The 144,179-nt window shown below is 40.1% G+C and overlaps 1 protein-coding gene and 1 long non-coding RNA gene across 3 annotated transcripts; both read right to left on the bottom strand.

Moving 5' to 3' along the window:
* Positions 1 to 40,007: 40,007 nt before the first annotated feature.
* On the bottom strand, positions 40,008 to 104,234 carry LOC140824631 (uncharacterized). Of its 2 annotated transcripts, XR_012116409.1 has the most exons (4): positions 103,457 to 104,234; positions 40,776 to 40,807; positions 40,587 to 40,694; positions 40,008 to 40,488 (listed from the first exon to the last, which is right to left on the bottom strand). It is a non-coding gene; the product is annotated as an uncharacterized lncRNA (long non-coding RNA). The 2 variants fall into 2 exon arrangements; XR_012116408.1 differs by having other exon boundaries at positions 40,587 to 40,807.
* On the bottom strand, positions 87,795 to 89,908 carry LOC140824630 (uncharacterized). Its single transcript, XM_073186199.1, has 6 exons — positions 89,581 to 89,908; positions 89,286 to 89,495; positions 88,891 to 89,007; positions 88,333 to 88,806; positions 88,008 to 88,262; positions 87,795 to 87,924 (listed from the first exon to the last, which is right to left on the bottom strand). The coding sequence occupies exons 1-4, from the start codon at positions 89,905 to 89,907 to the stop codon at positions 88,747 to 88,749; spliced, it is 714 nt and encodes a 237-aa protein (XP_073042300.1). The 5' UTR covers position 89,908; the 3' UTR covers positions 87,795 to 87,924; positions 88,008 to 88,262; positions 88,333 to 88,746.
* Positions 104,235 to 144,179: the final 39,945 nt, after the last annotated feature.

The following is a 144,179-nucleotide window of genomic DNA, read 5'->3' as shown; positions in this document are numbered from 1 at the left end:
TAATAAAATGCATCGTGATTTGTCGTACCACCATGGCAAACTTTTAGATTTCTTACTCAATAAAAATCTTAATATTCATTGATTGATAACTTATGTTGAACACCACTAATTCCCTTTTGTATTTATTTCACCCACACAAATTTCCGTACTAACAAATATTTCATACATTTTAAATTCAACTTACGCAATCCAAATAGTTTTAGATAACATAATTCCAACACACATATTTACTTATTCCCAATTTTCTTAATAACTTACAAAAAAAAATTTTCTCAAGACCAGATGTCTACTTAAATCTTTTCATACATCTATCGAGTAACCTAACCATCGGTCATACTTAACTTTCTAGAAAATAGATTTCCAACAAAAGTATAGTCCTAGCTGTTAAGATCATTTATAAAAACTTATAACACATAAATCTTAAGTTCCCAAAAATTTTGCTAACTCATTGTCTACTCTTATAACTTAGTTAATTGAGCAACTTTTACCTCAAATCGTTATCATTCTAAATTCTTAATTTTCCGCAACATTAATTCACTAGCGCCTAACTTTCGAGCCAAATATCAATTCATCTTACAACTCCCTTGATGACCATTTCTTATAATATTATAACCCAAATACTTCAATGTCCTAATGATCTCTTCGAGTTTAAATCCCCGAGATTTCTATCATTTAAACCATTCAATTCTCATTTACCGCTAAACTAGTTCTCCCAATATCTTAAAATTGTAGCATAAATTCTTAATTTCCTAAAAAAAATTATCCAATTGTCCTAAATTTCAAAAATTCCACAATTACCCATAAGTTGTTGGCATTCTTAATTCCATCTTATAAGTTTCTCGTAACATAAAGTTCGACAATCTTAAGCTTATTAAACCCAAAATCAATTTCCATAACATGTCTTACATTTCTATTAATATTTAAAATCCCAAGTGTTCCTCAAAAGTTCGTATTTAATCCTCAAAAATTTCGGACTTTGCAATTTGGCCCTTAAAGTTCCCAAAATTTATATTTTTGGCCCTACAACTCTTTGAAATTTGCATCTTCATATCCATAAATTTTTCGACTTAACCCCATTAACCTTAAAAATTCTTGAACTAAAAATTTAATCCCAAAATTTGGTAAATTCGAAAATAATCCATTAGAATATTGCTTTGCACTTAGGTCTTTAAAATTTTCAATTCGTGCAATTCAATCCTTAAATCCAACTGGGAAGACATGCATCCTAAATAAATTTTACGTCTTTATATTTCTAAAGATCGTCGTAGTCCCGAACCATTAATCCTTTAATGGAGTTCTAAAAGAATCAACTCAGTTAACAACCATGAATCATCAGAAATTTCTTGTAAAATCTACAAGTCCCAAAAGCATTCATCATTATCAAGTTTAACTTATGACCCACAAGTATAACATCATTACTATTAACCAAAAATTAATATAGACAAATCATTTTCAACTTTTCCAAACGCCCAAAAGTAAAAATTTTACTCATGTCCAAGTCCACCACACCAACATGCAAGAAATTAATTACTTTCTCATTTCATGTCATAACATGCATAAAAATTTTAAAGATCCAATCTCAATTCATAACGACAAGTCAGCCTGTACTCTGAAACGTATGTCATGTAAACATACAAGTAATAGAATTTAAAGCATACACATACTGAAATCATGACTTGATGTTCATTACTTAAAAGACTTTAAAACTTTAAAACTTACAGACTTGAGGTGTGACTTCGTGAGCTTCTTACGACTTGCAGTAGGCATAACCCTTTACAAGAACACCGCTCTGATACCAACTGTAAAGTACCGTACTTTTTACCATTCAAAATTTGCGGAAAAATTAAAAATTTTCTTAAACATAAAATTCATACGGTCGTCACTCATCATTCAACATAATAATATTTGAAATCAATATCACCAACTAGAATTTTGCCAACAACATACTTGTTCAAAACATCACACAACTAACATAAAAATAAAGTATTTTAAACTTTTCATAAAAACTTAAACTTAGTGGTCCTCGGGTTTAGCCTTCCACTCAGTCCAAGCTTGCCCCTTGGTCGCCACCTCCTGTCTCCTCATCAACATACTCACCTGCATCGATCAAGTCTAGTGAGTCTAAAGACTCAACACGTATAAACTGGGAATAACGAGTATTACATAATAAAACCACATACAACTTCAAAATATAACATATATACTTGAAACTTAAACTTTGCGTAATAAACTTGAACTCTTAATAAATTTAAACTTTCATAATAACTTTGAACTCTCATAAACTTCTTTGAACTTGAACATACATACTTTGAATCTTGAACTTGCATAATAACTTGAACTTTCATAAACTTGAGCTTGCATAAACTTTGAACATACATGCATACATAATATGACGTGTCATCACATAAACTTTTCTTTAAACATGCTTTCATACTTCAACATACTTAACTTCATCATTTTGCGTAGAGGATGTTTCAAAGCAAGTGACCCTTAACATAATAAATATCTTATCAGACAAACCACAGTACTGGGCTGACAGGGACGTATCCACTGCCACATACATGAGATCCGTGTTAATAATTTAACAGGCCAGTTGATCCACGTTCATAATTTAACGCTTCACAACCACGATCTAACCCGTTCATAATTTAACGGGCGGATTGGTCCCCGTTCATAATTTAACGCTTTCCAATCCTAACTTCAAACCCGTTCATAATTTAACGGGGTGGGGAGGTCCTCGGCCACGTTCACTGTAGTGACCCGTTCCAGAATCACCTACTAATCAGAACTTAAGCATGCAAAATTAACATTAAAACTGAATCAGGTAAAACAGCGGAAAAACAGTAATACAACCCAATCGAATCTGTAAGTATAAATACTTAAACAACCAGATCGAACTAAATTCCAAGAACAAATACCAATAACTACAAGTCAACCTCTGCCAGCTCCCTGTCTACTCCCTTCTGGACCGTCCAACCTGAGACCTGCCCCATCGAATAGGGTGTACAAAACAGAGATAAACCGAGGACGTGAGCATAAAACGCTCAGCACCGAAAGCATGAGTATACAAGACTATGACATGCATGTATGCAAAATGTACTGGATACCAGGATCTGGGTATATCGAAATACTGCTCAGGTAAATGACGTCAAGGTATGTAGCACTCTGCGCCGTCGCACCAGGAGGTGGCTCCCATACCAAAATAAACCTGTGGATATACCGGTGACCTGACCACCGTCGGCCAACGGGGTCCAACCATCCACAACAAACGAGGGCTGAGCACCCTCTCAACAGGCTATCTCAAAGATAATCAGGCTCAACATGATTATGCAAATGCCGCATAATAAACCATGCATCATATGACAGATAATAATGCAACATATAAACATGCAACACATAGTAAAGCATACTCAATCCTGCTATCTCGGATAGTACTTTCGTACCTCAAACCAGTAGATCCTAGAAATCAGCCCTAGAATCAAGCCTGCGTCCGTAGTCAGCCCACTGATGCCGCTAGCTCCCAACTAGAGCACAGCTCCGCTACAAAACCAGTAGCTCCCCGCTAGTGCCTAAACCTCGGGAAAAGGCTAGAAACCCATCAGAAACGACTAAAACGCTCTGGAACACTCGAAATTGGCGAGTAAAAAGTGAAGCCTCGCGCCTCTATTTATAGACAACGATCGGACGATCCGATCCTCTTCGGACGATCCGATCCACTTCGGACGATCCGAACCCTGTACCCTTCGGACCTTCCGAACCCTTATCGGACGATCCGAACCCTGCATGTCTTCCACGTGTCCAGACACCTGTCTTCGGACGATCCGAACCCTGATCGGACGATCCGAACTCTGCATGTCTTCCACGTGTCCAGCCACCTGTCTTCGGACGATCCGAACCCTATTCGGACGATCCGAACCCGGTTCGGTCCTTCCGATCCCACCGAAATATAATTAATCCAATAATTAACTCAAATTAGGCATCGGGATACTACATTCTCCCCCTCTAAAAAGGATTTCGTCCGCGAAATCGAGTCTGAAGAATGACAATTCTGAACAACAATACATTCAACTTAAGAATGAATTACAACTGAAAGCACAACTGAAATTACAATTATAACTGAAAATACTACAACTAGAACATCTCTGGATGCTCTGACCGCATGCGACTCTCTAGTTCCCAAGTAGCTTCTTCAGTACCTCGGCGCTGCCACTGCACTAAGACAAGAGGAATAGTCTTATTCCGCAGTACCTTATCCTTCCGGTCTAAGATCGAAACCGGTCTTTCTACAAAAGACAAATCCGGATTCAGCTGAACTTCTGTTGGATGCAAAACATGAGACTCATCCGCTATGTATCGTCTCAACAAGGACACATGAAACACATTGTGAACACTAGACAGATACGGTGGCAAAGCTAATCTGTAGGCCAAGTCTCCCACACATTCTAAGATCTCAAAAGGACCAATGAATCTCGGAGAGAGCTTACCCTTGAGTCCAAATCTCAGAATCCTCCGAAAAGGTGATACCTTGAGAAACACTTTCTCGCCTGCATCAAAATGAAGAGGTCTGCGCTTGGTGTTCGCATAACTCGCTTGTCGATCCTGAGCAGTCTTAATCCGCTGTTTGATCACAAGAACTTTGTCCATGGCCTGCTGAATCAATTCTGGACCCTCGACCTGTCGTTCTCCGACTTCCTCCCAGAACAGAGGAGTACGACAACGTCGACCATACAATGCTTCAAACGGAGACATACCAATACTCCTATGAAAACTGTTGTTGTATGCAAACTCTATCAGTGGCAGATGATCCTGCCAAGCTGGCCCGAAATCCATCACACAAGATCTCAACATATCCTCAAGAGTACGAATAGTCCTCTCTGACTGACCGTCAGTCTCTGGGTGATATGCAGTACTCAAACTCAAGGTAGTGCCCAAAGCTTGCTGAAAGCTGCCCCAAAATCTAGACGTAAATCGAGGATCTCTGTCACTAACGATACTCACGGGCACACCATGAAACCGTACAATCCCCTGAATGTACAACCGTGCCATCCGATCGAAAGTGAAATCTCTGTTATATGGAAGAAAATGGGCAGACTTAGTAAGCCGATCCACTACCACCCAGATAGCATCTCTATTCCCCACAGACATAGGCAAGTGAGTCACGAAGTCCATCGTGATATGCTCCCACTTCCACTCCGGAATAGGAAGATTCTGCAACAAACCTCCAGGTCGCCGATACTCAGCCTTCACCTGCTGACAGACTAGGCACTTGGAGACATACTGATAAACATTACGTTTCATACCTTTCCACCAAAATCGAGTCCTCAAATCCTTATACATCTTGTTGCTCCCTGGATGAACACTCAACTTGCTACGATGAGCCTGGGACAAAATCTCCTCCCTCAAAGTGTCATCTTCCGGTACAACAACACGACCAGATAAGCACAAAAGACCCTCGGACTGATAGTGGAATCCAGAAGTATTATCTCCATCAGCCAACCGAGCTAATTTCTGAACCTTAGAATCAGACATCTGAGCATCTCTAATCCGAGAATACAAAACTGGCTCGGACAAAATAGTAGCTATACGGATACTCTCTGTTCCCTTCCGATGCTTACAATTGAATCCCATCGAACAGAAATCCTGAATAATTCCAGATACAGCACAAGTCTGAAGAGCAGATAACCTCACCTTGCGACTAAGAGCATCGGCCGTGAGATTCGCAGATCCTGGATGATACTTGATCTCACAATCGTAATCTTTGAGTAGATCCATCCAACGACGCTGACGCATGTTCAACTCAGCCTGAGTGAACAGATACTTCAAACTCTTATGATCAGTGAAGATCTCAAATCGCTCACCATACAGATAATGGCGCCAGATTTTCAAAGCAAAAACGATCGCTGCTAATTCCAGATCATGAACAGGATAGTTTTCTTCATGAGGCTTTAACTGTCTCGACGCATAAGCAATCACATGCTCATTCTGCATCAGAACACACCCTAGTCCCTGTAAAGAGGCATCGGTGTAAACACTGAAACCACCAGATCCAGACGGTAAAGCCAAAACAGGCGCAGATGTCAAACGTCTGCGAAGTTCCAAGAAACTCTCTTCGCACTCTGATGTCCACTCAAATGAAACATCTTTCCGAGTGAGCTGAGTGAGTGGCTTAGCAATCTGAGAGAAGTTGACAATGAAACGGCGATAATACCCAGCCAATCCCAGAAAACTGCGGATCTCAGCTACTGTCGTCGGACGCGACCAGTTCAATACCGCTTCCACCTTGCTTGGGTCAACTGAAACTCCCTTGCTAGAAATGACATGACCAAGGAATACAACCCTGTCAATCCAAAACTCACATTTACTCAACTTCGCATAAAGCTGATTCTCGCAAAGTGTCTGTAAAATAATCCTTAAGTGTTGTACGTGTTCTTGCTGATCATGCGAATAGATTAAGATATCATCTATAAACACCACAACAAACTTATCCAAGAAATCCCGAAATACCCGATTCATCAGGTCCATAAAAACTGCTGGTGCATTCGTCACCCCAAAAGGCATAACCAGAAACTCATAATGCCCATACCTGGTCCTGAATGCAGTCTTCGATATATCTCCCTGATGAACTCGAAGCTGATGATAACCAGACCTTAAATCAATCTTGGAATACACAGAGGTACCTTGTAGTTGATCAAATAAATCATCAATCCGTGGCAACGGATACTTATTCTTTATCGTAGCACGATTCAACTGCCGATAATCTATGCAGAGCCGCATAGAACCATCCTTCTTTTTGACAAAAAGAACTGGTGCTCCCCACGGGGACACACTGGGTCGAATATACCCCTTGTCAAGAAGATCCTGCAACTGCTGTTTCAATTCTTGCATCTCCGATGGAGCTAAACGATAAGGAGCCCTAGAGATTGGTGCCGTGCCTGGCACTAAATCAATGCCGAAATCCACTTCCCGAACGGGAGGAAAACCAGGAATCCCCTCGGGAAAAACATCCGGAAAATCGCAAACCACTGGAATGTCACTGATACCGACACTATCTGCGGACGAATCAATAGCATAGATAAGGTAGCCTTCCCCGCCCGACTCTAAAGCACGACAGGCTTTCAGAGCAGAAACCACAGGCATCGGGGGTCGCGCTCCCTCTCCATAGAAAAACCAACTGTCGCCCTCAACTGGACGAAACTGCACAAACTTCTGATAACAGTCCACAGTAGCTCTAAACACAGTCAGCACATCTATTCCCAGAATGCAATCAAAATCCTCCATCACAAGAATCATCAAATTAGCAGTTAAAACATTACCCTCAAACTCTAGAGGACAACCCAAAACTAGACGTTTAGCTAGCACCGAATGACCCATCGGAGTGGAAACAGATACCACAACGTCCAAAGAAGTGAAAGGTAACGCATGACGCTTAGCAAATCTCGCCGATATGAATGAATGAGATGTACCAGTATCAATGAGAACGTAAGCAGGTAATCCACATAATAAAAACACACCTGCGATAACTCTCTCGTTCTCCTCAGCCGCCTGATCCTGGTTAAGAGCAAAGACCTGCCCTTGAGTACGCGGTCGGAGGTTAGAACCCTGAGTAGACTGTCCCTGCTGTGGCCTCTGATGAACTGAAGCCTGAGAACCAGATCCTGATCCTCCGCCCGTCTGTGGACAATCTCTCTTCATGTGGCCCAACTCACCGCACTTGTAACAAGCACCCGCAACCTTGCGACAACGTTCCGTCGGATGATCCTTCCCGCAATGCTGACACGGGCCCTTCTTCTTCCCAAAATGGTGAACTCCTCCAGATCCAGAGGAAGAAGAAGTAGATCCAGCTTTCTTGAATGCTTGGGCGCGGGGACCCAAAGAACTAGTAGGACGAGCAGACTGCATGGCTCGACCTCTCAGCAAACTGCCCTCAGCCTGGCGACAACGATTCACAAGGCCCTCATACGATGTCGGATCATCGCAGACAACAACCCGATCATAAATCTCCTGATTGAGGCCCTGAAGAAAATGGTTATACTTGGCACTAGCATTGTCACTGACATGCGGAACATACGGAAGCAACTCAAAGAACTTCTGCTCATACTCATCAACAGACAAACTTCCCTGCTTCAGATTGATCAACTCAATCGCCTTGGTCTGCAGAAGAGCTGGCGGAAAGTAAAGCAACATGAAAGCGGCTCGGAAATCGGCCCAAAGAACTCGACCCTGTCGCTGAACTATCGGTGCAGAGGTAGACCTCCACCACTTGCGCGCACCACCCTCCAGCAAGAAATCAATGGTATCAATCTGCTGCTCCGCCGAGCACTGAAAAGTCTTGAAGCAGCTCTCCCTCCTCTCAAGCCAGTTCTCCGCAACATCCGGAGTCTCACCGCCCGAAAGAGGTTTCGGCCCCATCTGCAAGAACCGATGCATACTAAAACTCCGAGGCTCATCACGACGGTGTTGACGACGTTCTCGATGCTCTCGACGACGCTCCCGATCGTCGTGGTCTCCCCAGCGTCCAACGCTGCCATGACTACTAGCATCGTCGTCAAAACCAGACATCTTTTAGCTACAAAAGTTACCAGAGATTAAACCCAAAAGAACAGTTCTAAATCCCAAAATCTTAATGCATGCTCTGATACCATAAATGTAGTGACCCGTTCCAGAATCACCTACTAATCAGAACTTAAGAATGCAAAATTAACATTAAAACTGAATCAGGTAAAACAGCGGAAAAACAGTAATACAACCCAATCGAATCTGTAAGTACAAAATACTTAAACAACCAGATCGAACTAAATTCCAAGAACAAATACCAATAACTACAAGTCAACCTCTGCCAGCTCCCTGTCTACTCCCTCCTGGACCGTCCAATCTGAGACCTGCCCCATCGAATAGGGTGTCCAAAACAGAGATAAACCGAGGACGTGAGCATAAAACGCTCAGCACCGAAAGCATGAGTATACAAGACTATGACATGCATGTATGCAAAATGTACTGGATACCAGGATCTGGGTATATCGAAATACTGCTCAGGTAAATGACGTCAAGGTATGTAGCACTCTGCGCCGTCGCACCAGGAGGTGGCTCCCATACCAAAATAAACCTGTGGATATACCGGTGACCTGACCACCGTCGGCCAACGGGTTCCAACCATCCACAACAAACGAGGGCTGAGCACCCTCTCAACAGGCTATCTCAAAGATAATCAGGCTCAACATGATTATGCAAATGCCGCATAATAAACCATGCATCATATGACAGATAATAATGCAACATATAAACATGCAACACATAGTAAAGCATACTCAATCCTGCTATCTCGGATAGTACTTTCGTACCTCAAACCAGTAGATCCTAGAAATCAGCCCTAGAATCAAGCCTGCGTCCGTAGTCAGCCCACTGATGCCGCTAGCTCCCAACTAGAGCACAGCTCCGCTACAAAACCAGTAGCTCCCCGCTAGTGCCTAAACCTCGGGAAAAGGCTAGAAACCCATCAGAAACGACTAAAACGCTCTGGAACACTCGGAATTGGCGAGTAAAAAGTGAAGCCTCGCGCCTCTATTTATAGACAACGATCGGACGATCCGATCCTCTTCGGACGATCCGATCCACTTCGGACGATCCGAACCCTGTACCCTTCGGACCTTCCGAACCCTTATCGGACGATCCGAACCCTGCATGTCTTCCACGTGTCCAGACACCTGTCTTCGGACGATCCGAACCCTGATCGGACGATCCGAACTCTGCATGTCTTCCACGTGTCCAGCCACCTGTCTTCGGACGATCCGAACCCTATTCGGACGATCCGAACCCGGTTCGGTCCTTCCGATCCCACCGAAATATAATTAATCCAATAATTAACTCAAATTAGGCATCGGGATACTACATTCACCGGCTTCCAAACCCATTCACTTTTGGTCACAAGACATTTAGCATACCTCAAAAACTTCAAATATTTTCTTTGCACGTCATACATACTTACTTGGTGCTGAGGGATTCGTTGGATGTCAATCGTGTCGTTGCTGCAACATACTAACATGAATTCATAAGCTTAACGTGTACAACTTAAACGTAAAAGTCATGCTTAATCTCAAGCTAAATAAATTCTTAGAACATTATATAATTTCTCACCACTTGACCTTGTAAAACATCAATGTTAAATCATAGCATAAAACCTCAAACCAAACCTTAAGTGATAAAATATTTATCCCAAAAACTGAAGCTATACGGACCCCGTACCCAGGTCAGGCCCCGGGTCCGTGTAGGTACTGCCTCATATGTGTCATGTAAAAGAAGGGGCACGGACCCCGTCCCTAGGTCCGTGTAGGGGTCCGTGTCTGTGCGTTTAAATATGTGTTCGAAGAAATGAGAAGGAATGAACCCCGTGCTAACCTCCGTCTCCGGGTCCGTGTCCGTCTGCCCAACGAATTATTTGATGAAAATTTTATGACATGTCTATTCTCCCAATTAACACATAATGCATCAAGATTCAACACTATGACACCATTCTAGGACATCATAACAATGAACTAAACTTTTATAATCACCCTACAATTTATACGATCCAAAAATACTGTCATTTATATTAAAGTTTATTATTTACGACTTCTTAATAATTCAAGCTCTTAACGACATGAATCGAAACCTCAAAAATACTCTAAACATCATTACTAACTTTCTTATATGCAGCAACGATCACCCATCGATCCCCAACAAAGCCTGCAACATAAAAACTTCAAGAACACATTAAAATTCATAACTTTCTTGAAACACGATTTGAGCAGTCATACGAAAAACATCATAACTCACTCGTTTTTAATCCAAATAACTCGAATTTTATATCAACTCAAACATATCGAAAAGATCTACGTTTTTGTAGTTAAAAGTTTTCTCAAAATCTTTACTGAAAAATCGCAGTATTTTTCAGAACAACAAAAATGTTTCTAAAAAAATGCAGTTTGAGCAGTCCTACGAAAAACGCCATAACTCACTCAATGTTCATCAAAATATTTCGAATTTTATATTAAATCGAACGTATCAAAAAGATCTACGTTGTTTTTGTTAAAAGTTTTCTCAAAATCTTTACTGAAAAATCGCAGTATTTTTCAGAACAACAAAAACGTTTCTAAAAAAAATGCAGTTTGAGCAGTCCTACGAAAAACGCCATAACTCACTCAATTTTCATCCAAATATTTCGAATTTTATATCAAATCGAACGTATCAAAAAGATCTACGTTTTTGTAGTTAAAAGTTTTCCCAAAATCTTTACTGAAAAATCGCAGTATTTTTCAGAACAACAAAAACGTTTCTAAAAAATGCAGTTTGAGCAGCCCTACGAAAAACGCCATAACTCACTCAATTTTCATCCAAATATTTCGAATTTTATATCAAATCGAACGTATCAAAAAGATCTACGTTTTTGTAGTTAATCGTTTTCTCAAAATCTTTACTCAAAAATCGCAGTATTTTTCAGAACAACAAAAACGTGAATTTGGTGATCCAAAATTGTTTCAAACTTGATCTAGACGTGATTGCTCAAACTTCTATGCATCGCACATATAATTTTTGCATAAATAACAACACAACGCATAATATGACAAGATCGATGCATCAAGAACAGAATATACGTGCCTTTTGATATTTAAAAATACCGTAACGACGGTACCGAAGCGGAGACGGAGCGAGAGATGATTCCGGACGATCGTGGCTCGATTTTCTTGAAATAAAAGTGAACTAAAATTGCTGGAATATATCATAGATTGAATGTGCTTGTTGGAGAGGAGAGTTTGGAGAGAGAAAGAGAAAATAATGGAGTTGATGATTGAGAGTTTACACAAAACTTCTCTTCCTCCTTTTAGTCAAAGAAATAATATAAAACATGTTTTGTGTGTGTGTGCTGTACGTGTAGTTGTGTGTGAAAGTGTGAGTGTGTTTGAGTCAAAGTGTGTGCGCTTAAGTTGTGTGGTAGAAATTAGAGAATAAATTACTTAATTGCATCATTAAGGTACTAATTAAAATATTAACTCAATTAACAATTTAAATAAAATATTAACCCCCACTAATCTTTACATAAAATCCCCTAATTAAAATAAACACACAGTAATTTTATAAAATTCTCCAATTTAAAATAAAATGCACATTTGCTACACTTTAAGAGTTTTAAACTCTTAAAAGCACTAAATAAATAAATTAGACTTTTTAAAATGCTAAAAAGTAATTAAATTATTTAAAACACCCAATCTGCTTAACAATAAAATTCCACATTAAAATTTACTAAAAATCGTCCCGGTCTCTTTTCCTCGATCTCGCATCGAATAATCGTCTGAAACATAAAACTCAAGAAAACCTTTTTAACGTATATCCACTAGACATAACTATTAAAATAATGCAAATTCTTAAATTATGAATTAAAACACAATCTAATGAAATAAACATGCATTAAAATCATTTAATAAAATACATAAAAAATTTAATAACTTGCACTCACGTGATTCATGTGGACTTCTAATTTTCGAGACATCACAGTTATATTCTGCTTTGTACTGTTGTCAGTTGAATGTTCTTTTCAACAACTGATGATGTGTACATCTGAATGATCATCTAAATCGCTGGTAAGCTCACAACTGAATAAATCAACTAATCAGTTAGTTGTTTTCGTAACTTCTGTTCGGATGGTTTCAGTTGCCTTCGATAAACTACGCATTAATCTTCAGTTAGACAACTGTCAATTGATTTAATTATGATCAGTTAGACCAACAAATTAAACACCTTGTTTGTCAAACAACCGAAATTAAGTTACCTACAATTTCTCCCTTTTTGGTGTTTGACAAAACTTGTAAAGTATGAACTGATCAACTGAAATAAAAAATATTCTTCAAATTCATTGTAGATAAAATAATTCTTCTAATGTACAGATTCGTACAAAGAATGAAAATTAGGAACTAATCTATGTATAGATTCGTACAAAGAATAAAGAATAAACATTTTCTGCCCGAGCCTTCAACCAATAACTGAAGTTAGTTCATCTTTATATCTTCTTCTTCCCTTTGTCTTCTTATGTCTCTCTAATTTCCCCTTTTTTGTCAAGCAAATCAACTTTCTTTGATAAGATTCGAACATCTACTGCAATATCTGATACCGCATTCATCACAATGTTCTGCAGCTATTAATCCTTTTAGTGACTGTACTCCCCAGAAAATCAAAGTGTCTGCCACTAATGCTTGAATTTGGAAATGAGATTTAGTCGACAGTCTATCTTTCTTGATTTCTTCCATCTGGAGAAAGAGAGAAGTCACACTCTTATTGATTTGATTAAGTTTTTTTCGAGGTAAACTCATTGTTCGAGTTGATCTTCAAAGTGTGTGCAAGCTGAGTTGACTGTATTACATATATATCATTCATCATACTTACGAGGTTGGACTGAACAGTTTGAAGTTCTTCAAATAGGGCATCAGTGTCTGAAATCCCAGGAGACATGGCTCCGGAAGTTTCTGAAATCTGCTCCCTTTCCTGTTGAGTAAAAACAACCATAGCACCATCAGTTGCTTCTATTTCATGCGTCACTATTTCTGAAATATTTGCAGTTGTAAGATCCTGTTGAGGCTGGAGAAGAGAAGAGACAGTTGGAAGAAAAAAAGTAGTAGAAGCTTTTTCAGTTAATTACAAAACTGGTTCGTCATTTGGTTGATGAACTGGCTCTTCAGCTGGTTGATTAACTGGCTCTTCAGTTGACACATCTTCAATTGAGACTGAGTGCAGTTGTGCCTCTTTAGTTTGTTCCAAAACTGCCTGTTCAGTCATAACAACTGACTGAACTAGCTCTTCAGTTTGTTCAAAAATAGACTTCTCGGCTGGTTCTTCAAAACTAGCAGCTTGATCAGCTGGTTCTTCAGTTAAGATTACATCTTCAACTGATCTTGATGTTTCCAGCTGAATATCATAGGTTACTGATTTGATGACCTTATCAAGATTGGCCAATGATAATTCAGCTTTAGAGTAAAGCGTTGGATCAGCAGTTGAAGAGGGTGGTGCTAAAGATGATGTAGGTTGAGAAACGGATGTGGAAGGCTCTTGAACTGATTTTTCAGCTGGCTCTTCTGATGATAAATCTTGGGAGGATGCTGGAATGATAAGTTCTTGATCCCTTTCCCAGTTCTTGATTTCCATATGCAACGAGATAATATCCGAGTCCAATTGGTTATGAACAACTCTATTATTGAATGCAGTTTGACTGGTAGGATCATAGTTCACTCACAGTTCAGCATCTATCTTCTGTAGCTTCTTTGCTCTCAGTTGATTGAAGAAATAATTATTTCGCTCCAGAGCCTGAACAATTGTAGAAGCCTTGACTACCTTCATAACAACAGTCTCCAGATCAATAAATTTCTTTAGTTTAGACTTCTGCTGAAGCTGTTTAGCAAAGACCTTTGTTCCGAATCTGACCCATTCATTATAAGCCTTGAGCTTGTTTTCTGCAAACTCATTGATCTTTTGCCAAATGAGATCAATGTGCATTTGGATTTCATTGGTTGGCCTTGGATCTTCTTGCATTTTTCCTTTGCCTTTAGAGTCAGTCAGGGCGCGAGGAATGCTCAACCCTGAAGTAGTTGCATCAATATGTTCTCTGATCACTATCTCTTTTGATCTGGCAATAGGTAGAGAGGTGTAGCCAGCAATAGTGAACAATGGAGCTTTAACTCCAGCAAGTTTCTTCTTGTCACAGATTCGGTGACTTTCTTCTTTGGTAGAATGGCAGACAGAGGTAACTGATCCTTAGTTGAGGGTTCAGTTGGAATAGCCTTCAGTGGAATAGCCTTGATAGGCTGTTGAGCCCCCGACTGCATCAATTTTTCAGTTGGGATGATCCCAATTGCAGCAGCAGGTTTAGTCTTCAAGGTTCTCGGTTTCTTGATGACCTTAGGAGATGGAGTCTTCTCAGAATCAGTTTCAATGACCATCAGTTTGCACTTGATTGTCTTTTTCTGAGGGGTATTCTTTTTCTGAACTGATTTGGAGCCCCTTGTGTCCCAATCTCCTTTTTTACCTTTAAGAACTGCTCAGGAGATATGTCCAGTTTCTGCTTCGGTGGCTGAACATTCTTTGCATTGAAGATTTTCAGTTTTGATTATTTTTCAGAATCATCAGTTACCGGCACTTTTACTTTCAGCAAAAATAGCTAAGCTGCACTGCATAGCCTTTAGATTGCTTGGACGACAGAAATATATTCCTCAGAATGTTGAAAATTATGTGCTTCCAGTTCAGTTTCAGTCCATCCATAATAGCAGTCATGGCTTGAAATTTTTCAAGAGGAAGTGCAACAAAGGATCCAGCCGGATCCTTTGCTAGAAACCCTTTGGCTACTTTATCTGCTAGCAGTTGCACCACTGGCTTCAGCTCCTTCTTATGATTGGAAACTTTGATTTTCCGACCATCAACAGATAGAATGGTTTGCATCTCCTCGACATCAGATGCCTTAACTTCATATAGATTAACTAGCACATCAGTAAGCAGTTGAAATAGGTTGCAGAAGAACTCCTCGTCAATGATCAGTAGTTGACCATTTACAGTAGCTGAGATACTGCCAGTAGTAGTGACATAACCGTTGGCATAGAGTTCTTGAATCTCTTTAGTGTAGATTTCAAGGGAAGATAATCCCAAAAATTGTTTCAATCCGGCTTCTTCCAGTTTGATGAAGATGTTCTTCACAGCTTCATTTCATACAGTCATAACTGATTCAAAATCGATTGCCATTGCATTCATGACGTGAGATGGGATTTGATTTGCCATTTGATTGAATATTTTTCTGCGAGAAAGAAAGCTTGAATTTGTTTTTGCTCTGTAAATTTGAAGTAAGCGTAAGGAAAAGAACGGAATTGGAGCGGGTACAGTACTAATGTAAGTGACTTTTAAAATTTTCGGACACGTGTCAGTCCAGGAAATTTTGAATTAAAAATGTGTGTACGTGTGGTAAAAACGTGTGTAGAATATTAATGGATTACATGGGTCCACATTCCAAAATACTATTCGTTGAAAGACAACAATTAATGCTTCGACAAACAGTCACATCATTTAATATAGAATATTATTCGATTTATCAGTTAACTTATAGGAGAAGATCGATAGATCAGAACTTGAATGACCAGTTGAAAACTTAGTCAGTTCAGTTGAAGACCAACTGACTATTGTCTTCTCAGTTAACTTTTCAAATCAATATTCCCCCTCAATAAATGCATATAATTAAAAGTAAGGGTAAGAAAAACTTAGTCTAAATAAGTCAAAAGATGTTTCAGTTGACTTGAGTCTCTTCATCTTCTTCAATATTAAATGTAACTTGTCTATAAATAAGATAAGAGAAAAGTTAGATAATAACAGTTCTTGTAGTAGCCCGAATGCCGAATTGGGTAATTAACGGATTAATGGTGATTAATCATGATCGGAAGGTCCGAAGATGGTTCGGAAGCACCGAAGAGTTCGGAAGGTCCGAAGTGAGTTCGGTGGATCCGATCATTAGGTGTCAAGAGTTGATCGACACGTGGGAGTTCGGACGTTCCGAAGTGTAGGTTCGGTGGATCCGATCATGAGGTGTCAAGAGCAGCTGGACACGTGCATGTTCGGACGGTCCGAAGTGTATGATCGGAGGATCCGATCATGAGCTGTCAAGAGCCAGTGGACACGTAGCGTTCGGACGTTCCGAAGTGGTGTTCGGAGGATCCGAACATGGCCTATAAATAGTGGTCGGATTTCCTCATTTTGACTCGCCAATTCAGAGAGTTCCATAGCATTTCAGTCTTTTCTGACAGGTTCTAGTCTTGTTCCGAGATTTGGGCACTAGCGGGGAGCTGCTGGTCTTGTAGCAGAGCTGTGCTCTAGTTGGGAGCTAGCGGCATCAGCGGGCTAGCGACGGACGAAGGTTTGGAATTTTATCAGTATTTATCTCAGGATTATCTAGTTAAGTCTGGTAGATAAGTTTAGTGATGGTTTTCACTTGATGAATAGGATTGGATTAGACCTGTTGTCTGGTTGTTCCAGTGGATTAGGATTGCTGTGATAGAAGGTACGAAAGTACTATCCGAGATATCCTGGTTGAGTATACATTCATATATGTGTTGCATGATTATGTGGTGCATTGATATATGTCATTTGATGCATGCTATTATGTCACGTTTATTACTGCACGTTGCATTTCATGTTGAGCCGTATCTTCTTCGAGATAGCCTTTACTGTTGAGCTGTATCTCTTTCGAGATAAGCTATATCTTGGGGCCGCTCAGCCCTGTCTTGTGGACGCATGGACACCGAGAGTACACAGTGGCCGACGGGTCGGGAGGGCTTCGGTGGTCCGGGACATTTTAGGTCCACGTCTGTCTTGTAGTGGATGCAGTGACCCAGAGGTTGGACCGCGCGGCACTATCCACTTGGCGCCTCTAGACTGAGCATTGTTGAGATCCTTTTGTGATTCCTGTTTCTTGACTACCCCGGTATCATGATCATAGCATGTGCATTTCATATAGGTCTGTATACTCATACTTTTGTACTGGGCGTTCTTATCGCTCACGTCCTCGGTTTTGTTTATCTTGGACACCCCATTCCCTCGGGGCAGGTCTCAGGTTGGATGGTTCCGGAGGAGCAGAAGGAGGACGTTGAGTAGCCGGTTGGTTTAGTTTCGGTATCATTTGATTCGATATGGTTGTACCAGATATTCTTTACCTTATTTTGAGTTGTTCTAGAGTTCGTTTGGGTTGTATAACTATCATTTGTTAGTTGTTTCCGCTATTATCTCTGATTAGTAATTATTAAGTTAATTGCATGCTTAGTTTTCAATTAGTAGGTGATTCTGGAACGGGTCACTACATTTATGGTATCAGAGCATGCGTATGATTTTGGGATATAGATTTTGTTTTGGGATTTCCGTTGACCATTTTTCCCTATTCTATCTTGTAGCGATGGCTGACCATTTTGATGACGGGAGTAGTCAGGGGAGTGTAGGTCGATGGGGTGACCAAGATGATCTTAGGCGTCACCATGAGCATCGTCATCGTCGGGATGGTCCTAGGCGTTTCGATATGCATCGTTTCATGCAGATGGGGCCTAAGCCTTTAGTTGGCGGTGAGACTCCCGATGATGCGGAGGATTGGTTAGAGCGCATGGAGAGTTGTTTCCGCGCATTCCAGTGCACCGATGAGCAGAAGATGGAGACCCTTAGTTTTCTTCTTGAGGGCCGTGCTCGCAGGTGGTGGCGATCGACTTCTGCGCCGATAGTTCAGTCTCAGGGTAGAGCGACTTGGGCCGATTTCCGTGCAGCGTTCATGCAGCTGTACTTTCCTCCAGCCCTTCGCCAGGCCAAGACGATTGAGCTCTTGAACCTGAAGCAGGGGAGTATGTCTGTTGATGAGTATCAGCAGAAATTCTTTGAGTTATTACCCTTCGCTCCTCATATCAGTGGCAGTTCTGAGGCCAAGTATGATCATTTCCTCCAGGGCCTTAATCAGGAGATCTTTGATCGAGTCACTGTCTGTGATAATCCTACTTCGTACGATGGGTTGGTGAACCGGTGTCGTCAAGCAGAGATCAGTCTCCAGCGTGGTAGGGCTATTCTTTCTTCTAGACCTCCGAGTACTTTGAGGCCTCGATCTCAGTCGTTCAAGAAATCTGGTTCGTCTTCTTCTGGATCTAGATCTCGATCTAGCGGTGTTTTCCGCTTTGGTAAGAAGAAGGAGTCTTGTGCGCATTGTGGGAAGAACCATCCATCGGAGCAATGCCGAGTAGCCGCAGGAGCTTGTTATCAGTGCGGAGAGATGGGGCATATTAAGAAGAATTGTCCTCAGTTGCGAGGTGGAGCAGGATCTGGTTCTGGATCTCAGGCGACTGTTCAGCAGAGGAGGCAGGGTCAGGCAGTGGGTAGTTCGAATCTTCGACCTCGTGCCCAAGGTCAAGTTTTTGCGTTGAACCAGGATCAGGCTGCAGACGAGACCGAGAGAGTCATAGCAGGTACTTTTTGTTTATGCGGTATTCCTGCTTTTGTTCTTATAGATACCGGAGCATCTCATTCATTCATTTCTGCACGATTCGTTAAACGTCATAAGTTACCGTATGTTTCTCTAGACGTCATTCTTTCTGTTTCTACCCCGATGGGTCATTCGGTTTTAGCCAAGCGTCTAGTGATGGGTTGTCCTTTAGATTTTGAGGGTAACGAGTTGACTGCGAATCTTATGATTCTGGAGATGGAAGATTTTGATTGTATTTTGGGTATAGACATTTTGACTACCTACCGAGCTACTGTGGATTGTTACCAGAAGCTTGTTCAGTTTCGTACGACTGAGAGCTCTAGTTGGTTTTTCTATGGTGAGGGAGCGCGACCTCCGATGCCAGTAGTATCTGCTCTGAAAGCCTGTCGTGCTTTAGAGGCGGGCGGGGAAGGCTACCTCATCTATGCAATTGATACGTCCACAGGTAGTGTTGGTATAGAGGATATTCCAGTGGTTTGTGAATTTCCTGATGTATTTCCAGAAGAGATTCCTGGTTTTCCTCCGGTTAGAGAGGTGGAGTTTGGCATTGAGTTAATGCCAGGGACTGCACCGATTTCTCGTGCCCCCTATCGTCTGGCTCCGTCAGAGATGAGAGAGCTGAAGCAGCAATTGCAGGATCTTCTTGATAAGGGTTATATTCGCCCGAGTGTTTCGCCTTGGGGAGCTCCAGTCTTGTTTGTCAAGAAGAAGGATGGATCGATGCGGTTGTGCATTGATTATCGCCAGCTGAATCGGGTGACGATCAAAAACAAGTACCCATTACCCCGTATTGATGACTTGTTCGATCAGCTTCAGGGTACTTCTGTTTACTCCAAGATCGACTTGCGATCAGGTTATCATCAGATGAGAGTCAGAGATGATGATATTTCCAAGACTGCATTTCGTACTCGTTATGGGCATTACGAGTTTCTAGTTATGCCATTCGGATTGACGAATGCGCCAGCGGTGTTCATGAATCTGATGAACCGAGTCTTCCGAGATTTTCTAGATCAGTTTGTGGTGGTTTTCATTGACGATATCTTGATCTATTCTAATAGTGTGGAAGAGCATGTCCAGCACTTGAGGATTGTGTTGCAGATTCTTCGCGAGAAGCAATTGTATGCTAAGCTGAGTAAGTGCGAGTTCTGGATTGATCGTGTAGTATTCCTTGGTCATGTGATTTCCAAGGAAGGAATTTCTGTGGATCCCAGCAAGATTGAGGCAGTGCTAAATTGGTCACGACCTACGACGGTGGCTGAGATCCGTAGTTTTCTAGGTCTAGCAGGGTATTATCGTCGCTTCATCGTGAATTTCTCCCAGGTAGCTAGACCTTTGACGCAACTTACTCGGAAGGATGTTCCATTTGAGTGGTCATCTGAGTGCGAAGATAGTTTCAGAGAGCTTCGTCGACTTCTGACTTCTGCACCTGTTTTGGCGTTACCGTCAGGATCTGATGGTTTCAGTGTTTACACCGATGCCTCTTCTCAAGGCTTAGGGTGTGTGTTGACGCAAAACGGTCATGTGATTGCTTATGCTTCCAGACAGCTGAAATCTCACGAGGAGAAGTATCCTACTCATGATCTAGAGTTGGCAGCTATTGTGTTCGCGCTGAAGATTTGGCGTCATTACTTGTACGGGGTTAAGTTTGAAATCTTTACTGATCATAAGAGTCTGAAATATCTGTTCACTCAGGCTGAGTTGAACATGAGGCAACGTCGTTGGATGGATTTGCTGAAAGATTATGACTGCGAGATCAAGTACCATCCAGGATCTGCAAATCTCACAGCTGATGCTCTTAGTCGCAAAGTGAGAGTTTCTGCACTTCAGACCAGTGCTATGATTAGTACTATTCAGGATTGTTGTTCGTTGGGATTTAATTTCAAACATCGGAAAGGTATGGAGAGCATTCGTGTTGCTACCATTTTATCTGAGCCAGCCTTGTTCGCTCGGATTCGAGATGCTCAGATGTCTGATCTCAAGACTCAGAGATTAGCTCGGTTAGCGGGTGGAGATAGCGGTTTCCATTATCAGTCTAATGGTCTTCTGTGTTTGTCTAATCGAGTTGTAGTACCAGAAGATGATAATTTGAGGGAGGAGATCTTATCTCATGCTCATCGAAGTAAGTTGAGTATTCATCCAGGAAGTAATAAGATGTATAAAGACTTGAGGACACGATTTTGGTGGAAAGGGATGAAGCGCAGTGTTTATCAGTTTGTTTCCAAGTGTCTTGTTTGTCAACAGGTTAAGGCAGAGCACCGTCGACCTGGAGGATTATTGTTGAATCTACCTATTCCTGAATGGAAGTGGGAGCATATCGCGATGGATTTCATTACTCACTTGCCATTATCGTCGAGGAATAGTGACGCTATTTGGGTAGTGGTGGATCGACTCACCAAGTCTGCTCATTTTCTGTCTTATAACCGGGATTTCACTTTCGATCGTATGGCTCGATTGTACATTCAGGAGATTGTACGTTTGCATGGAGTGCCTGTCAGTATTGTCAGTGACAGAGATCCTCGTTTTACCTCACGGTTTTGGGGTAGTTTCCAGTCAGTTTTGGGTACTACACTGAGTCTGAGTACTGCTTATCATCCGGAGACTGACGGTCAGTCAGAGAGGACTATCCGTACGCTTGAGGATATGTTGCGAGCCTGTGTTATGGATTTCGGACCCGCTTGGCAGGATCATTTGCCTTTGATTGAGTTCGCGTACAACAACAGCTACCATCGTAGTATTGGTATGGCACCATTTGAGGCGTTGTATGGGCGACGTTGTCGTACTCCTTTATTCTGGGACGAAGTTGGTGAACGACATGTTGAGGGACCGGAGTTAGTCCAGCAGGCTATTGATAAAGTTGCAGTAATCAAGAAGAGGATTAAGATTGCCCAGGATCGACAGGCTAGTTATGCGAACACCAAGCGGCGACCTCTTTGTTTTCAGCCAGGTGAGAAAGTGTTTCTCCGAGTTTCGCCTTTTCGCAGGATTTTGAGATTTGGTCTCAAGGGTAAGCTATCTCCGAGATTCATTGGTCCTTTTGAGATTCTAGAATGTGTGGGAGATTTAGCTTACAGGTTAGCATTACCTCCGTATTTGTCCGGTATTCATGATGTGTTCCACGTATCTTTGTTGAGACGATACGTAGCAGATGAGTCTCACATCTTGCATCCCTCTGAAGTTCAACTTGAATCAGATTTGTCTTACGTGGAGCGACCAGTTCAGATTCTCGATCGCAAAGACAAGGTGTTGCGGAATAAGATCATTCCTCTTGTCTTAGTACAGTGGCAGCGCAGAGGCACTGAAGAAGCCACTTGGGAGTTAGAGAGTCGTATGCGTTCAGAACATCCAGAGCTCTTTTGAGTTTTGCTTTGTATATGTTTGTGTTTTTCAATTGTAATCGAGATATCAGTTGTATTCAACAACAATTGAGATATAATAGCGATGTTGTTATTTCGTTTTGTTCATTCTCTAAGCCTGATTTCGAGGACGAAATCTTTTAAGGGGGGGAGAATGTAGTAGCCCGAATGCCGAATTGGGTAATTAACGGATTAATGGTGATTAATCATGATCGGAAGGTCCGAAGATGGTTCGGAAGCACCGAAGAGTTCGGAAGGTCCGAAGTGAGTTCGGTGGATCCGATCATTAGGTGTCAAGAGTTGATCGACACGTGGGAGTTCGGACGTTCCGAAGTGTAGGTTCGGTGGATCCGATCATGAGGTGTCAAGAGCAGCTGGACACGTGCATGTTCGGACGGTCCGAAGTGTATGATCGGAGGATCCGATCATGAGCTGTCAAGAGCCAGTGGACACGTAGCGTTCGGACGTTCCGAAGTGGTGTTCGGAGGATCCGAACATGGCCTATAAATAGTGGTCGGATTTCCTCATTTTGACTCGCCAATTCAGAGAGTTCCATAGCATTTCAGTCTTTTCTGACAGGTTCTAGTCTTGTTCCGAGATTTGGGCACTAGCGGGGAGCTGCTGGTCTTGTAGCAGAGCTGTGCTCTAGTTGGGAGCTAGCGGCATCAGCGGGCTAGCGACGGACGAAGGTTTGGAATTTTATCAGTATTTATCTCAGGATTATCTAGTTAAGTCTGGTAGATAAGTTTAGTGATGGTTTTCACTTGATGAATAGGATTGGATTAGACCTGTTGTCTGGTTGTTCCAGTGGATTAGGATTGCTGTGATAGAAGGTACGAAAGTACTATCCGAGATATCCTGGTTGAGTATACATTCATATATGTGTTGCATGATTATGTGGTGCATTGATATATGTCATTTGATGCATGCTATTATGTCACGTTTATTACTGCACGTTGCATTTCATGTTGAGCCGTATCTTCTTCGAGATAGCCTTTACTGTTGAGCTGTATCTCTTTCGAGATAAGCTATATCTTGGGGCCGCTCAGCCCTGTCTTGTGGACGCATGGACACCGAGAGTACACAGTGGCCGACGGGTCGGGAGGGCTTCGGTGGTCCGGGACATTTTAGGTCCACGTCTGTCTTGTAGTGGATGCAGTGACCCAGAGGTTGGACCGCGCGGCACTATCCACTTGGCGCCTCTAGACTGAGCATTGTTGAGATCCTTTTGTGATTCCTGTTTCTTGACTACCCCGGTATCATGATCATAGCATGTGCATTTCATATAGGTCTGTATACTCATACTTTTGTACTGGGCGTTCTTATCGCTCACGTCCTCGGTTTTGTTTATCTTGGACACCCCATTCCCTCGGGGCAGGTCTCAGGTTGGATGGTTCCGGAGGAGCAGAAGGAGGACGTTGAGTAGCCGGTTGGTTTAGTTTCGGTATCATTTGATTCGATATGGTTGTACCAGATATTCTTTACCTTATTTTGAGTTGTTCTAGAGTTCGTTTGGGTTGTATAACTATCATTTGTTAGTTGTTTCCGCTATTATCTCTGATTAGTAATTATTAAGTTAATTGCATGCTTAGTTTTCAATTAGTAGGTGATTCTGGAACGGGTCACTACAGTTCTGTATGTCTAGTATGTCTAGTTTGTCTCGTTCAAGCATTTCAGATGCCTGCAGCAGTACCCATCACTTAGTGACACAAAGGACACTTCCTCAACTAGAAGTTGTGAAGAAAGACATCAAAGAATATGTCTGGATGAAGGTCATGTCTTCTTGGGTTAAAGTTCAAGATCTCCAGTCTATTCGACATCACGGTTCAGTTCCCACTACCAAACAGAGAGTTGTAGCAAGAAAGTACTTAAAGCGTTTTAACGTCTGTCACGTTTCACAGCTTTTCACTGATGTAGTTCTCTTGCATGTGCTGCTGTGGAAAGAGTGGCATTAGCTATAGAAGATCTCTAATTCAGAGTTCTTCAATGAACTGCATTGCCAATAACTTAATAATTGGTTAAATGATTGGCAAGAAACTGTAGGAAGAGAACTGAATGATGTTGTATGGTTTCGATTTTATTCTTAATAAAATCTTGAGTTGTATCATTTCTGTTGTATCTTTACTTTCTGCAAAAACTAAACTTTCATCAATTTATAAATGGTTAACAAACTGAATACAATAACTAATAAATGACTAACTGACATCAGTTGACAAACAGTTAACGAACTAAATATAATAATTGATAAATTACTAACTGACATAAGTTGATAAGTATTTAAATGTCAAACTAAATGAACAGCGACTGACAAAGCATCAATAAAACCAAGTATATTGCAAAAGTGAGAAAACATAGTCTCTGGTAATGTTTTGGTGAAGATGTCAACAGCTTTTTGTTCACTTGACATATATTCCAGTCTGATAGCTTTCTTCAGAGCATGATCTCTGATGAAGTGATGCCTGACATCAATGTGCTTGGTCCTTGAGTGAAGAACTGGATTTTAAGTTATTGCAATCGTGCTCATATTAACAAAAAATATGAGAGATTCTTTAGCATCAACTCCATAATATTTCAGCTGTTGCTGAATCCAGAGCAGTTGGGCACATCAGCTTCCAGTAGCAAGATATTCTGTTTCAGTTGTGGAAGTAGCTATAGATGTTTGCTTCTTGCTGAACCATGAGATCAGTCTTTCTCCTAGAAACTGACAAGATCCACTGGTGAATTTAAGAACTAGCTTACATCCTGCATAATATGCATCTGAATATCCAACTAAATTGAAAGAAGAGTCTTTAGCGTACCATAATCTCACATTTTGAATGCTTTTTAGATATTTTAAAATTTTTTTGGAAACTGAAAAATATGATTGCTTAGGATTTGCTTGAAATCTAGCACACATGCAAACAACAAATACAATATCAGGACGAATAGTAGTTAGGTACAATAATGAACCTATTAAACCTTTGTAGAGTGTCGTCTCAACTGATATTCCCCCTTGATCATTGTTCAGTTTGACTGATGAACTCATGGGAGTGCTTGCAGCTGAGAATGTTTCCATGCCAAATTTCTTGAGCAATTCTTAGTGTATTTTGTCTGACTGATAAAAATACCAGTGTCCAGGTTCTTCACTTGTAGTCCGAGAAAAAATTTCAGTTCACCCATCATACTCATCTCAAATTTGTCCTTCATTAACTTGGAAAATTTTTCACATAATTTGGGGTTAGTTGACCTAAATATAATATCATCAACATATATATGATCATTCTTAGAAAATTGAACAAGGTCTTGTCAACTGATCCAACAGTAAAATCATGATCAGTTAAGAATTTTGAAAGTGTCTCATACCTAGCTCTTGCAGCTTGTTTAAGACCATATAAAACTTTGTTCAAATGGTAGACATGATCAGGAGAAGAGTGATTGATAAAACCTGTTTGTTGTTCAACATAAACTTCTTCTTGCAACTGACCATTCAGAAAATGCACTTTTTACATCCATTTGGTAGACTTTGAAGTTCTTGAATGATGCATAGGAAATGAACATTCTGATTGCTTCTACTCTTGCAATTGGTGCATACGTTTCATCATAGTCAATTCCTTCTTTTTGCTTCTATCCTTGTGCTACCAATTTTGCTTTATTGCGTGCAACCGAACCATCTTCGTTCAGTTTATTTCTGAATACCCATTTTGTACCTATAATTGTTTTACAAACTGGTCTTGGAACTAAGTCCCAGACATTGTTATGGGTAAACTGATTTAGCTCCTCTTGCATTGCATTTATCCAGTTAGGATCAGCAAGAGCTTCGTCAGTTTTCTTTGGTTCTAGTTGTGAGACAAAAGCAGAATGAATGAAAAAATTAAACATTTGATTTCTTGTTATTACCGGGATAGATGGATTACCTATCACCAATTCTGGAGGATGTGATTTTTTTCCATATGAGCTCAGTATTTGTTGCTTCCATATCAGCAACTGCTTCTGTTGGAAATTGAATGTTTTTAGTTTCAGTTGGAGCTGTATCAGTTGGTAAATGAATATCATCTGTTTGCTGCACCAACTGATTATTAGGAGCATGTTCTTGTTCAACTGATTGATCTAGTATTTCTGGTTCAGGTGTTTGAATGATATTTCTATTGATATGATTTTATTCTTCATTATGATAAATATAAAAATTGTACATTAATTAAATTTTTTATAATATAGATATATAGTTTTTGTTTTATTAAATGTTTAAATATTATATGTTTTATAATAAATTGTATAAAATATAAGTTGTTGTGTAATTACAAGTTTTTACTATTTTTTACAGGATTGATAAAACAAGAATAAACTTGGCGTTGCAAATGAGATTAAGATGATTCTTGGACCTGTAGAAAATTGATGTTAATATCTACAATATTGATGGCAAGAATGAGATAAAAATCCTCTCACAATTGGGATCAAATTAAGCAACAAATAAAGTTACCAAAGGAGTGACAGTTTTACCATGCTCTAGTATTTTGACCATATCTCTGAAATTACTTGGTCAAATGGTTTGAAAAAAATACCACAACTAGACAACTCAATTATCCACATGTTTATTTTTATGTGAAGAAGTAAATTCGGAGAAGAAGAGTTTCAAAAGTGATGTGTAATATAATATAATATCTTGGAACACCAATGAAGACTTATGTGTAAAAAAATAATATTTTATTTGTGGTTGTCTCCCAAATTTGGCTATAAATAGGGGTGCATTGTAATGTATTGAGATATCCCTCATTCTATGAACAAACATTTGAGTTCATAATATTTCTCTCTATATTTTTCCTTTATTTCTTCATTTAAATATAATTAGGATGTTAATTTCATATTCAAAGTTTTACGCTTTGAATAATGAATAGCTAACTTCCTACAGTTTAGATGAAAATGTGAAACTCTTGGCATGATAATAAGGTTACTAAAAGTTAGAATCTATGTTTTATATTATTTAATCATTATTTATTGTTTATGATTTTCTTTAAGCATTTTTACACCCTACTTATAAGTGAGAGTTTTGATTTATTGTTGCTATATGTTACACTAAATTCTTGGAACCATTTAAATGTTAGTTTGGTATTACCAACCATTTAAAGTGGATGCCTTGATTTATTATATATGAATATATTATGATATTAAATTACTTGGAACCATTTAAATGTTAGTTTGGTTTTACCAACCATTTAAAGTGGGAACCTTGATTTACTATATATAAATATATCATAATATTAATTTCTTGGTACCATGTAAATGTTAGTTTGATTTTACCAACCATTTAAAGTGGGAACCTTGATTAGTGTTTACAAATATATATACAGCACAATAAATACTTGACAACATTTATAAGTTTTGGTATATATTATATACTTATAAGATAATAATATATAACATAATATAAATATGATTATTTAATATATTGGAACCATTTTATTAAGTGGATTTCAATAATGTTTGTTAATGTTAACTTTATTAAAATACCAAGAGTGGATCTTTTAATCTCAACTACTTAAATTCAAATTTGAACAATTAAAAATTACCAATTAAAGATTCAAACAACTAAAAGAAAAAATAAATAAAAAGACATTGTAGTAGACTTGTAATTACCTTAGCTTCCTCATGGATACGATATTCGAAGTCATCGAATTATACTACTTGTGGACAACCTGCTTTTGGGATTACAACAATCAAAGTCGCAACAAGTTTTTGGCGCCGTTGCCGGGGAAGTATAATTTAATTTCAAGTCTATTTAATTTGTTTATAGTTTATTTTTCTTTATTTGAATTTTTATTGTTTTTGTGTGTTTTTATTCTTTTGCATTTGCATGAGCATTTGGTCACGTACACTTAGTGGTCAACTCATTAGAAATAACCCTTTATTTTTACAAAACATGGCGGAAGAACTCATCCAAGAAAATGAAGATGAAATTCAATTTCAACATGATCATGATAGACGAAGAACACTTAGAGATCACATGAATCCTACACGTACTAGTACACCTTCATGTCTAGTTTTTCCCCCTGATGCATCTCATTTCAATTTTAAGCCTGGTATTATCCAAATTTTACCCAATTTTCATGGCTTAGATTCTGAAAATCCATACATGCATTTACGAGAGTTTGAAGAAGTGTGCAACACATATAATGATCTAAATTGTAGCATGAACACCATTCGACTTAAGCTTTTTCCTTTTTTTTCAAAAGATAAAGCTAAAACTTGGCTACAAAATCTTAGATCGGGATCCATTCAATCTTGGGATGAATTGCAACAACAATCTTTGAAAAAGTTTTTTCCATCTCATAGAACAAATTCTTTCAAAAGGAAAATCATCACTTTCACTCAAAAACAAGGAGAAACCATTTATCAGTGTTGGGATAGATACAAAGAATTGCTTAATCTTTGTCCACATCATGGTTTTGAAATTTGGAAAGTTGTTTCTCAATTTTATGAAGGCTTAACACCTAAAGATAGGCAAATGGTTGAATTTATGTGTAATGGAACATTTGAAGATAAAGATCCAAACGAGGCAATTGAGTATCTCGATTCATTAGCTGAAAATGCTCAAAATTGGGACACTATAGTTACAATCGAACCATCAAACAAGATTCAATCTCCTACATCTGGTGGAGGTATGTACACTCTCAAAGATGAACATGATCTTCAATCTAGATTTACCTATTTGGCAAGAAAAGTTGAGGCACTTGAATTGAAAAAGAATGGTCAATTAAAATCTGTTCAAGAAATTGTGTGTCACATCTGTGATACAAGTGATCATTTTACAAAAGATTGCCCCACTTTGCCCTCTTTTAAAGAATGTCTCCATGAACAAGCCAATGTTTTGAACAATTTTAAAAGACCAAATTTTGAACCATTTTCTCAAATTTACAATCCAGGTTGGCGAAATTATCCAAATTTTAGTTGGAGGAATGTTAATGCTGCACAATTTTCACAACCACATTTCCAAAATCAACAAAATTTTCAAAATTATGCACCTTATGTTCCTCCACCTAAAAGAAATTTGGAAGATACATTGAATTCTTTCATTGCAAAGCAAGAGTCTATCAATACTCAAACTGCTCAAACCATGACAGATTTGAAAGATACTTTTGCTAAATTTGCTTCTGCACTTAATGTTCATGAAAAAAATTAAATTTCCTTCACAACCTCTGCCTAATCCCAAGGATCATCATTCACAAACTGGAACTTCTGGAACTCAACCGATGGATCAGGTAAAATCTGTTATGACCCTTCGAAGTGGTAAGGTTGTGGAAAAATCCATTCTTTAACCTTGTGAAGATGATGATAAATTAACTCCAAAGGGTAAGGAAGTGGAACCCAGAACTTGCGAAGAGGAGGTTCAACAGACAGTGTCACCACCATTCCCTCATGCATTGAAAAATACAAAAAAATCAAATTTGAATTCTGATATATATGATATTTTTAAACAAGTAAAAGTTAATATTCCTTTATTAGATGCAATAAAACAGTTACCATCATATGCCAAATTTTTGAAAGACTTGTGCACTGTGAAAAGAAAATTGAATGTGAAAAAGAAAGCATTTTTAGCCGAACAAGTAAGTGCAATCATTCAAAATAATAATACTTTGAAATACAAAGACCCTGGTTGTCCTACTATTTCATGTATTATTGGAGAACAAAAGATTAAAAAAGCCTTGCTTGATCTTGGAGATAGTGTGAATTTACTTCCATATTCAGTTTATCAAGAACTCAATCTAGGCGAGTTAAAATCTACTTCGGTAACACCTTTACTTGCCGATAGATCTGTTAAAGTTCCAAGAGGTATGGTAGAAGACGTATTGGTCCAAGTTGATAACTTTGTATATCCTGTCGATTTCATAGTTTTAGATACACAACCTATCGAAGTTTGTAATGCAATTACTGTAATTTTGAGTCGTCCATTTTTAGCAACTTCTAATGCTCTTATAAATTGCAGGAATGAAATAATGAAGTTTTCATTTGGTAAAATGACCATGGAGCTCAATGTTTTTAATCTTTGTAAGCAACCACATGACAAAGGAGATGAAAGTGAAGATGAAAATCTTATTAAAACTCTTGTGGAAGAAAACATTCAAGAAGAGAGTACTCGTGATCAATGAGATATTTGTTCAAATGAAACTGTTAAAGAAAATATTGAAATTGATTTTGATGATTTTATCAGGTATCACTCGTTACCAGGATCAGAGAAAGAATTTGATGCAAAATATGAGAACAAAGACGAACCACCCATATTGGAGTTAAAACCCTTGCCAGAAGAATTGAAGTATGCATTTCTTGGAGAAGATGAAACATATCCGGTGGTAATTTCTTCCAAACTAGAAAGTGATGAAGAAGGTAAATTAGTTGATATGCTTAAAAGACATAAAAATGCAATTGGTTGGACACTAAAAGATCTCAAGGGCATTAATCCACTAATTTTCACTCACAAAATTCACTTAGAAGAAAATGCAAAAACATTTCAACAACCACAAAGGAGATTAAATCCACACATGAAAGATGTTGTGAAAACTGAAGTTCTCAAACTACTTGATGTTGGGATTATCTACCCTATTTCTGATAGTAAGTGGGTAAGCCCAACACAAGTAGTTCCAAAAAAATCTGGCATCACAGTGATAAAAAATGAAAAAGGTGAATTGTTAACAAGTCGAGACCCATCTAGTTGGCGGATGTGTATTGATTATAAAAAATTAAATGACGCCACTAGAAAGATCATTTTTCATTACCATTTTTGGATCAAATTTTAGAAAGAGTAGCAGGTCACCCATACTACTGTTTTCTTGATGGATATTCAGGTTATTATCAAATTCCCATTGCACTCGAAGATCAAGATAAAACTACATTCACATGTCCTTTTGGAACATTTGCATTTAGAAGAATGCCATTTGGATTATGCAATGCCCCAACAACATTTCAAAAATGTATGCTAAGCATTTTTTGCGACATGGTTGAAAATTGTTTGCAAGTTTTCATGGATGATTTAACTATCTTTGGGAATACATTTGATAATTGTCTTGAAAATTTGGAAAAAGTTTTAAAAAGATGCGATAAAAAATGTCTTATTTTAAATTGGGAAAAATGTCATTATATGATTACTTCTGGAATTGTTTTGGGACATGTCGTGTCATCTCATGGAATTGAAGTTGATAAAGCAAAAGGATGTCATTGCCAATTTACCCCCTCCAAAAACCATTAAAGAAATTCGCTCATTTTTGGGACATGCTGGATTTTATAAGAGGTTTATAAAGGACTTTAGTTTAATCTCTAAACCCATTTGTAACCTCTTAACAAAAGACACTGTATTTGAGTGGACTCAAGAATGTCAAAATGCTTTTGATAAAATTATTCGACATTTAACATCAGCTCCTATCATGCAACCTCCTGATTGGTCTTTACCATTTGAAATCATGTGCGATGCGAGTGATTATACAGTCGGTGCAGTACTGGGTCAAAGAAGAAACGGTAAGCCTTATGTGATATATTATGCAAGTAGAACTTAAACAATGCTCAAATGAATTACTCCACAAATGAAAAAGAACTACTTGCTGTAATATATTTGCATCAGATAAATTTCGTTCTTATTTGATTGGATCAACGACTATTGTGTTTACTGATCATTCTGCTATTAGATATTTGTTGACCAAACAGGATGCAAAGCACGACTGATACGATGAATTTTGTTGCTCCAAGAATTTGACATTGTGATCAAAGATAAAAAAGGAACCGAGAATGTCGTAGCCGATCATTTATCGAAACTAGTAACAGGATCATCTTGTGAAATGACACCAATTAACGATAATTTTCCTGAAGAACATTTATTTTCAGTTACTACTACACTTTGGTTTGCTAACATAGTAAATTTTCTTGTGACAGGAAAAATGCCACCGTAATGGAGTTATCAAGAATAAAGAAATTTTTTGAATGAGGTAAAAAACTTTTATTGGGATGATCCGTATCTGTTCAAGTATTGTCCGGATCAAATTTTTCGACGTTTCATACCCGACAATGAGGTAAGTACTGTCATTAAATTTTGTCATTCAGAAGTATGCGGAGGACATTTTTCTTCAAAGAAAACATCTGCAAAAATCTTGCAGTGTGGATTTTATTGGCCCACTTTGTTTAAAGATACCAACAAAATCTGCAAGATCTGTGAAAATTTTCAAAAATTGGGTGCGATTTCAAAAAGAAACATGATGCCTTTGAATCCTATTATTGAAATTGAAATCTTTGATTGTTGGGGAATAGATTTTATGGGACCTTTTCCACCGTCGTTTGGATACTTGTATATTTTAGTTGCAGTTGATTATGTTTCCAAATGGATAGAGGCAATTCCATGTCGAACAAATGATCACAAAATCGTCATCAAATTTTTAAAAGAAAATATTTTTAGTAGATTTGGAATTCCTCAAGCCATGATAAGTGATGGGGGAACTCACTTTGTTAATAAATCATTTGCTTCATTAATGAAAAAATATTGTATTACTCATAAAGTAACTACTCTTTATTATCCTCAAACAAATGGACAAGTTGAATTAGCTAATAGGGAGATAAAGCAAATTTTGGAAAAAACTGTTAACTCAAATAGAAAAGATTGGTCTCTGCGACTTAATGATCACTACAACAAAAACGGCTTTCCGCAGCGCGCATATAAGCTTTCCGCAGCGCGCATTGCACGCTGCAAAGTTCCAAGCCGTTAAAAGTTCAGGATTATCCGCGGCGTGCATTGCACGCTGTTGATACTATTATCAACGGCGTGCATATGTACGCTGTTCATACAACTTTCCGCAACGTGCATGGGTAAGCCATTAATAGTCATAAAAAAACAAAATTCTAGCGACGGTTTTCGCTAAACCCGTCGCAAATCAGCGACGGTTCCGAAATTAAACACCGTCGCTACTATAGCGACGGTCTTCAAATAATGTGACGGTTAAAACGTTCGCGACGGTTCCAAAAGCCGTCGCTAAATTTTGCGTAAATTTAAAAAAAAATTACTTTTATAATTTATTATATTTTAATAAAAAATTCAATTAAAAAATTAACCAAAAATTGAAATAAAAACAAATATCTAAGTCGAAATTAAAATCATATAACAAGAGAAAAATTTTAAGTGTTAAGTGATGTCGAAGACAATGGAACGGAGATCGGGTTTAAATAGATAATTTGCGCTTTGTTGCGACGGTTTGTATGTAAATTGTCGCCGATGTGTGTCTATTAGCGACGGTTAATAGTTAACCGTCGCCGATTGACATCGGCGACGGTTGTAGTTAGCCGTCGCTAAATGTGGCCTGGAAGCAATTCATTTTCCACTGCATCGGCGACGGTTTACGATAACCGTCGCTAAACGTGCAATTTTTCCGCAGCATCGGCGACGGTTTTAGATAACCGTCGCTAAATGTGGCCTTAAATCGAAATTCGAACTCATTTTTGGCAGCGTGCTAATAATATGCACGCCGTAAATATTACTATTAACGTCGTGCGATTAATGTACATCGTTAATGTCTGAATACGATTTATTTTTAACAGCATACATAAACTTGCACGTCGTTAATAATATTATTAACGGCGTGCGTTTATTGTGTGCTGTCGTTTATATAATTTATTAACAGCACACAAAAAGGCATGCTGCAAATATCACTATCCGCAGCGTGCGTTTAATGCACGCCGTCCATAGTAATAACCGCAGCGTGCTTTTAATGCACGCTGTTAATAGTATCAAGTTACTATCCGCAGCGGGCTTTATATGCACGCCGCCGATAGTACTATCCGCAGCGTTCGTTTAATGCACGCCGTTAATAGTATCAAGTGCAACACTATTAACGGCGCACAGGTGGGTGCACGCCGTGAAAAGTAGTATTCGCAGCGTGCTTTTAATACACGCTGTTGATGACGTGCTGCGGAAAGTCGTTTTTCTTGTAGTGGATGCACTTTGGGCATATCGAACAGCTTTTAAAACATCATTGAATATGTCTCCCTATAGGTTGGTTTATGGAAAACATTGTCATTTGCCTGTGGAATTGGAACGTAAAGCTTATTGGGCGATCAAAACTTTAAATTCAAGCATGGATGATGCCAACAAATTGCATAAATTTCAACTTAATGAACTTGATGAACTTAGAAATGACGCGTATGAGAACTCAAGGATTTATAAAGCAAAAATAAAATCATTTCATGATAAAACAATTCTTAGAAGATCTTTTGAGATTGGTAAAAAAAATTTGCTTTATAATTCTCAACTTCACATATTCCCAGGGAAATTACGATCAAGATGGACATGCCCATATGTTGTAAAGCATGTGTATACTTATGGAGTTGTGGATATTGAAAATCCTAAAAATGGTGATATTTTTAAAGTAAATGGACAAAGGCGTAAAACATTTTTAGAAAATAAAATCTTTCAAGAAGAGTTTATTTCCCTTTCTGATTCTTAATTTTATTTTATTTTTTTGGTGTTGCATTTAAGTTTGTTTGTTTTTATTTCAGGTTTTCTTAATCTTTTTATTTTCCCGGTTAAATGGCGGATAACGGTACTCCGTGACTCTCATAGTCCGTTAAATCAGTTTCCCACAATTGCTGATACAAAAAAAAAAATCATTTCTTTTCTTTTCAAAATGGATGAAATTCTCTCAAACATTTGTAAATATTTTCCCTCTATTTCTTAAAATATTCTAAGAAAAATTTATGCAGGAAGGTGTGAAAGATTGAGATTGCTAATGCAAAAATAAATTCCAGAAGATATTTGTCTTGTAATAGAAGCTAAGGTCCGATTAGGAGGAGAAGTTCCACAATCATTACTCATTCGGTATTTGACTGGATTAGAAAAAAACACTTATGCGAAAAAGCGAAGGGCCAAAAGTTTAGGGGTTTGTCATAAGTGTGCAAGATGGACTTGTGACAAACGAACTGGCTTACAGTTGGAGTAATTGTCATAGCCATTCCTTGAGTACTGATTTTTGTAACTGAATTGTTTAGGTGACCAATTTCTTGAATCAGTTGAACTCTCAGAGCTATATCCAATTCCATACCATTTGCCTTTGTTCTTACTTTCAGTCAATTGAACAGCTGGTTTACTAGGTTATGAGAATTCATTTACCATGGTTGATTTTACAAAGGTAATGTACTTTCCGAGCAAGTTTGTGATACTCATTTACCATGTCATGCAATGTGGTAATGAGTTCCTCACGAGTGAAATCAGTAGAGCTCAAGTCAAATACCTGTTCACTTGCTGACTCCAGTTCAACAATATCTGCCATTAGGCACTTGACTTCCTCTTCATCTTCACTTGAACTGCTTGGGCTTTCTGGTTCTGACTCGTCACTGTCAGTTTCTGCACATTTTGATTTGCTTTCTTCAGCCAAAAACACTTCATGTTTCTTTTTGAATGATTTCTTGTCATCTTTGGTCCTTCTTTTGTGCTCATAGGGATTCTTTCCCTTTTCAGTTGATCTTCGACTGTCCTTCTTTGGCTTTGGACAGCCTGCTATGAAATGACAAAATTTGCCACAATTGTAGCAAACATAGGATTCTTCTTTTGACTGACTCTTCTGATATTGATTCCGGAAGTTTCCTTGATTCCTCTTCATAAACCTTCCTAATTTCTTGACAAACAATGACATAACATCATTTCTCAGTTGATCAGCAGATTTGTCAACTGAACCAGTTGGTTCCAGTCTGACATCAGTTAAAGCAGTTGTTGCAGCTGGTGTAGAAGGTTCTCCTTCTCTGGTTTGTAGTTCAAACTCGTAAGCCTTTAGATTAGCAAACAAGTCATGAAGTTCGACCTTGTTAAGATCCTTTGACTCTCTCATTGCCATGGTCTTGACATCCCATTCTTTGGAAAGACCTCTGACCACTTTCAGTGCCATTTCTTTGTTCGAATACACTTTTCCAAGTGCATTCAGCTCATTGATAATTCCACTGATCCTCTCATCATACTCGTGCATGGATTCTCCAGCTTTCATCTTGATGTTATCAAACTTCTGAACAGCACCTGATAGCTTGTTATCTTTTGTTTGCTCGTTTCCTTCACACAGCTGGATCAGTTTCTCCCATATCTCTCTGCCAGTTTTGCACGTCTTTATTTTTCTGAAAGTGACTTTATCCAGCGTTTTATATAAGATATCTTTGGCCACATTGTCTAGGTTGGCTTTCCTTTTGTCCTCAATTGTCCATTCCTCTATGGGCTTGTCTATGCGATGAGGTGCCCCATCAGTAATGACAACTATTGTATTTGCTTTTAAGATCTTCATAGGACCATCAGTAATGACATACCACATGTCGTCATCTTGTGCAGATAAATGAGCCCGCATTCTGATTTTCCATTCGTCAAAATCTTCTCTAGAAAAAATAGGTATTTTGTTGAATGTAGACATGTTGATCTGTTTTGTGAATAAAAGTATTCTGAGACAAGATTCAACTGCTCTGATACCACTTGTTACGATCGGTTGATTGGATGAAATGTGTTTAAAAAGGGAGGAGGTTGAATAAACACTCACGATTTTATAATCTTTTATGAATTGTCAGTTTTGTGACAAACTGAAACTAGGAATCTTGTCAGTCAATGACAATCAGGGTAAATGATAACAGTTGCAGAAATAAACTGACTGAAAGATAAAATAAATAACTGAAGTAAGAACACACAAAGGTTTATGGATATTCAGAGATTTGAATTACTCCTATGTCACCCCTTCTATCACAAGGATATGATATGCACTAAAAGACTTTGATCGATACAAAACTTGTACAGACCCACTTCCGTTTGGAATTAACACTGTCATAACTGAAACTCTTAGTTTACTAAATATCTCACAGTTCTTCGACTGAACTTAGCACAACTGATCTAGTTAAAGATCAAATAAATAGTAAAATAGATTGTGCTTATATGCTCGAAATGTAGCCTCAAATGTTACAAATAGATCTGATAAGTGTGAGATTTTTGATTCTTGAATAGGTGCGATTAATTCAGCAGGGTAACAGCAAGCTTAAGAGAATACATGGATCGATGTATTTCACAACTACTCTTCTCACCTATTTATAGGCTTCTCTTCAACAGTAACATTAAATATTATTTGAATCTTTGTATCCGTTGATTGCCACGTCAATATTCATCTGACATTCATACACTCTGAACTCTGAAATGCGGCGTTATACTACGAGTTGCAGTCTGCTTTGTACTGTTGTCAGTTGAATGTCTTTTTCAACAACTGATGACGTGTACAGCTGAATGATTATCTAAATCACTGGTAAGCTCACAACTGAATATATCAATTGATCATTGAGTTGTTTTTCGTAAGTTCTGTTCGGCTAGTTTCAGTTGCCTTAGATAAACTGCGCATTGATCTTCAATTAAGCAAATGTCAGTTGTTTTAATTATGATCAGTTAAACCAATAAATTAAACACTTATTCTGTCAAACAACCGAAATTAAGTTTCCAACAATATCATACCTTTCTCATCAATCATGATGTATATATTCTGATATGTGTTCCATGTATGAAGGTTTTATAGATATTGCATGTTAAAACGTTTTTGCATTCGATGGTTCAAGGTTATTCATGTTCTTCGCATAACTCGCGATTTTCTGGATTTTGTGTGTGAGGGGCTGCTGTAATACGTCACTAGGGAGCTGATAATGTTAAGAATGATGAGGATTAGATGCTGCAGTCGAATCTTGGTCGTTTAGGTGAGAATGATGAGGGCCGATCAGTGTTAATGTTTGTTTCCGTTCGGTATGGCTAGACCTTGGGTTTGCGGTGCGTCGGCTATGCAAGGACCGTCCCATACCTTGTACCAGACCCTGGTGGGTCTGATCCGTGGCCTGGGATGGCTCGGACATGGCTGAACCTATTAAGGAGGCTGATCATGCGTGGGATTAGAGGATTGGCTTGGTTGGGCACATTTTGTTGACTAGCGAGTGGTTGTGACTTGCTGCATGCATGGGGCAGTGAGATTGGTTTAGGTCAGTCCAGGAGGGTCCTAAGGTGGGATAGGAATGGTTGGTTCAAGGCTGGTCCGCGTCGGTAGGGCATAGGATCGAATATTTGCGAGCTTAGTGGGCTAGGGTTCGAGTATGCATGCGCTTGGAAATTTCCAGAAACTGTTGTGCATGGTTTCTAGATCCTAAGTGGTCTAAAATAAGTGGTTTAGAGGCTGGTCATGTAGGTTTAAGTCATACTTCAAGTTGGGAAAAGTTTGGTTGAAATTTTGGTTGATTCGGGTAAAAATCAGGACCTCGGTCTAAGTTTTAAATAGAATCAATTAAGTTTTGAAACGGGCTCGATTTTATGCCTAAGAAATACATTTTACTATGTTTTGGGGTGATTTAAGGAGTTTGGTAAGCTTCGGGTCAAAATTTAGAGGCCCAGGGGAAAAATGGTCATTTTGGGTTTCGAGGGGCAAAATAGTCATTTTACACCTGGGGTGAGTTTTGGTCCTGGCAGTGTCCCGAGCACAAATTTATCATGCTTTTAAATGTTTATGCATCATGAGCACGATTTTTATGAAGTTACGAAAGTAATGTTGCATGTTTGATTTTAAGAAAATTTACGCTTATGCATGATTTAATTAAGTGATAATAATGATGATGCTTTGAAGGATGAGAATTAGTTGTGACTAACGATGTATATGCAAATACTTAAGATGTATATGTAAATGCTGATGATGAGGCCTAGGCACAGTGGATGGATAATACTGTCACTGATGTCCGACAGCAGCCGTTACCATGGTTTTATGTAGATGGATCCATCGTATAATGATGAATGATGATACGAAAGTCACAAATAATAAGCTAAATTCATTAAAGGAAATGATATATAAGTATATGATGATACAATGAGTTGTTTTGACATGTAATGATTTCATATGTCACGTTTACATTTAAGCTTTTTAAGTTCAAGAAAAGTATGTTGATTACAATATATTTTTCACTGCTGTGTGCTATGCATATGTACTTGCTATTCCGGAACAGGTATGCTGAGTCTTTAGACTCACTAGGTGTGAATGATGCAAGTGAGCATGTCTATGAGGGGACTGGAGGTGCCGAGTTCTGAGTAAGCAAGACTGGATGTGCGCTTAGGACCCAATGAGATTAGTGAGGACATGAGCATTTTTATACATTGGTTTTGACACATTGATGATTACTATGATTTTACTCGATTATGTTCACGCCTATTCTATTGGATGAGTTTGGTCATTTTAAACTGCACTATTTAAATTTGTCAAATATTTATGATTATTTTTACATAGTATATTTTTCAGTAGGGTTGCATGCATGTTAAACATTTAGATTTTTATTTATGAGAATGTCAGCTTTAAAAAAAAATAAAAAAATTCAGCAGCATTTAACATTAGTAGACGTTTCATTGAATGCTCACAACTTATCAGATACATTAAAACTCATTAACTGAAACCTTGACCGAGAACTTTAAGTTTTGGTTTTCAGCTTAACACATAATCCACATCACATAATAATTCATATATAAACTCATATAATTGAAATTGACCCAACATTGAATATTTATTTGAGAGGGTCAAATTCATGCTACCTTTGGGGAAGTATCCTTGTAGTGATTCGTGTTCTCTCATGTCCAAACACAGTGAAAGTTTTAAATTTTTTATTTTATTTTGATAATCAAAATAATTCCTAAAACTCTGTGGCATTTGCTTAGTCTTCAGTTCCATTCTTATGATGAGAAAGTAGGCTGGCAAAAATCAAAACACAAATAATATCGCTACGAATCAAGTTTCATTCTCTAAATTTCAGGTCCACTTTCAATCAAAATTAATTTTCCAGTGTTTTATATATAGGTCCATGTGCAGTTGGAAATATTATACAATGCATTGGAATATTTGGAACAAATCAGCATGAATAGACACAGAAATGTAACACAAAGCACTTATTCATTGTAACACAAAGCACTTCACAAAGCACTTATTCAGTTGGAAATACTATATCATGCATTATTGAAGAAAATAGAAAAATGATTGATTTGGTTCATTGTAACACAAAGCACTTCATCAATACTTTTCATACCTATTCGTAAATATAGTCTTGTATGCATTCCGCCCACACGGATCACACTTCATCAATCTCTTCCTTGGAATACTCAGTTTTCATGAACTGTGAACAAACACAATGTTAATATTAGTAAAAAACAATCAATAAAGACATTGAAAAATGAGAAATACACAATTATTTGTGAATATTGAGAATATTACAATTGAAAATATCGAGTTCTTCTCACTGGTAGCATTTTTTTCAATCATTTCTCTCATAAATCTCATAACATAAAAACCACATTGTTTCGAATCTGGTTGTCGTGGACCCTAATTTTTTTTTAAAAAATTGTTAGAGATTGATACACAAATTGAAATAAACGTTAATTAATGACAAGTACACATGCATACCTTTACTACTTCCCATATAGCTTGTTTTTTCCCTTTCCTTTTCTTATTTGAATTAAACAATCTTACACTCCTGTATACATCATTAACAGTCAACATATGAGTTTTTATTCATTGAATTAAATTTGACATAAAAACAAAATATTAACTTACATATCCACCACATATTTCTAGTCATCGTGACGGTTTCGATGAGTAAGTGAATCCAACAAATAAACCATCTCCTTGTAAGGATTGATGACAGTGAGAATCCAATGGTAACCACGCACATAACACATAATTAGCGCATACAATTCTATAAAATGTCAAGAAAATAAATGAAATTTGATATTGTAATTTTGACTCACCCAACATTATGTGGCACTAAAACTAGTTGATTTGTTGATGCAACACTTAGTCTTTCGGCCAAAACACTTGCTCTTTCATTCAAGTGTTCGATTTTACCATTTCTGTAAAGTTTGGATACATATGGCATGTATGGGATCGTGTGTGGATTGACAAATCTAAACTTGTCAGTCTTGTTGTCTTTTTTCATCTTTTTATACAGATGCCTACAATTTCCAACAAAATAATGTGAATATGATAAATTAATTAAGTTTATACAGCTTAAGTGGTCAACAAACAAAAGAAAAAGACTTACCACATGTACACAACTATACAATTGGCAGATATTGGATCCAAACTATAGAAAGGAATGATGTCTTCAATGTAGAGCCCAATTTCGTACACGTATAACCCATGCATCTATTTAAATTATTAAAGCATTTAATTTATGTTAAAAGAGTTTAGTCATGCATAATTATTTGAATGCATTATTTTTAATTTAATTACGTTTATGTAATGCACGTTAAAATGTCTTTCGAGTTTCATGTTTCAGGCGATTATTCGAGGCGGGATTGAGGAAAAGACCCGGGGACGATTTTTGGCAATTTAAAAGAAGGTATTTTATTTTAAGTTGAGAGTGGGGGTATTTTAAATAATTTAGTGAGTTTTAGCATTTTTGAGCCTAAATATTTAATTAGTAATTTTAAGACCTTTAAACTTTCAAAGTCTAGTTTGGTGTGTTATATTTTAATTAAAGAGTTTTATTTAAAAGTTAAGTGTGAGTTAATGTTTTGATTAGTAGACTATTATTTTAATTAAACAAAAGTTAGTCTCCTAATTTATTTAATACACACGCACACACACAAACCCACTTTTACACACACCTGTAACACGCCTAAACACACACACACTCTAGCATTCAAGTTTTATTATTATTTTTGAGAGAGAAGTTAGGGTTCTTGAGAGCATAGGCAGCCGCCCCCTTCCCCCATCATTTCCAGCAATTTCGTTGCATTTTATTCAAGAAAAACGGTGCCACGTTCGTCCCGGATCAAGCCTCTCTCCATCTCCGCTTCGGTGTCGTCTTTCGGTAACGTTATCGTCATAAAGGCACGTATATTCTGTTCTTGCTGTGTCGATCAAGTCATATTATGCGTTGCGTTGATTTTTATGCGTAAAAGTTATGTATCATGTTAGTATTTTGAGCGGATTATAGATCGGATCAATTTCGAGGGTAAAATTTTAGATCTAAAACTCGTTTTTTGCTGTCTTTTCAAATACTCCGATTTTTCTGTTCATATTTTGAGAAAACTTTCAGCGGCAAAAACGTAGAACTTTTCGATACCTTCGATTTGATATATGGTTCGAAATTTTTGGACAAATATTGAGTGAGGTATGGAGTTTTTCGTGGGACTGCTCAAACTGCGGTTCAGAAAAGTTTTGATATTGATAATTTTTGAAGTTTCAGTGTTGCAGGCTTCGTTGGAAATCGACGGGCGATCGTTGCTGCGTAGGAGTATGTTAGTATTGAGGTTTGTTGTATTTTTCAAGGTTTTTTTGGACGTCGTTAGGCGTTTGAGTTAGTTTAAAGTCGTAGGAACTCGATTAATGTCAATTGCTAATTAGCGTTGTATTGGGTAGTATGGTGGACGTCGTATCTTGAAGTGTTTATATAAGTTTTATGCAATGTTATGGTGTCCTTAAGGTGTTGAATCATAGTGTTCAAGTGTCAATTTGGGTGTGTAGGCATGTGCATAAGTTTCTCGCAGGTTTCTTCGTACAGTGTGTAGACGGACCCCCACACGGACCCGAGCACGGGGTCCGTGCCCTTGTTTTCCATTTGGTGTTCCAAGACAGTAGCCACACGGACCTCAACCCGGACCCTCACACGGGGTCCGTGTCCTTTCCTTTTCGAGACACTTGTCATGCAGTACCTACACGGACCCCCATCCGGACCCAAGCACGGGGTCCGTGCCCCTTCCGTTTTCCGACACATTCTAGGCAGTACGTACACGGACCCTCTCCCGGACCCAAGCACGGGGTCCGTGTACCCTTGTTTTTGGGAAATATTTGTAAGTTCATTTTAAGTTTGATGTTATGGGTTAGTGCAAGGATTATTAAGGGCGTGTCGTGGGAAATTGTAGAAGGTCCTAAGATATGATTGAGCTTGAGAGTAAGCATGAGTTTTCTACGTCTAAGTAATGCAAGTTAAGTATGAAATTCACGTTAGTATGTTGCAGCAACGGCCCCAGTTGAAGTCCAACGAATCCCTCAACGCCAAGTAAGTATGTATGACGTGCAAAGAAAATATTTTAAGTTTTTGAGGTATGCTAATTGTCTCGTGACCAAAGAAAGTCAAGGATTGGAAAGCGTTAAATTATGAACGGGGACCAATCCGCCTGTTAAATTATGAACGGGTTAGATCATGGTTGGAAAGCGTTAAATTATGAACGGGGACCAACCAGCCCGTTAAATTATGAACGAGGATCTTATGTATGTGGCAGTGGATACGTCCCTGTCAGCCCAGTACTGTGGTATAGTCTGATCAGGCTCTTTTATGTTATGGGTCACTTGCTTTGAAACATGCCTCTATGCAAAATGATGAAGTTATGTATGTTTACGTATGCAGTATGTTTATGAAAGTATATGTTGATGGCACGTCTAGTTTTGTATGTACGTATGTTCAAGCTTCAAATTATGTATGTCCTATTTTAAAGTGCATGTGATTTTTATTATGTAGTACTCGTTATTCCAGTTTATACGTGTTGAGTCTTTAGACTCACTAGACTTGATCGATGCAGGTGAGTACGATGAGCAGGAGACAGGAGGTGGCGACCAAGGGGCAGGCTTGGGCTGAGCGGCAGGCTAAACCCGAGGACCGCAAGTTTATGTTTATGCAAATTTTTAAAATATTCTGATGTTTTGATTTGAATGTGAGACGTTTTGAGACAGCGTTCTTTTAGCAAACTTTTATTTGGTGATGGATTATTTTAAAGATATTTTATGTATGTTGGGTGACGACCGTACGGATGTTTTATTTGATTAAAATTTTTAATTTTCCGCAAATTTCAAGTAGTAAAAGTACGGTACGTTACAGTTGGTATCAGAGCGGTGTTCTTGTAAAGGGTTACGCCTACTGCCAATCGCAAGAAGCTCTCGAAGTCATACCTCAAGTCTGTAAGTTTTAAAGTTTTGAGTTATGCTATGTACTATGCATTAAGTCATGATTTCAGCATGTATATGTTTTAAGTTCAAAATTATGTGCATCTTTTGATATTGGTATTATAAACATGCATGTTGGGTTTACGTGTTGGGCAAATTATTGGAACAGTATGCCTCCTAGACGTGTGATCGACCGTGAAACAAGGGATGAAAACAGAGAGCACCGAGTAGAGGACAGGGAACATCGAGATGAGGAGAGGGCCAATCCTCCACCACCTCCACCACCAGATATGCAGGCACAGATGCTTGCTGGCATGACGCAATTCTTCGCACAATTTGCGAGGAACCAGACTGTTGCAGGCCTCGAGGAGAGGCCTAGACCGGAGGAAGTATATGAGAGGTTCCGGAGGATGAGCCCGAAGGAGTTTTCGGGTACTACTGACCCGATGGTGGCTGAGGGATGGATCAAGTTCATTGAGGTGATATTTGACTTCATGGAGCTGACGGACGCTGACAGGGTCAGATGTGCTATATTCTTGCTGACAGGGGACGCTAGACTATGGTGGGAGAGCGCGTCAGTGGCAGTCAATCTGCAAGTGCTGCCTTGGAATGGATTCAAAGAAGTTTTCTACTCAAAGTGTTAGAGTAGGTGCCCGTCGAGCCAAGTGTTGGCCGATTGTTCACAATGAAACTCTATGTATAAGCAATCTTTATTTTTCTAATATTTGAAATTATTATTTTGGCAAATCTTTATCTGTATACCCATGCTAGTTGCATAGATAAAGCCCTTGAATATACAAATAGTAGAAAGAATATGAGATGCTCATATGATGAGTATCATGAAACTCATATTTGTAATACTGTATATTCTAAACGGTTCCTAGTCGATTCAGCCGCCACTAAGAAGGATATAGGCCGCTCGAGTTAGAGACTAGTATCTGCGATGTGAGTACCATGTTTCATTGGTAGGGGACATTGTGATGTCCGAACATGCAGATAGGTGCTCCTTGTAGAGTGCACTGAACAACCCTCCATAAAAGGACTTTCCAAGTGGTTCTCACTTATCGAGTGGAAAAGTCCTGGTTTATGGTTGTACAGAATTAGTCCTTATGACCCGGGACAACATTGAGACTTTATGTGCTAGAATTACACTTAGACTTGTTTACCGACTCTCATGGGGTCATCAGGTGGCAAGGTTGGGTGTTCTGTCGAAACACATAGGAGTCGATGCATTGTAGCCGGGGATTCACCGCTTACCTGCGGGTATGGATATCCTATGTGTTTTTCATGTATGTGTGGGTTGAAATCTCTGATCAGAGTATGGTGGTAATTATGAAAGGGGTTTCATAGATTACACCATCGATGCAACCACAACATGACACATAGTATCGATTCATTGACAACTCTCGATAAACCAATAGTTGTCGAATCGGTCGGGATATATGAGTTGAAGGGACCGTACTGTACGCTAACCATAATTGAATGGTTCTTGCAGGCACTATCATGTGATACCTAGGGAATCACGTTAGCGATGCTGCTAGGCGTTTAACGTGATTGGTTGGGTACTATCAGACTTGAGTTCTGACGTTCTTACTATCAAGGAGTTGATAAGTAAGAATGGAGCAATTGGGGTATGCTCGAATAAGGACATGTTTAGTCCGAATCACATAGAGATGTGAACCCACGGCTAGTTGTATCAATGAACCATTGAGGGCCACACAAATACTAGCTTTGTAAATCCCGATGAGAAGTAAAATAGTTCAATGTGTTGAACGGCTTATAAATGTGTTTATATGCGTAAAGAAAAATAGAAGTATGACTTCTAAGAGAGAAATATAAATTTTAATTTATGGAAGTGTTCCTAAGATTAAAATTTGGCCAAGTAAATAATGTAGTTGAAAATTGTGATTTTCATAAACATTATTGGGGACTAAATTAAATTAATTCAAGTGTTGAATTAATTAAACACTAGTAGACCTAGTAGAGTCTAAATAATTAAATTAATTCAAGTGTTGAATTAATTAAATAATATTGAGTCTTGTAGAGCTCAATTAAAATAATTATTTAACTAGTGGGACTTGAATAAATTCAAGTAGTATTTAATTAATCTCAAATATGTTTGAGATAATTAAAATTTAGTCCATGGTTTTTAATGTGTTAAAAACCATATAATATATGTGAGACATTGTAGTGACCCGTTCCAGAATCACCTACTAATCAAGAACTAAGCATGCGATTAACTTAATTAATAATAATCAGAGATAATTGCGGAAAAGGCCAACAAACGATAGTTATACAACCCAATCGAAAATCCAGGACAACTAAACTAAAAGGAAATATACTGTACAACCATATCGAATAGAAAAAGATACCGAAGAACTAAACCAACCAGCTACTCAACGTCCTCCTCCTCCTCCTCCTCCTCCTGAGCTGTCCAACCTGAGGCCTGCCCCGCGGGAATGGGGTGTCCAAGATAAACAAAACCGAGGACGTGAGCGATAAGAACGCCCAGTACAAAAGCATGAGTATACAAGCCTATATGAAATGCACATGCTATGATATGATACCAGGGTAGTCAAGAAACAGGAGTAACAAAGGATCTCAATATGCTCAGTCTAGAGGCGCCAAGTGGATAGTGCCGCGCGGTACTCCTCTGGGTCACTGCATCCACTACAAGAACAGACGTGGACCTAAAATGTCCCGGATCACCGAAGCCCTCCGGACCCGTCGGCCACTGTGTACTCTCGGTGTCCATGCGTCCACAAGACAAGACAGGGCTGAGCGGCCCCACAAGATATAGCTTATCTCGAAAGAGATACAGCTCAACAGTAAAGGCTATCTCGAAGGAGATACGGCTCAACATGAAATGCAACATGCATCATAAAACGTGACATAATAGCATGCATCATATGACATATATCAATGCACCACATAATCATGCAACACATATAAGGATGTATACTCGACCAGGATATCTCGGATAGTACTTTCGTACCTCTATCAGCAGATCCTAACAATCAGTCCTAGACTCACGCCTGCGTCCGCAATCAGCCCACTGGTGCCGCTAGCTTCAAACTAGAGCACAGCTCCGCTACAACACTAGTAGCTCCCCGCTAGTGCCCGAACCTCGGAAAAAGACTAGAAACCTGTCAGAAACGACTGAAATGCTCTGGAACTCTCTGAAATGGCGAGTCACAAATGAAGCCTCGCGCCTCTATTTATAGCCAATGTTCGGACGCTCCGATCCACTTCGGAAGCTCCGATCTGGTACACTTCGGACGATCCGAACCCACTTCGGACGATCCGAACCCTGCATGTCTTCCACGAGTACAGCCACCTGTCCCGGACGATCCGAGTCTTGATCGGACGATCCGAACCCTTCCACGTGTCCAGACACCTGGCTCGGACGATCCGAACCCTGATCGGACGATCCGAACCCTTCCACGTGTCCAGAACCCTTCCACGTGTCCAGCCACCTGTCTCGGACGGTCCGAACCCACTTCGGATGATCCGAACCCTCTTCGGACGATCCGAACCTGGTTCGGTCTTTCCGATCCCACCGAAATATAATTAATCCAATAATTAACTCAAATTAGGAATCGGGTTACTACATTCTCCCCCCCTTAAAAAGATTTCGTCCTCGAAATCAGGTTTATAGGATGAACAAAAACTGAAATAACAACATTGTTATTACATCTCAATTGTTGTTGAATACAACTGATATTTCGATTATAACTGAAAACACAAACATATACAAAGCATAACTCAAAAGAGCTCTGGATGCTCCGAACGCATACGACTCTCTAGCTCCCAAGTGGCTTCTTCAGTGCCTCTGCGCTGCCACTGAACTAAGACAAGAGGAATGATCTTATTCCGCAATACCTTGTCTTTGCGATCGAGAATCCGCACTGGTCGTTCCACGTAAGACAAATCCGAATTTAGTTGAACTTCAGAGGGATGCAAGATGTGAGACTCATCTGCTACGTATCGTCTCAACAAAGATACGTGGAACACATCATGAATACTTGATAGGTACGGCGGCAAAGCAAGTCTGTAAGCCAAATCTCCCACGCTTTCCAATATTTCAAATGGACCAATAAATCTTGGAGACAGCTTACCCTTGAGACCAAATCTCAAAATCCTGCGAAAAGGTGAAACTCGGAGAAACACTTTCTCACCTGGCTGAAAATAAAGAGGTCGCCGCTTGGTGTTCGCATAACTAGCCTGTCGATCCTGAGCGATCTTAATCCGTTTCTTGATTATTGCAACCTTATCAATAGCCTGCTGGACTAACTCCGGTCCCTCAACATGTCGTTCCCCAACTTCGTCCCAGAATAATGGAGTACGACAACGTCGCCCATACAACGCCTCAAATGGTGCCATACCAATACTACGATGATAGCTGTTGTTGTATGCGAACTCAATCAAAGGCAAATGATCATGCCAAGCGATTCCGAAATCCATAACACAGGCTCGCAACATATCCTCAAGTGTACGGATAGTCCTCTCCGTCTGACCGTCGGTCTCTGGATGATAAGCTGTACTTAAACTTAGGGACGTACCCAATACCGCCTGGAAACTACCCCAAAATCGTGAGGTAAAACGAGGATCTCTGTCACTGACAATACTAACTGGCACCCCATGCAAACGTACAATCTCTTGAATGTACAATCGAGCCATACGATCGAAAGTGAAATCACGGTTATATGGCAGAAAATGAGCAGACTTGGTGAGTCGATCCACCACTACCCAAATAGCATCACTATTCCTCGAAGACAATGGTAAGTGAGTAATGAAATCCATCGCGATATGCTCCCACTTCCATTCGGGAATAGGTAAGTTCAACAATAATCCTCCCGGTCGACGGTGCTCTGCCTTAACCTGCTGACAAACAAGACACTTGGAAACAAACTGATAAACGCTGCGCTTCATCCCTTTCCACCAAAATCGTGTCCTCAAATCTTTATACATCTTGTTGCTTCCTGGATGGACACTCAACTTGCTTCGATGAGCCTGAGCCAAGATCTCTTCCCTCAAAGTATCATCCTCTGGTACCACAACCCGATTAGACAAACACAGAAGACCATTAGACTGATAATGGAAATTGCTATCTCCACCAGCCAACCGAGCTAATCTCTGAGTCTTGAGATCAGACATCTGAGCATCTCGAATCCGAGCGAACAAAGCTGGCTCAGATAAAATGGTAGCAACACGAATGCTCTCCATACCTTTCCGATGTTGGAAATTAAATCCCAATGAACAACAATCCTGGATAGTACTAATCATAGCACTGGTCTGAAGTGCAGAGGTTCTCACCTTGCGACTAAGAGCATCGGCTGTGAGATTCGCAGAACCTGGATGGTATTTGATCTCGCAGTCATAATCTTTAAGTAGATCCATCCAACGACGTTGTCTCATGTTCAACTCAGCCTGAGTGAACAGATACTTCAGACTCTTATGATCAGTAAAAATTTCAAACTTAACTCCGTACAAGTAATGACGCCAGATCTTCAGCGCGAACACAATAGCAGCTAATTCTAGATCATGAATAGGGTACTTCTCCTCGTGAGGTTTTAACTGCCTGGATGCGTAAGCGATCACATGACCATTCTGCGTCAACACACACCCTAAGCCTTGAAAAGAAGCATCGGTGTAAACACTGAAACCATCAGATCCTGACGGTAACGCCAAAACAGGTGCAGAAGTCAGAAGTCGACGAAGCTCTCTGAAACTATCTTCGCACTCAGATGACCACTCAAATGGAACATCCTTCCGAGTAAGCTTGCGTACAATGGTCTAGCTACCTGAGAGAAATTCACGATGAAGCGACGATAATACCCTGCCAGACCTAGAAAACTACGGATCTCAGCCACCGTCGTAGGACGTGACCAATTCAGCACTGCTTCGATCTTGCTGGGATCCACAGAAATTCCTTCCTTGGAAATCACATGACCAAGGAATACTACACGATCAATCCAGAACTCGCACTTACTCAGCTTAGCATACAATTGCTTCTCGCGAAGAATCTGCAACACAATCCTCAAGTGCTGGATATGCTCTTCCACACTGTGAGAATAAATCAAGATATCATCGATGAAAACCACAACAAACTGATCTAGAAAATCCCGAAAGACTCGGTTCATTAGATCCATGAACACCGCTGGCGCATTCGTCAATCCGAATGGCATAACTAGAAACTCGTAATGCCCATATCGAGTACGAAATGCAGTCTTGGAAATATCATCATCTCTAACTCTCATCTGATGATAACCCGATCGCAAGTCAATCTTGGAGTAAACAGAGGTACCCTGAAGCTGATCGAACAAATCATCGATACGAGGTAATGGATACTTGTTTTTGATCGTCACACGATTCAACTAGCGATAATCAATGCATAATCGCATAGATCCATCTTTCTTCTTGACAAACAATACTGGAGCTCCCCAAGGTGAAACACTCGGGCGAATATAACCTTTATCAAGAAGATCCTGCAATTGCTGCTTCAATTCTCTCATCTCTGACGGAGCAAGACGATAGGGGGCACGAGAAATCGGTGCAGTCCCTGGCATTAACTCAATGCCAAATTCCACCTCTCTAACCGGAGGAAAACCAGGAATCTCATCTGGAAAAACATCAGGAAATTCACAAACCACTGGAATATCCTCTATACCAACACTACCTGTGGATGAATCAATCGCATAGATGAGGTAGCCTTCCCCGCCCGACTCTAAAGCACGACAGGCTTTCAGAGCAGATACCACTGGCATTGGAGGTCGCGCTCCCTCACCATAGAAAAACCAACTAGAGCTCTCAGTCGTACGAAACTGAACAAGCTTCTGGTAACAATCCACGGTAGCTCGGTAGGTAGTCAATAGGTCTATACCTAGAATACAATCAAAATCTTCCATCTCCAGGATCATAAGATTCGCAATCAATTCGTTACCCTCAAAATCTAAGGGACAACCCATCACTAGACGCTTCGCTAACACCGAATGACCCATCGGGGTAGAAACAGAAAGAATGACGTCTAGAGAAACATACGGTAACTTATGACGCTTAACAAATCGTGCAGAAATGAATGAATGTGATGCTCCGGTATCAATAAGAACAAAAGCAGGAATACCGCATAAACGAAAAGTACCTGCTATGACTCTCTCCGTTTCATCTGCAGCCTGATCCTGGTTCAGCGCAAAAACCTGACCTTGGGCACGAGGTCGAAGATTTGAACTACCCACTGCCTGACCCTGCCTCCTCTGCTGAACAGTCGTCTGAGATCCGGAACCAGATCCTGCTCCACCTCGCAACTGAGGACAATTCTTCTTGAGATGACCCATCTCTCCGCACTGAAAACAAGCTCCCGCGGCTGATCGGCATTGCTCCGATGGATGGTTCTTCCCACAATGCACACAAGAAACCTTCTTCTTACCAAAGCGGAAAACACCGCTAGACCGTGATCCAGATCCAGAAGAAGAAGAACCAGATTTCTTGAAAGACTGAGATCGAGGGCTCAAAGTACTCGGAGGTCTAGAGGAAAGAATAGCCCTACCACGCTGGAGACTGATCTCTGCCTGGCGACACCGGTTCACTAACCCATCATACGAAGTAGGATTATCACAGACAGTGACTCGATCAAAAATCTCCTGGTTAAGACCCTGGAGAAAATGGTCATACTTGGCCTCAGAACTGCCACTGATATGAGGGGCAAAGGGTAACAACTCGAAGAACTTCTGCTGATATTCATCAACAGACATACTACCCTGCTTAAGGTTCAGGAGCTCAATCGTCTTTGCCTGGCGAAGGGCTGGAGGAAAATACAGCTGCATGAAAGCTGCACGGAAATCGGCCCAAGTCACCCTACCCTGAGACTGGACTATCGGCGCAGAAGTCGATCGCCACCACTTGCGCGCACGGCCCTCGAGAAGAAAACCAAGGGTCTCCATCTGCTGCTCCTCGGTGCACTGGAATGCACGGAAACAACTCTCCATGCGCTCTAACCAATCCTCAGCATCATCGGGAGTCTCACCGCCGACTAAAGGCTTAGGCCCCATCTGAATGAAACGGTGCAAATCAAAACGCCTAGGACCATCCCGACGATGACGATGTTCACGATGACGCCTACGATCGTTCTGGTCACCCCAACGACCTACACTTCCCTGACTACTCTCATCACCAAAGTGGTCAGCCATCGCTACAAGATAGAATGGGGAAAAATGGTAAAATGGTCAACGAAAATCCTAAAACAGAATCTATATCCCAAAATCGTAAGCATGCTCTGATACCATAAATGTAGTGACCCGTTCCAGAATCACCTACTAATCAAGAACTAAGCATGCGATTAACTTAATTAATAATAATCAGAGATAATTGCGGAAAAGGACAACAAACGATAGTTATACAATCCAATCGAAAATCCAGGACAACTAAACTAAAAGGAAATATACTGTACAACCATATCGAATAGAAAAAGATACCGAAGAACTAAACCAACCAGCTACTCAACGTCCTCCTCCTCCTCCTCCTGAGCTGTCCAACCTGAGGCCTGCCCCGCGGGAATGGGGTGTCCAAGATAAACAAAACCGAGGACGTGAGCGATAAGAACGCCCAGTACAAAAGCATGAGTATACAAGCCTATATGAAATGCACATGCTATGATATGATACCAGGGTAGTCAAGAAACAGGAGTAACAAAGGATCTCAATATGCTCAGTCTAGAGGCGCCAAGTGGATAGTGCCGCGCGGTACTCCTCTGGGTCACTGCATCCACTACAAGAACAGACGTGGACCTAAAATGTCCCGGATCACCGAAGCCCTCCGGACCCGTCGGCCACTGTGTACTCTCGGTGTCCATGCGTCCACAAGACAAGACAGGGCTGAGCGGCCCCACAAGATATAGCTTATCTCGAAAGAGATACAGCTCAACAGTAAAGGCTATCTCGAAGGAGATACGGCTCAACATGAAATGCAACATGCATCATAAAACGTGACATAATAGCATGCATCATATGACATATATCAATGCACCACATAATCATGCAACACATATAAGGATGTATACTCGACCAGGATATCTCGGATAGTACTTTCGTACCTCTATCAGCAGATCCTAACAATCAGTCCTAGACTCACGCCTGCGTCCGCAATCAGCCCACTGGTGCCGCTAGCTTCAAACTAGAGCACAGCTCCGCTACAACACTAGTAGCTCCCCGCTAGTGCCCGAACCTCGGAAAAAGACTAGAAACCTGTCAGAAATGACTGAAATGCTCTGGAACTCTCTGAAATGGCGAGTCACAAATGAAGCCTCGCGCCTCTATTTATAGCCAATGTTCGGACGCTCCGATCCACTTCGGAAGCTCCGATCTGGTACACTTCGGACGATCCGAACCCACTTCGGACGATCCGAACCCTGCATGTCTTCCACGAGTACAGCCACCTGTCCCGGACGATCCGAGTCTTGATCGGACGATCCGAACCCTTCCACGTGTCCAGACACCTGGCTCGGACGATCCGAACCCTGATCGGATGATCCGAACCCTTCCACGTGTCCAGAACCCTTCCACGTGTCCAGCCACCTGTCTCGGACGGTCCGAACCCACTTCGGATGATCCGAACCCTCTTCGGACGATCCGAACCTGGTTCGGTCTTTCCGATCCCACCGAAATATAATTAATCCAATAATTAACTCAAATTAGGAATCGGGTTACTACAGACATGCTAGGGTTTGCATGCTTGGGAGGTGAAGAGTCTTGAATACTTTTGATTAAAAAATTGCAAAGGCATGCAACTTTTGTATCTAACCTTTTGCAACCCCAAGACTCAACTCTCCCTCCTCATTCCATACATCACTTGGCCGAAATCTCCTTGGTCTTCTCTCTAAAATTTTTCTTCTCTCTTTTGTTCTTCAAGTGTTGGAGAATAAAAGTCCTCTCATTGAAAAATCTTCTTGCTTTTCTAGTGCAAAGCAAGAAGGGATTTACATAGCTTGTGGTGGGCTTGATTTTTGAACAAGGAGTGTTCAAGGAGGTAGCTTGTAGATCAACTCATCCATACAAGAGCTAAAGTGTTTACACTTTAGTTGGTGCCATTCATCAATCTCTTGAGATTGAAAGGTAAATCACTTGAACATCCTATGAATGTATGAAGTTTTTGTAAATATTGCACAAACTAGTGGTGGCCGAAAATTCTTGCATAAATTTAAAAATTTTTGACTTCCGTTGCGCTTCCGGCCACCGTAACCGGTCCGCTTTCAAGTGGTATCAGAGCTAAGGTTACGGTTTTTGTGTAATATTTGCATAATATTATGTTGAGATCGATTTCTAACCGCTTGAGAAATTTTTTGGTGCAAGATATACAAGGGCCGAAAATTTTGAAGCAAAACAAAAAAAAAAAAACATTTTTCCGGGCAGCTGAGGGGCTGCTCGAAAATTTCGGGCAGCCGAGGGGCAGCCCGAAATGCTTCTTTTAAAATAAAAAAAAAAAATTTTGTGTTGTGGCCGGAATCCGGCGACGGAGCTCCGGCGACGGCGATGACGGCTAGGGTTTCCAAAAGTGTTTTGGAGAATCTTAGTGTCATGGGCCTTGAGATGTTGGGCCATTAGATGGTCAACATATTTTGTGAAATTTAAATGGGCCTAAGTATTTTTGTGAAAAATGAGTTTTGGGCCCTTAAGTTTAAATTTACAATTGTTGCACATATTTTCTCATAAAATAAATAATTGAAGTTGGACTTTAATTATTTATAGTAAATTGTGATTTACAAGAAATTCGATTATAAATAAATTAATTTGAAAGTAGACAAAGGAGTTTGTATACTTTGTTAATTTAATTTATAATTGTGGCGGTTAGTGATTGGATCAAGATATATAATATTGGATCAATTAATTATAGTGATAATTAATTGATGGTGTATGATATGTGATATTGTGCATGAAGGATGATCAAAAACCCAAGCCCAATTTGCTAGGTGTATGCTAGGATATTTGTGTTGTATGATTGTAATAATTATCAATTTAAAGTGGGCTTGGTTTATGGCCCGTTCCCACCCCATGAGATGTATCCCTATGTGCCATGGATATTTATTTGTAAATATTAGAATAGTGGAAGATCAAGATTGGAAGATGGTGGCCTTGGTGATTATGAAGATCGAAGACATGTAATATTGGATGCTAATGTAATAATTTAGTTGCATTTGCATCCCGTGCATTTACCCTAGGATTGGACCTAGGCCCGTGTTTAGCTCACACGGGCCATTAGTTTTGGGGCGATTGATCATCCTTGTACAGTTTTCTATTTATAATATATGCATGATATGTTATAAATAATGAGTATGTGCGTTATTATTATTATAATAACAAAGTTGCATGAATCCGGCAAACATACGATCAAACATGGCGAGCTTTTAAAATAAAATTAACGATGAGACCTATCAAAATTAAAAACCCTCATTTTGAATAAGATTCAAAATTAATATCAAGTCCGAAAAAGGGAATTATAAATTTGTTTATAATTTCCTTGTCTTCCATCGACAATGGGTGCATGATGAACGCTACCCGTACTCGGGGCTTGGCTCATATTATTGAGGGGGCCCTGGGTGCCGGAAAGCTGTGACATCCATTGACATTGTGATGTGAACTACGTGAAACTCCCATGATTTCGGCTCATATTATTGAGGGAACTCATGGCGACCGTCCATTAAGGTTCAACATCGATGGGTTAGGCTTGACACGTGAAGATGAACGACGTCATATTATTGGGTCCTAATCAAACGTGAGACAAAAGTTTACGTAGAGGGTTGCATTGTGATGCAATTGGAAACTACCTTTTAGGAATTGTGATTGGCTGATATTATTCGGGATCACAATTCGCTAATTGGACCTTACGTACCTACTGAGGAAAGGAGTTTCCCGTTTTCACTAGAGGGTAGTGAAAGATGTCAAAACAGTGGGAGCAAATATTTATGAAGTAAAAGTCCAAACTTCATATCTTACTAAATATTTAAAATAGTCATCAACATTTATCTGTTTTTACTTTTCAGTACAAATCAACAATGTCTTCGATGGGCAATTCGATATCTGTAATACTCGACAAACACATATTAACTGGACCTAATTACCTCACTTGGCTAAGAAATTTGAAAATAGTCTTGAATTCGGAAAGGGTAACATATACACTGACTCAGTCGCCCCCTGTTGAGGCTCCGACTGACTGCACTCCTGAGGAATTGCAGGCTTACAAGGAATGGTGTGACTATGACTTGATAGCCAGGTGTTATATGCTAACTTCTATGAACGATGAGCTGCAGAGGCGTTTTGAGGGTGCAAAGAAAGCTGCTGACATTCATTTGCACCTCAAAGAGCTCTTTGGAGAGCAAACGCGTCCTCTTAGGCATGCTACCGTCAAGGAGCTGATCACTTTGCGCATGCGAGATGGGACCTCGGTCCATGAGCATGGCCTAAAGGTGATCGGGCTCGTGGACAAGCTCGTTGGCATGGATCTGATCTTGCCTTCGGAGTTGACAACCGACGTGTTGCTGTTATCGCTGCCTAGCTCATTTGATCCTTTTGTGGTGAATTTCAACATGAACAAGATGGAACCGACCCTTGAGGAGTTGGTGAACATGCTTGTTACGTTTGAATCCACCATCAAGAAAGAGAAGTTGGTTCTTTATGTGGGTTCTTCATCTGGTACGAAGATTGATCCACATGGGAAGGAAAAGAAGAGTTCTTTCCAACGTCCCAAAAGGAACGTGCCCTTGTTGAGGCAATCTCCGAATCCTGTTGAGACAGCCAGACCAGTTAAGGCTGACAAGACTGGTGATGTTTGTCATCACTGCAAGAAGCCTGGACATTGGAAGCGAAATTGCAAGGAATATCTGGCCCAGAAGTGTTCTGGAAACGGTATGTTCTAAATTTAAGTAAACATTTCAATTAACTCTACTTCTTGGGTATTAGATACCGGTTGTGACTCACATCTCTGTAATGGGTTACAAGTGATGGGAAGAAGTAGGAAGCTTAAGGAAGGTGTGACCTTCTTGAGGATGGGCAATGGAGCAAGAGTTGCTACCAAGGCTATTAAGGATGTTTACTTATTGTTGAACAATGACTTTAAGTTAATTTTAAGAGATGTTTTGTTTGTACCTGTTTGGTGTAAAACATTGTTTCCATTTCTATTGTGATAAAAATGGATATTCTTGTTTATTTAGCAAAGGTGTTTGCAACATTTACAAGAATGAATGTTTAATTGGTACTTGAGAACTTGAAAACGATCTCTATAACTTAAAATTAAAGATATTCCACTAAATGTCCATTTAAAGGCAAACACCATATGAGATATGGATGGGTAAGCCTCCCAAATATTCTCATCTTAGAATATGGGGAGCCCTGCTTATGTGAAGCAGGTAGTGGGAGATAAATTGGATTGTTGATCCATTTTATGTTACTTTGTGGGATATCCAAGGAATTAAGTTGGATATTAATTCTATCATCCCCAAGAAACAAAGGTGTTTGTTTCTAGGAATGCAACCTTTTTGGAAAAGGATTTTCTATTGGATAGAAAAGGGGAGATGATAGAACTCGAAGAGGTTCGAGAGAAACCCGCAATTATAGAACCCACACCCAATGAGCCAAGAGAGGAGATACAAGCTCCTAGCAGGTACGAGAAAGTCTCGAGACCACCTATGAGGTATGGTCAGCTTCTTGAAGAGGGCCATGATGAGCCTAACCATGGATGTGATCCAAGGACCTTCAAGGAAGCGTTATCTGATGCCAATTCATCCAAGTGACTTGAAACAATGGAATCTGAGTTGAATTCCATGCATTCGAACCAAGTGTAGGATCTTGTGGATCCACCTGTGGGAACTGTTCCCACAGGGACTTGGGGAGGATGGGAAGGTGTTGACCTTCAAGGCGCGATTGGTGGCAAAAGGATGTACTCAAAGACAAGGAGTTGACTTTGAGGAAACCTTTTCCCAATCGCAATGTTCAAGTCCATAAGATTTTGCTAGCCATAGCTGCATGGTATGACTATGAGATATGGCAGATGGATGTTAAGACAGCCTTTCTTAATAGGGATTTTAAGAAAGTGATTTACATGTCTCAACCTGAAGGGTTTACATCTGTCGGAAGAGAGCATATGGTATGCAAACTTCAGAGATCTATTTGTGGTCTAAGAAGGCATTTAGGATTTGGAACCTTAGATTCGATAGTACAATCAAAGAGTTGATTTACTAAGATTCCTGAGGGACCCTATGTGTATAAGAAGGTCAGTGGGAGTGTTGTGACATTCCTGGTGTTATATGTTGATGACATTCTACTCATTGGGAATGATGTAGGAATGTTGCAATCAACTAAGATATGGTTAGCGAGTAAGTTCTCGATGCAGGACTTGGGTGAAGCATCTTTTGTATTGGGATACAGATCTATAGAGATAGATCGAAAAGATGGCTTGCTCTCACCCAGTCCACATACATGATACCATCGTGAAGCGGTTCTCGATGGATGAGTCCTTGAGAGGACATCTACCAATGTGTCATGGCGTGTCCCTATCCAAGTCTGTCTCCTAAGACTGATGCAGAGATAGTGACGATGACACGCATTCCGTATGCTTCGGCAATTGGTAATATCATGTATGGGATGATATCTACACGTCTTGACGTGGCTTTCGCACTAAGTGTAGTGAGTAGATATCAATCGAACCCTGGTCTTTCACACTGGAAAGCTGTGAAAGACATCCTCAAGTAGTTGAGAAGGACCAATAAATTGTTCTTGGTCTATGGGGTGGAGAACTAAAATTGGAAGGCTATATCGACTCTAGCTTCCAAAGCGATATCGATGACTCGAAGTCAACCTCTGGTTTTGTATTCATGCTCTATGGTGCTGTTGTCTCTTGGAAGAGTTCCAAGCAAGACAATACTGCGGATTCCAGCACAGAGGCCGAATACATTGCTGCATCGGATGCAGCAAGGGAGGCTGTTTGGATAAGGAATTTCGTCCAAGAGTTGGGCGTCATTCCTAATGGAGTTGCTCATGTCCCGGTGTTGTGTGACAACACGGGAGTTTTAGCTCAAGCATAGGAGCCAAGGTCTCATCAGAAATCCAAACTAGTATTGAGAAAGTACCACATCCTCGGAGAGATTGTGGAAAGAAGAGAAGTGTCTATTGACAAAGTCGGCTCCGCAGATTATATTGTTGATCCACTAATTAGGCCTTTACCTGGACCATTATTCGACAAGCATCGCGAATCAATGGGTTTTAAGCATATGGGTAGTTGGCTCTAGTGCAAGTGGGAGATTGTTAGAGTAGGTGCCCGTCAAGCCAAGTGTTGGCCGAGTGTTCACAATGAAACTCTATGTATAAGCAATCTTTATTTTTCTAATATTTGAAATTATTATTTTGGCAAATCTTTATCTGTATACCCATGCTAGTTGCATAGATAAAGCCCTTGAATATACAAATAGTAGAAAGAATATGAGATGCTCATATGATGAGTATCATGAAACTCATATTTGTAATACTGTATATTCTAAACGGTTCCTAGTCGATTCAGCCGCCACTAAGAAGGATATAGGCCGCTCGAGTTAGAGACTAGTATCTGCGATGTGAGTACCATGTTTCATTGGTAGGGGACATTGTGATTTCTGAACATGCAGATAGGTGCTCCTTGTAGAGTGCACTGAACAACCCTCCATAAAAGGACTTTCCAAGTGGTTCTCACTTATCGAGTGGAAAAGTCCTGGTTTATGGTTGTACAGAATTAGTCCTTATGACCCGGGACAACATTGAGACTCTATGTGCTAGAATTACACTTTGACTTGTTTACCGACTCTCATGGGGTCATCAGGTGGCAAGGTTGGGTGTTCTGTCGAAACACATAGGAGTCGATGCATTGTAGCTGGGGATTCACCGCTTACCTACGGGTATGGATATCCTATGTGTTTTTCATGTATGTGTGGGTTGAAATCTCTGATCAGAGTATGGTGGTAATTATGAAAGGGGTTTCATAGATTACACCATCGATGCAACCACAACATGACACATAGTATCGATTCATTGACAACTCTCGATAAACCAATAGTTGTCGAATCGGTCGGGATATATGAGTTGAAGGGACCGTACTGTACGCTAACCATAATTGAATGGTTCTTGCAGGCACTATCATGTGATACCTAGGGAATCACGTTAGCGATGCTGCTAGGCGTTTAACGTAATTGGTTGGGTACTATCAGACTTGAGTTCTGACGTTCTTACTATCAAGGAGTTGATAAGTAAGAATGGAGCAATTGGGGTATGCTCGAATAAGGACATGTTTAGTCCGAATCACATAGAGATGTGAACCCACGGCTAGTTGTATCAATGAACCATTGAGGGCCACACAAATACTAGCTTTGTAAATCCCGATGAGAAGTAAAATAGTTCAATGTGTTGAACGGCTTATAAATGTGTTTATATGCGTAAAGAAAAATAGAAGTATGACTTCTAAGAGAGAAATATAAATTTTAATTTATGGAAGTGTTCCTAAGATTAAAATTTGGCCAAGTAAATAATGTAGTTGAAAATTGTGATTTTCATAAACATTATTGGGGACTAAATTAAATTAATTCAAGTGTTGAATTAATTAAACACTAGTAGACCTAGTAGAGTCTAAATAATTAAATTAATTCAAGTGTTGAATTAATTAAATAATATTGAGTCTTGTAGAGCTCAATTAAAATAATTATTTAACTAGTGGGACTTGAATAAATTCAAGTAGTATTTAATTAATCTCAAATATGTTTGAGATAATTAAAATTTAGTCCATGGTTTTTAATGTGTTAAAAACCATATAATATATGTGAGACATGCTAGGGTTTGCATGCTTGGGAGGTGAAGAGTCTTGAATACTTTTGATTAAAAAATTGCAAAGGCATGCAACTTTTGTATCTAACCTTTTGCAACCCCAAGACTCAACTCTCCCTCCTCATTCCATACATCACTTGGCCGAAATCTCCTTGGTCTTCTCTCTAAAATTTTTCTTCTCTCTTTTGTTCTTCAAGTGTTGGAGAATAAAAGTCCTCTCATTGAAAAATCTTCTTGCTTTTCTAGTGCAAAGCAAGAAGGGATTTACATAGCTTGTGGTGGGCTTGATTTTTGAACAAGGAGTGTTCAAGGAGGTAGCTTGTAGATCAACTCATCCATACAAGAGCTAAAGTGTTTACACTTTAGTTGGTGCCATTCATCAATCTCTTGAGATTGATAGGTAAATCACTTGAACATCCTATGAATGTATGAAGTTTTTGTAAATATTGCACAAACTAGTGGTGGCCGAAAATTCTTGCATAAATTTAAAAATTTTTGACTTCCGTTGCGCTTCCGGCCACCGTAACCGGTCCGCTTTCACAAAGTACTTCACTGAGGAAGTACGCTCCCGCCAGACCAGGGAGTTTATGACACTGAGGCAAGGGGATAGCAGCGTGGCACACTTTGTCAGAAAGTTTGAGAGGGGGTGTTACTTCGTACCCCTCATATCGAATGATGCCCAGGCAAAGCTGAGGCATTTTATGGACGGTTTGCGGCCGATCTTGCGCCGGGATGTGAGGGTAGCTGGTCCTACTACGTATGCAGTCGCCGTGTCCAGAGCTTTGGCGGCAGAACAGGACCAGCGAGATATAGAGGCGGATAGACAGGGCAAGAGGCCCTACCAGGCACCGCCGCAGCACCACCAGCAGCAGAATCAGAGGCCCCAGTTTAAGAGGCCGTTTCAGGGGCCGCCAGCTAAGAAGCCTTTTCATGGACCACCAAGGGGCAAGGGTCCAGTACAGCAGCAAGGGGCGCCTCAGAAACCCGTTAACTTTCCGGTGTGCCCTAAGTGCAACCGTCAGCACCCGGGGCAGTGCTTATATGGATCGGGCAAGTGCTTCAAGTGTGGAGCTAGCGACCACATGCTGAAAGAGTGCCCGCAATGGAAGCAGCCAACCCAGGGCAGGGTATTCGCCATGCACGCACAGGAGGCGGATCCAGACAACACCTTACTGACTGGTAAACTTTCCTACCTAAGCAGTATTATTTTTGCTTTGCATGTGGAATTTTAATTTGGGATTATTAGTGTGCTAGTGTTAGTTTGTATGACTTGGGATATTGAGTTCTGTTGTGCTTTAAGTTACTGTTTGCATGTTGGGGATATAAGTTGGTATTGTGCTAACGCATCTCAGGAAACATTTTTATTAAGAGACTATCCACAACTGCATTGATAGACTCAGGAGCCACTCACTCTTTCATATCGGAGACGTTTTGTAATGCCCAAGATTTTATAACATGTTAGTTTGAGATTATTGATTTTGAGTGGACATGATTATAACCAAGTTATTTTAAGATTAAATTGAGATAATAATAGTGTTGGGCGAAAGTGACTCGCCCGGGCGGACGTTTTTGACCGCCCGAGCGAGAGTGCCTAGGAGAAGAGGGCCGGGAGTCACTCGCCCGGGCGGATGTTTTTGACCGCCCGAGCGAGGCTGCTGGAGTGGGGCGAGGGCCGAGAATTACTCGCCCGGGCGGCAACTTTTGACCGCCCGAGCGAGAGCCGTGTACATCCAAGGATTTGCCATGTGTCTTGAATCATGCAATATATATATAAAGGTGGCACGAATTCTTCTCATTCCAGCCAGAGTCGACGCTTTCAGAGGAAGGGAGATTCTTGTTCTTAGGTTCTCTAAATTATGCTTTGGCAAGATTTAGCAATCCAAATTCAAATCCAACTGCGGTTTTGAGCTCCTCTCTTTATTATCTACAAAGTGATGTAAGTTTTATGTAATTTCAACAAGTTTCGAAATTCAGATGTTTGGGAAATGAGAATATGATAGTTATATTGTATTCTTGGCATAGTGAGCATCGTATATTCACTATCGGGTTGAATATCGGATGTTATACGCAATTGTTACGATTTTCCAGCATATATTGGCATGAGATTATGCAGATTGTGTGATCTTGTCATAGATATTATGATGATTATGAGTTGAGAATTGCATAATGTTGATATATGATGAGATTTGGATAGACCGGTATTGAGAAATCATGTCGTTATGCCGTCCGACGGTACCAAGATCACGTATAGAATTAGATAGGTGTTGAATTGAGTTGGGAATTGATATTGTATGTCTCTACATTGCCATTTCAGATTTGGAGTGACAGAGTTTATATCCCGACTTCGAGACTTCGATTTAATCAACAAGAAAGGTATAAGCTATGTTTGTTTGGGAAGCCATAACTCAAATAAGATATTATTTGAGTTCCCAAACCAAAATCACATACTAGTATTGTTGTATATATGGTATCATGTTTATAACTTGTTTATAGAATTTTATTCAAATCTTGTTACATGATTATGCTTTGATTATAGAATTGTATTCAAGCATGTAAGATTATTGTAATATTCAGATATGAATATAAGCATGCTTTGTTACAGGTTGATAGTCATTGCATTTAAGATAGGAGAGTCGTTGACAGTCATTGTCAACTATCAAGATGTTCGGTGTATCTCAGCTTAGGAGTAGTCATTACTCTTATTGCAGCCGTTGATACAGTTCTGACCGAAATCTAGGAATAAGACGTACAGTCACCCCGAGTGGGAGGGTAGGTGACAGTCATTGACGTCTTATTCACACCGGGATCCCTAGAGTTCTAGTCGAGTCGAGTCCAGACATGGTTTGATTCTCATTGCATTGCATGTACATATGATGTCATTCATGATAGCATGTTTCATGTTTAATTGATTATATGCATGTATACATGTTTATACTGGGATTTGTTCTCACCGGAGTTTCCGGCTGTTGTTATGTCTGTATGTGTGCATAACAACATGTGGGGCAGGATCTGGGTCACGCAGAGGATGAGAGATGGACATAGCGTGGTGATCTCGGGCATAGCAGAAGAACTAGTAGTTGTACTTTTGGCATGTACTGTATTTAATTACTAGTTGTCGAGTATGGTTTGGAACCAGACATATTGTACCTTATGTTTGTATATTATGTCGTTGAATAATATAGAATGATCTTGTTTAGCTTTCATGTAAATGAATGTTAAAAGCGAAAATTTGACCCACTTTTTATTTTATTGATCCATTAAATCCCAAAGAAAAGAATTAGAGCCCGGGTCCCCACAACATGTGGTATCAGAGCCATAGGTTCTGTAGATTAAGATAGAATAGAATGAGCGGGGTAGATCGAGTCTTCTTCCTTGCTCTATGATGTGCTAGCATGTTTATTGCTTTCCTTGTTACATGTTGTTTGTTATTTGATTGATTACAGCATGTATTGGTTAAGACTGAATCAGAACCGATTCTAGATCAGAGGTAACTGACTAGAGGAGGGCTGAGACAGTTGTATATCTTGTATTCTAATCAGTTGGATTATTAGATACATGCCTCCTAGAAGAGCAGTTGTGCCAGTACGACCACCAGCGCCAGAACAGGGTAGCACATCCGGAGATACGATGGATGTCACTGCTACGCCCATGGAGACTCTATTAAAGCGATTCCAGTCATTCCGACCACCGACCCTCAAGGGTACAGAAAATGCAATCGAATGTGAAAGCTGGTTGGAGGATATCGAAATGTTATTCGAGTCTCTGGAATATAGTGACGAGAAGCGAGTGAAACTCATTGGCCATCAACTGCAAGATGTGGCTAAATATTGGTGGGTGAATATAAGGAGGGCACTAGAACAGCGTGGCACCGAGGTTACATGGAAAGCATTCAAGACGGAGTTCTATCGCGATTTTCCCTGTATCCTATCGCAAAGATAAAGACGCTGAATTTGCAAACCTGAGGCAAGGGCAACTAAATATTGAAGAGTACGTTGCTAAATTTTCTTCCTTGCTTCGCTTTGCACCTCACGTTTCAGGTAATGATGAGGCCATGGCAGATCAGTTTATAAATGGCCTGAATCCAGATATCTTTACGTTGGTAAATACGGGGAGACCCAACAACTTCTCGGATGCATTGAATCGTGCCAAAGGAGCTGAAGCAGGGTTGCTGAGACAACGGAGTGTTCCGTATGTGGCTCCGAGTCCGAGACCGCCACTACCTCCAGCACAACATCCTCCTCGATTCGAAAGTGGTGGTAGTAGTAGTGGACGCAAAGATCAGTTGAAAGCGAAGGGCAAACATTTTAAGAGGGCAGGGAGCAGTTCTTCGAGCTCCAGCGGGTCAAGACAGAGAGGTCTTGGCCAGGGTTTGGAGGCGCTGAGTGGATATTGCAGTACGTGTGGAGGTAAGCATGCCACAGAACAGTGTCAGGGTGTAGTGGGCAGGTGTAACATATGCAAACAACCGGGGCATTATACCAAGGTCTGTCCTCAGAGAAGTGGCGCATCGAGATTTCAGGCTGCAGGGTCGTCTGCCTCAGTGACTCAGCCTGTAGTATCCCGATGCCTAATTTGAGTTAATTATTGGATTAATTGTATTTCGGTGGGATCGGAAGGACCGAACCGGGTTCGGATCGTCCGAAGTTGGTTCGGATCGTCCGAAGTGGGTTCGGATGGACCGTTCTGTTCGGAGTCAGACGAGTCATGTCATGTCAGAGTTCGGATCGTCCGATCAGGGTTCGGATCGTCTGAAGACAGGTGGCTGGACACGTGGAAGACATGCAATGTTCGGATCGTCCGAAGTGGATCGGATCGTCCGAAGTGTACCGGATCGGAGCGTCCGAAGTGGATCGGATCGTCCGATCGTTGTCTATAAATAGAAGCGCGAGGCTTCACTTTTCACTCGCCAATTCCGAGAGTTCCAGAGCGTTTTAGTCGTTTCTGATGGGTTTCTAGTCTTTTCCCGAGGTTCGGGCACTAGCGGGGAGCTACTGGTTTTGTAGCGGAGCTGTGCTCTAGTTGGGGGCTAGCGGCATCAGTGGGCTGACTACGGACGCAGGTATAGTTCTGGGTTCCCTTTGAGATTTGGGAGTATCTATTAGTCTAGTTAAGGCTTTTAGATGTGGTTTAGTGATATGGTATCACTTGGATTGTAGGCTTGATTCTAGGGCTGATTGCTAGGATCTACTGGTTTGAGGTACGAAAGTACTATCCGAGATAGCAGGATTGAGTATGCTTTACTATGTGTTGCATGTTTATATGTTGCATTATTATCTGTCATATGATGCATGGTTTATTATGCGGCATTTGCATAATCATGTTGAGCCTGATTATCTTTGAGATAGCCTGTTGAGAGGGTGCTCAGCCCTCGTTTGTTGTGGATGGTTGGACCCCGTTGGCCGACGGTGGTCAGGTCACCGGTATATCCACAGGTTTATTTTGGTATGGGAGCCACCTCCTGGTGCGACGGCGCAGAGTGCTACATACCTTGACGTCATTTGTCTGAGCAGTATTTCGTTATACCCAGATCCTGGTATCCAGTACATTTTGCATACATGCATGTCATAGTCTTGTATACTCATGCTTTCGGTGCTGAGCGTTTTATGCTCACGTCCTCGGTTTATCTCTGTTTTGGACACCCTATTCGATGGGGCAGGTCTCAGGTTGGACGGTCCAGGAGGGAGTGGACAGGGAGCTGGCAGAGGTTGACCTGTAGTTGTTGGTATTTGTTCTTGGTATTTAGTTCGATCTGGTTGTTTAAGTATTTTGTACTTACAGATTCGATTGGGTTGTATTACTGTTTTTCCGCTGTTTACCTGATTCAGTTTTAAATGTTAATTTTGCATGCTTAAGTTCTGATTAGTAGGTGATTCTGGAACGGGTCACTACATTTATGGTATCAGAGCATGCATTAAGATTTTGGGATTTAGAACTGTTCTTTTGGGTTTAATCTCTGGTAACTTTTGTAGCTAGATGTCTGGTTTTGACGACGATGCTAGTAGTCATGGTAGCGTTGGACGCTGGGGAGACCGCGACGATCGGGAGCGTCGTCAAGAGCATCGAGAACGTCGTCAACACCGTCGTGATGATTTTTGATCGGGTTGTTGTCTGTGATGATCCGACATCGTATGAGGGCCTTGTGAACCGTTGTCGCCAGGCTGAGGGCAGTTTGCTGAGAGGTCGAGCCATGCAGTCTGCTCGTCCTGCTAGTTCTTTGGGTCCCGCGTCCAAGCATTTAAGAAAGCTGGATCTACTTCTTCTTCCTCTGGATCTGGAGGAGTTCACCATTTTGGGAAGAAGAAGGGCCCGAGTCAGCATTGCGGGAAGGATCACCCGACGGAGCGTTGTCGCAGGGTTGCGGGTGCTTGTTACAAGTGCGGTGAGATGGGCCACATGAAGAGAGATTGTCCATAGATGGGCGGAGGATCAGGATCTGGTTCTCAGGCTTCAGTTCATCAGAGGCCGCAGCAGGGACAGTCTACTCAGGGTTCTAACCTCCGACCGCGTACTCAAAGGCAGGTCTTTGCTCTTAACCAGGATCAGGCGGCTGAGGAGAACGAGAGAGTTATCGCAGGTGTGTTTTTATTATGTGGATTACCTGCTTACGTTCTCATTGATACTGGTACATCTCATTCATTCATATCGGCGAGATTTGCTAAGCGTCATGCGTTACCTTTCACTTCTTTGGACGTTGTGGTATCTGTTTCCACACCGATGGGTCATTCGGTGCTAGCTAAACGTCTAGTTTTGGGTTGTCCTCTAGAGTTTGAGGGTAATGTTTTAACTGCTAATTTGATGATTCTTGTGATGGAGGATTTTGATTGCATTCTGGGAATAGATGTGCTGACTGTGTTTAGAGCTACTGTGGACTGTTATCAGAAGTTTGTGCAGTTTCGTCCAGTTGAGGGCGACAGTTGGTTTTTCTATGGAGAGGGAGCGCGACCCCCGATGCCTGTGGTTTCTGCTCTGAAAGCCTGTCGTGCTTTAGAGTCGGGCGGGGAAGGCTACCTTATCTATGCTATTGATTCGTCCGCAGATAGTGTCGGTATCAGTGACATTCCAGTGGTTTGCGATTTTCCGGATGTTTTTCCAGAGGGGATTCCTGGTTTTCCTCCCGTTCGGGAAGTGGATTTCGGCATTGATTTAGTGCCAGGCACGGCACCAATCTCTAGGGCTCCTTATCGTTTAGCTCCATCGGAGATGCAAGAATTGAAACAGCAGTTGCAGGATCTTCTTGACAAGGGGTATATTCGACCCAGTGTGTCCCCGTGGGGAGCACCAGTTCTTTTTGTCAAAAAGAAGGATGGTTCTATGCGGCTCTGCATAGATTATCGGCAGTTGAATCGTGCTACGATAAAGAATAAGTATCCGTTGCCACGGATTGATGATTTATTTGATCAACTGCAAGGTACCTCTGTATATTCCAAGATTGATTTAAGGTCTGGTTATCATCAGCTTCGAGTTCATCAGGGAGACATATCGAAGACTGCATTCAGGACCCGGTATGGGCATTATGAGTTTCTGGTTATGCCTTTTGGGGTGACGAATGCACCAGCAGTTTTTATGGATCTGATGAATCGAGTTTTTCGGGAATTCTTGGATAAGTTTGTTGTGGTGTTTATAGATGATATCTTAATCTATTCGCATGATCAGCAAGAACACGCACAACACTTAAGGATTATTTTACAGACACTTCGCGAGAATCAGCTTTATGCGAAGTTGAGTAAATGTGAGTTTTGGATTGACAGGGTTGTATTCCTTGGTCATGTCATTTCTAGCGAGGGAGTTTCAGTTGACCCGAGCAAGGTGGAAGCGGTATTGAACTGGTCGCGTCCGACGACAGTAGCCGAGATCCGCAGTTTTCTGGGATTGGCTGGGTATTATCGCCGTTTCATTGTCAACTTCTCTCAGATTGCTAAGCCACTCACTCAGCTCACTCGGAAAGATGTTTCCTTTGAGTGGACATCAGAGTGCGAAGAGAGTTTCTTGGAACTTCACAGACGTTTGACATCTGCGCCTGTTTTGGCTTTACCGTCTGGATCTGGTGGTTTCAGTGTTTACACCGATGCCTCTTTACAGGGACTAGGGTGTGTTCTGATGCAGAACGAGCATGTGATTGCTTATGCGTCGAGACAGTTGAAGTCTCATGAGGAGAACTATCTTGTTCGTGATCTGGAATTAGCAGCGATCGTTGTTGCTTTGAAAATCTGGCGCCATTATCTGTATGGTGAGCGATTTGAGATTTTCACTGATCATAAGAGTTTGAAATATCTGTTCACTCAGGCTGAGTTGAACATGCGTCAGCGTCGTTGGATGGATCTACTCAAGGATTATGATTGTGAGATCAAGTATCATACAGGATCTGCGAATCTCACGGCCGTTGCTCTTAGTCGCAAGGTGAGATTGTCTGCTCTTCAGACTTGTGCTGTATCTGGGATTATTCAGGATTTCTGTTCGATGGGATTCAATTGTAAGAATCGGAAGGGAACAGAGAGTATCCGTATAGCTACTATTTTGTCCGAGCCAGTTTTGTATTCTCGGATTAGAGATGCTCAGATGTCTGATTCTAAGGTTCAGAAATTAGCTCGGTTGGCTGATGGAGATAATACTTCTGGATTCCACTATCAGTCCGAGGGTCTTTTGTGCTTATCTGGTCGTGTTGTTGTACCGGAGGATGACACTTTGAGGGAGGAGATTTTGTGTGGGGACCCGGGCTCTAACTCAATTCTTTTGGGATTTAATTGGATCTTTGTTCGAAAATGTGGGTCAACATTTTGTTTTTAACTTTAATTCAAATGTATTAACTAAAGCATAACATATCTCGATAGAAATTAAACAACGTAATGTACATACAAGTCTGTTCGTACAAACATACACTAGTGTTCAAATGACAACTACAAACATAATTGCCACAAGTCTAGTAGAAAACACTAGGAATCTTCCACGCCCGAGATCTCCACGCTATCAACCCTCTCTTCCTCGTCGTGACCCTGATCCTGCCCCACCTGTTGCCATGCACACATACAGACACGACAACAGCCGGATAACTCCGGTGAGAACATATCCCAGTATAAAACATGGATGCATGCAATGTAATAAATCATGTACAATGCATAACATAAATCAAGTAATATGAATATACATCTAAACATGTAGTAGAATACAAATCTGTATTCGACATTCAAATCTTGACTCAACTCTCTTGACTCGACTCTTTTCTAATCTAGGGATCCCGGTGTGAATAAGACGGTCTGTCACCTACCCAGCCACTCGGGGCAACGGTACGTCTTATTCCTAGACTTCGGTCACTCTGTATCGAGGGTCTACACATATAACAAATCTGTTTCTATGCGTCGATACACCGAAACGTCTAGTTTTGGCAAGTCTGCCAATCTCTCCTATCTCAAGACTCGAATATAAATCAATAAACGAAACATTACATAATCAATGTAATAACTATCTAGTATGTGATTTAGGGAAACTCGTATCAAATCTGAATCGAGTTGTGCAATCCCGTGACCACATGAATTATACCTTTCTTGTCGCACTGTCTGTCGAGATCTCGAATCAAATGACAAACCTGTCACTTCAAATCTGAAATGGCAATAACAATGTGCACTTCAGTCATATATATCTCAATCAACTCAATGTACAAATCTGTAAATGATTCCAATGCAATTCCACGGCGTAACGGCGTAGTTTCGCGATACCGATCAACTCAAACAATGATAATCTATCATAATTCATTCCTAATCTCATCAACACATCAATATACATGCTGAAATCTGTATCTACTCGATCCATACATGCTGGAAAATCGAACCATAGTATACGATATCCGAAAATCATTCTGATAACGAATCTACGATGCTCGATATACCAATAACACATTTCTCAACTCAAAACATAATTTCTCCACCATATGAATTTCGAATCATGCTGGAATTATATAAAACTTACATCCTTTCGTAGCCAACGATGCAAGGATCACAAATCTTAACTCGAAATATAAATCGGATGGCTAAATCATGCAAACTCTCAAGTTGAAGATCAAAAGAACATGAAGCTTTCTTCCCAGCCTTCCCTCGACTCTCAGGTTCTGAATAAAAGAGGAAATGACACATATCATATATGCATGGCAAAGAGACGAGTGTTATATTTTCCAAGTGACACGCACCACCGTGGGTGCGGCAGTGTAAGGACGCGGGTGCGCTGAGCTCTCGGCAGCCATGCCATTTTCGGAAATTCACGCACCGCGGGTGCGGCGCTTGCACCGCCGCGGGTGCGGTCTCAGCACCGCGGGTGCGGTCTTGCGCGCACCGCGGGTGCGGTGTTACTTCGCAAAATCTCCCAATTTTCTATCACCTACACCGCGGGGGCGGTAGTCTTAACACCGCGGGTGCGATGTGGCTTCGGCCCTGCTGCTCAAAATCTCATTTAAACGTCATGCATTCTTACTTCTATGAGTCTAGCATCAATGCCAGTTGATAATTCTCGAGCCTTACATTTTGTCCCAGGCTCATCGTAGCAAGTTGAGTGTTCATCCGGGAAGCAACAAGATGTATAAGGATTTGAGGACTCGATTTTGGTGGAAAGGCATGAAACGTAATGTTTATCAGTATGTCTCCAAGTGCCTAGTCTGTCAGCAAGTGAAGGCTGAGTATCGACGACCTGGAGGTTTGTTGCAGAATCTTCCTATTCCGGAGTGGAAGTGGGAGCATATCACGATGGACTTCGTGACTCACTTGCCTATGTCTGTGGGGAATAGAGATGCTATCTGGGTGGTAGTGGATCGGCTTACTAAGTCTGCCCATTTTCTTCCGTATAACAGAGATTTCACTTTCGATCGGATGGCATGGTTGTACATTCAGGAGATTGTACGGTTTCATGGTGTGCCTGTGAGTATCGTTAGTGACAGAGATCCTCGATTTACATCTAGATTTTGGGGCAGCTTTCAGCAAACTTTGGGCACTACCTTGAGTTTGAGTACTGCATATCACCCAGAGACTGACGGTCAGTCAGAGAGAACTATTTGTACTCTTGAGGATATGTTGAGATCTTGTGTGATGGATTTCGGGCCAGCTTGGCAGGATCATTTGCCACTGATAGAGTTTGCATACAACAACAGTTTTCACAGGAGTATTGGTATGTCTCCGTTTGAAGCATTGTATGGTCGACGTTGTCGTACTCCTCTGTTCTGGGAGGAAGTCGGAGAACGACAGGTCGAGGGTCCAGAATTGATTCAGCAGGCCATGGACAAAGTTCTTGTGATCAAACAGCGGATCAAGACTGCTCAGGATCGACAAGCGAGTTATGCGAACACCTAGCGCAGACCTCTTCATTTTGATGCAGGCGAGAAAGTGTTTCTCAAAGTATCACCTTTCCGGAGGATTCTGAGATTTGGTCTCAAGGGTAAGCTATCTCCAAGATTCATTGGTCCTTTTGAGATCTTAGAATGTGTGGGAGATTTGGCCTACAGATTAGCTTTGCCACCGTATCTGTCTAGTGTTCACAATGTGTTTCATGTGTCCTTGTTGAGACGATATGTAGCGGATGAGTCTCATGTTTTGCATCCAACAGAAGTTCGGCTGAATCCGGATTTGTCTTTTGTAGAAAGACCGGTTTCGATCTTAGACCGAAAGGATAAGGTACTGCGGAATAAGACTATTCCTCTTGTCTTAGTGCAGTGGCAGCGCCGAGGTACTGAAGAAGCTACTTGGGAACTAGAGAGTCGCATGCGGTCAGAGCATCCAGAGATGTTCTAGTTGTAGTATTTTCAGTTATGATTGTAATTTCAGTTGTGCTTTCAGTTGTAATTCATTCTTAAGTTGAATGTATTGTTGTTCAGAATTGTCATTCTTCAGACTCGATTTCGCGGACGAAATCCTTTTTAGAGGGGGAGAATGTAGTATCCCGATGCCTAATTTGAGTTAATTATTGGATTAATTGTATTTCGGTGGGATCGGAAGGACCGAACCGGGTTCGGATCGTCCGAAGTTGGTTCGGATCGTCCGAAGTGGGTTCGGATGGACCGTTCTGTTCGGAGTCAGACGAGTCATGTCATGTCAGAGTTCGGATCGTCCGATCAGGGTTCGGATCGTCCGAAGACAGGTGGCTGGACACGTGGAAGACATGCAATGTTCGGATCGTCCGAAGTGGATCGGATCGTCCGAAGTGTACCGGATCGGAGCGTCCGAAGTGGATCGGATCGTCCGATCGTTGTCTATAAATAGAAGCGCGAGGCTTCACTTTTCACTCGCCAATTCCGAGAGTTCCAGAGCGTTTTAGTCGTTTCTGATGGGTTTCTAGTCTTTTCCCGAGGTTCGGGCACTAGCGGGGAGCTACTGGTTTTGTAGCGGAGCTGTGCTCTAGTTGGGGGCTAGCGGCATCAGTGGGCTGACTACGGACGCAGGTATAGTTCTGGGTTCTCTTTGAGATTTGGGAGTATCTATTAGTCTAGTTAAGGCTTTTAGATGTGGTTTAGTGATATGGTATCACTTGGATTGTAGGCTTGATTCTAGGGCTGATTGCTAGGATCTACTGGTTTGAGGTACGAAAGTACTATCCGAGATAGCAGGATTGAGTATGCTTTACTATGTGTTGCATGTTTATATGTTGCATTATTATCTGTCATATGATGCATGGTTTATTATGCGGCATTTGCATAATCATGTTGAGCCTGATTATCTTTGAGATAGCCTGTTGAGAGGGTGCTCAGCCCTCGTTTGTTGTGGATGGTTGGACCCCGTTGGCCGACGGTGGTCAGGTCACCGGTATATCCACAGGTTTATTTTGGTATGGGAGCCACCTCCTGGTGCGACGGCGCAGAGTGCTACATACCTTGACGTCATTTGTCTGAGCAGTATTTCGTTATACCCAGATCCTGGTATCCAGTACATTTTGCATACATGCATGTCATAGTCTTGTATACTCATGCTTTCGGTGCTGAGCGTTTTATGCTCACATCCTCGGTTTATCTCTGTTTTGGACACCCTATTCGATGGGGAAGGTCTCAGGTTGGACGGTCCAGGAGGGAGTGGACAGGGAGCTGGCAGAGGTTGACCTGTAGTTGTTGGTATTTGTTCTTGGTATTTAGTTCGATCTGGTTGTTTAAGTATTTTGTACTTACAGATTCGATTGGGTTGTATTACAGTTTTTCCGCTGTTTACCTGATTCAGTTTTAAATGTTAATTTTGCATGCTTAAGTTCTGATTAGTAGGTGACTCTGGAACGGGTCACTACACAGCCTGAGAGGCAAGTTTCATCTGTTCACTCATTTCAGCCGCCACCTGCACAGACCCAGCCTCGAGCCAGAGGTGGTCAAACCGGGAGTCAGCCTCAGAGACAACAGGCTCAAGTGTTTGCCTTGACTGAAGAGCAAGCGCAGGATGCCCCAGATGATGTCATAGCAGGTAACTGTTCTCTTTGCGGTTATCCTGCTTATATATTGATAGATACGGGCGCATCGCATACATTCATATCAGAACGATTTGCATTATTGCATTCTCTGCCTGTGGAGTCTTTGTTAGATGTTGTGTCTATTACTTCTCCGTTGGGAAGTGGTTTGATAGCTGTGACCACGGTTAGACATTGCATCTTACGATTTGAGGGTCATGAAATTGATCTAGATTGCATAGTACTCGGGTTAGATGATTTTGATTGTATTGTTGGAATTGACATGTTAACAAAGTACAGAGCCACCGTGTGGGGACCCGGGCTCTAATTCTTTTTCTTGGGATTAAATGGATCAATAATATAAAAGTGGGTCAAATTTTCGCTTTTTACATTCCTCAAATGTAACTAAACAACATCAGTTCTTTATTTATTTTACAACATGCAAACATAATATACAAACATAGGATACAACATTTCTTGTTTTAATCCATCCTCTGTAACTAGTAGTGAAATACAGTACAAGATAAAAGTAACTCTACTAGTCCATCTGCTAGGCCCGTGATCACCACGCTATGTCCATCGCTCATCTCTGTCGTGACCCAGATCCTGCCCCACCTGTTGTTATGCACACATACAGACATAACAACAGCCGGAAAACCGGTGAGAACAAATCCCAGTATAAACATGTATACATGCAATACAACAATCTAAAACATGAAACATGCTAATATGAATGTCATTCATATATAATCATGCAATGCGAATCTAATCATGTCTAGATGCGACTCGACTAAAACTCTAGGGATCCCGTTGTGAATAAGACGTCACTGGCTGTCACCTACCCTACCAATCGAGGTGCTGTACGTCTTATTCCTAGACTTCGGCCTGATCTGTATCCGCGTCTACAATAGGGGCGGTGATCTTCCCCTAAGCTGAGATATCGCCGAACATCTAGTAGTCTGCCTGATCTCCAGACTGCCCTATCTTAATGCATGAATACAAAATCTGTAAACAAGCATAATGCAATGCTACATGATCTGTAAACAAAGCATAGCAAGATCTGCATACAAGTTCTATAAACCAATCTATAACAATCATAATAATATCAAGGTATGAACAATAAAACAAGTATGTGATTTTGGTTGGGAAACTCAAATGTGATCTCATTTGAGTCGTGATTCCCCAAACAAAACATGTACTATACCTTTCGTCGCACAATCGCTGTCACAGTCGTCCAGACGAATCTGAAATGGAAATGTTGATACACAATCTATCAATCTCTAATCTAAATCAACACATAACCAAGTCACTACGTGATCTCAATAAAATCTGACGGCATAACGACGTAATTCTCGATACCGGTCAATCCAATTCTCAACCAATATTAACATTATCTTATTCTCAATCATATACACAAAACCATACTCACAATCGGTACAGCTTACATCTAAACATGCTGAAATTCATAGGAAATGCATACGATATCATTTCTTTGTTCCGTTTTCGATTACAAATTCATAATCTTCACCAGAACAACTATCTACAATTATAATAGCATTTCCCTTACATGAAATTCTTAAAACATGTTAGAACTGAATACAAAGTATACCCTTTTGAAGCTTTCGATGCAAGGAACAATAATCTCCACTCGGAATACAATTTGGATGGCTAAATCTTGAGAAATCTAACTTGAAAGCGTGAAAACCTTGAAGCTTATGGGAGGAAATCTCGTTTCTGAAAGCTGGAAATGAAGAATAAGTCGACTCAGCATCTTTATGTATATATACTATGCCACATGTCACGTTTAGGAGGAGAGTGGATTTCTCGGAAGTATGACCGCGGGTGCGGTAACTCTAGTAGCGCGGGTGCGCTATGGCTTCGGCAGAACTATCAAAACATTCAGAACATAGACCGCGGGTGCGGTCATGTAACTACCGCGGGTGCGGTCTCAGCACCGCGGGAGCGGTCTAAGTCTACCGCGGGTGCGGTGTTGCTACGGAAATTTTAGCCAACTTACTGTCCATGCACCGCGGGTGCGGTGTCTACAAGCACTGCGGGTGCACTGTGACTTCGAATTACAATGGCATAATTCTACATTTTAAGCCAAACTTCTTTATCTCTTATTTCTTATCTCTATGCACATTGCTCATAGCATATCTATCAATTCAGAATGATCACTCAGTGTTCTGGGCATTACACACCGTGGATTGTTTCCACAAGATTGTCAGATTCAGACCAGAAATGACAGACGAGTGGAAATTCTACGGAAAGGGTTCCAGATCTCGGATTCCCTTGATTTCGGCTTTGTCTATGAATAAGCTGTTACAGAAAGGAGCAGATGGGTTCCTTGTGTATGTCGTAGATGTACAGAAATCTAGCCCGACATTGGCAGATTTGCCAGTAGTACGGGAATTTGCATATGTGTTTCCAGAGGAGATTCCAGGGTTACCTCCAGTGCGAGAGGTAGATTTTAGTATTGATTTGATTCCAGGTACCACTCCTATTTCGAGAGCTCCGTATAGGATGGCACCGATAGAATTGAAAGAATTGAAGGCACAGTTGGAAGATCTTCTAGCCAAGGGATATATCAGACCTAGTGTATCTCCTTGGGGCGCTCCGGTGCTATTCCTGCGAAAGAAAGATGGATCGATGCGGTTGTGTATCGATTACAGGCAGTTGAATAAGGCAACGATCAAGAATAAATATCCTTTGCCTAGGATCGACGACCTATTTGATCAGTTGCAGGGATCCTCTGTGTATTCTAAGATTGACTTGCGATCCGGATATCATCAGCTCAGAGTTCGAGATGTAGACATACCGAAGACAGCATTTCGAACCAGGTATGGGCATTACGAATTTATGGTTATGCCTTTTGGTTTAACAAATGCTCCGGCGGTATTTATGGGCTTGATGAATCAGATCTTTCAGAGGTATTTGGACGATTTTGTTATTGTTTTTATCGACGACATTCTGGTGTATTCTAAGAACAGGAATGAGCATGCAGAACATCTCAGAATTGTGTTGCAGACACTGAGAAATGAGAGATTGTATGCCAAATTGTCCAAGTGTGAATTTTGGTTGAATCGAGTTGTCTTTTTGGGACATATCATATCTGGAGATGGTATTTCTGTAGATCCGAGTAAAGTGGAAGCTGTGATCAGTTGGCCGAGACCGACTTCCGTGCCAGAGATACGCAGTTTCATGGGTCTAGCAGGATACTATAGACGATTCATCCATGATTTCTCCCGTATTGCGAAGCCAATTACGCAATTGACACAGAAGAATGCACCATTCCTATGGTCTGAGGAGTGTGAGTCTAGCTTTCTAGAATTGAAGAAGAGGCTGACCAGCGCACCTGTCCTGATGATTCCTTCAGGTATGGGTGATTTCGTTGTATATTGTGATGCCTCTCACAGAGGTTTGGGATGTGTTCTTATGCAGCGAGGTCATGTGGTCGCATATGCCTCAAGACAGTTGAAGACTCACGAGACTCGATACCCCATTCATGATCTTGAATTGGCGGCTATCGTATTTGCACTAAAGATCTGGCGTCATTATCTCTATGGCGAGAAATTTGAGATTTACTCCGATCACAAAAGCCTGAAGTATCTATTTTCTCAGTCAGAATTGAACATGAGGCAGCGTAGATGGCTTGATCTATTAAAAGATTTTGATTGCGAAATCAAATATTATCCAGGGAAGTCAAATGCAGCAGCAGACGCCTTGAGTCGAAAGGTTTGTTCCTTATCCTTATCGACGATAGGTGTTACGAAGCTTGTTGAAAATTGCTGTTTCTCTGGACTAGAATTTGATACGGATAAGAAGCCACTACGACTCACTACTATTCAAGCTGAGCCAGACCTGATCCGGAGGATCAAAGAAGCACAAAGAACAGATCAGAATGTGCAAAGATCAATTCAAATGATCAGATCAGGACACTTGTCAGAATATCAGGTGCGTGAACATGTTTTGTACGTCAATAACCGTCTTGTTGTGCCAGATGTTTCAGACTTGAGACATCAGATTATGTCCGAAGCGCACTGCAGTCGGTTCAGCATCCATCCTGGTGGCAGAAAGATGTATAATGATTTGAAGACACAGTTCTGGTGGAAGCAGATGAAGTCAGACATCGCCAAATATGTGTCTAAATGCTTAAACTGCCAACAGGTGAAAGCTGAGAGGAAGAAGCCTGGTGGATTACTTCAAAGTTTAGCCATTCCAGAATGGAAATGGGATCACATTTCCATGGATTTTGTGACGAAGTTACCACGATCATCCAGGGGCTGCGATGCGATTTGGGTTATTATTGACAGATTAACCAAATCTGCTTGTTTCATTCCATACAGAATGACCTACAGACATGATCAGATGGCGGAGATATATGTTCGAGAGGTAGTCAGATTACATGGTGTGCCGAAGTCTATCGTATCAGATCGTGACCCACGATTCAGTTCACACTTCTGGCATAGTCTACAGCAGGCCTTAGGTACGACATTACACCTGAGTACTGCGTATCATCCTCAGACAGACGGACAGTCAGAGCGGACTATCCAGACTTTAGAGGATATGTTGAGAGCCGTAGTGCTAGATTTTGGCACTAGTTGGCAAGATTCCCTACCTCTTTGTGAATTCTCTTACAATAATAGCTATAAGACGAGCATTGAGATGGCACCGTTTGAAGCGTTATATGGCAAAAAGTGCAGATCTCCGCTATACTGGGATGACATCTCAGAGGTACCAGAACTTGGGCCAGATATGATTCGTGACATGACAGAAAAAGTGAAAGTCATTCAGAAGAGGATGAAAACGGCGCAAGACAGACAAGCGAAATACGCCAACATCAGACGTAGACCGTTAGTATTTGAGCAAGGAGACAGGGTGTTTCTAAAAATTTCCCCCTTCAGAGGCGTTGTCAGATTTGGCAAACGTGCAAAGTTGTCTCCTAGATACGTCGGTCCTTACGAGATTCTAGAGAAGATTGGCGATCGAGCATATCGACTGGCTCTTCCTCCTTCTCTATCTGGGATACATGACGTCTTTCATGTATCGATGTTGCGTAAATACATGCCTGATGTGTCTCATGTCATTCGTCCTGACGAAGCTGAGCTTGATCAGACTTTAAGCTACGTTGAACAACCGATACAGATTCTTGATCGGAAAGATAAGCAACTCAGAACGAAGATTATTCCACTTGTGAAAGTTCAGTGGAGTCGTCATGGCATCGAAGAAGCGACATGGGAGACAGAAGCAAATATGCGACAGAAACACCCTGAGTTATTTATATGATGTGAGTATTTATTCAGTTTTAGATGGTAATGCTGTTTTAAATACTCTAATTGATTTATATCAAGTTCGAGGACGAACTTATGTCTTAGAGGGGGAGAAATGTAATGCCCAAGATTTTATAACTTGTTAGTTTGAGATTATTGATTTTGAGTGGACATGATTATAACCAGGTTATTTTAAGATTAAATTGAGATAATAATAGTGTTGGGCGAAAGTGACTCGCCCGGGCGGACGTTTTTGACTGCCCGAGCGAGAGTGCCTAGGAGAAGAGGGTCGGGAGTCATTCGCCCGGGCGGATGTTTTTGACCGCCCGAGCGAGGCTGCTGGAGTGGGGCGAGGGCCGAGAATTACTCGCTCGGGCGGCAACTTTTGACCGCCCGAGCGAGAGCCGTGTACATCCAAGGATTTGCCATGTGTCTTGAATCATGCAATATATATATAAAGGTGGCACGAATTCTTCTCATTCCAGCCAGAGTCGACGCTTTCAGAGGAAGGGAGATTCTTGTTCTTAGGTTCTCTAAATTATACTTTGGCAAGATTTAGCAATCCAAATTCAAATCCAACTGCGGTTTTGAGCTCCTCTCTTTATTATCTACAAAGTGATGTAAGTTTTATGTAATTTCAACAAGTTTCAAAATTCAGATGTTTGGGAAATGAGAATATGATAGTTATATTGTATTCTTGGCATAGTGAGCATCGTATATTCACTATCGGGTTGAATATCGGATGTCATACGCAATTGTTACGATTTTCCAGCATATATTGGCATGAGATTATGCAGATTGTGTGATCTTGTCATAGATATTATGATGATTATGAGTTGAGAATTGCATAATGTTGATATATGATGAGATTTGGATAGACCGGTATTGAGAAATCATGTCGTTATGCCGTCCGACGGTACCAAGATCACGTATAGAATTAGATAGGTGTTGAATTGAGTTGGGAATTGATATTGTATGTCTCTACATTGCCATTTCAGATTTGGAGTGACAGAGTTTATATCCCGACTTCGAGACTTCGATTTAATCAACAAGAAAGGTATAAGCTATGTTTGTTTGGGAAGCCATAACTCAAATAAGATATTATTTGAGTTCCCAAACCAAAATCACATACTAGTATTGTTGTATATATGGTATCATGTTTATAACTTGTTTATAGAATTTTATTCAAATCTTGTTACATGATTATGCTTTGATTATAGAATTGTATTCAAGCATGTAAGATTATTGTAATATTCAGATATGAATATAAGCATGCTTTGTTACAGGTTGATAGTCATTGCATTTAAGATAGGAGAGTCGTTGACAGTCATTGTCAACTATCTAGATGTTCGGTGTATCTCAGCTTAGGAGTAGTCATTACTCTTATTGCAGCCGTTGATACAGTTCTGACCGAAATCTAGGAATAAGACGTACAGTCACCCCGAGTGGGAGGGTAGGTGACAGTCATTGACGTCTTATTCACACCGGGATCCCTAGAGTTCTAGTCGAGTCGAGTCCAGACATGGTTTGATTCGCATTGCATTGCATGTACATATGATGTCATTCATGATAGCATGTTTCATGTTTAATTGATTATATGCATGTATACATGTTTATACTGGGATTTGTTCTCACCGGAGTTTCCGGCTGTTGTTATGTCTGTATGTGTGCATAACAACAGGTGGGGCAGGATCTGGGTCACGCAGAGGATGAGAGATGGACATAGCATGGTGATCTCGGGCATAGCAGAAGAACTAGTAGTTGTACTTTTGGCATGTACTGTATTTAATTACTAGTTGTCGAGTATGGTTTGGAACCAGACATATTGTACCTTATGTTTGTATATTATGTCGTTGAATAATATAGAATGATCTTGTTTAGCTTTCATGTAAATGAATGTTAAAAGCGAAAATTTGACCCACTTTTTATTTTATTGATCCATTAAATCCCAAAGAAAAGAATTAGAGCCCGGGTCCCCACACGTTTGCTAATCATTTGGACCTCAAGTCCATAGGCCTAGACGTGAACTTTTCAGTGACAGTCCCGTCAGGGGAAGAGCTGTTGGCTACCAGTGTGATCAAAGATATCGATCTAGAACTGCATGGCCACCTGGTATATGCAGATTTAATCCTATTGCCGATGCCAGAATTCGACATTATCTTGGGCATGGACTGGCTGACTAAGAATAGAGTTCTGATAGATTTTCAGAAGAGGTCAGTTTTGGTTAGACCGCCGGGCATGGAGCAATTTCTTTTTGAGCCAGCCAGATGGAGAATCTTTCCTCGCATGATTTCGTGCATGCAGGCAAAGAGGTTGATCTCCAAGGGATGTCAGGCCTTCTTGGCTAGTATTATTTCAGCGCCTGACGTGCCCACTCCATCCTTATCAGAGGTGCCAGTAGTCAAAGAATTTCCAGACGTCTTTCCTGATGACGTCACCGGCCTTCCACCAGAGAGAGAGGTGGAGTTTGCAATCGAGCTCGTGCCGGGCACAGCGCCAATCTCCAAGGCGCCATACAGATTAGCTTTAGCTGAGATGTTAGAGCTCAAACAGCAGATTCAGGAGCTCCTCGACAAAGGATTTATCCGCCCTAGTTTCTCACCGTGGGGCGCACCAGTGCTCTTTGTAAAGAAGAAGGATGGGAGCATGAGGCTGTGCATCGATTACCGTGAGCTGAACAAGGTAACGATCAAGAACAAATACCCTTTGCCTAGAATCGAAGACTTGTTCGATCAATTGCAGGGAGCCACCGTGTTCTCTAAGATAGATCTTCGATCAGGGTACCATCAGCTGAAAGTGAAGGATGTAGATGTCCACAAGACAGCTTTCAGGACCAGATATGGGCATTACGAGTTCTTGGTGATGCCATTTGGATTGACAAATGCTCCAGCGATTTTCATGGATCTCATGAACCGAGTATTTCAGCCGTTCCTCGATCAATTCGTCATAGTATTCATTGACGACATTCTAATATACTCGAAGAGCCATGAGGAGCATAACCAGCACATGAGGACAGTATTACAGACATTGCAGAGTCGCAAGTTACTTGCGAAATTCAGTAAGTGTGAATTTTGGTTAGAAAAGGTGGCATTTTTGGGGCATATAGTATCTAGCAGTGAATCGAGGTGGATCCAGCGAAAGTAGCGGCTGTCAAGGAATGGGTTGAGCCGAAGAATGCATCTGAAATCCGCAGCTTTTTGGGTTTAGCAGGCTACTACCGTAAGTTTATTAAGGGATTTTCATCCATAGCGGTGCCACTCACTTCACTCACCAAGAAGAATGCTAAATTCGTGTGGAGTGATGAATGTCAGAAGAGCTTTGATACTCTGAAGCAAGCTCTTATTTCAGCGCCAGTGCTAGCCATGCCGACATGGCAAGGTGAGTTTGTGCTTTATACCGATGCATCTAAGCTCGAATTAGGCGCAGTGTTGATGCAGCAAGGTCGGGTCATAGCTTATGCTTCCAGACAGCCGCTGTTGTCTTTGCATTGAAGATTTGGAGACATTACTTATACGACGAGAAATGTCAGATCTTCACCGACCACAAGAGTCTCAAATACTTCTTCACGCAGAAAGAGCTGAATATGAGACAAAGACGGTGGTTAGAACTTGTGAAAGATTACGACTGCGAAATTAGCTACCATCCGGGAAAGGCTAATGTTGTCGCAGACGCTTTGAGCAGAAAAGTGGCAGTTGTTGCTCAGTTGACAGCTCAGAGACCACTACAGTCGGAGATTCAGAAGTTTGGTCTAGAGATTTATCGTGATGGCAAGGCTCTTGGGCTGTCTAATCTGACAGTCAAATCTGATTTGCTAGACCGAATCCGAGCAGGTCAGTCTTCAGATGAGCAGTTACAGAAATGGAGACTGAAAGACGAAGCCAAGGGCAGTGTGCTGTACACAGTTTCAGACGGCATTGTGAGATACAGAGGTAGAATGTGGGTGCCTAGTGTTGGTTCGATCAGACAGGATATTTTGACAGAGGCACACGCATCTCCGTATTCCATTCACCCAGGAGGCACCAAGATGTACAAAGACCTACAGTTATTGTATTGGTGGCCAGGGATGAAGCGAGACATCCGTAGATTTGTATCAGAATGTCTCACTTGCCAGCAAGTAAAAGCTGAACATCAGAGGCCAGCAGGATTGGTTAAGCCACTACCCATTCCCGAGTGGAAGTGGGAGAACATTACTATGGATTTTGTGGTTGGATTACCGAGATCAGTCAGAGGATCGAACTCCATTTGGGTTATAGTGGACCGACTCACTAAGTCAGCGCATTTTCTGCCAGTGAAGACGACCTTCTCCATGACGCAGTATGCGGATCTTTATATCCGGGAGATCGTCCGGTTGCATGGTTTCCCAGTCTCTATTGTGTCCGACAGGGACCCGAGGTTTACATCGTCCTTCTGGAAGAGCTTACATGCAGCTATGGGGACGAAGTTGCTTTTTAGTACAGCTTTTCACCCGCAGACAGATGGCCAGTCTGAGCGAGTGATTCAGATTTTAGAGGATTTGCTAAGGGCGTGCATGATTGATTTTCAAGGATCTTGGGAGTCTAGACTACCTCTAATGGAGTTCACATACAACAACAGCTTCCAAGCATCTATTGGTATGGCCCCCTATGAGGCACTGTATGGGAGAAAGTGCAGATCACCAGTTCATTGGGATGAGGTTGGTGAGAGAACAGATCTTGGGCCAGAAATAGTTCAGCAGACTGCAGACGTGGTGGTCAAGATTCGTGAGAGAATGAAGACTGCCCAAAGCTGTCAGAAGAGTTATGCTGATAAGAGGAGGAGAGATCTCGAATTTTCAGTGGGTGATCACGTTTTCGTCAAGATAGCACCCATGAAGGGTGTGATGAGATTTGGAAAAAGAGGCAAGTTGAGTCCGAGGTTTATTGGACCGTTCGAGGTTTTGGACAGAGTTGGGACACTAGCTTATCGTGTAGCCCTTCCGCCGAATCTGGCTGGGGTGCACAATGTGTTCCATGTCTCGATGCTGAGAAAATATTTGGCTAATCCTTCTCATGTTCTGAGTTATGAGCCGTTACAGTTGACTCCAGACCTGTCTTATGAGGAGAAACCAGTCCAAATCCTAGACAGGCAGGAGCGCAGACTTCGGAACAAAGTGACTAAGCTAGTCAAAGTTCGGTGGTTAAACCAATCAGTGGAAGAGGCCACTTGGGAGTCAGAGACAGATATGAGACTTCGCTACCCTGGAGTTGTTCGGTAAGACTTAATTTCGAGGAAGAAATTTATATAAGTGGGGGAGGAACTGTAGAGCCCAATTTCGTACACGTATAACCCATGCATCTATTTAAATTATTAAAGCATTTAATTTATGTTAAAAGAGTTTAGTCATGCATAATTATTTGAATGCATTATTTTTAATTTAATTACGTTTATGTAATGCACGTTAAATGTCTTTCGAGTTTCATGTTTCAGGCGATTATTCGAGGCGGGATTGAGGAAAAGACCCGGGGACGATTTTTGGCAATTTAAAAGAAGGTATTTTATTTTAAGTTGAGAGTGGGGGTATTTTAAATAATTTACTGATTTTTAGCATTTTTGAGCCTAAATATTTAATTAGTAATTTTAAGACCTTTAAACTTTCAAAGTCTAGTTTGGTGTGTTATATTTTAATTAAAGAGTTTTATTTAAAAGTTAAGTGTGAGTTAATGTTTTGATTAGTAGACTATTATTTTAATTAAACAAAAGTTAGTCTCCTAATTTATTTAATACACACGCACACACACAAACCCACTTTTACACACACCTGTAACACGCCTAAACACACACACACTCTAGCATTCAAGTTTTATTATTATTTTTGAGAGAGAAGTTAGGGTTCTTGAGAGCATAGGCAGCCGCCCCCTTCCCCCATCATTTCCAGCAATTTCGTTGCATTTTATTCAAGAAAAACGGTGCCACGTTCGTCCCGGATCAAGCCTCTCTCCATCTCCGCTTCGGTGTCGTCTTTCGGTAACGTTATCGTCATAAAGGCACGTATATTCTGTTCTTGCTGTGTCGATCAAGTCATATTATGCGTTGCGTTGATTTTTATGCGTAAAAGTTATGTATCATGTTAGTATTTTGAGCGGATTATAGATCGGATCAATTTCGAGGGTAAAATTTTAGATCTAAAACTCGTTTTTTGCTGTCTTTTCAAATACTGCGATTTTTCTGTTCATATTTTGAGAAAACTTTCAACGGCAAAAACGTAGAACTTTTCGATACCTTCGATTTGATATATGGTTCGAAATTTTTGGACAAATATTGAGTGAGGTATGGCGTTTTTCGTGGGACTGCTCAAACTGCGTTTCAGAAAAGTTTTGATATTGATAATTTTTGAAGTTTCAGTGTTGCAGGCTTCGTTGGAAATCGACGGGCGATCGTTGCTGCGTAGGAGTATGTTAGTATTGAGGTTTGTTGTATTTTTCAAGGTTTTGTTGGACGTCGTTAGGCGTTTGAGTTAGTTTAAAGTCGTAGGAACTCGATTAATGTTAATTGCTAATTAGCGTTGTATTGGGTAGTATGGTGGACGTCGTATCTTGAAGTGTTTATATAAGTTTTATGCAATGTTATGGTGTCCTTAAGGTGTTGAATCATAGTGTTCAAGTGTCAATTTGGGTGTGTAGGCATGTGCATAAGTTTCTCGCAGGTTTCTTCGTACAGTGTGCAGACAGGACCCCCACACGGACCCGAGCACGGGGTCCGTGCCCTTGTTTTCCATTTGGTGTTCCAAGACAGTAGCCACACGGACCTCAACCCGGACCCTCACACGGGGTCCGTGTCCTTTCCTTTTCGAGACACTTGTCATGCAGTACCTACACGGACCCCCATCCGGACCCAAGCACGGGGTCCGTGCCCCTTCCGTTTTCCGACACATTCTAGGCAGTACGTACACGGACCCTCTCCCGGACCCAAGCACGGGGTCCGTGTACCCTTGTTTTTGGGAAATATTTGTAAGTTCATTTTAAGTTTGATGTTATGGGTTAGTGCAAGGATTATTAAGGGCGTGTCGTGGGAAATTGTAGAAGGTCCTAAGATATGATTGAGCTTGAGAGTAAGCATGAGTTTTCTACGTCTAAGTAATGCAAGTTAAGTATGAAATTCACGTTAGTATGTTGCAGCAACGGCCCCAGTTGAAGTCCAACGAATCCCTCAACGCCAAGTAAGTATGTATGACGTGCAAAGAAAATATTTTAAGTTTTTGAGGTATGCTAATTGTCTCGTGACCAAAGAAAGTTAAGGATTGGAAAGCGTTAAATTATGAACGGGGACCAATCCGCCCGTTAAATTATGAACGGGTTAGATCATGGTTTGAAAGCGTTAAATTATGAACGGGGACCAACCAGCCCATTAAATTATGAACGGGGATCTTATGTATGTGGCAGTGGATACGTCCCTGTCATCCCAGTACTGTGGTATAGTCTGATCAGGCTCTTTTATGTTATGGGTCACTTGCTTTGAAACATGCCTCTACGCAAAATGATGAAGTTATGTATGTTTACGTATGCAGTATGTTTATGAAAGTTTATGTTGATGGCACGTCTAGTTTTGTATGTACGTATGTTCAAGCTTCAAATTATGTATGTCCTATTTTAAAGTGCATGTGATTTTTATTATGTAGTACTCGTTATTCCAGTTTATACGTGTTGAGTCTTTAGACTCACTAGACTTGATCGATGCAGGTGAGTACGATGAGCAGGAGACAGGAGGTGGCGACCAAGGGGCAGGCTTGGGCTGAGCGGCAGGCTAAACCCGAGGACCGCAAGTTTATGTTTATGCAAATTTTTAAAATACTCTGATGTTTTGATTTGAATGTGAGACGTTTTGAGACAGCGTTCTTTTAGCAAACTTTTATTTGGTGATGGATTATTTTAAAGATATTTTATGTATGTTGGGTGACGACCGTACGGATGTTTTATTCGATTAAAATTTTTAATTTTCCGCAAATTTCAAGTAGTAAAAGTACGGTACGTTACATTCAAGGTGCAGAAGTAATTCGTAACTCTCGTCAAATAAATCATGATCAAAAAGCAGTGATAAATTTTGTTCATAGGTTAGAGCACGTTTACAATAACAATACAAAAGATGTAAAGATCTTGGCACACTTGAAGACAAACCAATCTTATTTCTGTGGTCGACATTTTTCTTCTTTTGAAGCTTCTAAACATTGCAAATGTACATATGTTAGCTGCAATATTGAATTATTTATGATAGTTTAAATTTAAATATAAATTGACAATTACCTCATCTTGAATTACTACGAAGTGTGCTGGCCATGCTACATGTGTTCCAACAGCATCACCAACAGTATCACATTCGTTTGGAATTGGAAATGGAAAATGTGCTAATTTGTCCACAGCATTATCAATGGATACGTGCATGAAAGTAATGGGTGATGGAACACCATGAAATAATTTATCATCCGCATTGACATGGACAATTGTACCGTAGGCAACAATGTTGGTCCTAGATTCCAATGCCAATGCAATCGGCTTGCCCTAGAAAACAAATAGTCATGTTATAAATTGATACAAATCATAGTCAAGGACAATTGCAATAATGAGATACCTGCAAAAACTCATCATTGCTCAAAGTTTTCACGTCATCATCATGCGAAGTTGCATAGTTCGAGACACTCTTTTTATTTTATCGTCACTCATGGGATGCAACTTTACTGAGCAAATACCTTTTTCTTCAATGTCAAAGTTGCTTGCACCCTTTTTGAACATTTCTTCAAGTCTCTGTGTGCGTGCATCTTGATCTGATATGCGTGCATTTTGTTCTGCGATGCGTGCATCTTGTTCTGAGAATAATATCTTCGCCTCCATCAACTCTTTTGTTTGATTAAGAAATATATGGTCATCACCAAAAGGACTCTTCCATACTCTACCAATATTAAAGTAGATGCTTGGAGTGATATGACCTCCAACACCTCTCACACGACCAGAATGTTTATATGAATCCAGTGCTTTCGTAAGGATATCATTTTTTTCCCTCTTCATATTGCAACGTACCCTCGATTTTTTGTTTCACATAACCATCCTATCATGCACAAAATAACAAGATAGTTACTAAAAACAGTTATAATGAATAAAAATTATTCATTTTCATGTATTGTTTGCTTACAATCTTTTCTATTGCCGATTTCAACTCATCGCCTTCATATTGACCCTTCTTATTGACCCGTCCTTTCTTCCACATAATTGCTCTATTTATATCATCATCGTCACATAACTCATCTGCCTACAAACAATATGTATGTTATCAACAAATTTAAAAATCACATAGCATGGACTTAGTAAACTTTCCGAATTAACTCAGTTTCTCATACTTACTATTTCGTCAGCGAAACGTGCATATCCTTTGCGAGACATATGATGGGGGTATATGTTTTGCTTTCTTCTCTTCTTTGTTCATCACGCAATTTCTAGTTAATTGAAAATTTCCCACATATATCATATGTCAATAGAAATAATTTGTTATGGTCTACTAATTTGAAAATAGCAAATTAAGAATCTTACCATGAAGTCATCAGAAAAGCGACTGATTACAAATGAACTCCAATCATCTCGTGTAATACCAAACCCAGTAGGTGGTTCTTTCAAATCCTCAGTGTTATCCCGCTTGCTAAGAATGAACTTTTGAGTGAGAAAAGCTTTAAACTGTCGCCACTTGTTATTTGCAGATTCCAGACATCCCTTCTTCCAGCTTTGATCAACATTGTACGTCAGCTGTAGAAGTCATATTAACCCAAAACATTAAACATATCATAACCATACGAAAAATAATTAAAATAGTCAAAACATTATAACTTACATTAACCGATTCCCATATTAAATCTTTGACATCATTTGGAACCATTTTCCAAGTCTGATAACTTATCTTTACCTTTTCTCGAACAAGAACTCCAATATAACTTTGCATCTCACCTGCAAATTCTCCAACTGGCTGTCCCAATTTATTGAACCTTACATCCTTTCTGATTCCATGAACCCTTTGCCTAACAAGCCTATCCAAACGTGTACGACCTCTAGATGATTTTGTTGTTTCCGTCTCTGTAGATTCCAAAATTGTTTTGCCCCCACAACTATTGTCATTGGCAGAATATGCAGTATTTTGTTTAGGCTTCTCGTTCTTTGACATCCTGCAATCATTTACAATTTTTTAGGCAATCAGAAAAATGCATTATGCAACGCATGTCATAAAAAAATTAGTACTCAGTTCTTTATTTTTCTTTCTACATGAAAATGTAATATGCAGAACAGTAAAGGAATGTAACCTATTATGCTGGTTCAAGTCATTTAGGATTGCACTTAATTATTGTCAACCCAATACCCATCACAATCTTCACAAATGCATGGCGGTTCATTTTCATCTATTCCATCAACATCCATTGATATAAACCCTCGTGTAAAACATTGATAGTGGGATACATCATTCTCCAATTCATAACCATTCATGTAGTGAATATACTCTCTTGTGGGACTTGCAAGTACAACATGCCATGCAGGATCTTGAGGATCTTCAATGTAAAACACCTGCTTTGCTTGACTGCCCAAGATAAAAGAGTCAGACTTGAATCAAATTTTCTTCAGGTTTACCAACGTGAAACCAAGATCATCAACCTTAATAGCGTTAATATTCTCAACCCAATTACATTTAAACATTGGAATTTGAAACATTTGGTAATCAAGTTCCCATATTTCTTGACTCCATAAAAAATCATGTCTGACACAACTGGATTTTTATCCATTGCACTAGCAACTTGCATTGTCGCTGCGACTAAGCTTACTCCGGAATTTTTCACAACTCGTACATCATCTCGCTCTTTTGTATGAAAAGTGACCCCATCAATCAAATAACTAGAGTACTTTAACACTTGTTTGCTAGGTCCGCGCGCTACCCACTTCAATCTTTCTGAAATATCACGAATGGAATTGCCAACTGCACTTGCAACCTATATTTCACAAAGTGCTAAAATTTAACCCTAAGTTTTAAAAAAACTCCATGATACTGATTTTTAGACAACTTATAGTATCACGTAACCAGTTAATAAAGGTTCGGTTATGCTCATCTTGTAACCACCTTTTGGACTTTGCTTTATGGGGAAATTTCGCATCCAAAAATGTCATGTGTTCCCTGATGAAATGATTAAGGATAAGTTAACCAATTGAATGTAAAAGAATAGCAAGAAAGTATTACTAAGTCAAATAAATTACTTGATATAAGGCTCAACGTTAACATCATTTTCCAGTAGATAACGATGTGCTTGATTCAACTCATCATCACTAGTGTAGTGCATTACTGTACCAGACAGAGGCTTAGTGAGTTGTACTCTCCGATGCATTGATGGGATAACAATTGTATCTATACTAGACATGTAGTCCGAGCAAAATTCCACAGCCTCTTCAGCAATATAACGTTCGGCTATACACCCTTCAGGCCGATTGCAATTTTGCACATAGCCTTTCAATATCTTCATGAATCTTTCAAATGGATACATATGCCTAAACCAAACTGGTGTTAGAGTAGGTGCCCATCGAGCCAAGTGTTGGCCGAGTGTTCACAATGAAACTCTATGTATAAGCAATCTTTATTTTAATAATATTTGAAATTATTGTTTTGGCAAATGTTTATCTGTATACCCATGCTAGTTGCATAGATAAAGCCCTTGAATATACAAATAGTAGAAAGAATATGAGATGCTCATATGATGAGTATCATGAAACTCATATTTGGAATACTGTATATTCTAAACAGTTCCTAGTCGATTCAGCCGCCGCTAAGAAGGATATAGGCCGCTAGAGTTCGAGACTAGTATCTGCGATGTGAGTACCATGTTTCATTGGTAGGGGACATTGTGATTTCCGAGCATGCAGATAGGTGCTCCTGGTAGAGTGCACTGAACAACCCTCCATAAAGGACTTTCCAAGTGGTTCTCACTTAACGAGTGGAAACGTCCTAGTTTATTGTTGTACGCCATTAGTCCTTATGACCCGGGACAACATTGAGACTCTATGTGCTAAAATTACACTTTGACTTGTTTACCGACTCTCATGGGGTCATCAGGTGGCAAGGTTGGGTGTTCTGTCGAAACACATAGGAGTCGATGCATTGTAGTCGGGGATTCACCGCTTACCTTCGGGTATGGATATCCTATGTGTTCTCATGTATGTGTAGGTTGAAATCTCTGATCCGAGTATGGTGGTAATTATGAAAGGGGTTTCATAGATTACAACATCGATGCAACTACGACATGACACATAGTATCGATTCATTGACAACTCTCGATAAACCAATGGTTGTCGAATCGGTCGGGATATATGAGTTGAAGGGGAGGGAGACTTGTCTTGGTCAAGTCTCGGTCTTGCAAAAAGCAAAAGGCAAAAGTTTTTAAACTTCCGTTGCGCTTCCGGTCACCGTAACCGATCCCCTTTCAAGTGGTATCCGAGCTATGGTTACGATTTTGTGTAGCAATTACAAGATATTATATTGAGATTGATTTCTAACCGCATGAGACCAAAATTTTGCAACAAAATAGGCCGAAAATTTTTCATGTTTCGGGCAGCTTGTTGCTGGCCATTTCGGGCAGCCCGGGCTGCCCATTTCGGGAAGCAAGGGCAGCCTAAGGGGCTGCCCGAAGGTTCCTTTTAAAAAATTTTTTTTTTTGCCAAGTTGGCCGGAATCCGGCGACGGAACTCTGGCGACGGCGATGACGACTAGGGTTTCCAAAAGTGTTTTGGATTATCAAAGTGTCATGGGCCTTGAGTTATTGGGCCATTAGATGGCTAACATATTTTTGAATTTTAAATGGGCCAAAATGTTTTTGGTGAAATAAGTTTTTGGGCCCTTAAGTTTAAAATTACAAAAGTTGCAAATTTTTCTCATAAAATAAATAATTGAAGTTGGACTTTAATTATTTATAGTAAATTGTGATTTATAAGAAATTCGGTTATAAATAAATTAATTGGAAAGTAGAGAAAGGTGTTTGTATACTTTGTTAATTTAGTTTATAATCGTGGCGGTTAGTGATTGGATCAAGATATATAATATTGGATTAATTAATTATTGTGATAATTAATTGATGGTGTATGATATGTGATATTGTGCATGAATGATGAGCAAAAGTCCAAGCCCAATTTGCTAGGTGTATGCTAGGATATTTTGTGTTGAATGATTGTAATAATTATCAATTTATAAATTAGGCTTGGTTTATGGCCCGTTCCCACCCTATGAGATGTATCCCTATTTGCCATGGATATTTATTTGTAAATATTAGTATAGTGGATGATCAAGATTGGAAGATGGTGGCCATGATGATTATGAAGATCGAAGACATGTAAATAATGGAAGCTTATGTAATAGTTGCATTTGCACCCCTTCATTTCCCTAGGATTGGACCTAGACCCGTGTTTAGCTCACACGGTCCGTTAGTATTGGGGCGATTGATCATCCTTGTTTGTTTACTGTTTATAATATATGCATGATATGTTATAAATAATGAGTATGTGCGTTATTATTATGATAATAACAAAGTTGCATGAATCCGACAAACATACGATCAAACATGGCGAGCTTTTAAAATAAAATTAATGACGAGACCTTTCAAAATTTAAAACCCTCATTTTGAATAAGATTCAAAATTAATATCAAGCCCGAAAAGGGGAATTATAAATTTGTTTATAATTTCCTTATCTTCTATCGACAATGGTGCATGATGAACGCTACCCGTACTCGGGGCTCGGCTCATATTATTGGGGGAGCTCTAGGTGCCGGAAAGCTGTGACATCCATTGACATGGTGATGTGAACTACGTGCAACTCCCATGATTTTGGCTCATATTATTGGGGGAACTCATGGCGATCGTCCATTAAGGTTCAACATCGATGGGTAAGGCTTGACACGTGAAGATGAACGACGTCATATTATTGGGTCCTAATCAAACGTGAGACAAAAGTTTACGTAGAGGGTTGCATTGTGATGCAATTGGAAACTACCTTTTAGGAATTGTGATTGGCTGATATTATTCGGGATCATAATTCGCTAATTGGACCTTACGTACCTACTGAGGAAAGGAGTTTCCCGTTTTCACTAGAGGGTAGTGAAAGATGTCAAAACAGTGGGAGCAAATATTTATGAAGTAAAAGTCCAAACTTCATATCTTACTAAATATTTTAAAATAGTCATCAACATTTATCTGTTTTTACTTTTCAGTACAAATTGACGATGTCTTCGATTCGTAATCCGATATCTGCAATACTTGACAAACACATATTAACTGGACCTAATTACCTCACTTGGCTAAGAAACCTGAAAATCGTCTTGAATTCGGAAAGGGTAGCATATACACTGACTGAGTCGCCCCCTGTTGAGGCTCCGACTGACTGCACTCCTGAGGAATTGTAGGCTTACAAGGAATGGTGTGACCATGACTTGATAGCCAGGTGTTATATGCTGACTTCTATGAATGATGAGCTGCAGAGGCGTTTTGAGGATGCAAAGAGTGCTGCTGAAATTCATTTGCATCTCAAGGAGCTCTTTGGTGAGCAAACACGGCCTCTTAGGCAGGCTACAGTCAAGGAGCTGATCACTATGCGCATGCGAGATGGGGCCTCGGTCCATGAGCATGGCCTGAAGTTGATTGGGCTCGTGGACAAGCTCGTTGGCATGGATTTGATCTTGCCTTCGGAGTTGACCACCGACGTGTTGCTGTTATCATTGCCTAGCTCATTTGATCCTTTTGAGGTGAACTTCAACATGAACAAGATGGAGCCGACCCTTGAGGAGTTGGTGAATATGCTTGTTACGTTTGAATCAACCATCAAGAAAGAGAAGTTGGTTCTTTATGTGGGTTCTTCATCTGGTACGAAGATTGATCCACATGGGAAGGGAAAGAAGCGTTCTTTCCAACGTCCCAAGAAGAACGTGCCCTTGTGGAGGCAATCTCCGAATCCCGTTGTGGCAGCCACACCAGTTGAGGCTGACAAGACTAGTGATGTTTGTCATCACTGCAAGAAGCCTGGACATTGGAGGCGAAATTTCAAGGAATATTTTGCCCAGAAGAGTTCTGGAAACGGTATGTTCTAAATTGAAGTAAACATTTCAATTAACTCTACTTCTTGGGTATTAGATACCTGTTTTGGTTCACATCTCTGTAATGAGTTACAGGTGATGGGAAAAAGTAGGAAGCTTAAGGAAGGTGTGACCTTCTTGAGGATGGGCAATGGAGCAAGAGTTGCTGCCAAGGCTGTTGAAGATGTTTACTTATTATTGAACAATAGTTTTAAGTTAATTTTATGAGATGTTTTGTTTGTACCTAATTTTGTGAAAAACATTGTTTCCATTTCTATGCTGATAAAAATGGATATTCTTGTTTATTTTGCAAAGGTGTTTGCAACATTTACATGAATTAATGTTTAATTGGTACTGGAGAACTTGAAAACGATCTCTACAACTTAAAATTGAAAGATATTCCATTAAATGTCCATTGAAAGACAGACACCATATGAGATATGGATGGGTAAGCCTCCCAAATATTCTTATCTTAGAATATGGGGAGCCCTGCTTATGTGAAGCAGGTAGTGGGAGATAAATTAGATAGTTGATCCATTTTATGTTTCTTTGTGGGATATCCAAATAATTCAGTTGGATATCATTTCTATCATCCCCAAGAAACAAAAGTGTTTGTTTCTAGGAATGCAACCTTTTTGGAAAAGAAATTTTCTATTGGATAGAAAAAGGCGAGATGATAGAACTCGAAGAGGTTCGAGAGACACCCACAATTATAGAACCCACACCCAAAGAGCCAAGAGAGAAGATACAAGCTCCTAGAAGATCCGAGAGAGTCTCGAGACCACCTATGAGGTATGGTCTTCTTCTTGAAGAGGGCCATGATGAGCTTATCTATGGATGTGATCCAAGGACCTTCAAGGAAGCATTATCTGATGCCGATTCATCCAAAGTGGCTTGAAGCAATGGAATCTGAGATGAATTCCATGCATTCGAACCAAGTGTGGAATCTCGTGGATCCACCTGAGAGAATTGTTCCCATAGGGTGTAAATGGATTTACAAGAGGAAACTTGGGGCGGATGGGAAGGTATTTGTTGGGATCGATTAGGGGGATAATCGTTGAGCTACAATAGCTCGGTTCTTGAAATATTGAACACCGATGAATTAAATCGAGTTTGGTGTTCAAACCAAGCGGAAGATACTCGAAATAATCCTTCGTAGAAACCGAATAAATATTTTGTAAACCATTTAAAATATATGCACGTTGAATGAGTAAAAAGATTTCAGTTGAAGCATTTTATCAAACACTTGGTATGCAATATTTTGGTATTTGAAGAACACATAAAATGCTTCAACAATGCATCCTTTAAAAACTATGAAAATGATAAGTAAATGCAATAAACAAATAGACACCAATTTGTTTATGGATGTTCGGAGATTTCAACACTCCTACGTCACCCCTTCTTCCCCTTGGGAAGGATTCACTAGAAGACTTTGATTTATACAACTCATTGTACAAACCCATTCAGCTAGGACTTACCCACTGCCTAAAACTGAACTCCTAGCACTCAAGATTGTAGGCAGCACCTCACAATCAACATATTGTTTAATGTCTCATATGCAAAGACTACATACACAAGTTTTACGTCTTTGTGCAAGACTCACTCAACTAAACTTGTAAGCTCAACTCTCTCATATATGTGTGAGTGATTGTGTGTGTGAGGAATTTATCTTTTACAGTGTGCATCTCAAATGTATCCTCACACAAGGGCTTGTGCTCTCAACTAGCTGATTTCTTCATGCTAACTGCCCATGCTTTGAATCCCCTTCCAAAGCTATTGTTTGATCTTCAAGATGTTGTATTTATAAGCCCCAACACTGATATATACGTTAGACACAAGAATATGACCGTTGGGAAAGTTTCTGTACTGTTTCGGGAAGTGCAACGGTCAAATTCAGCAATTTTCCCGACTGGTCAACTCTGGTCAACTGGTCAACTCTGGTCAACTCAACTGATCGTTCAGTTCAACTGGTCAGCAGGTCAGCAGCTGGTTCAGTTCAGCAGGTCAGCAGCTGGTTCAGTTCAGCAGGTCTGGTTCAGTTGAGTTTCAACTGGTTTGCTGAAATCAGCCTAACTGATTTCAGTCGGTGCAGAACCAGTAGTTTCATCGTCATTTATCAGCATCGTAAGCTTCGATTCAGACTTTGACTTATAAGAATGATTTGTAGATCTTTGTCTTATCTTTCCAACGCATACTGAATCGCTTCGTGTCGATAACCGAGCTGAGAGATATGACCAAAATACCACAGCTGCTCAAAGCCAACTGATTGCTGTTTTCGTGCAATCAGTTCGTCACTTCAGCGATCAGTTAGCCCTTGATAACATCCGATTTTGCCCAACTGACGTGAAATACGATTTGTTCCAAATTGAGTTTTCTAATCAGTCCAATTCGCGGATTGTCATTTGGATCATCCAGTTGAGAGATATCTTCAAAACATCGAAGCTCGCCAGAAATTCAGTTTGTGCAAAATTCAGTTTCAGCTTGCTTCTTGTGTTTGCAACTTCACACTTGATTAAATATGTTAGAAACACAATAACAAGTTTTTTTAACATCAAAATCAAGATTGCGAACTTGAAAAGTTCCAACAGTATTGACCTTCAAGGCGCGATTGGTGGCAAAAGGATATACTCAAAGACAAGGAGTTGACCTTGAGGAAACCTTTTCACCAGTTGCAATGTTCAAGTCTATAAGGATATTGCTAGCCATAGCTGCATGGTATGACTATGAGATATGGCATATGAATGTCAAGACAACCTTTCTTAATGGGGATATTAAGGAAGAGATTTACATGTCTTAAACCTGGAGGGTTTACACCTATCGGAAGTGAGCGTATGGTATGAAAACTTCAAAGATCTATTTATGGTCTAAAGCAGGCATCTAGGAGTTTGAACCTCAGATTCGACAGTACAATCAAAGAATTTGGTTCTGATAAGAATCCTGAGGAACCCTGTGTGTATAAGAAGGTCAGTGGGAGTGTAGTGACATTCCTGGTGTTTTATGTTGATGACATTCTAATCATTGGGAATGATGTAGGAATGTTGCAATCAACTAAAATATGGTTAGCAAGTGAGTTCTCGATATAGGACTTGGGTGAAGCATCTTTTGTATTGGGAATACAGATCTATAGAGATAGATCAAGAAGATTGCTTGGTCTCACCCAGTCCACATACATTGATACCATCGTGAAGCGGTTCTCGATGGATGAGTCCAAGAGAGGACATCTACCAATGTGTCATGGCGTGTCCCTATCCAAGTCTGTCTCCCAAGAATAATGCAGAGATAGCGGCGATGACAAGCATTCCTTATGCATCTACGATTGGTAGTATCATGTATGAGATGATATCTACACGTCATGACGTGGCTTTCGCGCTAAGTGTAGTGAGTAGATATCAATCGAACCCTGGTCTTCCACACTGGAAAGCTGTGAAAGACATCCTCAAGTAGTTGAGAAGGACCAATAAATTGTTCTTGGTCTATGGGGTGGAGAACTGAAATTGGAAGGCTATAACGACTCTAGCTTCCAAAGCGATATCGATGACTCGAAGTCAACCTCTGGGTTTGTATTCATGCTCAATGGTGCTGCTGTCTCTTGGAAAAGTTCCAAGCAAGACAATACTGCGGATTCCAGCACAGAGGTCGAATACATTGCTGCATCAGATGCAGCAAGGGAGGCTGTTTAGATAAGGAATTTCGTCTAAGAGTTGGACGTCATTCCTAATGGAGTTGCTCCTCACCCGGTGTTGTGTGACAACACGGGAGCTTTAGCTCAAGAAAAGGAGCCAAAGTCTCATCAGAAGTCCAAACATGTATTGAGAAAGTACCACATCCTCGGATAGATTGTGGAAAGAGGAAGAAGTGTCTATTGACATAGTCGGCTCCACAGATAATGTTGCTGATCCACTAGCTAAGCCTTTACCTGGACCATTATTCGAGATGCATCGCGAATCAATGGGTTTGAAGCATATGGGTAGTTGGCTCTAGTGCAAGTGGGAGATTGTTAGAGTAGGTGCCCGTCGAGCCAAGTGTTGGCCGAGTGTTCACAATGAAACTCTATGTATAAGAAATCTTTATTTTAATAATATTTGAAATTATTGTTTTGGCAAATCTTTATCTGTATACCCATGCTAGTTGCATAGATAAAGCCCTTGAATATACAAATATTAGAAAGAATATGAGATTCTCATATGATGAGTATCATGAAACTCATATTTGGAATACTGTATATTTTAAACAGTTCCTAGTCGATTCAGCCGCCGCTAAGAAGGATATAGGCCGCTAGAGTTTGAGACTAGTATCTGCGATGTGAGTACCATGTTTCATTGGTAGGGGACATTGTGATGTCCGAGCATGCAGATAGGTGCTCCTGGTAGAGTGCACTGAACAACCCTCCATAAAGGACTTTCCAAGTGGTTCTCACTTATCGAGTCGAAACGTCCTAGTTTATGGTTGTACACCATTAGTCCTTATGACCCGGGACAACATTGAGACTCTATGTGCTAGAATTACACTTTGACTTTTTTACCGACTCTCATGGGGTCATCAGGTGGTAAGGTTGGGTGTTCTGTTGAAACACATAGGAGTCGATGCATTGTAGTCGGGGATTCACCGCTTACCTTCGGGTATGGATATCCTATGTGTTCTCATGTATGTGTAGGTTGAAATCTCTGATCAGAATATGGTGGTAATTATGAAAGGGGTTTCATAGATTACACCATCGATACAACTACGACATGACACATAGTATCGATTCATTGACAACTCTCGATAAACCAATGGTTGTCGAATCGGTCGGGATATATGAGTTGAAGGGACCGTACTGTACGCTAACCATAATTGAATGGTTCTTGCAGGCACTATCATTAGATACCTAGGGAATCATGTAAGCGATGCTGCTAGGCGTTTAACATGATTGGTTGGGTACTATCAGACTTGAGTTCTGACGTTCTTGTTATCAAGGAGTTGATAAGTAAGAATGGAGCAATTGGGGTATGCTCATATAAGGACATGTTTAGTCCGAATCACATGGAGATGTGAACCCACGGCTAGTTGTATCAATGAACCATTGAGGGCCACACAAGTACTAGCTTTCTAGATACCGTTGAGAAGTAAAATAGTTCAATGTGTTGAACGGCTTATAAATGAGTTTATAAGCGTAAGGAAAATTAGAAGTATGACTTCTATAAAGGAGAAAATAGTTCAATGTGTTGAACGGCTTATAAATTAGTTTATAAGCGTAAAGAAAAATAGAAGTATGACTTCTATGAGAGTAATGTAAATTTTAATTTATGGAAGTGTTCCTAAATTAAAAGTTGGCCAAGTGAATAATGTATTTGAAAATTGTGATTTTCATAAACATTATTATGGACTAAATTAAATTAATTCAAGTGTTGAATTAATTAAACACTAGTGGACCTAGTAGAGTCCAAATAATTAAATTAATTCAAGTGTTGAATTAATTAAATTATATTGAGTCTTGTAGAGCTCAATTTAAATAAGTTATTTAACTAGTGGACTTGAGTAAATTCAAGTAATATTTAATTAGTCTCAAAATGTTTGAGATAATTAAATTAAGTCCATAGGTTTTTAATTTGTTAAAAAATCATATAATATATGCATGCATGGGAGGTGATCAAGAGTTGGAGACAACTTTTTCAAATATCAAGGCTTGGCATGCTACTTTTGCCTTTTGCTTTTTGCAAGACCAAGACAAGTCTCCCTCCGCTTCACTCCCATCAACCATGGCCGAAATATTCATGACTTTTCTCCTCCATTTTTCTCTCATTTTTCTTCTTCAAGTGTTGAGGAAAGAAAATAATTCTCATTGAAAAATCCTCTTAATTTTCTAGTGCAAATTAAGAGGGGATCTACCTAGTTGGTGGTGGGCTTAATAGTTGAGCAAGGAGTGCTCAAAGGAAGCTTGAAGATAGTTTCTTGCCATACAAGAGCTAAGGTGTTTACACCTTAGTTGGAGCCATACATCAATCTTTGTGATTGATAGGTATATTTCTTAACACACTATGAATGTCATTTTGGTGTTTGTTGTATTTGCTACACAAAATAATGAGGTGGCCGAAAATTCCTTATGAAAAATTTGATTTTTAAACTTCCGTTGCGCATCCGGTCATCGTAACCGATCTCCTTTCAACCAGTCCACACAATTTTATTTCGAGTACAAGATGAACGGTCAAATGAATCATTATATCAAAAAAATATGGGGGAAATTATTTCTCCAGTAAACACAATATCATCACAATCTCTCTTTGTATCTCATCCAACTTTGATACATCTATCACTTTATTTTATAACACATTGAAGAACCCACACAACCGAGTGATAGTATCTCTAACATGTTTGGGTAGGACACCACGTATGGCCACTGGAAGCAATTGTTGCATCAAAGTGTGATAGTCGTGTGACTTAAGGCCAACAAGTTTCAAGTCCTTCATCGACACAAGGTTTTTAATATTAGATGAGTAACCCGTAGGGACCTTTATTCCAAACAGAGAACTGAAAGATTTTCTTTTCTCAGACTTGCTTAGTGTATAACAGGCTGCTGGCAAATACGTTCTTTTCTCCCCCATCTTTGATATCAAATCAGTCCTCAAATTCATCTCCTTGAGATCTAGTCTTGCTGCAACTCCATCCTTCGTTTTTCATGGAATGTCAAGTAACGTACCGATGAGACTTTCACAAACATTTTTTTCAATATGCATCACATCAAGAACATGTCGAACATGTAGATGTTTCCAATACTCAAGTTCAAAGAATATAGATTTATTTTTCCAACATGATTTCTCATCACCTACCTTCAACTGAAGCTTCCCACTCATTTTTCCCAGACGATAATTAATTTTTTCAACTCTTTATAAAACTTCATGCCCAGTTAATGGTTTTGGTGCGAGTTTAAACTCTTGGTTCCCATTAAATGCTTTCTTTTGCCTTCGATATGGATGACTTGTAGGAAGAAACCTTCTATGGCATGCATACACAATTTTTCTACTATGCTTCAACCTCGTCGAACATGTTTCTTCACCACATATTGGACATGCATGATATCCTTTCACAATACAACCTGACATGTTCCCATATGCAGGAAAATCATTGATCGTCCATAGTAACACAGCTCTAAGTGAGAACATTTCTTTTCGATATGAATCATATGTATCAACACCATTATGCCATAAAAATTTTAAGTCATCATTAGAGGTGCTAAGTAGACATCAATATCATTTCCCGGTTGTTTGGGACCAGAAATCAACAAAGTGGGCATCATAAATTTTCTCTTCATACACAAACTTGGAGGAAGGTTTTAAGTGATCATAACAATTGGCCAACAACTATATGCAGAACTCATCGAACTATGTGGATTCATGCCGTCTGCTGATATGGCCAATCTTAGATTTCTTGGCTCAGAAGCAAAATTTGGCCAGTTGTGATCCACTACTTTCCAAGAGGGTGCATCAGCCGGATGACGCAAGTATCCATCACTAATTCTTTTATCAGCATGCCAAGTTAATTCCTTAGATATCACCTTCTGCTGAAACCATCTTTGAAATCTGGGAATAGGTGGGAAGTACCAAAGGACTTTTGCAGGAACTCCTCCATTTATCGTAGATTTTTTACCCAACTTCCACCTTGACATCCCGCAAATAGGGCAACTGGTAAAATCCTCATACTCCTTCCGGTATAAGATACAATCATTAGGACAAGCATGAATTTTCACATAATCCATCCCTAAAGCACATAAGCTTTTCTTTGCATCACACAAAGATAAAGGCAATTAATTGTCATATGGAAGCATTTGCCCAAACAAACCAAGTAAATCAGTGAAACTTTTATCACTCCAACTATATTTTGCCTTCAAGTTATATAATTTCACAAGTGCAGATAACTTTGTAAATTTAACACATCCAGGATATAAAGGTTTCTCGGCATCTTCAAGTAGCTTATGGAATTGGTTTGGATTCTTAGCATAACTATCATATGCACCATGTACCATACTTATAGGTTCCTCGGTAAAATATTTGCGTTCATCTTGCCCTACTCGATCAATATCATTAATTGAGTTCTCGAACTTAGATCTTTCGCCATGCCAAATCCATGTATGATATGTTAAATCTATAACATTACAACACAAATGAGCCCTTATAGTGTCAATATCTTTCGTCTTTAGATTGCCACATTTTGCACATGGGCAAGGCATTGCATTCGGATTGTTAGCGTTTCGCGATGCAAATTGCAAGAAATACTCCACCCCAGTCTCATATTCATGTGACAACCTGTTCTTTGACATCCAATCTTTGTCCATTATACGTACAACTAACCAACCAACAATGAGTCAAATCCTTCAAAATAGTTGTACAAATACTATTAAGTTGATGTTCAAAAGAGTTGTAAACAACAAAATTATTAAATTACTATCTAATCAAAAATAGCAGAAAACCCTCACCCAGTGACATTCAGCGTGCTTTTAAAAATGCCAAGCACTCCAATGACGTGCAATCATGAGAAATTATTACTGTTCTTTAAGGTTTTTTGAGTCTTTTATTCTCCCATGATGACTCAAACACAACTTTTTAATTTGTCAAAATTGAAGATTTCGTTCCTCTTCTTCCTTAACTAATATCTGTCAGACAGAGGAGGTCAAGAAAACAACCCATTGATAAAAAAAATAGATCTTTAGTTATGTGTCTAAAATTTGAATGTTCTATTTTATTAGGCTACCGGCAATGCTTTGAATTACTAGGCCGACTAAAGAGAACAAATTTTTAAGAGCAGCGAAAGATGAGCATAAAGGCACATCATTTGTGGCCATGAGTTCTTTAGAAAAATATTTCAAATCTGACCACAGTTTTTACACCTTTTCAGCAGAAGATTTTAGTTGTTTTCATTATCACTGACCTGAATTCAAGTAGCCCAATTGTCACTCTGTCAAAGTAAGGAGTTCAAATCTGCTTCGTTTCACTTTCCTTTATAGTTGTCTTATGATTACGTGCTTTGTTCTGTGCTGTAAGTTTTCTTTATTTAATGAGTAAGCTTTACTTCTGACATTGGATCTATAAATTGAGATTCTTTAAGATTCTCGTAAAATGTAACACCTTTGTTTTTTGTCCTTTTAGTTGCCACATCTACAGTCTGGGCATTATCTTTTCATTTTCTGCTTGCATATTTAATGACGGTAACATTCAATTAACCACATGTAAGTCGAGTCTTATAGGTAGTGTCATCAAATTTTAATCAAGTATTATCTGAAACGCAAATTTTTAACCTCAAGTGGCATTAAAGCAATTTATTTACCAACAGCAAAAGCAAGAAAAGAAAAAGAACAGAATTAGCTAACTTACTTTGGCAAGGAAGATGAGAAGGACTCAAGCAGTGTTTATTTTTTAGCTCAACCACACAAATGTAACATATCTTTTATCATTTTAACATATATTACAGCATTCAGGACACTGCCAAGAATTTTAACATTTTCAGGTGTAAAATGACCGTTTTGCCCTTGAAACCCTAACTTTTTCAATTTATCCTTAGACCTTAAAACGAGGACTCAAATCATTCCAAATTTAACATAACGCCTTAAAATACACCCATAAATATTTCTTAGAAGTAAACTTAAGCTTCTCGACTGATTTTCCAATTCGTATTTAAAATTAGACGTACATCCCGGTTTTGACTGGTACTGACTCGAAACTTAACCAACCTTAAACCATAGCTTAATAACAACTAACTATACAATATACAACCCAAATCAAGCTAATTAAGACCCTTTATTAAGCCTAGATCAGCTACTGAATTGTTTTTTGCATGTTTGAAAACCCTAGTTAACCAACCATGAGTTTCTTCAAGCCTAAGCCCTAACCATCATGTCCAGCCACTACCATCAACCATAGGACCTAATCCGAACCCATAGCAAGCTACGGGACAGAACCTAACACCCCAAATGTGCCCAGCCCTTCACCCTTGCCCTAGGAAGCCATGCGCGACTCCCATAGGCGTGGCTCATTCCTAGCCTTCGAACCAGGCCTCATGCAATCAGCCTAGGACCTTGGCTAGCCTTTGTTAGGACCCTTGAACATGTCCATGCAACAGCAAAGAGCCATGCCCCTCAAGGAAGCCTTGGCCAAAAATCCTAGCCCTCTTGAATCCCAATTTTCGTTCCACATTTTTCCTCTCCTTTCCAGCACTTACCTATGCATCTAGGAAGCCTTAAACATGTGGGAAAAACATCCCTTCAAGTACACTACTATGGCAGCCCCTTTGTACATCATTAGCCAGAGTTTATTTTTTAAAACTCTAGTTTTATGCATATTTAGCTATAATAACGAAAATACAAGCAGTGAAACATATTTTTCATGAAAAGATAATAAAATATACATAATATGATGTGAAAGATGTTTGAAGGAAGATTAATGCGTGTTTTTGCGTATTTCACACACGAAACAATTTGCGATGCGAGGAACGTTGGCGGAAAGTCGAAGGAAAAAACTTGCTGAATTTTTCTTCAAAATTGCATGACTTTTATTCCAAATTTTTGTGTGGTGTATGTTGATGAAGAGTCCTAGTAATCCAAGGTGATGGGCGTGTAGTTTGAAGGAAATAAAAGAGCTTGGAAGCTTGATTATTTGATATAAAACACACGGTGCAAGCTTAGGCCCATTAACCTAGTATAATAGGACCATTAAGCCCATTAGATAAAATTTAAAATATTTTGTTTAGGAAAGTTTGCACAAATATTAGCCGAGTTCTCAAAAAGTCCCCATTTTCATCAAAAATCAAATACCGGTTTAAAATAAGACTAGACGCTCAAACCAATTTAAAAGTTTCCATATTCAGAAATACTATTTAAAATATACCATATATTAAATAATTAAAAATAATCATTTAATAAAAATATTTCCTTATACGGTCCCCGGTCTCCGTTCCTCGATCGCGTCTCAAATAACCTTTAAAACACAGTTTATGCATTATAGTAGAAAACCATATTTTAAACATATAAACATGCCTACAACATTTAATTATTGTAGTTAAAATAATTTAATTAAAACGCATAAGAAATTTGATAACTTGCATGCATGTGGTTCACGTGGACCTTCAACTTTTCGTAACGTTAAAATCTACCGACCTTAAATAAAATTTCGTCTGCGAAATTCGATTATCCTCGATAATCAAAAAGTCCAGACTCTTAATTCTATTATCTTAATTGTAACGTACCGTACTTTTTACTACTAAAAATTTGCGGAAAAATTTAAAAATTTCTTAAAGGAGTACTCAACCTTCAAAATCCAATGAAAATATACCGTTAATCCAAAATTTTTGCGACAAAAGAAAGTCAAATAATTTGCTAAAGAAAGTACTCGTTTCAAAAACATCATAAATCATAACGTGAAATAAAAGTATTTTGCGCACTGCATAAAAACTACAAAACATGGCTGTGAAGGCCCGAAAATTCTTACTTGAAAATTTGCGGAAAATTAAAAATTTTCTTTGTAAAGTAAGTAAAATTGCCTCATTTATAAAATCAACTGATGAATCAAGTTCAATGTTTAAAAATATAGCAGCGGAAGAAAATAAAGTTTGCCAAAAATAACAATTTAAGAATATTCAACGACTGATAAAATGTTTGAGCATAAAAATATGGCAAGTGCTGAAACTGAGGTCCTCGGGTGTCACTACTGCCGACCCAAGCTGTCTCACTTATCCCCGCCCTCGGCCCTGACCTCATCGGTACCTACAACAATCAAGTCTAGTGAGTCTAAAGACTCAGCATGCATATATCGTAGATAACGGGAAAATACTTGCATGGGATAAAATATCGTGTCATGAGGCATACTGAAAATAACTTGTACTGAGCAATTATATTACGTGCATAACTGACTTAAATAACATAGTAAAAATGTTTGCTCCTTGGAGCCCTGCACTGAAATGACTGATAAAAATTTTCTGTTGAGATTATGGTCTACGCATGTGCTCTCTGCACTGAACTGAACTGTCCGATCACTGGCGACCGGGGTACCAAACTGAACTGATCGGTCACTGGCGACCGTGGTACCAAACTGAGCTGATCGGTCACTGGCGACCGTGTAAAATAATATTCCCATGATAGTGAATCGACCACAAGCAATATCGCATAAATCTCAAAAATAAGCATTTTCTATTTTTATGCACGTAATAAATTAAATGACTGAATTAAATATCTTGTATCATTTTACCAACTGGATTGGATCGTCCCCAGGCTCGCTGCAACCTAAATATGCCATGAAAAATATGCAATAGCTTAAACTTGGCCAACTATGCGCTTTAATTTCAAAAATGCGACTATGACGCCTAATGACTTCGTATTTAATCATGACTCCGAACCAACCCGAACCGACATTGAACCGACGTATAGTCATGATTAAACTACACTTAAAATTATGAACGAATGCTCCTAAAATGATGAGGGTCGAAACCTAGATGAAATGGAGGCCAAAACAAGAAACGCTCTTTCGAGAGTCAATTTGGCACATCGCACCGTAAATTCTCGTACGACCTCAAAAATGATCCGAATCACAAACGGTCAAAAACATGACCTTCCTAACTCAATGGGGCACTGTCCAGTCCAAGGCCATAGGCTAAAAGCCGACCGAGAACTCGAACGAGCCTCCGAACCGACACAGCAACTTGCTGTAATTTCCAGCAGCTTTACAATCGCGTATCTTGTGTTGTTTTCGAGACTACCGGCCATTGGGGGCGTGAACCACCGACCATAGACTCTTATCAACATCCCAAGGAATGATTTGAACCATGGATATGGGCCCTAGGCCAGCCACAACTCGAATCATTCCAGCACCCACTCGAAGGGTCCAACCGAGACTTGCGTGCATGCGTGTGTAGTGTCTTGCTTTGATCGATGTCTCGTGTCGTTCCAGTGGCCATTTGATTGACCATGTCACGATCTAGACATCTAAGGGTATGGTATGAACCATGGCTAAGGGCCATAGGCCAAACAAGATCCATACCAAACCAACCAACTGGAAGCACAAGTGCTGTCCAACCGAAGGGGCCGAGATGGGAGGGGGCTGTTCTTGTTGTTTTATTAAAAACCGAGGAGCCATGGACCAAGCCACCAAAGGGGTGACTTAGTCACGTCTTAGACTTGCTAGGGAAGGGATCTAACCATGGCTATAGGCCCTTGGGGCAGCCAGGATCAGATCCTTTCTCCTTGACAGCAAAGACCGAAACTTTGAGACCCAAACTTGTACCGATGGAAAGTTGCTGTAAATTTCGAATTCCAGCAAGCAGGGTGACTGAAATATTGGACTAAAGTGATCCTAATCCATGCTAGGACATGTCTAGATGTCGCCTTGGGAGCCTGGAATCGAACCAATATCTGAAACTCACAACACAAAGAAAACCGTGAAATGCATCTTAAAATCGAAAATTCTGCATGTGTAAGTTTCTGAAATTTGCTGATATAATTCGGTTTTAGCATGATAAAACCTGATCATGTACTGAAAATTAATTGATAATATGACTTGATTGAGGTTTGAAAGAAATCTAGACATGTCTGGTTTCGTTTCGAAAGAAAACGAACGAAACGACGACGACGTGGCACGGAGGAGACGGAGTTGCTTCTCTACCTTTCCTTGTTCTCGATTTTCTTTCCTTTCTTCCTAGCTAAGACTCACGTTTTTTACACTGAAAATGGATCTGAATTTTGGTGGTAGGGAGGAGATTAAGTGGTTAGAAGGGTGTGGGAGGATGGTGCAAAATATAAGGGAGAATCAAGACCAAGTCTCCATTTTTTTTTTGAAATTTGAATTTGGTTTGATATCAACTATTTTTTGGGTGTTTCTAGAATATAAGTGGCCGATTATATCATGCTAATCAAGGGCTAGGATAGTGGTCTAGTATTAATTAATTAAGATGGAAAAATAGCTAAAAGAATTAGCATGCTAAACAACCAAGAATGGGTCAAAGGTGAGTTGGCAAGTCCTTGTTTGTTCTACTAGGGGGTGTGACCGAAATTCAATAATAAAAGGTGGGGGAGAAATTGATTATCTAATAAATTAATAACCTTTAAAAGCCTCACTAATCCTTTAAATAATTTAGTGAATAAAACCCTTAATTAAGTAACTTAAATGAGCTTATTTCTTAATCACCTCAAGTAATTAAATTAAATCCTCAAACCTCCTTTTTAACTTAGATAAACTTACTTGCTAGCTAAATTAACTTCTGGAAATATTTCTCGAATCTTAAATTCTATCTCAAAACTCCAATTCCAATCCGGCCTCACTGAAATAACTGAAATACTAAAAATCAAACTACTGCATGAAATAATAAAATAATTAACTTCAAAGAAATGCCTTTAAAATAATCATGCAATGAAGTCAATTAAATTTTAAAAATCTAGAATTATGCATGGTTTATACGTAGACTGATTTACGGGTTCTACAATGGTGGTCCTCGGGTTTATCCTCCTGCTCAGTCCAAGCCAGCTCCTTGGTCTCCACCCCTAGCCTCCTCATAAACATCCGCACCTGCATCGATCAAATCTAGTGAGTCTAAAGACTCAACCCGTATAAACTGGGAGTAACAAATAAAACGTAATAAAACCACATGCAACTTTAAAATAGGACATACATAATTGAAACTTGAACATGCACTAAAATTGAACATACGTACATAACTTAGACGTGTCATAACGTAAAACTTTCATAAACATGCTTGCATGCTTGTACATACATGAACATACGTGAACTTCATTATTTTGCGTAGAGGCATGTTTCAAAGCAAGCGACCCATAACATAAATCGCCTGATCAGACTAAACCACATTACTGGGCTGACAGGGAAGAATCCACTGCCACATACATGAGATCCCCGTTCATGCTTCAATGGGTGGATTGGTCTCCGTTCATGCTTTAGCGCTTTTCAATCCTGATCTAAACCCGTTCATGATTTAACGGGGTGGATTGGTCCACGTTCATGCTTTAACGCTTTCCAATCCCATACATAAATATGGTCACAAGACATTTATCATACCTCAAAAACTTGAAATATTTTCTTTGCACGTCAACATACTTACTTGGTGTTGAGGGATTCATTGTATCTCACTTGTGGCCGCTACTGCACATACTAACTTGAATTTAAATACTTAACTTGCATGTCTTAGACGTAGGTACTCGAGCTCACCACCAAAGTGAATAAGTAGCTTATGACATGCTAGTTCGCTCCGGACTTGACCTCGTTTAATCATCGTACTAGACCCTGACATAAAACCCCAAAACAAATCCTATATTATTACATAAATAAATTTTAACCATCGTACTAAACCATGATATAGAACCCCAAAACAAATCCTAAATTTTTTTTAAAGAGGGGTTACACGGACCCCGTGTAGGGGTCCGTGTACGGGTCCGGGTAGGCACTGAAATTTCATATTTTTAAAGGAAAACGGACACGGACTCCGTGTCGGGGTCCGGGAAGGGGTCTGGGTACCCTTTGTACTTGGAAATTCACGAAAATTCACTAACTTAATCATTCACCCTTTCAATCCAAGCCTAAGGACCATGAACCAACACCTCGAGACTCATCCTAGGATGCTATTACATTGATTCAAACCCGTACAAACACCCCAAACGTCCCCAAGCATCGACAAGTAACTTCAATACAAGAATAACCCTAATTCGGCATTGTTTCGCTTCCTACGACTTCTATTACATCCCAAGCCAATCCCGACCCAAATGAACCACCAAATAACACCTAAATACATTCTATAACATATCTAAATGCAATAGCACAAGCCTAGCGATACCCAACGAATCCTGCAACAAATAACTTCACTGAACACATCAATACATAATTTTCTGAAAAAAAAACAGTTTGAGCAGTCCCACGAAAAATACCATAACTCACTCAGTTGTTATCCAAATATTTTGAATTTCCAGTCAAATCGAAGGTATCAAAAAGTTCTAAAATTTTCACGTTGAAAATTTTCTCAGAATCACGACCAAAAAATCACAGTTTTAAAAATGACAGCAAAAAATGATTTTTCAGATCCTAAAACCATTTCAAAAGTGATCCAACCATATTTGCTCAAACCCTTACATAACATACACATGATTTCCATACGATAAACATCAAGATATTTACTATGCCAAGAAGGATGCAAAAACGAAAGAATATACATGCCTTTTGATGGTTAGAAATACCAATATGATGATACCGACGCGAGGAAAAATGCGAGGTTGATCCGAGACGAACGTGGCACCGTTTTCTTGCAATAAAAATCACCGAAAGCTTGCTGGAAATTCAAAAGGGAGGGCGGCTGCTCAAGAGTGGAGGAACCCTAGGTTTTCTCTTTTAAAAATCTGAAACTAAAATGTGTAGGTGTGTGTTGTGTGTTTTGGTGTGTGTAAAAACGCGTAAGTGTGTGTGAATGTGTGTAATGTGTGTGTGTGTGTTTTAATTAGGAGTAATTGGTGCTAATTTAACTAATTAAAAATGCTAACAAAAGCTAAATCACACTAATTTAATCAAACTCCTCAATTAAAATAAGTACACACTAATTTTAACTTTTAAAATCTTAAAATCACCTAATAATTAAATTAGGCTATAAAATGCTAAACTTAATAAATCATTTAAAATTCTTCAACCTCAACTCAAAATAAAAATACCGCATTTAAAAATTGCCAAACTCGTCACCGGTCTCTATTCCTCGATCCCACCTCGAATGATCGCCTGAAACATGACACTTGAAAAACATTTTAACGTTCATCACATAAACATAAAAAATTTAAAATAATGCATTTAAATAAATCATGCCCCACTAAGACTCATTTTAAAATTAAATAAATGCTTTAATAATTAAATAAATGCATGTGTTATACGTGTACTGAATTTGGGCACTACAGTTCCTCCCACACTTATATAAATTTCGTCATCGAAATTAGATCTTACCGAACAACTCTGGGTTGTGAATTCTCATATCTTCTCCGGTCTCCCAATTGGCCTCCTCCACTGATTGATTCAGCCACTGGACTTTGACCAGCTTGGTCACCTGGTTTCGAAGTCTGGGCTCCTGTCTGTCTAGGATTTGGACATGTCTCTTCTCATAAGACAGGTCTAGAGCCAACTGTAACGGTCAATAGCTCAATACGTGTGAAGGATTAGCTAGGTATTTCCTCAGCGTTGAGACGTGGAACACATTTTGTATCCCGACAAGATTCGGCGGAAGGGCAACACGATAAGCTAGTGTCCCAACTCTCTCAAGAATCTCAAACAGTCCAATAAACCTCGGACTCAGCTTGCCTCTTTTTTCAAATCTCACAACACCCTTCATGGCGATATCTTTATAAAAACGTGATCACCTACGACAAACTCGAGATCTCTTCTCCTCTTATCGGCATAGCTCTTTTGGCGACTCTGGACGGTCTTTATTCTGTCCCAAATCTTGACCACCACATCTGCAGTCTATTGAACTATCTCAGGACCAAGTTCCGCTCTTTCACCGACTTCATCCCAATGAACCGATGATCTGCACTTCCTTCCATACAATGCATCATAGGGAGCCATACCTATAGATGTTTGGAAACTGTTGTTGTAGGTAAAATCCACTAGAGGTAGCTTCGATTCCAAAGTCCCATGGAAATCTATTATACAGGCTGGCAGTAGATACTCCAAGATCTGAATCACTCGCTCAGACTGGCTATCTTTCTGCGGGTGAAAAGCTGTACTGAAAAGCAACTTCATCTCCATGGCTGCATGTAAGCTCTTCCAAAGGATTATGTAAACCTTGGGTCCCTGTCGGACACAACAGAAACTGGGATCCCGTGCAATCTGACTATCTCCCTGGATATAGAGCTCTGCATACTGCGTCATGGAGAAAGTCGTCTTTACTGGTAAGAAATGTGCCGACTTAGTAAGTCGATCCACTAAAACCCAAATAGCATTGGATCCCCTGACTGACCTCGGCAACCCAACAACGAAATCCATGGTGATATTCTCCCATTTCCACTCTGGGATGAGGAGTGACTTAAGCATTCCTGGTGGCCTCTGATACTCTGCCTTCACCTGCTGACAAGTGAGGCATTCAGACACAAATCTGCAGATGTCACTCTTCATCCCTGGCCACCAATACAAAACCTGCAAGTCTTTGTACATTTTGGTCCCTCCTTGGTGAATGGAATACGAAGACGCATGTGCCTCTGTCAGAATATACTCTCTGATCGAATCAACACTAGACACCCACATTCTACCTCTGTATCTCACCAAACCATCTGACACTGTGTAGAGTACACTGTCCTTGGCTTCATCCTTAAGCCTTCATTTCTGCAACTGCCCGTCTGAAGGCTGACCCGCACGAATACGATCTAGCATGGAAGATTGGACTGTCAGATTAGACAGCCTTGGAGCTCTGCCCTAGCAATAAACTTCTAAATCAAACCTCTGAATCTCAGACTGAAGAGGTTTCTGCACTGAAAATTGTACTACAACGACGACTTTTCTGCTCAAAGCGTCTGCGACAACATTGGCTTTGCCCGGGTGGTCGCTAATTTTGCAGTCGTATTCCTTCACTAACTCCAGCCACCGTCTCTGTCTCATATTCAGTTCTTTCTGCGTGAAGAAATACTTGAGACTCTTGTGATCAGTGAATATCTGACACTTCTCGCCATACAAGTAGTGTCTCCAAATCTTCAACGCAAAGACAACAACTGCTAATTCCAGATCGTGAGTCGGGTAGTTCTTCTCTTGAACCTTCAACTGCCTGGAAGAATAAGCTATTACCCGACTCTTCTGCATCAGGACTGCGCCTAAATCGAGTTTAGAAGCATCGGTGTATAACACAAAATCTCCTTGCCTTGATGGCATGGCTAACACCTGGTGCTGAAATAAGAGCTTGCTTCAAAGTATTGAAGCTCTTCTGACATTCATCACTCCAAACGAATTTACCATTCTTCTTGGTCAGTGAAGTGAGTGGCATTGCTATTGAAGAATACCCCTGAATAAACTTCCTGTAGTAGCCTGCTAAGCCTAGGAAATTGCGGATCTCAGACACATTCTTCGGCTCAAGCCATTCTTTGACTGCTGCTACCTTAGATGGATCTACCTCGATGCCACTGCTAGATATTATGTGACTCAAAAACGCTACTTTCTCCAAACAAAATTCACACTTACTGAACTTCACAAACAACTTGCGGATCTGCAGGATTTGTAAAACCGTCCTCAAATGCTGGTTGTGCTCCTCATGGCTATTCGAGTAAATAAGAATGTCCTCAATGAATACTATGACAAACTGATCAAGGTAATGTTGAAATACTCGGTTCATGAGGTCCATGAAAATTTCTGGAGCATTCGTCAGTCCAAACGATATCACTAAGAACTCGTAACGTCCATACCTTATTCTGAAGGCTGTTTTGTGAACATCTGCGTCTTTCACTTTCAGCTGATGATACCCTGATCCAAGATCTATCTTAGAGAACATTGAAGTTCCCTGCAACTTATCGAAAAAGTCCTCGATTCTTGGAAGCGGGTATTTATTCTTGATCGTTATTTTATTCAACTCTCGGTAATCGATGCACAATCTCATGCTCCTATCTTTTTTCTTCACAAAGAGCACTGGTGCGCCCCACGGTGAGAAACTAGGACAAATGAATTCCTTGTCTAGAAGCTCCTGAATCTGCTGTTTGAGTTTTACCATCTCAGATGGAGCTAATCGGTACGGTGCCTTAAAAATTTGCACAGTGCCTGGCATAAGATCGATTGCAAACTCCACATCTCTCTCTGGTGGAAGACCTGTGACGTCGTCAGGAAAGACGTCTGGGAAGTCTCTGACTACTGGCACATCTGATAATGACAGAGTGGGTATGTCAGGTATTGAAATGATGCTGGCCAAGAAAGCCTGACACCATTTGGAAATGAGTCTCCGCGCCTGCATGCAAGAAATCATTCGAGGAAAACTCCTCCATCTAGCTGGCTCGTAGAGAAACTGGTCCATACCCAATGGTCTTACTAGCACTGATCTCTTCTGGAAGTCCGTCAAGAACCTATTCTTTGTCAGCCAGTCCATTCCTAAAATAATGTCAAACTCTGGCATTGGCGAAACAATCAAATTTGCATACACTAGGTGGCCCTGCAGCTCAAGATTGATATCTCTGACCACGCTAGAAGCTGATAATTCTTCCCCTAATGGGACTATCACTGAATAGCTCACGTCGAGTCCAATAGACTTGACGTCTAGATGACTAGAAAATGTTTCTAAGATAAAGGAGTGAGTGACTCCTGAGTCTATCATGGCCTTTGTATAATCTCTTTATGAAAATATTTCCTGAGAGATGTTAGCACCACACAAAACTTATATCTCCAAGATTCTAACATTAACCTCAAGCATAGTAGAAGTTAATATCCCAAGTCATTAAAAAAAAATATCAATGGCACACTACTAATCCCAAATAAAATTCCAGCATGCAAGGCAAAAAATTAGTACTGTATTGAATTAAATATGTTACCAGTCAACAACGTCGTGTCTGGGTTCGCCTCCTGTGCATGCATGGCGAACACTCTGCCTTGAGTCGGCTGCCTCCACTGGGGGCAGTCCTTCACCATGTGGTCACTTGTCCCGCATTTGAAACACTTGCCTGACCTGTATAAACATGGCCCCGGGTTCTGGCGGTTGCACTTCGGACACACCGGGTGATCACCCGGCCTCTGTGGCGCCTTCAGTTGTTGCATAGGACTCTTGCCCTTTGGCGGTCCCAGATATGGCTTCTTCTCTAGCTGCCCCTGGAACGGACTCGTAAACTGAGGTTGTTGTTGTTATTGTTGTGGAGCCTGATAGGGCCTTTTGCCCTACCTGTCGGCCTCAATATCCCTCTGATCTTGCTCTGCTGCCAAAGCCCTGGACACGGCAACTGCATAGGTAGTAAGACCAGCTACTCTCACATCACGCCGCAAGATCAGCCGCAATCCATCCATGAAATTCCTCAGCTTTCCCTGGGCTTCATTAGCTATCAGGGGCACAAAGTGACACCCCCTTTCGAACTTCCTGACAAAGTCTGCCATGCTACTGTCTCCTTGTCGCAGCGTCATGAACTCTCTAGTCAACCTGGATCGTACTTCCTCAGTGAAGTACATTGAGTAGAATACCTCCTTAAAGCCATCCCAAGAAAGGTTCTGTAGATTTTCTGCCATGGACGCGCTCTCCCACCACAGTCTGGCATCCCCGGTCAGTAGAAATGTGGCACAACCTGACCTTATCTGCATCTTGCAGCTCCATAAAGGCAAAAATCACCTCGATGGATTTAATCCATCCTTCGGCTACCATCGGGTCAGTAGTCCCAGAAAACTACTTTGGGCTCATCCGTCTGAACCTTTCGTAAACTTCCTCTGGTCCAGGCCTCGTCTCTGTTTTTGCCGCAGCCTGGTTCCCCACAAACTTTGCAAAGAACTGCGTCATACCTGCGAGCATTAGCGCCTGCATGTCTGGAGGTAGAGGAGGAGGAGCGTCTCTCCCCTCCTCTCCGGCCTCTCTGCCCTCCTCTCTTGCTTCCCAGTTAATCAAGCGTCTAGGAGGCATATTGTTCCAATAATTTACCCAACACGTAAATCTCACATGCAAGAACATAATAATAGTATCATAAGATGCGCGTAATTTGAAATAAAAATGTGAACATGCTGAAATCATGACTCAATGCTTACTATGTAACATAATTCAAAACTTTAAAACTGTAATAGCCGAGCCCGGTGTACGGTACGGTTTAAGCTTTATTGTGTTAATTGGGTTATGTGATTAGATGATTATAGTTGTGTTTTGGGCTATAGTATTATTGGTTATTATTTATTTGAGGTGTTAGTTGGTGTTGATTGTTCGTTTCAGCGTTTCGAATCGATTTTAGTTGTTTTGTTACTGTTCATTGCCATGAGTAGAGTGCACCCGCGCTCTTAGATGAGTGCCCCCGCGGTGTACTATTCATCATTTTGGATTTGGAAGGCCGTGAGGACACCGCACCCGCGGCAGTGCAAGGACCGCACCCGCGGTATTTGTAGCACCGCACCCGCGGTGATCGTGCATGGGATTTATTTTGGAATGCCGTGAGCATGGCGCACCCGCGGTGCTTGTGTGACCGCACCCGCGGTGTAAGTATGGGCGAGTTATTTAGTACCTTTTTGATTGAGTTGACTTCATACCTACCTTATCCTATCTTCCATTTCCGATTTTTCTCTCCTTTTGGCAAGGGTTTTCTCCATTTCTTTAGCTTCCTACCTTTGATTCTTGGAGTTATTTGGATTTCCGACTTGAGATCAACGTTCTCCGTGGTATAAGGAAGCTTAGGTAAGTTTTTGGTGCGATTCTAATGAGGTTTCGAGTTAAGGGTTATTTTGGATTTGATGTTTTGATGGTTCTATGGATTATTTAGCATGGACTCTTGGATTTAGTCTTGATATTGGTGTTATTTATGGATTATTGTTGTAGGTGGTGTACCAAGAGTATATTTGGAGGTGTTCTATTGGTTTGTAAGTGGAATTTCATCCCTTGTGCTCACATGATATTATATGTATTGTGTTTTAAAGGTTTTAATATGTTATTCCCTTTCATTGATCCATTGTTATGTATTGATTTCATTGATTATCTATTGGAGGTATTGTATATCTCACTATTGTTAAAAGGGAATACAAAAGAAAATATGAGATTGCGAAACGACGGCTTTAAATGTTATTGAGAATTCAAATGTTTTATTGGATTGATTAATCATAGCCATAGCATTGCATGCAATTAGATGATCATCGACCATAGGCTTTTATCCCCTCACAGTTATCGATTTATATCGATGGGATATTGGCAACCACAGTCACAGATACTATTGATATCAATCCAACCATAGAAAAGAGAAATACCATCGTTTTGCTATCTATTGCTATTGCTATTGCTACAGTTATTGCTACGTTATTCATGTTTCAGAGTCGATGGTATTTATGATTTCAAAGCCATGTTTTACAGAGTATACTATGTATCATTGCTATGTAGAGTTCCACTTGCTGAGTTTTTATACTCATTTCAGTTATTTTCATGTGATGCAGATAAGAGCGACCGACCAGGACAGTGATCGTGGATGGGGGTCATATGCATACACCGTTGGAAGGAGGATTATTTTGTATTATTTTGGGACATGATCATAAGAATGATTATTTTGTATTTTGTATGTCATTTGAATGATCATGTATTTATTTTGTAAACATTTTTATGAAATGTATTTTGAAACTCCTTCCATATTTTAAAGAAAATTTTACTTCCGCTGTATTATTTTAATGTTACGGGTCAGGGTGTCACATTTAGTGGTATCAGAGCGGTGTTCTTCGGACCAATGCATATGACTTCGTCTACTTTCAACTGTCCGGGTATGTTTTCTTGCATCTATCCATTGTTATATATATTGATTGGTGTCTTGTGAGCAATTGTAGAGTATGCCTCCTAAGCGTAAGGCGGCAGAGGGTGAGGATAGTTCTTCCTCGAGAGTTGTCGACGAGTTCGGCAAGTTGCTTAAGGAGCAGGCTAAGGTGCATAGCGATCAGATTCAACAGTTGCTCCGATTGCAAGGAGCAGGACAGGGTCGAGGCCAAGTGAGAGGTCAAGTTGCTCAGGCTGTTGGCACTGATGCCGTCTTTTCTGCTTTTAAGAGAATGGATCCACCGGAATTCGCAGGCAGTTCTGATCCTCTAGTTGCTGTCGAGTGGGTCAAGGCGCTTGAAGCTATCTTCGATCATCTCCAGTATGAGTACAAAGACAGGATTAGCTGTGCAGTGTTCTTGCTGGTTAAAGCTGCACGTATCTGGTGGAATGCCACGAAAGTCGGAGTTGATGTTGCGACACTGAAGTGGTCAAAGTTCACTGACCTGTTCTACGACAAGTATTTTCCCGATGCACTTCGAGCGAGAAAGGTTACGGAGTTCTTGGAGCTTCGTCAGGGGAGCATGGATGTTAGTCAGTATATTCTGAAGTTTGAAGAGGGTTGCCTATTTGCTCCGTATATTGCTTCGAACGACAAGGACAAGGGCGCTCATTTCATTCGAGGCCTTAGAGCGGAGATTCGTCGTGATATCAACATGTCTAAAGCTGTTACTTTCAAGGAGATTGTGTCCAAAGCATTGTTGGCCGAGCAGGATGAGAAGGACATCGCCAGGGAGAGGCAAGAGAGGCATCAAGCTGTTGCTCAGAGAGGCCAGGGTTCTAATCAGAGGGGCAGGGATCGTTTCAAGGGCAAGGGCAAGATGGAGCCGAGTTCTAGACCACCGCCAGTTCCATTTGATCCCGAGAAGCCACTGTGTCCAAAGTGTGGTAAGCATCATCGAGGAGAGTGCAGATTGGGCACTCATACTTGTTTTCGTTGTGGCGCGGCGGGCCACGTTGCTAGGAATTGCCCGAGGGGAGATAGCCAAGGGAAGGTGCAGGGTCGTATCTTTGCGATGACCAAGGAAGGTATTAATCGTGATTCTTCATTGATCTCTAGTACTATTTTGATTTCAGGCAGAGTAGCTACTACTTTGATTGATACTGGTGCTACTCATTCTTTTATGTCTGAATTATTTTTGAGATCTTTGGGTATAGTTCCTTCTGTTCTTCCCCTCCAGCTTAATGTTGTTTTACCTTCGGGGGATGTCTTGTGCCCGACATCAATTGTCTTTGCGTGCCCTGTTCGTATTGAGGAGCGAGTTGTATTCGCTGATTTGATTGTTATCCCTATGGTTGCCTTCGATGTTATTCTTGGCATGGATTGGCTTTCGACTTACCGTGCAGTTATCGATTGTGTTGCTAAGAAGGTGACTTTTGCAGATGATGGCCAGGGAGGAGCGCTCGCCAGCACAGGTACTTCGCTGGTCCTTCCTTTTATTTCTTGCTTTGAGGCTGAGAGATTGTTGTGTAGAGGTTGCGATGGGTTTCTTGCTTCTACTGTGGATGTTGATAGATTGATTAAGTTGAATGTAGATGATATTGATGTGGTGAGGGAGTTTGCTGATGTGTTTTAGGATGATGTTCCGGGTTTGCCGCCGGATAGAGATGTTGAGTTTGTGATTGATTTAGCTCCAGGTACGCTTCCTATTTCTAAGGCTCCGTACCGGATGGCCCCTACCGAGATGAAGGAGTTGAAGACTCAGTTGCAGGATCTTTTAGACAAGGGCTTTATTCGTCCGAGTTCTTCGCCTTGGGGAGCTCCGGTTCTATTTGTCAAGAAGAAGGATGGTTCTTTGCGACTGTGTATCGACTACAGGGAGCTTAACAAAGTAACTGTCAAGAACAAGTATCCGTTGCCTCGGATAGATGATTTATTTGATCAGCTCCATGGTGCTACTATGTTCTCGAAGATTGATCTTCGGTCTGGCTACTATCAGTTGAAGGTTAGGGAGTCTGATATCCCTAAGACAGCTTTCCGGACCAGGTACGGTCAATATGAGTTTCTTGTCATGTCTTTTGGTTTGACCAATGCCCCTTCAGTCTTCATGGATCTGATGAACCGTGTGTTCAAGCCTTATCTGGATAGCTTCATCATTGTTTTCATCGACGATATCCTGATCTATTCCAAATCCAGAGAGCTTCATGCCGAGCATCTCAGAGTTGTTCTTCAGTTGTTGCGAGAGAAGAGATTGTTTGCCAAGCTGAAGAAATGTGAGTTTTGGTTGGATCAGATTTCTTTTCTAGGCCATGTGGTTTCGAGAGATGGCATTGCTGTTGATCCGTTGAAGATAGAGGCGATTCGGAGTTGGCCTATTCCTACCATTGTTTCTGAGGTACGCAGTTTCCTTGGTTTGGCGGGTTACTATCGTCGTTTCATTTCAGGTTTCTCCAAGATTGCCCTGCCATTGTCCAATCTGACGAGGAAGACTGTGAAGTTCGAGTGGTCTATCGATTGCCAGAGTGCATTTCAGGAGTTGAAGGACAGATTGACGACAGCTCCTGTTCTTTCTTTGCCCAGTGGTTCAGAGGATTTTGTGGTCTATACCGATGCGTCGAAGAGAGGCCTTGGTGCAGTGTTGATGCAGCGAGGTAAGGTCATTGCCTACGCGTCTCGCCAGTTGAAGGATTATGAGAAGAATTATCCGACGCACGATTTGGAGCTTGCAGCTGTGGTTTTCGCCCTTAAGATTTGGAGACATTATCTGTATGGCGAAAAGTGTGAGATCTTCACAGACCACAAGAGTTTGAAGTATCTGTTCTCGCAGAAAGAGCTCAATATGCGACAGAGGAGGTGGTTAGAGCTTGTCAAGGATTACGATGTGACGATCAGTTATCACCAGGGAAGGCGAATGTTGTGGCTGATGCTTTGAGCCGCAAGTCGAGTGCTTCATTGAGTTCTTTGATTCAGAGACCATTGTTGATGGATTTGCAGAGAGAGGAGATTGATCTGGTGATTCCAGGGACCATTGCTCGCTTTTTAGCGTTGGTCATTCGATCTACATTGACGGACAGGATCCGTAGAGAGCAGTCGACTGATGTTCAGTTGGCAGAGTTGAGAGCTAGAGCCGAGGCTAGAGGGAATTCAGAGTTTAGTCTGAATGGTGATGATTTGGTAACTTTCAGAGGCCGCATTTGTGTTCCTTCTGGCGACGATATTCGTAGAGATGTCTTGACAGAGGCTCATACCGCACCTTATTCGATTCATCCAGGCAGTACGAAGATGTATCAGGATCTTCGTCGACTCTACTGGTGGCCAGGTATGAAGAGAGATATTGCTTTGTTCATTTCTCAGTGCCTTACTTGTCAGCAGGTAAAGATTGAGCACCAGAGACCTGCTGGGACATTGCTTTCTTTGCCGATTCCTCAGTGGAAGTGGGAGCATATCACTATGGATTTCGTGACTGGTTTACCCAGGACGCAGAAGGGTTTCAATTCCATTTGGGTTATTGTTGATAGATTGACCAAGTCAGCGCACTTTCTCCCAGTCAAGACGACGTATTCGATGTCTCAGTATGCCGAGGATTACATTGCAGAGATTGTTAGACTTCATGGGGTTCCTGTGTCGATCGTGTCTGATCGTGACCCTAGATTTACCTCAGAGTTCTGGAAGATTTTGCACAGAGCTATGGGTTCTCGATTAGCTTTCAGTACAGCTTATCATCCTCAGAGCGACGGTCAGTCAGAGAGAGTCATTCAGATTCTGGAGGATATGCTCAGAGCTTGTACTATTGACTATTCTGGTAGCTGGGATTCCAAGTTGCCTCTTGTGGAGTTCACGTACAACAATAGCTACCAGGCGACGATTGGCATGGCACCGTATGAGGCACTTTATGGCAGGAAGTGCAGATCCCCTTTGTTTTGGGATGAGGTTGGTGAGAGGAAGATGTTGGGTCCCGAGTTGGTCCAGCAGATTGCCGATGTTGTTGCAGTTATCAGAGAGAGGATGAAGACTGCTCAGTCCAGACAGAAGAGCTATGCAGACGTTCGTCGTAGACCTTTGCAGTTCGAGGTTGGCGATCATGTTTTTCTGAAGATAGCACCTCTCAAGGGTGTGATGCGATTTGGCAAGAAGGGCAAGTTGAGCCCTAGATTCATTGGTCCATTCGAGATATTGGACAGAGTGGGTGACCGAGCCTACAGATTAGCCCTACCGCCCGATCTTGACAGAGTCCATAATGTGTTTCACGTATCGATGCTCAGGAAGTATATTGCAGATCCTTCCCATGTTCTTCGCCATGAGCCATTGGACTTGACGCCGAGTCTGACTTACCATGAGATTCCGATTCAGATTCTGGATCGCACAGTTAGAGTTCTGAGGAACAAAGAGATCGGCATCGTTAAAGTCCTTTGGAGGAACCATTTGATTGAGGAGGCTACGTGGGAACCAGAGACTGAGATGAGAGAGAGGTATCCTGAGTTGTTCGTGCCGTGACGTCAATTTCGAGGACGAAATTCCTCTAAGGAGGGGAGATTGTAATAGCCGAGCCCGGTGTACGGTACGGTTTAAGCTTTATTGTGTTAATTGGGTTATGTGATTAGATGATTATAGTTGTGTTTTGGGCTATAGTATTATTGGTTATTATTTATTTGAGGTGTTAGTTGGTGTTGATTGTTCGTTTCAGCGTTTCGAATCGATTTTAGTTGTTTTGTTACTGTTCATTGCCGTGAGTAGAGTGCACCCGCGCTCTTAGATGAGTGCCCCCGCGGTGTACTATTCATCATTTTGGATTTGGAAGGCCGTGAGGACACCGCACCCGCGGCAGTGCAAGGACCGCACCCGCGGTATTTGTAGCACCGCACCCGCGGTGATCGTGCATGGGATTTATTTTGGAATGCCGTGAGCATGGCGCACCCGCGGTGCTTGTGTGACCGCACCCGCGGTGTAAGTATGGGCGAGTTATTTAGTACCTTTTTGATTGAGTTGACTTCATACCTACCTTATCCTATCTTCCATTTCCGATTTTTCTCTCCTTTTGGCAAGGGTTTTCTCCATTTCTTTAGCTTCCTACCTTTGATTCTTGGAGTTATTTGGATTTCCGACTTGAGATCAACGTTCTCCGTGGTATAAGGAAGCTTAGGTAAGTTTTTGGTGCGATTCTAATGAGGTTTCGAGTTAAGGGTTATTTTGGATTTGATGTTTTGATGGTTCTATGGATTATTTAGCATGGACTCTTGGATTTAGTCTTGATATTGGTGTTATTTATGGATTATTGTTGTAGGTGGTGTACCAAGAGTATAGTTGGAGGTGTTCTATTGGTTTGTAAGTGGAATTTCATCCCTTGTGCTCACATGATATTATATGTATTGTGTTTTAAAGGTTTTAATATGTTATTCCCTTTCATTGATCCATTGTTATGTATTGATTTCATTGATTATCTATTGGAGGTATTGTATATCTCACTATTGTTAGTAGGGAATACAAAAGAAAATATGAGATTGCGAAACGACGGCTTTAAATGTTATTGAGAATTCAAATGTTTTATTGGATTGATTAATCATAGCCATAGCATTGCATGCAATTAGATGATCATCGACCATAGGCTTTTATCCCCTCACAGTTATCGATTTATATCGATGGGATATTGGCAACCACAGTCACAGATACTATTGATATCAATCCAACCATAGAAAAGAGAAATACCATCGTTTTGCTATCTATTGCTATTGCTATTGCTACAGTTATTGCTACGTTATTCATGTTTCAGAGTCGATGGTATTTATGATTTCAAAGCCATGTTTTACAGAGTATACTATGTATCATTGCTATGTAGAGTTCCACTTGCTGAGTTTTTATACTCATTTCAGTTATTTTCATGTGATGCAGATAAGAGCGACCGACCAGGACAGTGATCGTGGATGGGGGTCATATGCATACATCGTTGGAAGGAGGATTATTTTGTATTATTTTGGGACATGATCATAAGAATGATTATTTTGTATTTTGTATGTCATTTGAATGATCATGTATTTATTTTGTAAACATTTTTATGAAATGTATTTTGAAACTCCTTCCATATTTTAAAGAAAATTTTACTTCCGCTGTATTATTTTAATGTTACGGGTCAGGGTGTCACAAAAACTCACAGATTTGAGGTGTTACTTCGTGAGCTTCTTGCAACTGGCAGTAGGCATAACCCTTTACAAGAACACCGTTCTGATACCAACTGTAACATACCGTACTTTTTACTACTAAAAATTTGCGGAAAAATTTAAAAATTTCTTAAAGGAGTACTCAACCTTCAAAATCCAATGAAATATACCGTTCATCCAAAATATTTGCGTCAAAAGATGTCAAATAAATTGCTAAAGAAATACTAGTTTCAAAAACATCATAAATCATAACGTGAAATAAAAGTATTTTGCGCATTGCATAAAAACTTCAAAACATGGCGGTCCTCGGGTTTAGCCTCCCGCTCAGTCCAAGCCAGCTCCTTGGTCTCCACCCCTAGCCTCCTCATAAACATCCTCACCTGCATCAATCAAGTTTAGTGAGTCTAAAGACTCAACACATATAAACTAGGAGTAACGAATAAAATGTAGTAAAACCACATGCAACTTTAAAATAGGACATACATAATTGAAACTTGAACTTGCACTAAACCTGAACATACGTACATAACGTAGACGTGCCACAACGTAAAAATTTCATAAACATGCTTGCATGCTTGTACATACATGAACATACGTGAACTTCATTATTTTGCGTAGAGGCATGTTTCAAAGCAAGTGACCCATAACATAAATCGCCTGATCAAACTAAACCACAGTACTGGGCTGACAGGGAAGAATCCACTGCCACATACATGAGATCCTCGTTCGTGCTTTAACGGGTGGATAGGTCCTTGTTCATGCTTTAACGCTTTCCAATCCTGATCTAAACCCGTTCATGATTTAACGGGGTGGATTGGTCCACGTTCATTCTTTAACGCTTTCCAATCCCATACATAAATTTTGTCACAAGACATTTAGCATACCTCCAAAATTTGAAATATTTTCTTTGCACGTCAATATACCTAATTGGTGTTGAGAGATTCATTGGATCTCACTTGGGGCCGCTACTGCACATACTAACATGAATTTAAATACTCAACTTGCATGTCTTAGACGTAGGTACTCAAGATCACCACCAAAGCGAATAAATAGCTTATGACAATCTAGTTCGCTCCGGACTTGACCTCGTTTAATCATCGTACTAAACCATGACATAAAACCCCAAAACAAATCCTATATTATTACATAAATAAATTTTAACCATCGTACTAAACCATGATATAGAACCCGGAACAAATCCTAATTTTTTTTAAAGAGGGGGGTACACGGACCCCGTGTACGGGTCCGGGTAGGCACTGGAATTTCGTATTTTTGAAGGAAAACGGACACAGACTCTGTGTCGGGGTCCGGGTACCCTCTGTACTTGAAAATTCACGAAAATTCACTAACTTAATCATTCACCCTTTCAATCCAAGCCGAAGGACCATGAACCAACACCTCGAGACTCATCCTAGGATGCTATTACATTGATTCAAACCCGTACAAACACCCCAAACGTCCCCAAGCATCGACAAGTAACTTCAATACAACAATAACCCGTAATTCGGTATCGTTTCGCTTCTTACGATTTCTATTACATCCCAAGCCAATCCCTACCCAAAAGAACCACCAAATAACACCTAAATACATCCCATAACATATCTAAATGCAGTAGCACAAGCCCGGCGATGCCCAACGAAGCCTGCAACAAATAACTTCACGAACACATCAATACATAATTTTCTGAAAAAAAAACAGTTTGAGCAGTCTCACGAAAAACACCATAACTCACTCAATTTTTATCCAAATATTTCGAATTTACATCAAAATATTAGCATTTATGCGGTTAAATTTAAGAGATCTTAGCACCAAAACTAATCGACTTTTATCATAGGTAATACACTTAATAGTTAAACTTTATCCCAACCCCATAATAATATTAGTCTAAGATCCTTGAATAGAATCTTTATCTTATGGCACCAAACTAACGTAACTTAACTATTTACAAGTACATCCCAAATATAAAATTGCTGAAAATATTACATTTCGAGTAATGTTAATTCATATAACCCAAAATATACAATATCGATCTTATAATAAAACCCCTTCTAGCATCAATAACATACTTAAACTATTTTTTCCCAGTTAAAATTTAGTTAAAGCCTAAAACACTTGGAGTTTCATCATTGGAACGAATGTCCTATTTTTAATTAAGACCAGCGCATAAAGCTTAATAAGTTCTCTCGTGTTAATGTTGGACTAACTCTAATAATTCGACTTTACTTATAATTCATAGCATTCTAGAATCCACATATCGAGGTTTTAGATTATTTACTCGATAAAAATCTTAATATTTGTCCGTTGGTAACTTATGTTGAACACAACTAATTATTTTTGGTTTTTATTTCGCCCAAAATTTTCATATAAACACTTATCTCATAAACTTGTAATTCAAGCTTACACAATCTAAATAATATACACTTAATCCCAAGTTTCTTAATGGCTTTTAAAAATTCCTAAAGACATGGTGTCTATCTCACTTCTTACATGCGCCTTTCAAGTAACCTAACCATCAATCATACCCAACTTTCGAAAAAAATATGACTCTAACAAATGTATAATTTTAACTATTAAGATCATGATAAAACTTATGATACATCAAACCTTAAGTTCCCAAAAATATGTTAACTTAATGAATAATCCTATAACTTAACTAATTGATCAGCTTTACCTTAAATTGTCATCACTCTAAATTCTTAATTTGCCACAACATTATTCTAATAACGCTTAGATTTTCAAGCCCAATATTGATTAATTCTACAATTCCCTTGATTATCATTCCTTGTAACATTATAACCAAGATATCTCAAGGTTCTAAATATCTCTTCTAGCCTAAATCATCAAAAACTCATATCATTTAAATCATTCAATTCTCCATTATCGCTAAAATAATCCCCAAATTTCTTAAAAATTGCAAAATTAATTCTTAGTTTCCTCGAGAATTATACAATTGGTCCTAAATTTTGAAAGTTCTACAATTAACCCATAAGTTATTGGCATTCCTAATTCCATTCTATAGGTTTTTCGTAACATAAAGTTCAATAAGTTTAAGCTTATTGAACCAAAAATAAATTCTCATAATCAATCTTACATTTCCATCAAAACCTAAAATCCCAAATTATAAATTTTTATACTTCTAAAGACTGACGCAATGAAACGTATACTACTTAAAATACTACTAGAAATTTTTTTTTTGCAAGTTAATTTTCGAAAATTACTTTTTTATGCATGCATACAATAACAACTGAAAATTATAAATTTTAAAATAAAAATATTCAACTAACAGTAAAAAAACTGCAGTTAAAAAATGAGACAACTGTCAAACCCTAAAATGTTATTTAAAATAATTCATAAGTGAAAAATGCGATCTAGACAACCATCAACTTATAAAAGAAAGAGTATGAAAATGTCAAATATCACTCCTAACTCATAAAAATAATGTGCGGAAAATATGGTCCTCGGGCTAACGTGCGCACATCCAGTCCCACTTACTCAGTCTTCGGCGCCTCCAGTCTCCTCATCAATATGCTCACCTACATCATTCACACCTAGTGAGTTTAAATACTCAACACACCATAAACGTTATAACAAGTACGTATAAATAACATGCAACAGGTGAAAAGTACTTTAATCATTATACATTTCATGATATTAAAAACATGAATGTAAACGTAACGTGACAAAACATAATGTGTTAAAACATGTCTCAATATATCATCATATACATGTTCATTTCTTTTTATTTGAATTTCGTTTTATTAGTTGTGAATTTCATATCAGCTCTATTCGATGGATCTATCTACATATAACTTTGGTACCTGGCGGCGGGGACATCACCGACAGTATTACCCATCCATTGAGCCTTGGTATTACATGTCATCGTATTCATATTCGTGTTCGTATTAGTCAGAACCAACTCGTATCCTTCCAACATGTCAACAAATTCATCACTTATAAAAATCAGGCATATACGTAATTTCTTCAAACCAAGCATGCAACGTATTTTTCGTATTTCCATAAAAAGTCATGTTCGTGATAATATATACATTTAAAACATGTCAATTTACGATCAAGGCGCTGCCATGACTGCTAACTCGACCCGATGCAAAATGACCATTTTGCTCCTCGAAACCCTAATTGACCGTTTTACTCTTGGACCTCAAATTTTCAACCAGAAGCCAACAAAACTCCTAAAAACACTTCAAAACATATTATTAATCATTTCCTATACGTAAAATCAAGCCTGTTTAATGACTTATACGATTCATTTTAAAACTTGGACTTGGGTCCTGATTTTAACCTAAATCAACCCGAACATTAACCAAAATTTCTCAAATTTAAACCATGACTCATTCACACCGTACCAGCCCCTAAAAAATGAAACACCCGCCATTTAGAACCTCATAAACTCAGTTGCACCTTGCTGGAAATTTTTGGAACTAAGTTGATCGAACCCTAGTTGCATCCACCCTACAAATTCTCGTACCTACACTAAACTAGCTTGGACCAGCCCTGAACCAACTCTTCCTAGCCAACCTTTGGAGACTCCTAGGACCGACCTAGCCCTAGTTCTCATCCCCATGCACGCTCCCAAGCGCAAGCACCTGTGAACACTCGCACCAAGCCCGTCCGGCTCTATGACAAAGACCAGTGGTGTTCGAGCAATCCTAGTCCATGACTTAGACCCACCGAGGTCTGGTCCAAGGCTTGGAACAGCCTTTGCACTGCCAGCTTGCCCTTACCTTCCGATCTAGCCCAACCGAGACCAAACACAAAAATAAATGTGATCGACCTTCACCAAATCATGACTACTCCATGACTCTGAAATATTGACGCCTTAAACCTTGAAATGAACACCCCTGTAACCTCTAGCCATAGCAGCCCCTTGCATCAAAATCAAGAAAACGTGAGTTTCAACAAAAGAGTAGGCATGTTTCATATAAAGCCCAAAATCAATACACGTAAACCCATGCATTCATTAAATTGTTAAATTATTTATTTAATTTTTAAAATGATTTTATTGATACATGATTTATGATTGGCATTATTTTAAATTATTACATGATTATTTGATGCACGTTAAAACGTTTTTGGAGTTTTATGTTTCAGACTAATATTAGATACGGGATTGGGAAAAGAGATCGGTGATGATTTAGGCGATTTATGAATAATGTGGTATTTTATTAAAGTCAAGAAAATTAGTATTTTAAATGATTTATGAAATTTTAAGTATTTTAAAGCCTAATTTAATTTATTACATGATTTCAAGATTTTTAACTTTTCAAAAATACTAATTTGAATAGCTGGGGATTTCAAATCTTGAAAATTTGACACTTGTGCATTTTATTTAAAATAAGGGGTGCTAATGAATTAGTGGGGGATTAGTATTTTATTTAGCATGTTAATTATTTATTAGTATTTTTAAAAACCTAATTAACTCCCCTAATTAAATCCTAATTAACTCCCCTAATAATCGACCTAATCAATACACACACACACACACACCCCCCTACACGTTTTTACACTCTACACACACACACACGGCAAACACACTCAAACACACACACACACACCCCTTGTTTTGTTCTCTCTTTTGATAAGAACTAGGGTTCTTAGAGCTCTCCAACAGCCACCCCTTCCCTTCGATTCTCTTTAGTAGACACACGTTCGATTATAGCAAGCATCGTGCCACAAGTTGTCCAGGATTGATTCTCTCATCCCCTCGCGTCGTTATTCGTCGTTTCTTGAGCATAATCATCAAGGCATGTATAATCATTCATTTTTATGCATCGATCTTGTCATAGTAAATATTTTGATGCATATTGTGAGTAAAAATCCGGTTATGTTATGCAAAGTTTGATCAATGATGTTTGAAATGATTTTGGAATAGTTTTTAGATCTTAAAAATCGTATATGCTGTCATTCCGAATCCTGCGACTTTTAGGTCAGTTTTCTGGAAACCCTTTAAACATATAAAATATATTACTGTTTGATAGCTTCGATTTGATGGTAAATTTGTAATTTTCTGATAAGAAATAAGAGAGATATGATTTTTATCGTAAAACCGATCAAGTTACAAAAATTTGTGCATGTTCTTCACGTTTTCTCAAGGTTTGGTTGCAGGCTTCGTTTGGATCTCCTGAATATTTGCTGCTGTGGTTAGGGCAGTATGTCTAGAATGTTCCAACGTAGCCCTCGATATTTTTAAGTATAATCAACGTGCAAAAAGAAAATGTTTTATGTTTTTGAGGTATGTGAATTGTCTTGTGATCAATTACGAACGGGTTAGGAAGTCGGAGAACGTGTCCGTGGAGCTCTCCACCGCGGTAAAGCATGACCGGGTTTTGATCAGGATTGAGAAGCGGTAAATCAAGACCAGGGACCAATCCACCTGGTGAAGCATGACCGGGGATATTATGTATGTGGGAGTGGATGTTCGGTCGAAAGGCTGTGATGATCCCTGCCAGCCCAGTACAGTGGTTTAGTCTGATTAGGCGCAATTATGTTACGGGTCACTTGCTTTGAAACTTATCTCAACGCAAAATGATGATGATTATGCATGTTTAAGTATGTATTATGCAAGCATGTTTTTGAAAAGTTTATGAAATGATGGCATGTGTATATTTATGTAAGTATGTTCAGAGTTTTAGTATGTATGTGCTACTTTAAAATGCATGTGGATTTATTAGGTATTACTTGCTATTCTCAGTTTATAGATGTTGAGTCTTTAGACTCACTAGACTTGATTGATGTAGGTGAGGACGAGTACGAGGAGGCGAGAGTCGGGGACTAGTGAGTTGGCTTGGACTGTGAGGAGGCCTAACCCGAGGACCGCTAAAGTTTCAAGAATTTTATGCTTGCTAAACACATTCACTCTGACTTTAATAAAATTTCTTCATTGGCTTAAACAAGTACTTTTGCAAGTTCGTTTTGGTTGTGACACTGATGATACAGAAATAATTTTTACTCATTTTTATTTCAAATATTTAGTCAAGAATTTTATTTATATTGCAATTTGAACGATTATTATTTATTTAAGAAAGATTTTTATTTTCCGCAAATTTTTAGTAGTTTTAAAGTTCAGGTACGTCGCATTTCATGTTAAAGCTTACAAAAACGATATCACATGCTTGATTAAATAATTTCTCATGCAACCACACACACATCAGCACTAAGTAGCGTGAATGATGAGCAAAACAAGATTTATGGCGTGCCTTTGCGTTAAACGCTTGAAACTTGGATATATATGCGTAGGACGAGCACGGGAAAGACGGTAAGGGATTTCTTTGAAAAACCAAGGGAGAACTCGAAGGTGGGAGCTGGTGGAAATTTCAAAAAGCTACTACTGCTGAATTGGAGGGGCGGCTGAAGCTTACACAAGGTTTAGGGTTTTTAGGGTAGAGTTTAGGTTAATATAAAATGTCCTAATGGGCCCTTAATTAAGAAAATAAAGTGATTATTAAAATGGTTTTAGGCCCATTATACAATAAAATAAACCCGTCAAACCCCAAAACACTCTCAAAAAATATTTTGTTCAGGTATGTTTTTGAAAATATTGTCTGAACCCTCAAAAAGTCCTCCGACTCGCTGAAATTTACGTACCAGTAAAAAAATTGACATGGGGAGTAAAATTATGAAACCAAGGCCCATTTTCAAAACTCACACTTATTTACCCCATATATTAAATAATTAAAAATAATTATTTAATATAAACATTTTTCCTGATTATCCCCGGTCTTCATTCCTCGTTCAAGCACGAAATGCAACTTAAAGTCCTAATGCATGAAAATTTAAATAAAACATGAACTAACCCACAAATCAAGCAATAAACATGCATTAAATATTAATTAACACATATTTTAGTAAAACCCTGGATTTCATGCAGTCAGGTTACGTAATTCGATTTTTTAGACCTTACAATTCTCCCCCCTTAAACAGAGTTTTGTCCTCAAAATTTATGACATATTGAAAAACTTCGGGTAGCGAGACTCTTCATCTCGGCCTCAGTCTCTCAAGTAGCCTCCTCCTTGGAATGATTCAGCCACTTGACTTTGACCATGTGGATCGCCTTGATCCGGAGCCTCCTCTCCTGCATATCCAATATCTGAGTGTGTCTCTCCTTGAAAGACAAGTTCGACGTCACCTGCAGTGGCTCATAATTCAGTACATGCGACGGGTTCGACATGTACTTTCGCAGCATTGAAACGTGGAACACATTATGAACTCCAGCCAGATTCGGCGGTAATGCAACTCTGTATGCGAGTGTCCACACTCTCTCTAAGATCTCGAACGGTCCTATGAATGTAGGGATGAGCTTGCCCTTCATTCCAAATCTCATCACACCTTTCATCGGTGCGAGGATGTAAGGCAGCATTGAATAGCAGCTTAGTACCCCTGCTGCTGACTCTTCCAGAATGAAGACGTGAACCTCAGATCTCTGTTAGACAAGATGGACACTGGAATCCCATGCAGTCTGACTATCTTTATAAATATGCAGCTCTGCGTATTGAGTCATGGTGAAAGTCTTCATGATCTGTAGAAATTGTAGTACCCAAAAAACCAATATGCGTATATATGTGCATAATTTATATTATTTAATTTTAAATGGCTATTATTTTAAGAATTTGTTGATTTAATTGCATTTAAATAATTTAAGTTATTTTTAAGGATTTCAAATCACGTATTTCAAATTTTAACTTTTTAGAAATATACGCGAGACCGGACCGGAGATAGGAAATCGGAGATGAATTTTATGATCCAAAAATATTCCTAAATTTATTCCGAGCTAAGAAATAATTTACTTTAATGAAATTAAGCGGATTTAATTCTACTTTAATCAAATAATCACCAATTTAATTGCAGGCTTCTTAATTCATCAAGATTATGCTTAATTAACCTTTTAATCAAGCTTATCTAACTTAGGATTCTACTTAGAAAAACTTAAACAAAATCTTACACTAATTGGAAAGCCAACTCTCGGTCATTTCTACTCCACACAATCCCAAACCATTTAACTCCCCCAACAACAAAACAAAGGACACCCATTCATCATGCATGTTTCCCCCAACTTGACATCATTTACTCACTCATGCACCACCTTATTTAACCACAAGCCTTGACCACCTTCTTCACTCCTTCTAGCACAAAATTTCAGTGGTTTAGCAGCTCCCATTCTCGTCCAAGACAGCAACAATAACAAGGTTTCTTCATTTCCGTTGCCTTGTCTCCCGTTCCGACGTATCGTGTTGTTTATTGTAAAAACAACTTAAGTCATGTGTATTTTCTCCCTTTTTCTCATCAATCAAGTGTATTACATATTTTTAGTATGATATATGTGCATGGTTTTTATTTTATAGCAAGAAACCACAAGAAAATATTTTTGAGAACCATAGGCCATTCTCGACCATCCTATGCAAGTCACGTTCTTTGCTTGTTTTGTTGATTTGTAGGTTGCCGGTTCCTAGGCTCCAAAGGATGCTTATGGTCGTGTCCTAGAGTGTGTTAGGGTCAAGTTTGATCAAAGGTTCAAGCTCCAAAACAGTAAGTTAAGTGCTCAAAACAGTAGGTAAGAAACAAGTGTCACATTTGGGCTCTTTTGTTGTCAATGGGTTGTGTAGGATAGTGTTCGGGCCATTGCTGAGCTAGGGCCGGTAGCCATGGCTAGGACCCTTCCCTAGCAAGCCTATGACGTGATCAAGTCGGCCCTGAGTGGCTTGAGCCATGTCCCAAATTGTTTGGATAGAAACAACTCAGATTGGTCACGCATCACAGTAAGCTCTCGGGTGGTTCTTGTTTTGTTCTAAGGGGGTTGGTTGGTTCTTGGTTGTCCTAGGGCCCTTAGCCATGGAATAACCAATGCCTCAACATGTCAAGAAGGTGTTGTGACCACTGGTTTGATCCATGGTCAGGTTTTAATGGCCATTTTAAAAGCAAGTGACAAGCTTCACTAGTGTGTGTCCTCGGCAGCAGTGAGCTTCGGCTGTTGAGGCTTGTTATATTGTTCTTGTTTGGCCTGTGGCCATTAGCCTTGAACTAAGACATGCACAAATGTGTTATGGAGGCTGTGTTTTTGGCGGTTTGTGATTTGGTTAAGTTTAGAAGTCGTACGAGAAATTACGGTGTCAAGTGCCAATGTGACTCTCGTAAGAGTTCCTCACGATTTTGGTCCCTTTGAACCTTAATTCATATTTCCAGTAAAATTTTGTGTAAATACAATAATTTTAAGCATATTTTTATCATGTCTAGATGCTGGTTCGATTTTTGTTCGGGTTGGTTCGGAGACATGGTTAAAATTAGAGTGCATGGTCTAGTTTGGCTCGGTTTTGATGCATGCATGGCCGTTTCTCATCAATTTCATTGATTATGGTTCGGACATGATATTTTATTATTGTGCATTACATTCGATAACTTATTAAGTTGGTTAAGTACGGTTCGAGTATCAAGTAGTTCGGAAGTCCCTAAGTCACCGTACTTCATTCGGGTGAATTTTAGGTCAAATTAGGGTTCCAGGATCCCACGATAATTTACGTCACAGCGAGCCTGGGAAACTATCCAACTAATTCAAGCATAAGGGTTGTAAGTATATTTACGTGCAAGATATAAAAATGCTTTGTTTTTGAGATATGCGGTCTGTCTTGTGGCCATTTATGTTATGGGTTTGGAAGCCGACGCACGCAGTCAGGGACCTCTCCAAGTAGCATGGGTTTGGAATCTGGGATGCGTGACCGGGGACCTCTCCACCCAGTGACTTACGACCGGTTTAGGATTATGTACGGGTAAGGACATCCGGTCCAAGGGCTGTGGTGATCTCTACCGCCCAGTATACTATGGTTTAGTCTGATCAGGCGATTATGTTATGGGCCACTTGCTTTGACACATTATTTCTACAGAAAAAAATTACGATATGATATGATATGGCTCGTAGTGAGGAAATCTTTTACGTATGTTTTTTATTATGTTCACGTATCTATATTTACTCATGCTTATGTTATCACGTTACGATTCAGTTTACGATATTTTTACGTTGCATGCGATCTTATTATGTATTTATTCGTTATTCACAATATATGCATGCTGGGTCTTTAGACTCACTAAACTTGATTGATGTAGGTACTGACGATGCAGAGGCTAAGGGCGGGACCAGTGAGTTAGCTCGGATCGGCGGTAGTACAAACCCGAGGACCTCACGTTTAGTTATTCAGTTTTATTTTCAAACTCTTGTTATAACTTTTATTTCATTTTAAGTTATTGTTTTAAAACATTATTCAGCTTCCGCTGCTATGTTTATGTTAAACCGTTGGGTTATTTTATGAAAGTTTTTATACGTTGCAAGTTTATTTATTTAAACAGAAATTTTTTAATAATTTCGAAAAAAAATTTGAATACGAAATACGGGTCGTCACAGTTGGTATCAGAGCGAGATTTCTTGTAAAGGGTTGTACTTACTATTGATATCGAGAAGCTCACGAAGTCATGTCTTCAGTTTGTAAGTCATACTTTCACGTATTACATTTTTTTTAGCGTGAAATAGTTTACCAGCATGTTCTCACGAAATATTTTATCAGCATGTTCTCATGAAAAATATTTTATGTCAAGATTATGTTTTAGCAAATATATATTTAAATTTCAAGAAAAATAGTAGAATTATGCATGTTGGTTAAGTAAGGATTTTACATAGTACAGTATGCCTCCTAGACGAGTTATTGACTGCTAGAGGGGTGCTGAGAGCGAGGCTGATGAGACTTAGAGCCATTATGAGGATTGAGGTCCACCGCCACCTCCTCCACCACCTGATATGCATACCCAGATGATGGCGGGTATGACTCAGTTCTTCGCATAGTTCGCGGGGAACAATGCTGCAGTGGTAGCTAGGCCGCCTAGACCCGAGGCTATATGTGAGCAGTTCATGAGGATGAACCCGAAGGAGTTCACTGGGACGTCTGATCCCATGGTTGCTGATGGATGGATTAAGTCCCTAGAGGTTACTTTCAGATTTATGGACCTGGAGGATGTTGACAGGGTCCGCTATGCGACCTATCTTTTTGGAGGAGACGCTCGTCTATGGTGGGAGGGCGCCTCTGTAGCTCTGGATCAAGCTACTCTCAGTTGGACGCACTTTAGAGAGGTATTCTTTTCTAAGTATTTTACTGATGACGTGCGTTTGAGGTTGACCAGGGAGTTTATGACCATGAGACAGGGTGACATGACTGTTACGGAGTTTATCCGTAAGTTTGAGAGGGGTTGTCACTTTGTACCCCTGATTGCGAACGACGAGGGTGCCAGGCTTAAGCACTTAATGGATGGATTGCGGTCGATCTTGCGTCGTGATGTTAGGGTTTCTGGCCCTACAACATATGAAGTCGCCGTCTCTAGAGATCTTACTGCAGAGCAGGATCAGAGAGATATTGAGAATGACCGCCCGGGTAAGCGGCCATTTCAAGCGCCCCATCTTCCTCCTCATCAGCAGCAGCATAAGAGGCCTTTACATGGCCCAGGAGCAGAGGGCAGCAGCAGCAGGGACGTGTGGTCCCGAGGAGGCACGAGTACCCGGTTTGTGCCTGGTGCTCACGCCGCCATACCAGAGCCTGCATGTATGGCTCTGGGAAGTGTTTCAAGTGTGGCGGTACTGGCCATTTGCTAAAGGATTGTCCTCAGGGGACATTGCCTACTCAAGGCAGAGTGTTTGCACTCAATGCAGCGGAGGCGAACCCAGGGACTATGCTTTTGACAGGTATCTTAAATCTTTAAGTTTATATTTGGGAAAATTTTAGCATGTTTTGGGATTAATTGCTTTGAATTATTGGGTTATAAGATTTGAGCTTAGAAATTGTGATAAGATTGCATGTTCTATTCGGGTCGTTTTGGGGATCTAAGTTAGAAAAAGTTTGACCTTTGCATGTCTATAGGATTAATTCTGGTAAATTATTGGGTTTAGATAGATGTTCCATCCTTTCAGGGATAATATTTATATGCGGAGCTTTTACGAACGCCTTGATTGATTCAGGGGCCACTCATTCATTAATATCTGAGACCTTTGCGAATTCCATCGAGGTCAAGACGATTGGATTGGATGTGGAATATTATGTGGTTATTCCATCTGGCGAGGAGATGGCAGCGACTAGCGTAGTCCGAGACATAGACCTCTAGATACATGGAAATCTTGTCTATGCGGATTTGATCGTGCTGCCGATGCGAGAGTTCGATATTATCCTTGGGATGGATGAAAGCGGACCGGTTACGGTGGCCAGAAGCTGCAACGGAAGTTAAAAATTTTAATTTTTAAGTGAAAATTTCGGCCACCCCATTTCTTTGTGCAACAAATACAAAAACACACATAATGACATTCATAGGGTGTTTGAGAGATATACCTATCAATCTTTAAAAGATTGATTGTGGCTCCAACTTTGTTGTTAAACAACAAAGCTCTTGAATGGCATGAAGAAATCTACAAGCTCTCCTCCAAGTTCTTGAATCTTTCCTTCAAATTAAGCCCACCACCAACTAGGTAGATCCCCTCATATTTTGCACTAGAAAAATATGAGGATTTTTCAAAGAGAAGTGTGTGTATTCTTCAACAATTGAAGAACACAAAATGGAGAGAAAACTTGAGAGAAAAATGTGAATAGTAACTCGGCCACTATTCATGCTAGGAGAGAAGGAGAGACATTTTTTTGGTTGTGGGAAAAGTTGTTCCAAAAAGTTGCATGCTATGTCCTTGAAAACACAAAAAGTAGTCTCCCAACCTTTCACCTCCCATGCATGTATATTATATGGTTTTTAATCAAATTAAAACCTTGGACTAAATTTTAATTATCTCAAACATATTTGAGACTAATTAAACAATACTTGAATTTACCCAAGTCCCACTAGTTAAATAATTATTTTAATTGAGCTCTTCAAGACTCAATATAATTTAATTAATTCAACACTTGAATTAATTTAATTATTTGGACTCTACTAGGCCCACTAGTGTTTAATTAATTCAACACTTGAATTAATTTAATTTAGTCCATAATAATGTTTATGAAAATCACAATTTTCAAACATTATTCACTTGGCCAATTTTAATTTAGGAACACTTCCTTAAATTAAAATTTACATTTCTCTCATAGAAGTCATACTTCTATTTTTCTTTACACTTATAAACTCATTTATAAGTCGTTCAACACATTGAACTATTTTTCTCCTTTATAGAAGTCATACTTCTAATTTTCCTTATGCTTATAAACTCCTTTATAAGCCGTTCAACACATTGAACTATTTTTACTTCTCAACGGGATCTAGAAAGCTAGCACTTGTGTGGCCCTCAATGGTTCATTGATACAACTAGCCGTGGGTTCACATCTCCATGTGATTCGGACTAAACATGTCCTTATATGAGCATACCCAAATTGCTCCATTCTTACTTATCAACACCTTGATAATAAGAACGTCAGAACTCAAGTCTGATAGTACCCAACCAATCATGTTAAACGCCTAGCAGCATCGCTTACATGATTCCCTAGGTATCAAATGATAGTGCCTGCAAGAACCATTCTATTATGGTTAGCGTACAGTACGGTCCCTTCAACTCATATATCCCGATCGATTCGACAACCATTGGTTTATCGAGAGTTGTCAATGAATCGATACTATGTGTCATGTCGTAGTTGCATCGATGGTGTAATTTATGAAACCCTTTCATAATTACCACCATACTCTGGCCAGAGATTTCAACCTACATACACATGATAACACATAGGATATCCATACCCGAAGGTAAGCGGTGAATCCCCGACTACAATGCATCGACTCCTATGTGTTTCGACAGAACACCCAACCTTGCCACCTGATGACCCCATGAGAGTCGGTAAACAAGTCAAAGTGTAATTCTAGCACATAGAGTCTCAATGTTGTCCCGGGTCATAAGGACTAATTCTGTACAACCATAAACTAGGACCTTTCCACTCGATAAGTGAGAACCACTTGGAAAGTCCTTTTATGGAGGGTTGTTCAGTGCACTCTACAAGGAGCACCTATCTGCATGTTCGGACATCACAATGTCCCCTACCAATGAAACATGGTACTCACATCGCAGATACTAGTCTCGAACTCTAGCGGCCTATATCCTTCTTAGTGGCGGCTGAATCGACTAGGAACCGTTTAGAATATACAGTATTACAAATATGAGTTTCATGATACTCATCATATGAGCATCTCATATTCTTTCTACTATTTGTATATTCAAGGGCTTTATCTATGCAACTAGCATGGGTATACAGATAAAGATGTGCCATAATAATAATCTCAAATATTATTAAAATAAAGATTGCTTATACATAGAGTTTCATTGTGACCACTCGGCCAACACTTGGCTCGACGGGCACCTACTCTAACAATCTCCCACTTGCACTAGAGCCAACTACCCATATGCTTTAAACCCATTGATTCGCGATGCTTGTCGAATAATGGTCCAGGTAAAGGCTTAATCTCTCCGAGGATGTGGTAATTTCTCAATACTAGTTTGGATTTCTGATGAGACCTAGGCTCCTTTGCTTGAGCTATAGCTCCCGTGTTGTCACACAACACTGGGACAGGAGCAACTCCATTAGGAATGACGCCCAACTCTTGGACGAAATTCCTTATCCAAACAGCCTCCCTTGCTGCATCTGATGCAGCAATGTATTCGGCCTCTGTGCTGGAATCCGTAGTATTGTCTCGCTTGGAACTCTTCCAAGAGACAGCAGCACCATAGAGCATGAATACAAAACCAGAGGTTGACTTCGAGTCATCGATATCGCTTTGGAAGCTAGAGTCGGTATAGCCTTCCAATTTTAGTTCTCCACCCCATAGACCAAGAACAATTTATTGGTCCTTCTCAACTACTTGAGGATGTCTTTCACAGCTTTCCAGTGTGGAAGACCAGGGTTCGATTGATATCTACTCACTATACTTAGTGCGAAAGCCACGTCAAGACGTGTAGATATCATCCCATAATTGCCGAAGCATAAGGAATGCGTGTCATCGCCACTATCTCTGCATCAGTCTTGGGAGACAGACTTGGATAGGGACACGCCATGACACATTGGTAGATGTCCTCCCTTGGACTCATCCATCGAGAACGGCTTCACGATGGTATCAATGTATGTGGACTGGGTGAGACCAAGAAATCTTCTCGATCTATCTCTATAGATCTGTATTCCCAATACAAAAGATGCTTCACGCAAGTCCTGCATCGAGAACTTACTCGCTAACCATATCTTAGTTGATTGCAACATTCCTACATCATTCTCAATGAGTAGAATGTCATCAACATACAACACAAGGAATGTCACAACACTCCCACTGACCTTCTTATACACATAGGGTTCCTCAGGATTCTTAGTAAATCAACTCTTTGATTGTACTATCGAATCTAAGGTTCCAACTCCTAGATGCCTGCTTTAGACCATAAATAGATCTCTGAAGTTTTCATACCATATGCTCACTTCCGATAGATGTAAACCCTTCAGGTTAAGACATGTAAATAACTTTCTTAATATCCACATTAAGAAAGGCTGTCTTGACATCCATCTGCCATATCTCATAGTCATACCATGCAGCTATGGCTAGCAAAATCCTTATGGACTTGAACATTGCAACTGGTGAAAAGGTTTCCTCAAAGTCAACTCCTTGTCTTTGAGTATATCCTTTTGCCACCAATCGCAGCCTTGAAGGTCAATACCTTCCCATCCGTCCCAAGTCCCTATGGGAACCTTTCCCTCAGGTGGATCTACAAGATCTCACACTTGGTTCGAATGCATGGAATTCATCTCAGATTCCATAGCTTCAAGCCATTTGGATGAATCGGCATCTGATATCGCTTCCTTGAAGGTCCTTGGATCATATCCATGGTTAGGCTCATCATGGCCCTCTTCAAGAAGCAGACCATACCTCATAGGTGGTCTCGAGACTCTCTCGGATCTTCTAGGAGCTTGTATCTCCTCTCTTGGCTCTTCGGGTGTGGGTTCTTCAATTGTGGGTGTCTCTCGAACCTCTTCGAGTTCTATCATCTCCCTTTTCTATCCAATAGAAATTTCTTTTTCCAAAAAGGTCGCATTCCTAGAAACAAACACTTTTGTTTCTTGGGGATGATAGAAGTAGTATCCAATCGAATTCATTGGATATCCCATAAAATGGATCGACTATCCAATTTATCTCCCACTACCTGCTTCATAAGCAGGGTACCCCCATATTCTAAGATAAGAATACTTAGGAGGCTTACCCATCCATATCTCATATGGTGTATGCCTTTGAATGGACATTTAGTGGAATATCTTTCAATTTTAAGTTATAGAGATCGTTTTCAAGTTCACCAGTACCAATCAAACATTCATTCATGTAAATGTTGCAAACACATTTGCAAAATAAACAAGAATATCCATTTTTATCAGCATAGAAATGGAAACAATGTTTTTACAAAATTAGGTACAAACAAAACATCTCATAAAATTAACTTAAAACTAATGTTCAATAATAAGTAAACATCTTCAATAGCTTTGGCAGCAACTCTTGCTCCATTGCCCATCCTCAAGAAGGTCACACCTTCCTTAAGCTTCCTACTTCTTCCCATCACCTGTAACCCATTACAGAGATGTGAGTCATAACCGGTATCTAATACCCAAGAAGTAGAGTTAATTGAAATGTTTACTTCAATTTAGAACATACCATTTCCAGAACTCTTCTGGGCCAGATATTCCTTGCAATTTCGCTTACAATGTCCAGGCTTCTTGCAGTGATGACAAACATCACTAGTCTTGTCAGCCCTAACTGGTGTGGCTGCCACAACGGGATTCGGAGATTGCCTTAACAAGGGCACGTTCTTCTTGGGACGTTGGAAAGAACGCTTCTTTCCCTTCCCATGTGGATCAATCTTCGTACCAGATGAAGAACCCACATAAAGAACCAACTTCTCTTTCTTGATGGTGGATTCAAACGTAACAAGCATATTCACCAACTCCTCAAGGGTCGGCTCTAGCTTGTTCATGTTGAAGTTCACCACAAAAGGATCAAATGAGCTAGGCAGCGATAAGAGCAACACGTCGGTGGTCAACTCCGAAGGTAAGATCAGATCCATGCCAACGAGCTTGTCCACGAGCCTAATCACCTTTAGGCCATGCTCATGGACCGAGGCCCCATCTCGCATGCGCAAAGTGATCAGCTCCTTGACGGTAGCATGCCTAAGAGGACGTGTTTGCTCTCCAAAGAGCTCCTTGAGGTGCAAATGAATGTCAGCAGCATTCTTTGCACCCTCAAAACGCCTCTGCAGCTCATCATTCATAGAAGTTAGCATATAACACCTGGCTATCAAGTCATGGTCACACCATTCCTTGTAAGCCCTGCAATTCCTCAGGAGTGCAGTCAGTCGGAGCCTCAACAGGGGGCGACTGAGTCAGTGTATATGTTACCCTTTCCGAATTCAAGACTATTTTTAGGTTTCTTAGCCAAGTGAGGTAATTAGGTCCAGTTAATATGTGTTTGTCGAGTATTACGGATATCGGATTGCGAATCGATTACATTGTCAATTTGTACTGAAAAGTAAAAAACAGATAAATGTTGATGACTATTTTAAATATTTAGTAAGATATGAAGTTGGACTTTACTTCATAAATATTTGCTCCCACTGTTTTACATCTTTCACTACCCTCTAGTGAAAACGGGAAACTCCTTTCCTCAGTAGGTACGTAAGGTCCAATTAGCGAATTATGATCCCGAATAATATCAGCCAATCACAATTCCTAAAAGGTAGTTTCCAATTGCATCACAATGCAACCCTCAACGTAAACTTTTGTCTCACGTTTGATTAGGACCCAATAATATGACGTCGTTCATCTTCACGTGTCAAGCCTTGCCCATCGATGTTGAACCTTAATGGACGGTCGCCATGAGTTCCCTCAATAATATGAGCCGAAATCATGGGAGTTCCACGTAGTTCACATCACCATGTCAATGGATGTCACAGCTTTCCGGCACCCAGGGCCCCCTCAATAATATGAGCCGAGCCCCGAGTACGGGTAGCGTTCATCATGCATCCATTGTCGATGGAAGACAAGGAAATTATAAACAAATTTAGAATTCCTCTTTTCGGGCTTGATATTAATTTTGAATCTTATTCAAAATGAGGGTTTTTAATTTTGAAAGGTCTCATCATTAATTTTATTTTAAAAGCTCGCCATGTTTGATCGTATGTTTGTCGGATTCATGCAACTTTGTTATTATCATAATAATAACGCACATACTCATTATTTATAACATATCATTCATATATTATAAACAGTAAACAAACAAGGATGATCAATCGCCCCAATACTAATGGTCCGTGTGAGCTAAACACGGACCTAGGTCCAATCCTAGGGTAAATACACGGGATGCAAATGCAACTATTACATTAACTTCCAATATTTACATGTCTTCGATCTTCATAATCATCATGGCCACCATCTTCCAATCTTGATCATCCACTATACTAATATTTACAAATAAATATCCATGGCAAATAGGGATACATCTTATGGGGGGTGGGAACGGGCCATAAACCAAGCCCACTTTATAATTAATTGATCCAATATTATCTATCTTGATCCAATCACTAACCGCCACAATTATAAATTAAATTAACAAAGTATACAAACACCTTTGTCTACTTTCAAATTAATTTATTTATAATCGAATTTCTTGTAAATCACAATTTACTATAAATAATTAAAGTCCAACTTCAATTATTTATTTTATGAGAAAAATTTACAACTTTTGTAATTTTAAACTTAAGGGCCCAAAAACTCATTTTTCACCAAAAACATTTTCGGCCC

Source organism: Primulina eburnea, chromosome 2 (genome assembly GCF_022965805.1).
Source record: "Primulina eburnea isolate SZY01 chromosome 2, ASM2296580v1, whole genome shotgun sequence".
Taxonomy (NCBI): domain Eukaryota; kingdom Viridiplantae; phylum Streptophyta; class Magnoliopsida; order Lamiales; family Gesneriaceae; genus Primulina; species Primulina eburnea.
The sequence above is the reverse complement of the archived record's forward strand: the minus strand, read 5'-3'. Positions and strand labels throughout refer to the sequence as shown.

Excerpts from the sequence above, each read along its gene's own strand:
- LOC140824630 (XM_073186199.1), bottom strand. The coding sequence starts at position 89,907 with ATGTCAAAGAACGAGAAGCCTAAACAAAATACTGCATATTCTGCCAAT. Across the intron at positions 89,496-89,580 it reads TAATATGGGAATCGGTTAAT|CTGACGTACAATGTTGATCA; the intron begins GTAAGTTATAAT and ends TGACTTCTACAG. Across the intron at positions 88,807-88,890 it reads AATCGGCAATAGAAAAGATT|GATGGTTATGTGAAACAAAA; the intron begins GTAAGCAAACAA and ends TGTGCATGATAG.